Here is a 144,179-nt window from a genome sequence, read left to right on the forward strand (position 1 = left end):
CTTTTATTGATAATTAATTTTGACTGATTTATGGAACGAAAAAGAAAGCCAATTCAGTCTATAACTAAAAGACATTTTAATGCGACGTGTAAAAGATGATGTAGCTAAACAGCGTTTTTTGGTTAACAAAAGCGTTAACAAAAACCTGATTAGTCCATAACAACCTCTAAAAAATAACGATACTCCAGGTTGATGTGTATCAAATATAGGTAATTCCAGTTGAAAATATTTCATCTATACAATTTCAACTAATGCTGGTATCTCAGTATATATTATTATAACAATCCTTTGCTTTGTGTAAATATAATAAAAGTGATCCTGATATGCAGCACCGGATCTAGGGGGGGGGGCAATCTGGGACACGTGCCCCGGATACTAGTTATAAAGGGGTGCAAATTTTTAATTATGTAATAAGTAAAAAAAAAAAAAGTTATTGATATAGAAGGACGCCAATTTCATATTTTGTCCCGGGTTAAAAAAATATGTTAGATCCGGCACTGCTGATATGAATACTATAAAAAAACATACGTATATTATTTTATTAAACAGTTATTATAGTTCTCTTAAATTTTAATTTTTAATCAGTCAACTCTTGATGGTTTTATTTGTATGGGAAGAAGGGGGTAGTAGCATAGTAATCTATAATATCTTATTCTAGTTGTTTCCTCTCCTACCTATGCGATAATGTGATATACCATATTAGATATTTTTTAAACCTCTTATATACTACGCAATATGCACACTAATTTAACTACTTATACATATATATATATGCCATCTCTTGTATTATATCATGTGATATCTATGAATAAATAATAAGAACTTATATAGTTATCACATATAAATATTAATAAAGTTATCGCATATGGCAACTTCTCGTTTTTTGGACATTAAACGTCACATACTGATCTCGGAAATGTATATAGGTAAACATTTAAACAACTTCACTTCTCAATGTTATGATTATGTTATGTCATGGAGATTAAACATTGACTATAGGAAAGTAACTTATTATAATACATATAACTATTATTATGTACGAATGTGTAATAAGAATTAACAAATACATTTTTATCCAAACATTTTTTTCTTTGATAATTGAAGGGTTCAGTGCAACAACCAGATAAGTCACATTTTTTTGAAAATCAAATTATCTATCAGAGATTATAGATAAGAAATTGCTCTATCTATTGGTACAACAAACAATTATGTCCGATTATTATTCATTGAGTTATAATGATAATGGACTTATCTTATTTGGTTAGTTTGGGATGAAAACCAGATAAGTCCGGACTTATCTGGTTTTTTCCCCAAATATGATCACACTGTATTTTTACTATAATAATATTACGTTTATTTATTTTATATCAGACTTGATTGATTTTATTGGCGGTTATATTACTGTTATTCCCGATTTAATTTAACTTTACGTGTACGTCTTACAAAATGTTATCGCAAATGTGAAATATATACTAGTAACTAGACGTTTAAAACGTTAATAAAATATTTAAAATATTTAAAACGTAACTGGTCCTAATTGTAAATGTAAATTGGAGTGTTTTGAAAAATTTACTGATGATGAAAAAGGCAGTTTAATAAATATTTTTAATGCTATTGGGGATAAAGAAAAACAGGATACTTTTTTGGGAGGTCTTATTTCTTTAAAGGATGTGTCTAGGCATAGACCTAGAAATAATCAAAGAGGAAATAGATCTTGTTCTTGTATCTATAAAATTAGAATTGATGGAACTAATGAAACTGCAGTATGTAAACAAGCTTTCTGCTCATTATTTGGAGTAGGAAAATCAATCGTTGAGAGAATTATTTCTAATATTAAATTGAACATTCCAAGCCCAACAGATAAGAGAGGAAAACAAACTTTGAATCGACCCAATAAAATATGTGATCAAATTGTGTTTCAAATAAAATCTCATATAAACAGTTTTCCCAGATGTGTATCTCATTATAGTCGAATGGACAATAGCGAAAAAAGATATTTATCACCTGAATTGAGTGTAAAAAAAATATATCAAATGTATTTAAAGAAATATGAACATGATTTTTTAGAAAGACAAAGTAAAGGTGAAAAATGTAAACCTAAAGTTAAATATGATTTTTACTGGCAATATTTCAATAAGAATTTTAACTTATCATTTGCCTCCCCAAAGTCAGACACATGTCAAACATGTGACAGACTACAAAATTTAATAAATGCTGAAAAAAATGATTTAATTAAAGCAAATCTATTAGATGAAAAAAAGATACACATAGAAAAGGCTGGGATTTTTTATTCTGATCTGAAGAATATGTCTAAAGAGGCCAAAACAAATCCTACTCTTGAGGTTCTTTCATTCGACTACCAACAGAACATGCCTCTGCCTCACATACCATCCGGTGATGTTTTTTATAAAAGACAAGTATGGAGTTACAACTTTTGCATCTACTCAGGAAAAACAGGTCAATCATATTTTTTTATGTACGATGAATCTGTAGGAAAAAAAGGTCAGAATGAAGTGATTAGTTTCTTAAATTATTACTTGGAAAATCTACTACACCAAGGTATTCAAACTTTATATCTATTTGCAGATAATTGTAGTTCCCAAAATAAAAACACTGCTTTAATTTATTATTTATATACTATCATTCAATCTGAAGCATTTGGCTTAAAACAAATTATTCAACGATATCCGGAGCCTGGCCACAGCTTCTTACCCTGTGACCGCTGTTTTGGTTTAATTGAACAACAAAAAAGAAAAATTGAACGAGTATATATTCCAAGCACATACCAAGAAATGGTGAAAAACACCTGTGTCAGACGGTTTAATGTTATTAACGTAACTCAACGATTTATTTACAACTTTTCAGAGTATTTGAAACCTTATTTTAAAAAATGCATCACCAACTCGAGTAAAGCTAAGTTCACTATTATGGCATATCGACAAATAGAATATAAAAAAGAAGGATTATTCTGTACCACAATCCCACACTCTACAAGCACTGACCATTTTATACTTCATAAATCTGTAGTCAATAACTTTAAATATCCGATGGAGAATCTTCCTACATTATACTCTAAACCCCTACAAATTAAAAGGGCAAAACTGTTAGATGTACAAGACTTGGCAGCCAAATATGTACCACCAGAATACCTATGGTTTTACAATCAATTTGAAGAAAATTATGTTGAAAATAATGATGTTCCATGTCTGTCCGATTATGAAGATTAATAACTTATAGTTTATAACTTAATTATGTTGTTTTTTAACTCTGTTTGGACTGAAATAATTTTATTTTATTAGTTGATTTATTTTATTACATAAGTAAAGTAACTTATAATGTGATTATTTTATTATTTTGTTTCAAAACACTGAAATTATTTTATTTTATTGTTTGATTTGTTTTATTATATAGGTACCTAAGTGAAGTTTTGTACTATTAGAATAACTATAATACTGATAACATTGCATTTTATATTAATTAACAGTTTTTTAGGAAAGTTTTACTCATTTTTTTTTTTACAGTGTTCTATTTTCTGTGCATAAGTGGCATTTAGAGGTGCACAAACAGTCAGTAGAAAAATATTGAGAATGTAAACTGTTCAATTTGTTTAAAAAGTTAATTTTTGCTCCCCCCCCTAAGATTAATAAATTAGAGCCGATTATACTATGAACAAAAAAGTATGCAATTTACAGAAAAATTTTTTAAAAAAAAATGTTTTTATGGTTATCTTATTCAACTTTGTTACCCAGTGCCTAAGTTATGGCTGAAGTTCCATTGTGATACATATTTACAACTTTTAAAGTTATAGTGAGCCCTTAATATTTTAAACTTTTCTGTTAATCACTTAAACTGTATGGGTATATTATTTAATTTGACTCCGTTTGGTGTAACAACCAGATAAGTCCATGCCCACTTCAACTTAAGAAAATATTATAAAAAAAACTAATCAAAGCTAAAACTTAAAAATAATATATTGATATAGACCAACACTTTAACTTTACAATTTTTTTGAAATGTTTTTAATATCTCTGTTTTAAATGTAATAAAACTTGTTATAAGCCTCTCCTGTAAAATTTAAAAAATGTGACTTGTCTGGTTGTTGCACTGAACCCTTCAATTGAAAATATTGTGTTATAGTTATAATGGTTATTTTTATTGTACTATTTGTGAAATTTAAGTACTTAGTAGAATATACAAAGTATAAATATATGTTATTGTCTATGTGTTTAATATTTTTTTCAATAATATTTTAACATATTTGAAATATTTCATTTATTATTAATTATTATAGTATCAAAAAATATCTATAGTTGAAGACACAACTTAAATATAAAAAAGCATATTGGGACGTAAATTATCTAAAAGATATCACCTTTTCCAGACCTCTTTTTATTCGAACGCAATTTATCTATTGACTATAGTTTCGTAACTTTCTGTTACGAAATATCTTATTATGCAGTGTTTATAATCCCTAATACTATAAAGAAACAAGACAGCTGTAAGATTAAATTATAATGTACTATTAATACTATTACTTATTAATTATTAATATCATCTAAAATCAAATTTAAGCTATATCTTCCATTATCATAAATAGATACCTAACCTTAATATAGTGGATATTTTGGGACTTATGCGAAATGTATACAAAGGGAGTTCTCCATTCATGTCACTTTGTCGTTTATTCTGTAAACAGTTATTAATATTATTTTATAAAATTTATGTGGAAATATATTTTAAATTAGTAAGTAATTAAAGTAGGACAAATCGATGAAGTAAGATGTGCTGAGATAGCAACATATTAACCATTTAAGAGCAACGCACGGACAGGCTTGAGGAGATACGTCGTTGTCGCAAAAACAGCAAAGACGAAGGTTTTAATAGTAAATATGTGAATGCTATTATCGTGACGTAAATATTAAATTATATTGTATATTTTTTGAGTTTGTTTATTTTATAATAAAAGTGTTTTCGATAAAAATATTTTATTTTAAACTATTCTTAACTGTTTGACGTCCTCATCTTAAAAATTTCTTATAATGCCCAAATAAACATATCATATTTTGTTCATACATTAAGGAAAGTAGGTACGTTAAATAATTAATGTATACCGTTGTACCTCATTATACAGTGACAGACACTGTTGAATTAGTTTTCAGATATGGTCATTGCTTTAGAGTGTACGAAGGCAAAACGTTTCAGGTGTTCGTACGTATTTAATCGTGTGAGTGATTATGACAAAGTGACACTGGTCGTGAGACTTAAACTTACGATCCCGAGATTGAGAAAGAATCAGGCTAGTGGGTACCATATTACCTAACCTATAGTACACGTCGAGTGGATTGCTGTAATGGATATGCTAAAATTGAATTCAATGATAATATATCATCATTGTATACGAAAAACGATTTTGAGTGGAGAATATCTGTCAGCCTACATTATTAAGTATTTTTGTAGGTATTGATTTTATTATTTTTTTAAATATACATTTATTATATTATAAATACCTATTTTAAACTTAGAATATAATATATTCACACCATGTTATATTATTCTTATTAACTTTTGAACCAATTTTATTTTACTACAAAATAGTGTGAATAGATATTATTTATAAATTAATCTATATATTTTGAAAACGTCGTTGGTATAGTAAGATTCATAATACGTAAAAGTTTTAAGTTCCCGCGAATGATGTTTTTGAATCCTAACAAAATATTGATTATCGTAATTTATAATTATTTAAATATTTAATTTATTTTAAATTTGGAACTCAAATACTAATAAAATAAAATTATGCTTGCTTATTTTAAATATTTTTATATATTCATAAGAAAAATTAAGAGGATCTTGTATTAAATTTTTAATTTAGCAAAAATATTTTAATTAATAAAAAATAAAATTTTAAACTTGTCTATAAATAGCTTAAAATTTTTCAAAGTATTTTGAAAATTCTACAATAAAACTTGGCGAAAATTTCAAGTTTTTACTAGTTTCTAGGTTTTTACAATTATTTATTTATTTATTTTTTTTTTTTTTTGATTATAAAAAAAATAAAGAAATCAATTTTATAAAAAACCAGTTTAGCATAAAAAATGCTCGATCTATCTATTTTTTTCCAATTATTACTGGAAAGTTTTTATTGTTGATCCAATAACTAGATTTAAATTTTCTTTAATTCAAAAGTTAAAAGTTAAGCATTTTTATTACCTCAAAATTAATGTCAGATACACAAAAAGAACATACATCGTTGAAAAGTAAATATATTCTTCATTCCATTCAGAATTTAAAATGGGGTTGAGTTGCATGTTTGGTTGTATCACATTATCAACCAGTATACTATTACTATACATAATACATATATGTATACAATTTTAAACAAAAATAAAAATATAAATATAATACTCTTCCTACTAAGCTATATAATATATATTACGTTCAAAATGACTAATAATAATTTCTGAAATAAAGAATTATTTTCAAAACCGTATAATGTGTATACAACACCATCTATTAATATTTTGTTAACTGTTGGGAATACGATGAATAATGCAGATTTTGTTGTATTGAATAATTTATTCGAAAACCTTGTATTATATCCCTACTATAAGAACCATGTTGTTTTATTTATTTCTTTTCTTAGTTATGGAACAGTATGTTGACTTTATTTATTTTTATATTTTATAGTGTATCTTTATTATTTATGCTTACTCGTTTATCTGTTATGCTAATTAGACATTGGACGTTGTTTAGTTGTTTAACAAATAAATAATAACAATAAAATACTCGTACGCATCGTTTGCCATCGCGGTATAGTGCGCCAATAGTACATAATATTTACATCGAAGATAATCTACACGAAGAAAAGAAATCTTTGATCGTTTCAAATGTTTACTTGTTAAACGTGTATATTTTAGAGATATTCCAGACAGATTTGTTGGTCGTCACGAAAATCACCGTATTCTATTACCGTTTACATTTAATATTCGTATGATCATACATTATAATAATTAGTACAAACACGACGATACGTACAATTAGATGTAAAAATTAACGAAAACAATATACGACTTTATAATTATATATATTAATATACGTTAATAAGGTGTCCATGACAATTATATTATTTAAAAAAAAAAATATAATAAACTGTTGATTATCAAATTGGACGTCGGACGACCGTAAAACCATAACAACGCGCGATGAACCTATTACCTACCTGTGTAGAGCTGTCCGCACGGTTATAAGAAACGGCTAGCAGCAGCGGACCGGCGTTTGCTTAAATTTTCGGCGGGTAGGGTATGGCGGCGCGAACGTGCCCAATCCCGACGAATGGGAGCGTGACAGCCGCGGTGTACTGTTGCAGTGGCCATCGTAATTAACGATGATGAGTAAATAAGTGCAATGTTTTTGCGTTTTCTTCTATTCGCGTCGAACCCGACTCGCGCACGGGCGTACTGCAACATAGTTAAAAGATCGTGTAATACATAATACAACGAATACCCGTGTAATATTCCGTATTGTAAATATAAACCCTTTACATAATACAATATTGCACAGCTTTGGACGCGACGGACGAAAGTGCACCCGATCATTGAGGGGCGGTCTCCTTCGCGGTAGTCCGGACCATGATGGAAATCCGCGTATTATACGTCGCCGTAGTGTTTACCTGTTGCTGTAGCTGGCTATCCAGGTAGGTGCCTAACCTATAAATAATATATACACCATGTCATAATATTTATTCTGTATATATTGTGTAAACACAAACACTTCGTAAGTACCCTTAAATGTTATTTGTCACGTTCGCTTATAGCGAAATCAATATTTTCGCTTATACTGACAAGAATTTCATAACACGTGAGCATTGGGATAAGCATACTGGCAGTGAAGCTAAACATATATGCGATCATCTCAAGATATCCTCCAAATTGATGCGGAATGTGTATATAAAACGTTAAGTGTTAAATAATCTCTATGTTTAATAAATTAATATTTCAATCGTCATTTTTTTTTTAAAGTTCGAATAAAAAAAAAAAAAAAACTAAAATAAATATTTTCACTTTGTAGTTTTTTAAAACCAGATTAGATTAAAAAAATTATGATATAGCCCATACACCTGAACCTTTTTTTTTATATAGTACAAACATTTAATTAATACTTACAAGGATTCTTTAAATCATCAGAAGATCTAACATCTAAATTAAACACGATATTCTGTGTTTATTATATTTAATAATTAGAAAAAATATACAAACAATATATAAACTGGAATTGACCAGATAACATATCACATTGATAAAGATTATAATAAAATCAAAAAAAGATTCTGATAAAACAAGTAAAGAAATTATATAATTGGACAAATCGTTATGTAAAGGCTATTGGTTAATCTGCAGAAAATCAAGGTATCATGCTCTTGCAAATAAAACCCTAGTTTTTTGCTAAATAGGAAAATTTGTTACATGAAAAAATATTATTGCACTATAGTAATACTTAAAATTTACAATATCTAATACATTTTATACTTTTAAAGTAATTTTTTTTTTTTGTATTTTCAATTTATTTATTCTATAGTTTTATAAAAATTGTATAGATAATAAAAATAATAAATCATAAATGTATTATTTATTTTAAGTCTGTTGTCGATTCGCCCCCGCTATCACGGCGTTTAAAACGTATTACTATGCCAAAGATCTCAGTTGCACTACATTTTAATTTTTTATATCTATTTTTACTGAATTTTGCAATATTAAAAAAAAAAAAAAAAACAACAATAATTTATTGTTTACAATTAATAGATACATAGTTGAGAATTATTATTTCATAATTACATATATATATAAATAAATAATAAAACAAATTTTATTCATTTTTACGATATTTTTTGTAAGCACACGTTGAATATTACTATTAAATATTATGAGAGACATCAGATAACTCATAAAAATTAATGTTTAAAGAAGTGGGTACCGCTCCGATGTACATCAGGTGTCGAGTGGGTCATTATTATAGGAAGGTATGTTAAATTTAAATTTAATGATATACCATTATATACGAAAAACAAGTCTGAATGGACACAGTCTATAAGCCTTTATTACCAAATGATTTGTTCATTTGATATAGGCATAGCTATTAACATAATTTATTTTACTTTTAATATTTTAATATAATAGTGGAATGACATAATTTTTTTCAAAAATATTGCATATTTTATTAAATTATTAATATTTAATTATCATAGTAATGTATTATAGCTATACAATATTAAATTAATTTATACAACTTAAAATTTAATTACATCTTTTAGTGAAACCGTAAAATATTAAAAATAGATTTATAGAATAAATAGATAATAATATCTTAAAAATAAATCAAAAATACCATAATATATACTAAAATTCATAATAATTCTAATTCTTCCACCATTCCTCCAATCATACGTATATTATATTATGCTTAATTATTAGCTCACCAAATTATGAGCATTTTTTTTGGATTTAAATTTTTGAAAAATCTGAGTTTTTTGTTTTGCTTTATAATTTTTCAAATTATCCCTCCATGTTAAAAAATAAAAAATACCGTTAAATGTTCTTTGGAAAACTTAAAATCTTCGCACTCATCACTTTTCACTGATACTGTTTGGCTAGGTAATTTGCAAAAAAAATAATCTTGTCTCATTCAATTTTTAGCTTCATATCTTTTAATGATTAATTTTAATTTCACCTTCCATTCATCAATATTGTTTACATCTACAATATTTAACATACCGCAAATTTAATACCTAACAATATTATGTTGATTTTTTAAAACTTTCAAACCAGCCATTGAATTTTTTAAATTCAGTGATTGACATTTGTTCAGCAATATGGCATGCTTTAGACTGTATAATCGATCCAGAAATTGGTATCAATTTTGCTCTAGCACAAACAAACCACTCCCAAGTAAAATTATCAATTTCTTTGTTTGTGTTGGATTTTAATTTTCTTTTCATTCGCCCATTTCTTAAAATGAAAATTGTAAATGTATCAAGAATTTTTAATATTAAATTAATATTTATAATTAAGTATATTATCAATTTTCTATTGTATTTTTTTATTTCATAATTTTGCTTAAATAATATATTAAACTCTTGACTTTTTTCATTATTGAAAAGTTCACAAATTTGTTTTACTGTTAATTTATCTTTTTCGCTTGTCTCAATTAGCTTAATTTTTTTACACGCAATTCGCGACATAACATAATTACAACATTTATCGATAAAATAAACTTATTGTAACAACGTAATCTGTATAATTCATATGAATTTCTTACTACAAATAAATTAGCAGTTGCTTACAATTTTGATGAATTTAGTCAAAGTTCCAACTAAAAATACATATAAAAAGAAAAAAAATATTCTTACGCATTTTTAATATTTTAAAAATATATAAGTACAAATGTACAATTTAGAGGGGATATATTTCCAAAAGGTTTGACACATCAAAAAATTTTTAATTAATAATAATGGGAAAAAAACTAAAAAAAATATATGAAAATTTGTCATTAGGTATATAAACAATTCAAACAGAGTTAAAATATTTAAAAATGGAATTGTAAAATGATATTAACATTTAAAGTATCTACTGTTTATTTTTAAAAATACAACAGATTATCAAAAATTGTTTTTATGAGAAATAGTTATTTTATTGGTAAATATCGAATATCGTAGACATTTTACTTAAAATAATCATACAAAATTAATTTGGCTTTCTGATAGATTTTTTTTATGTATAGAGAAATTTATAAAGTACCTTGTATTTAGTTTTCAATTCTTAGGTATCAAAATCAACATTTTTTTAAATTTCCAACAACAAAATAATTTTTACATTTTTTGAGATTACGATGAATTCTTTTAAAATCAAAACTTTAAAGGCTTATAAAATAAACATTGTAATAAAAGATTTTGATATTTTTTAGTTGAAAAATTAAAAATTAATGAAGAAGTTTGTATTATATTTTTAAGCATTTTCACTTTATAAAATATAGTTTTGAAGTTTTAGAAGAAAACTAAAAAATATTGAATATATCTTATGCATATTTATAGCTCAAAAATAGTTGAAATATTTTTAAAACGTTATTATAATAAAAAAAGAATACTATAAATATTTGGTGAAAATTATATTTTATTCTTTTTCGAGTTACACTATAAAAACATATTCGATTTTGTTGACAATTGGATTTGTGTAAAACTCCCTATTTTTTGATAAACATTTTTTTGCTTTTTACCCTCTAAAATATCAACTAAATTCAATTTTCTACCAGAAACCACCCTTGTTTTTGAAAATCGAACTATTTTTACTTCCTCGAAAATAATTAAAAAAAAAAAAAATAAATAAATAAATAATAACAAACATCATTATAAAGTCAATACATTTATCGATTCTCTCAGAATCTAAAATAATTTGTAATTAGTAAATAACGTTTATAAGATAAATGGGTAAGTATTTTAAATTAAATGTATAATATTATAACAACAATTCAATTATACTTACTAACACAATTATAAAATAATAAAATAAAGTTTAAAACATTATAAATCCTAAATATTAAATACCGTTATTCCATAAATAACTCTATCTACATGTCATTACTTTAAATATCGATATTTAGATAACTAATGGTAATGAATATTGGAATTTTAAATTAAAGGCTATTAACGTAAGATCACCTAAAAACAAGATGATAACCGACACATCACAAAATATTTTTTATAAAACAATATCATTTTACTAAAAAATGCTTAAGCTTAGGATTAAATAACAAACTATTTTATTTAATTAAAAAAAATGATTCATACCGAAAAGTATAATAATCTTTTCTGAGTAAGATTCTCAAGTCAAAAATAACCTGTGTGCGTTTAATTTACATCGTTGTAATAATAGTGATTAGTGATTCTTTAAGTTAGTTAAATAATGAGCACACCATGTCAAAATTGACTATAATGTAGAACCATAAGTTTTGGAAAATAAACTTTTAAACACTTCATAATATATAATATGATATATTATGGTTAATTTTGATACATAGTACATTATATGATTACATTATGATATGAACTAATATTTTACATATTCGTAATATTATATAATAATTATATTGTATTTTAGCATTTTATGTATGAAATTGAATTTTAATTAAATCTTTAACAGTTATTTAAATGCCATTTATAGATCATAGGAAGTAAATGCAACATAATTATGCTGACATTAGAGCCCAATTCCAACTTTTGCTTTTTTTTTTTTTATCTAAAGGATATTATTTGTAGGGAACTAAATAGTAAATATTTTGATCACTTAGTATCTTGAGATGGACCTAATTCGTTGATTAAAAAATAAATGTTGTATGCTTTGGAGTGGAATTAGACCTTTTTATAATATAGGTATATACATATAAATATTAAAATATATATTATATGAAATTTAAAGATGGGTTATTATATATATATTATATATTTATATACGATAATTTACAGCGTACAAAGCCACGCAATTGATTTCAAAGCCATGCCCATGACCCTACTGAACGCCACCAATTTCATAATGCGACACCAGAGGTATTTGCTACAAGACGATGAACGCGGATCTGACGTACGGGCATCAAGTAACGAAGGTAACTATCATTGAACACCAATTGCGTTTTTGTACGTAATGTACAAAAAGATTCACCAAGAATTTTCAAAATTTTTAAATATGCTTACCGAAAATTTTTAATAATTTTATTTTAAGGAGTTTTTTGTAAATGTCTCATACGTATGAATATCCTTTAAATGTACATTTAAAAATTCCAAAAATCAAATTCTAAGAACTCTATTTTTGCAGAAGAAAAAATTCACTCTGTGTATACGATAATATTATATATCTAGTACACAGGATCATCGAGCGTGGAGTTGATATTTGATGATCAGAAATTAAGGTTTATTTAGGATAATGTATATTGTGTAATACATCCGTCAATACAATAATATGCACTGACACGTAGGTCCATTAATTATTTCAATATCCTATAATAACTTGATTAAAAACTTCGTTACGATGTGCCTATTGTTGAATACCTATAAAAAATTCAGTAAAATTCAACATATTAGGTAATAAATTGTTATTTTGTATAGCCGTGGTTCTTAACCGGTGTGTAGACGAGTACGTCCAAATGTGTCACGTGAAGTACTAATATTAAATAACATAAATATTTTTAAACAATTAATGTATAAAAATAAGGTTTTTTTATATATTGTATTTATGAGCCGCTTGGGTTAGTAGGCCGGTATCCTTCTAGTTCGGGCCTGAGTGTATCGCCATTTTTATGGATTAAAATTAGGGTGTCGTTATACAAAAAAAAGTTGAGAACTACTGCTACACGCAATTATAGTAAAACGTGAAATTAAAATCATAGGCATCTAATAGTTTTTTGTAGAAAATAAAACTCTACGCTGTGCGAATAAGTTTGAAAATCTTATGGGTAAAAACAAATACGGCACTTCGGAATGGTCGGTAAAAAAAAACTCAAATTTGTTATCTATATTATAAACGCGGTTCACTTTAAAACCATGTTTATTCGTACCGACATATTTTTAACCACAGATGAATTATTTATCCATATACATTTATTACGCATGTTACTTAAATAATATTTCGTACGACAATTCGACGTCGGCATACCAATGACGAAGCAGACGATATAACAGTAGTATAATACATAAATATTATGCGACGTTGTCTGTGTGACTAATATATAATATGTACACATTACACATGTGTAATGTAACTGCTCTTCGTCGACTATAGGTTCCCGAAATATCTATAAAAAAAATAATAAATAAATAAACACCCAATTTATGTAGATCAGACTGTAAAACATCAATAAAACCATATAGCATAATAATGTACAATAGTGTCTCACCTCATTGGCTCTTTATGCATAGGTACTCAATTGACACTGAATAACACATTATAATATTATGCATACTCTAATATACTTACATAACCGTTTGAGTGTCCATTTCTACACATCATTATAAAAATTATTATTATATGATTCTACTTTTAAATTATTTACATAAATTATAGTCTTAAATAAATCAGTCACATTGTTTCTTAAAAAAAACACAAAGAAAAAAATTTGCAATTTTCAACTTTGGTAATATTGAAAAACCTTAAATATTATATTTGACGTAGCTTTTAAGTTTTGATTAAATACAGTTATAATTTTCAAATGTATTTAAAATTACAAAAAAATTCTCGAATGGTGATCCACGTGAAGTGAAATATTATAATCCTACCTAATCAAGCTTTTCCACAATTCAATATTATTATTATTATCTGTTTTAATCATCTTAAGGTATCCGTTTATATATATTATTATAACAGCTTAGTGTGTTTACTTTCAGATATCTGTCATGAAATGACGATAAAAGCATAGAGAGCATTTCGAGCTTGACTTTTAGCTTATGTAAATCTGCCGTAGACGACGAGCGTTTAAATGTTTTGTCTTTGAAATAATTTGCTTGATGGTTGTTTGTACGCACTAATGTCGTCCATAATCATTGTTGTTTAAGGTGACTTCGCTTTAAAATATCTAACGTCTGATGTAGTTTATGACTTAAAATTATCACGGTATTATCAAACCTTATTCACCGAAGCAAACGTAATATCTTAAATTCATCTCCTCGTTTCTGTTTGAAACAACGTCTGTTTGTCAATGCCTTATGCATAAAATATTTCAAAAGTAAATTCCAATCGAGTTAATAGCATATAACGTGCATCATTATGATCATATGCGATTATTATTTAAAGTTACTAGCTAGTAAAATAAATAATAATTTCACATTTTTGCATCATAACCAAAATATTAAAATGTATGTATTGTAATCGTTGTATTGCATTTCGTTAATAATTCGTATAATATTTAATAACACTGTGTATTATGGTGATACACATTTATGGTTGCATATTACTTGCGTCCCACAAAAATGTAAATTTTACAGGTAGTAAATTAAGTAAGTAACTTGCGTCCCGTTTTGCGGACGCAACTCAACCATATTATTCTTCTTACCTGCCATTTAAGTCATGACCAAGTTGCGTCCATAAATATTATGCGTCCAGCATTACAATAATATTGTTCATATTATGAGGTATGTGTAAATTGTATCTACGGGTTTATAAACGTTTTTTAGTTTACTCTTAGTTTTAGTTTTAATTGACAATTAACGGTTTTATAATAAAATATTTTTTAAACTATGCATAATAATTATTTAAAGATGTTTTTTTACATAATCTATAAATTTTTTGTATAGTTTTATTTTTTAATGTGATGTTAATGTATTTTTAATGTAATTTAATCAAATTTAATGGAATCATATGCAATAAATGAATTATAAATATATAATAATACTTTGTAATACTTAATGAGTGCTATACTTATGCTTTATTTATGTCGGGACACAACTAGGCTGCCTAAAAAAGTATACCAGGACGCAAATAGGCTATGACCTTTTTTTGCGAGACGTAAGTTACCTACTGATAATTAATTCGGACGCAAGTAGTATGCACCGACATTCATATAGCATATTAAACTATTTATTAATAAATATTCAGAAATACTTAGAAGATTACTTTGTACATTGGGTAATATTCGAGTATTAAGGTAAGACCTTTTTCAATGTCACACAGCTAGAAAATTTAAAAAAAAAGCGATATACGTATTTAAAAAAAATTGATTTGAAAAAAAAATGAATTTTTATGTATAGATTTAATGATTTTCTGTGGAATTTTATAACTTTGGTAAGTTTTTTGTACAATACTTCTGTTTATTATCCATGTAAAATTGTAGTAAAATTTTACATGGATATAATGAAATACTTATATTTATATATTTATATAGGTGCCTTAACTAATAAAATTAAATATTTTCTGAGAAAATTAATAAACAAGCTTTATTTTTTATCAGAAAATAATTTTATAACGAAAGTTCGCAGTAGATATTTGTTTGAAAAATGTATTTACAAAATTATGGTTTTTTTTTTTTTTTTAAAGACATTTTATATACTCGTATTACATAAGTACATAATAATAATATAAAATTAATAATTAGTTTTAAAAGTAATGTACTAATATATATGATGGGTTTATAAAATATTTGTAGCATATAATGAGATCAAACCATTCTCTGAAAATTAATAAAATTATATCTCTCTTATTGTATTTTAATTATTTAACGGACTATGTTGACTAAGTCATTAAAAGCTCAGGTTGAATATTGTAATGATATTGGCGTAAGTATAGCTTTCATAATGGTATTTAGGTCACCGTAAATATACAGCTCGGTAATATTATTCAAAAGTTTAAAATGTTCTGAATTACTTAATTTGTAGATCATCCGACTACACTCCAGTATCATTTATAATAATATATTATATTTGAGTTTCAAATAATAATTGAAAATTATCATCAATGGTGAAATTATATTTACAATATACTCCAATTTACAAATATTGCACTGATACATAATATAATAAATGCTGAATATTAATATGAATGATAACTGTACGAATAACTGTAAAATCGACAAATGTAAATCGTAACTATCGTTTGACGTTTATAGTTTATTCGTTCATCGGTTGCTATTAAAGTGGTAATTCCAAATTCGCAATAAATCGCACGTCTAAACGTCTAATTATATTATCTATATATGATATATATGACTAAAAATCTATTGACTATTGTTATTTATTATAACGGCTATAGTCTATAGGTTTATCAGGCTTTTACAAGATGTATAATAAAAGTCAAAAGATACATAATAATAAAGATAATAAAGATGATACAATAATATGTTTATGTTCAATGTTGTGTATAGTAGGTATACGTACAATGTGTACGTGAAAAAATAATAATATTGTTCGTAACTTCGTTAGATTCAAAAGTAATAAAATTCATGAAATGGCGAGAAATACCAATTTACCATTTAACTCGTTAAGTTAAGTAAATTAAAGTTACTTTTTTTTACATATTTAACTCGTTAATAGTTAAACCTAACTTGGTTTAAAAAAGTTTTTTTACATTTGAAATTTGAATATTTCCCACCTAAAATACCGTAAATTCATGTACGGTTTTCAATTGTATACCATACACCGTAAATGGAACAAAAAACCCGTATATGTACGAGACTGCGCGCATGCGTACAAAGCATGTTGGGGTAACGAGTAATGTAGCGGCGAGTCTCTTGTAAAAAAAATGCCAATGCTTATCTATTCATTCAAAAAAAAGGGGGAGAAGAAGTAGATAACTGCTTTATTGTACAATTATTAGGTGTTGAGTACCTAAATCTTGTCATTAATTAGATCACTATAATGCTTATGTTAAATTTGAATAATAAATTATTGTAAACGAAAACAATTTTGAATGAAAACAGACCATCATACTATATTACTAACTGTACTTTGCATTTTTGTAATATATTTTTATATTGCTATTAAAATAAATTATTTTATTATTAGTAATATAGTAGGGTGAATTATATTTTTTCTGGAAATATTGCATTTCATAAATTATTAGTATTTAATTATTATAATAGTATTTATTTGTATTATTTATAAATATTATCAACATTTAAGTCAATAATGATTTACCATAGTACTGTACTACGGTGTAAATAGGTTTATCAAAAATATTGAAGTTGAAAAACAAATATTTTTTTAATAATTTTCTATTATATACACATACATAAAATATAGTCTTTATAGTCAATAAATTTATCGCTTTGTTTAAAATGTATATCTATCATAATTTTTAATGCAGTCACCTTTCTTAAAATGAAAATAAATATTTAATTTTTGTATATTATTTCACAATATTGAAAACTTCTAACTTTTTTTTATATATACTATTAAACTTATTTAAAATATATATAGTCACAATTTTGTCTTTTTGGTTATGATCAAATTTGAAAGTTTTTAATTAAGTTTATATAACTTTAATTTTCCCAATTTTCCTTAAAGCTTTACCACTAAAATATAAACTCATGTTTTCTACTTTTTCATTTATATGTATATATCTTTGGCAAAGTTAATTTAATATTTTTTTAATTGTAAGAAATTAATGTAAAATATAAAAATATATTAAAAAGTATATTTAAAAAAATAAATACATTTTATATAAAGTACTTAAGGTACTTTGTTCTTTTTAAAACAATACAGTGTGTATAGAAACCCATTTATGACTACATAATGGTCCGTTAATTTAAGCTAAAAAATAAACAAAAGTAATATAAATATAGTTATAATAATAAATAACGACCTAACTACATTTTTTTAAAATAAGATTTAATTATTTTGTCTACTAAATTTAAAAATTTGTCATTTTATTTTTAATCTTTATGTATTCATTCAAATCTAAATTAATTAAAAATATATAAGAAATGATTGATTAATACTTACAAATATAATTGTATAAATAAATTAGTTAAGCAGTCTTTAACCCGTTAACACATTGTATAAATATTACATTTATTCTTAAATACATTTTTAATCATTTCATATACTATCATGTTTTTACTATAAACACGATTAGTGAGAATTTAAAAAATAATAGGTAGTTCATGGCTTGAAAAGGTTAAAGACCCTTGTATCAGCTAGTTAATTATTTTTATGTTTAATTAATAACTTAAAACATGATGCAATTATGTATAGAAAATCAAAAAAATGTTCATCTTACTACCTGAGTTTATGCTCTTAAAATGTATTAAAAACGAAAAAAAATAAGTAGAGCTTTCCATTGGTTGTAGTTTTTTATGGTTGTAAAATACTTAAATATTTTCTCAAGTTTAAATTATGATTTCATATTATATAAAATATAAACATTTTTATACATTTTTTAGTTTAATAATTCGTATACAATTCTTACTTCTTTCAAACTGCATATACTCACAAATATAATAAATAAAACCATAAAGATCCAGGATCTACTTAAACCTGGAAATTATAATTTTGTTTATATGTTAATCGTTTTCGAACTAAATACATTTAATTATGGTTAAAACGATTTAAATTTCACGAAAAAAAAACTTTAATAGAAAATGTACTTGATACGTAAAAAATCTCTTTTTTTTTAATTATTTATTTACGTGTTTATCATATATAATTGAATAAATATAAGATATTAGGTTTATTATATATTAATTGAATAAAGCATTTTATATTTTCATATAATTGCAATACAATAGATATGTATTTAGGTTTAGTTCAGGAATATTTCTGATCTCTTCTTTTACCCCTTAACAGTCTTGAATTTTAGAAAAAAATTGATGTCAATCATTTTTTTCTGATCATATCACAAGTTACTCCGTTAATTTCTCAAAACACACTTTACTAAAAGGTTGAGGTAGCGCATCCCCCCTTCCCCCCAAAAAAATCTAATCATAAAGTCGTATATTATGTGTTATGTGCAATATGTACATTATTACATTGTCAATTGAACATCGTACTCGTTAGTTAAAAAATATTAATTTTTAAAACTCGCAAACAATTAATATTTAAAGTAAAGCGTGTAATATGATGACTAAAAAACAAAGGAACTCATTTAGTCTATTTATTTCTATTAATGGTAAAATACATAATATTATATTTCATCAATAAAAGTCTTTTGACGTATACGTTGACGACCTACATATGGAATATTTGTATTTAATGATGATAAATAATAATATCATACTACCAAATCGATCCGTTATATTAACGCATGGCAAGAAAAACGAAAAATCATATCTTAATTATTTGACTTATAACGTGTGTGTAATGTTTCGTAAACTGCAGAGATTATTTTTCATTACGATATTATTATGCGATATATTAATAAATACGATGTTAAGCATGGTAATTAGTGCAGGTACCTATGCGAAACGAACCTAATGGTTTTTTTACTGTTCTCCTTTCAGTGAACATGAATATTGATGAGAATGTAGACGGCTTTGTTAACAGCCCTTTAGTTTTAACTACTGAAGTGTGCAATCCGAGAAAATGCAAAGCCGGTAAAATGGAAGGAGTGTGTATTAGCAGCGAATCGTGTTTCAAACACGGTGGTCAGACCGGAAACCCTTGCAACGGATCGAGTAATCTGATATGTTGCACATGTCAGTATCTAAACACAGTAGTATATCTTTAATACATTTAATGCAAATAAATTATAACGCTAATATGTTTGCGGCTAGAACATGTTTGACTATTATTTTAAGCCTCCAAGGGTGGGAGGAGACTACAGCACGTTTACTATATTTTTCCAAATACGTTATGTTCATGTGTTTTTAAATGTTTTTTTTTCTTACTGTTCATATGATAATTTTATGCAGTCATACTTACGTGTGGTGACATCTCTAGCCAAAAAGTGACGTACCTGCAGTCTCCCGACAATTTAAAAATTGATACGGGAAGTTTGGCATGTGACTACGACGTAATGGTTCAAAAGGATACGTGCGCTGTCCGGTAAGTTTGTTATTTTCATTTTTATGTAAAATTTAAATAATATAAAAAAAATTCAATGTTTGAATATTAATTAGTCTTGTGATAAGTACACATGCATACTATATATTATGTTATTATGTTTATATAGTAATTAGTTAGAATACAATATTATACTGTTTAGAAAAAATAAAAATAACGTATATATTATGCAAATTTTTTTTCTTATTCAAACCTTTCTATTTCATATATGACAAAAATATTAAACAAGGCATTTAAAAACAATTCTGAGTCATAAATACCATTCACAATATTATATACAAATTATCACAAATAATAAAAAGGAGCAGGCGAGAAGTAGTTTTTCAAGTGATAACCAAACCTAATCTAACCTAACCAAAATATTTTTATATAAAGTAAAAAAATATGTGATAATCCCATATCTTACTTCAGACCTAGAGATCAGCACCATCGCATACTATTAATTTCAAACAACTAATTATTTTTGCAAAAAATAAGCAAGAAATAATGAAAACAATTTAATAATTAAAAATTAGGAACATAAATGTATTTATTGTATAAATTCAAAGTCATTAATAATTATGTAATTTAATACGAAACTTTTAATTTTTTTTAAATTTTCATTGCCAATTTTTTTTCTACCTTCAGTAGAGAAATACTGAATTATAGGATAATTAGTACGAGTTATTTAAAAAAAATATGTTTAACGTTCTTTAATAATTTTCAAAAATTTAAAAATAATAATTTTGATATTATAAGAATGTTTCTTCTGGAGGATTTTTAGTATAAATCTTACTGTGATAGTTGTTAACAAATAATAAATTATACCTATAAATTAAAATTTTACATATAATAAGGATGTAGACATATTATAAAAAAAAAATAACTATAATTTAAATTATTTTTATTTTTGAGTAAACATTTACAATCCAAAACTCCTCTATTGGTTGTGCAACTAATATATTTTATGGTAGTATATAAAACTTCAAATTTGTATACATTTAAAAGATATTTATTTATGTAGAAATTAATTAAAATATTTCATAAATATTAGTGTTGCAACTAATTAGATATTACAAATTTAATATTTTTTCTAATACAAAAAATTAACATAATATTATTTTTATAATTAATTATTAAAACACCCAAACAATAATTGTATAAATGTTCCATATTTATTTTAAAAATTCAGAAGGTCTACGAAAATTGAAATTACATTTTTAAAACTAAACATTATATACTTAGATATATCATTTGTATAATATAGAAATGCTATAAGTCATCATGTTAGAAATCTACAAGATAAAATTATATTAAATTATTTAATTTATTTTAAAAGTGTTAAAACTTTCGTCAGCTTCTTGAACACGAGAAAACATAAAAAGTTATAAAATGTATTATTTGGAATTATATTTTTCATGAAAAATATTTTATTAGAAACACTTTATAGCTTATTTTTTATTATCTTGAACCATATTATTTTTTCAAAATATCTAACGTAAAACTTTAAATAATATATAAATTTTGATAATTTTGCTATACGATACTCGTGTATAAAATTAATTCTTAAATCAAGACTTAAATTTTAAAATACAATTTTGATGTACATTTTCCTATTAAAATATTTATTAAAAATATGAAAGCTGAGTCTACGAATTAGGTACGAGTCAGGTATGCATTTCGTGTTAAGTAAAATGTAACATTTAATCATTGAATTTAACAGAATACATATTTATCTAGATATATTAAAAATTTAATATTTGTAAAAAAAAAATTATCAAAATTTGGAAAATTATGAAATACAACGCGTTTTATCGATGTACTTACATGGTGAAAGAACGTTTCAAACAAGTGTCGTTGATGATCGTCAGTGAGTGATTGTTATTATTGAATACATTATGTATGATTACGGTCACTCTATAGTGGTAATAAAAACAATAACAATAATTGTTACATCCTTATAATTTTAATTGTTTATTTATAATTCATTAATAACAATTTTCACTGCATACTTTTTTTTCATAATATGCTTAGCTATGTAAAATCATATGTAATACGTTGTAATTAAAACCGATGAATTTAAATATGATTTGTACGAATATAGTATGTTATAACGTAATACTAAAAACAAAAAAACGATGTAGGTACTTGCCGAACAATATCACATGTTTATATTTGTTGCACGAATACTAAATAGTTTTATTCGATTAAATGGTAAAAATTATTATTATACGACTATACAAGTATAGTCCAAATGTTTTCTTAAATTTCTTGTAAGTTAGGCGATTATGATAATTTATCAGTATATCACATAATAATTAATAACTAATAGACTTTTAAGGGGTATGAATGGTATGCTAATATTTTCCATATTATTTACAAATTAAATTAAATTAAAATGTTTGTTTTTTGAAGTGTGGATTATGAAAAAGTGAATCTTGCTAGCAAGATAGGAGGAGTATGTGACATCGATCAAGTTTACATTTTAAATTCCAACGATGGACCGACGACAGGTCAGTGTGGAACATTGACGGGTTACAGCAGTAAGTCTTGACACATCAATGCATCTTACTGAACACTCTTATTAAGATTTAAGTGAATGTTATTTTATTGTACCAAGACAGTATCTTAATATCAAAGTTCAGTAAAATGTATGAAATTAATTAATTTATTTTTAGCCGTCGTCGCTGTGAAACCGCACCAAGAAAAACCTTTGAAAATAGCAATGGTTGTTCAAAAAGAACCTACCGATTATTGGCTGATCAAAGTTTCACAAATAGATTGTGGCGAAATAAAACCACTCAAAGGTAGGAATAACAACACAATTTACTATATACCTAAGTTGTAAAATCCATATTTTTGTTGTTATATATTTGTCCCAAGAGACTACTACAATAACCACGCTGACACGCTTATTCGGTAATTTTTTTCCCCTTTACAAACAAAGACTAATAAATCAGTAAACTCAAAATATATATATGAAAAGCGAGGGGGAAAAGTTCGTATAGTCGTATAACATAGAAGGCTGATTAGTTGGATGACAGCGTCTACGCTATAATATCGTCATATACTACAAGCAAAGAACAATAACTGTCTGAAAATAGATTTTTTCACGGTTCACGTTATTTTAAATTTACATTATACATGTATATACGTATACTTACTACATAGAACAGTATATACGCAGTCTCAGAATTCGCTATATTTTAAAATATATATTTAATATTTCAAACTATAAAAACAGCCAAGAAAGTTTCCATTTGAAAAGTTCCAACATGCGGTAAAAAAAACAGCAAAAAAACCGTGATAAATTATTATTTTATCACTTAATAATGATCGCTAAAACAATATATCATTTGAATAAAATAATAAAGTGTGTAAACATAATATTATCGTAATTTTTAAAGCAGTTTAACACCGCACTGTATATTATAACAATTAATAATATATTAACTAGATAAACTAGAGTATGTCCGACAAATTGTACATTTTGTTGATTCGACTGTACGATTTGAATTCATTTAAATAATTCAACCTCTCAGTAGGAAGCCTAAATAATGAATGATAAGAAATTATAATTATGTCATTCTTAATGCAAGGCTTCCTCGTTTAATGAAAATGAATAGTAATCAAACGCTACATTTTATAAAATTTTATAAGTATACTTACTGTAATATTAATGTTTGTTGTCCTTATTGTTATACAGATTTTTTAATTTTATACTACATCCGAATTATTCCATTTTGCTTATATAGTTATCACTTAAACTGCTTTATATCGTAATAAATACATAGAATTTATCCAAAGAAGAGTACCTACCCTCTACCTGTATAGACGTAATAATTTGTATGTAAGAGTTTGAACTTGAATGTGTTCTCAGATATCTTTAATCGTCGAGATATTGTTACGATGATTTATGATTCAAAACGATATTGTTATATTATTTTCACTATAAATCAAACGGTCCACGCAAGTATACAGATTTAATTTTCGAGGTTGTAAAGAGAATAATGGTGCACTACAGTATGCACTGTACATATAATGGTTCCACAATGATTTCCTTCCAAAAAAAAAAAAAAAAAAATGTTTTTTGCATAAACATAATTAATTTCGACGTACTTTAATCGGGTGATTAAGATGAATGCACAGGAAAACGTTTTTGTGGTTTACTTAAATCGTTTTATAATAATTTCACGTTCAAAAAGTATTATTAATTATTCAAAAAACATTGAGTTTATATATCAAAATATCGCGCAAACTTTCGTATAATTTATAAATCAAGGGGAACGGCAGCGGCTTAATTTTTTATAGAAAAAAAAAATACTTAATCGCACCATTACTTTCTGATTTATTTGCAAGACGGAATAAACTTTATTTTCTTGAACCATGAAAAATGAATCAAGCGGTAAAATAACTTTTTATTTTTATTTTGTTTTTATTATTTTTATTATTGTCATTCGTATTTATATCACATATTTTATTCAGTTGTTAGATTCTAGAAAATTTAGTTAATTCATATAAAAAAAAATGCATCATAATCCTTGACTTTTCCTAAGTAATATTCAAGCGCTGAATCGTATGCGTAACATAGTAATAGTAATATTACCGTGTATGGAAATATTGATCAACAGTCGGCCACCTGGACGACTTTTTGCATAAAACGATAATTTTATTCCTTCAAACCACCAAAAATATGTATAATGTGTGTAAAGTGTATATGATACAATAATATATTGTATGTTAAATCACAGGTTAGCTATGAATTTATGATAAACCTTTGTAGACGACCGCTGCTTCTATGGCTGCTGTTGCTAAAAATATAATCAGTAGAGGATTTATTTTATTTCTACCATAAAGAATTTATTATTTTAAATTAAACATAAAATTGTTTAAATTTATCCTCGTTTCTAGAACTTAAGATGATTTTATATTTCTTTTGTACCACTTATAATAAATAAATTGGTGCCGGATCTCAATAATGTGGTTGAGCTTCCAAGGAATTTTTGCGTTTGAAGTCACATTGACGGAAAGTACTATATATAATAATCATATATAGGTACATTTATATATCTATACATTACGTAAAATATACTATTCTATAGTTATTTATGGTCTCGTTATCGACGACGACCACGACGTTCAATCAATACAGTGACATACAATTTGTTATTATACGCATGTGCACAAGTGATGATATTGTATAGTTTTTTTTTTTTTTTTTTTTTTTTTTTTTTTAAATGTAACAGAATTTCCTGTTTAAAGTAAAACAATTTATAGAATTAAAACTTTGTGAAAAATTTTTAGAGTAGCATACATATTATGTAAAGCAGGTTCATTGTTTAATCAAATGTAGGTACGCTCGTCTTTGTAAATGTTATATAAAATGCAAGTGTTTTTTTTTATTTTTTGATGAATAATTTAATATCACTATTCAAATAGTATTTGAAAAATACATAATATTATTTAAGAACATATAATTTTCATGAAATGTTAAAGTGAAATTTAAATATTACATAATTTAGAATAAAAACTGTTGGAAAATATATTTTATATTGTGTTATATTTGTTTATAATATTCTTAATGTATAATAAAAAAATAATGTTGGAATTTATCCTCGTGTAAACAACAAAGTATTAAACTATGTTCAACTATATTGTTATAATAGTATATTAAATTATAACGGAATACCGTCTGGAACCTATTCGTTTTGGATAAAGCCATATGGAATCGCGCTGCAACCATTGCGGTACCTGTATAGTATGTAGATTATAACAATATGTATACTGATACAAGTTACAGCCCAGTGCTATGTATAAAATCGTTACGCTCTAGCAATTAAACGACATAGTACACAATAATGGCATGAGGCTGCAGTGGTAATTAATCGAAAATTTTAGAGGTTTTTATGTATGCAGAGTTTGGTAGATTCTTGTTTAAATAATTTAAGTAATCGAATAAAAACAGTATTAGAGTAACTATCATTTAGAACACGTTTTCGTTTAAATAAGTTTCGATATAAAGTCACATTCGAATAATAATATTTGTACACATTTCCATACTTGACAAACAATCAAGTACACCGTTAAAAAAGTAGTACTTACTTGATATTACGTACTATCGTGGCGCAGTATCCATGAACTTGTGCATTCGGATTTGTCTGGCTCGGAACGTGTCTATTTTTTACAATAAAAAATAATATTTATTTTTCAAAATAACAGTATAACAATAAAATTGCACCTTGGCAATAGATCTCATAAGTGTGTACATGCAATGAATGTACAATTAAGCATTTTATCTGATCTTTATTGAAGACTGCTGGTACGAGTTGAAATGTTTTATTTTTTTTCTCTCTTTTTTTTTTTTTTTTTTTTTGTAGTCTGTCACAAACTTTTATTATCAGTATAATAAATTGTATAGTTGGATAAGCCATCACAAAAGAGGTCGAAAGATACCTTCTATTAATCGGCTCTACCGCGAAGGATACGAATCTATATCCCGTCCGAGGATTCACTCCGATATTTCATTTTTGTTTAAATTGGGGTGAATCGCCTTTAATTTATTAGCTCAACGTTCCCTTCCCATAGTTTAATGATGCTGGGCGTCGGCTGTCCATGGTCTTCCATATTGATTTCAGTACATGACTCCGTATATAATATAATATATTCACATGATTCTTCTTATCGGAGCGACAAGTTTAAATAATAACGGACTATATATTATTATTTTATCGTGTAATATATAATATAAATTATATACATATATATATGTATGTATTTCTTTTTAGATTTATAGGTTGTTCCTAGTTTATGGACTTCGTTAATTTTATACCACTGTAAAAAGCTTTTGGACAGCTGCCTTAGAAGACAAGGTCAAAGAAATTTTTCATATCTTTTCGAATTGTGACACTGGATTTCTGTTTAAAGATCGCAAAGTGGATATCATCTATAGTTGGGTATTTTTCTCATTTAAGAGGGTACCATTCATCAAATTTTAACGAGTAATAGGGCTAAGAAAATTTTCAATTATAAAACAAATGTTAAGGTTTTTGAATTGAACATTTTTTATGCATGATAATAATAATAATACATATTGATAGTTTTACCGGTCGTTCGAATAATACATTTTGAATGAAAAATAAGGTACCGAGTATGGATTAAATCTAAGTTTATCGACCTTATTCTCCGGGGCAATCATACATTTTAATTTATAATATTATCACGGTTCTTTAAAGACTACGGAATCATTATTTGATTTCAGAAACACCGGATTGCGGTCTGAGGTCCGTCCAGCAAATGAACGACGACAACTTCGACGATCAATCACCGCACCTTATGCCGTCGTTAGGGACCGGACGTTGCGGCGGCAGTGGTGGAAGTGGCGTCAGTGGCAGCAGCAGTGACGGCAACCCTATGAGCCAACGGCTTCTACGTCGCTCCGTGGTCCGCCGCGACGTGCAAGACGTCCTACAACCATGGCGAATGAGCCGGCCTGAACGTCACTTAGGGTCAGCTAGAGAACGGTTGAACACTGTGCGGCGCGAAGAGTTCAGAGACGGCGACAACCGGAGGATTATCGGCAGCGACGAGGTGGACATCGGCGAGCTCACCTGGCAAGTGGCCATCGCCTTGGATGGGGTGTTCTTCTGCGGTGGAGCGCTGATCTCCGATCGATTCGTCATCACCGCTGCACATTGTGTCATGACGTAATAATCATAATGATAACTTTTCAGCGATAAAATTACGCACAATATTGTAGCGGTCAACACTTGCACTGCTTATTGCTTACTGAAAAAAAAAAAAATGGTGCTGGAAATAAGACGTTATCTCTACGAAGAGCGGGATAACGATTCGATCGCATAAATTGTTTTTAGTGAATGGTAATAATGGTCTTTCGTATTTAATGCTATAAATGAAAACGTAATTAATGTTTACTTGTATAAAACGCAATCGCGCGATAAAACATCTGTAACATAATTATAACGTATTTTCTTAAATATACAAATGTACAATTTCGAAACGGAAAGCAGTTGAATTCGCTACACTGGATCCACGTATATTTCAAATAGTATATTTAAAATGAAAACAACATCTTACTTACAAAATAATTAAAATTTCACTAAAATAAAGATAAAACTTAATCACACTAAATATAGTATATTGTTAAAATAACCTCACCTTTTAAGCTGTAGTGTGCGGAGTACGGACACACTTTGAAAACAAATGAGTAATTAAAAACATTGTTAATTGCATAACTAATTAAAACTAATTGATTAATAAAACCATTATGATTAAATTAATAATATTTCACATTTGTTTTTAATGAAAACCGACGTTAAAGAAATTCAATGACAATAATAAAAACGATGATAAAATCACTAACAAAAAAGAAGATTATTTTAGGAATTCTGTTGACAATAAAATAATATGGACAATGATTCCTAAAAGAAAAAAAGTTGATATTAAAGAGGTTGAAAGACCGGGTGTCAGACAATCGTCTCGTTTCGTTCACCACGATTCAAGACAGTTGTGTATTCAATTTGAAAGTAATGATAAATCATCGTTCTTGAAAAACAATTTTAAGTATATATGATTAGATCAGTTAAATACATATATATAGAACCTATTATACGTTATATTATTTTTTATGTTTTATATTTTATAACGCTTATTTTTTATAGTGCATTTTTGCGATTTCGTGTGAGTATAAAAAAAATTATCGCTAAATATTTTAAGAATTTATCGTATACATTACGAGGAGCTAACTTAATTGGGAATTTAAATTTTTATACCTTAAGGCTTAAACCAAAAATAAACTAAATCTTTGAAAATTAAAAAAACCAAAAAAATATTAAATAAAACCTCATTATTATAAGTAATTGGTTTTAATTTCAAGATACTAAGTCGAACATCATTTTTTGACTACAACTGAATCAATAATAGATGTGTTTATTATGTAGGTACGCAGTATTTACCCAATGAAAAATAAATTTTAAGAATTCGAATAAACAAAAAATAAAAAAAAGATTTATAAAAAATATATTTAATGAAAAAAACAGTGTTTCGTGTATGCTAATACATAACTATACTAAAATCAAGCATCATTCATGATTGATTTAAACTTTAAAGTGAAAATATTAATGTACCTGTTGGTTTATATTATACGTAACAGTTGAAACAGAGATGAGATTTTGTTGATTGAAGGTTCTTGATTATCGATCTTCGTGAACTGCTATACCATGTACCATAAATAATAATTATATGGACTGCATTTCGTAGAAAGGACGCTGAAAAAGACTTATGTCGAACGCCCAGCGTTATAAAATTTCTCGTAAGTCTTTTTTGACGTCTATACTAAGAAATAGTCAACATAAACCTAACGAAAAGAAAGTATCCTACACGTACTAGATGTATATATGGCAAATGCACTTTGTTTTCACCACGTGCCATTTCGTAACGTTTGGTTTTTGACACGTAGCACAAGGTTTTACGATGACTCGTATTTGCACACATTTGCGAATTCATCGCGCGTACCTTCAAATGACATTTTATTTATTATTATTATTATTATCATCATCATTATTGGTTATTTTTTTTGTCAATCAAGCTTTTATTCTCATTCATGTCATCATTTTTAGCCACTACTGCCACTGGATATTTGATAAAGGTACATATTACATATTACATATAATACATTAGAGTAGCATAACATTGTTATAGTTTTGCAGTTTCTCTCGGAAACTATTGCATCGAATGATGTAAAACTATGCATTTTTATTAGAATCATTTGCATACTAGCGACAAGGGATGTATAGTATGTACATAAGCTTATTATCTCAATTAATTTCTGTAGAGAGGTTTAAATGTTTAGTAAAGCGTAATATTTTTTAATTAAATTCAAATATTTGCCGGTCAAAAAGAAAACTTTACTAAGTGAAGAGTGCGTGTTTAGTCTAATATGATATTATACTGATTCACAAAAAGTTTTACTGTTGTTTTTTAAAAATATGAAACTTCAAAATGTTATTTATTTTTCTTTAGTAAAACTCAAAATATCGAAATTTTACATTAAAAAAATAATACTTATTTATACAACTTTTGACAGTCAAGTATTACTTTTGGATTGTGAGTGAATCAAGAAATTTATTGGTTTTATTAAGATTGTTTGTGTTTCTGTGAAAACCTTTTTGAATTTATATTTTTGACCTTTTTTTATTTGATAAAAAGCTGAAAGAGTACGAACCTACTCCAAAACTTTATGATAAGTTTCTTAGTTGAATCTTTTGTATTGTAATTTAAAGATAATAATATTACACTTGAGATTTGTGTAAGACATTTGAAATAATTTTAATGAGTTAAAAAATGAAGATGTAATCTTAAAATTCACGGAAATTTTAGTTAAAAATTAATGTTGTTAAGAATAAATAATCCATGAAATTCGATTTGATGGCATATTTTATATTGCAAAAATATTTTTCTATTCTAACATACTCAGTATTAACAGTATTAAATTGTAGATCTTCAACTTAAGGTATACTAGCTATTTTATTATAATGACAATAATTGACTTCTAAAAAACGTATTGAAATATACACAAATATTTCATTAAAAAAATTCTAGTGGATTCTCTTCTTTAGTGTATATAAGCAATGTATTGATACTAGTTGTACGAGGTCCTAAATTTTTTCTCAAATAATACATAGAGCACATTAACTCTTTTTAGTATTCTCTTAGTTTTATGTTTTTTTCATATATCTATTTCAATTTATTTATTTTTATAAAAATGTCTTGAATATATGAAATATATTAACAAAAAATAAATTTTTAAACACAAAAAGTTTTTAACACAATAAAAAAACTAACATGATCTTTCTTAATTTATTTCCTGCACTTATACTATTAATCTGATTTTTTACATTCTTTTCAATTTGTCCGTTGTCGTATTACTTAGATTTTTGTATTTTCTATACAGTTTTTTTTTCAATTGTTTATCCTGTTTTAAACGTATAATGTATACTATCGCAGAGTAATATTTATATTACATGTTTTTGTTCTTAGATCATATCATTTCAATCCTCAAAGTTGATTTCTTTGTGTATCATATATGATATATGTCAGTTTTTCAATTATTGTCCTTTATATTTTACTTATACTAACTAATTGAGTGTTAAATATATTTCTCAACATTTTTCGAAATTATTTATTTATTTTTATCTAGAGGATTTTCCACGCCAAATAGCAGAAACTCTTATAAAAAATTTAGCTGAGTATGTGATACTCAATCCGAATTAATACTACTAAGTGCTTACTTAAGATGTTTTTAATGTAAGTGAAATTGATAGGATAGTGGACTTCTTAATCGTTTATTTAACAAACAATTTATATTTATCCTACAATCACATATTATTTTAGATTTTGAGCGTTAAATATAGGTATATATTTTTATAAGAAATTTTTATGAACACTTGTTGAAGTAGTAAAAAAATTCGATTTTGTTAATGCAATGTCTCTAGACTGTAGATTACTTGAACAAAGACCATTTTTTTAAATTATACATTTTGTTTGGATGTATTCTGACAATTTTTTAGTGGACTTAATTACAAAATCTGATCAAAGTTGTTTTTTAACCCAACGACAGATTGTTTTTAATATATTTGAAATTGTTAATGTATATTTGCTATGTATAGTGATTAGTGGCCCATAATCTTTTTTATGTTCGTATTTATATAGTGTAGGCAATTTGTTTTCAAATTAAATTTAAAGATTTCCTTTTTCAAATATAAACCCAACAAATAAAAAAGTTAATTTTTATCAGTAAAAAACACATATTTTAATTTAATTAACTGCGTATATAAAATAATAAAATCTCTAATGTGTTTTAATGGAATTATTACCTCTACTAAATATACTTACATACGTAAATTGGGTTAGTAAACATTTTTTATTGTAATACAAGATTAATAGATAAGTATACATCGTCTGATTACCATTCAGATTATTAAAAGTTGAATTAAATATTTTTATAATACACGTCGTGCTTAATCAAAATGTATGGTTATAGTATTCGCTATGTATAAACTAAACTTTATATACAATAAAGCCAATAAATAAAAAAAAAAAGTTAATAATTAACTTATATGCAAACCTTCATACCTTCATGATACGCTATGATACATATATATATATATTTTTTTTTTTATATTTGTCTAAGTCAAACAATTTTTATTGAAACCCGTAGCTTTATGTTGGTATGAAAATAATTAATTGTTTGTATACTTGTAATATGTATAGGTGCTTAGCATACTATACATACTTTGTGTTTAAGTCGAGCACTGAAGTATAATAAAATATACACTCACTCCCATTCCAATATAATACAAAGTGATATTTTAACTGTCGTTTGATGCGAACGCCTATACTGTGAATACATGGCTCTAGTCATGTTTATACTGTAATATGCATAACTAATAAATGGGAAAACTGGTAAAACTACCGAGAATTTTACATCCTCGGACATTATTTACACCCGACGTCTTAACATTAATTTCGAAGTACCTGAGTTGGCCATTGTTAATAATGTTAAATCTGGTGAGCTTATTTTATTGGTAAAAGTCTATGTAAGCATTAAACACAATTTATTTTAGCCAAAAAGTACGTCCATCACCTATAAGGTGTGTGAGCTTGAGTAGTATAATTTAAAACGTTTATTATCGTAAATCAAATGAAAAGCTCTTGCTTTAAAACTATTTTATTATTAAAAGCCCTTCGCGTGGTCCTGTCATTTCATAATAATATATTCACTTGGTATACAATATTATTTTCATTACAATCTTTTCTTTTTAAATTCAATATACAACAACCGGCTTTTACACAGAATCATTTGTATTATTACTCACATATTTGGATATTTCACGATAAACCTTATAATCTTTTCTGTATCGTTCTAATTTTAATATATGTACTGCCGAAGCAAGTACAGTTTACCTAACTATAAAATTAATGTTTGTGATAAGTACATATAATTATGTTATTAATTATAAGTAAATCATTAATGTATTTATTATATTATATTTATATTTTTATATCATGGTTAATATAAAATGTATTCTACATGATATATTGAAAATAATTTATTCGATATATATATATTTATATTGTGTGAAACACAAATTCATATTATTATACAAACTAGAATTTCGGGAGAAAATTACGAGTAGATATTAAATATAACTGGTAAAAATAGTATTTATATATTTACGTATAATTTAAAATAGGTCAGCATAATATTACAGAAATGTAAAAAGAAATCAAATTTACATACTAATATTAAATAACAAAAGTGTTTTAATTCGTTTGAATAGAAGTAGGTACCTAATAATACTTTGGTTTTATGTAGTTGGGTGATACGGGTAAATTAATTTTGAAATTTTTGCTCAAAATTAATCTTTATGATGAGCTTAACAATAATAATTATTTGTACACTATTTAATATGCTCAAATTATGTAGATTATTATAAGCAATAAGCGTGACTCAAGTGAAATGTAAAATTTTATTTGGCACATAATTCATAAATAAATTAAATATAATATAAATTAAAACAAGAGTGTTGTTAAATCTTTATTATACATTTATTTGATTTGTCGCCAAAATAATATTTAGTTAAGTCCCATGGATATCGTCCAGATCATAACAACAGACCATCAGACCATGAAAATACATATTATAATTACTTAGTTCAATGCATGTATACATAGCAAAATTTCACAATATTGTCTTATTTATACACCTCAAGCTTTCAGGATTTGATAATTTCATAACATTATTATTACTATGACTATTATTCTTGTAGTTGTTGTTGTTATTCTTTATTTTTGTCAAGTATAAAACAAATTTTATCTCATTGCCTTCCATTTTGTTTCATTTAATTTATACAATACTCCATGAGGATTTACTTTTTTGAAATACTCAGTCGTCGTTGGTAAATCTTAATGAACACCATATAATTCAACTCTGAAATCAAAAATTTTTTATCTACGTTAAACAACAATTTTACTTTAAATGTATAATCATACTAAGTGTATAGTTTTTTTTTTTAATTTAAATATAAGCTTTAGTTTTAAATATTTTCATTAATTTATATGAAATAACAAAATAACCAGTTTCAACAGCATTAATATTATATAGTATGGGCTTTTTTATGTATACCTACATAAATAAATCGTAGAATTTCGATTTTTGTGTCATAACTTAATACAATAATATATATTTAATATTTATGTACTAAATGATAAACCTGAATACTTGATCAATGTACGATATTCGATTAGGTTAATATTAAATAGCTATAAGATACGTTAACACATTAAATGTATAATTAATACACTTTTAGAAATATATAAAATAAAATCAATCTCTGTAAAAATATTTAAACACCCATTATATTATTTAGTAGATATACATAAAATATATTTTTTACACACATATTTTTACAGTAAAATGCAGTATTTCCACTGTTTCTAAAGAGACGGTAAAACAAAAAAAAACTAAGACACAATTATTCAGTCGTAATAAAACTTAATGACCGATGAAAGTAAACAAGTAAACAATTATTATTAACTTTTTAATTTTTCCCGACTGACCACCTAACAATGACCGATCATCGTTGAGTGCTTGCACTACTGCAGTCCGGCTACACCACTTTGGCTATGTACACAAAATATCAATACATAAATAATTCATAAATTTCTATTCGTCCGTAAAACTTTACTCTATAATGCTATAATATAGAACTAATTATACCATGAAGCATTAATACGGTTTGGCGATTATCAATAATTGTGCACCGCCTTTTTTTTCACGCATCAACATTATTAATTGTAATGGTCTTCTATTACGGCGTTCCTCAATAGTCGATATGTATTTAAGGCTATTGCTTATATCAAAATAACTTAAAATTATATGATGATTGTTTTATTTCATTTATCAATATGACAATATTATAAGCATACGTTTAATTAATACTAATTTTAAAAATGCATTAAATTGATCATATGTGTCATATTGTTACCATGTTTTAACTGTATTCAATTAATTAAAAAAATTAATCGGTATTAGCCCCCTCATGATTGAGTGAATTTTAGCTTTAAGTATAAAAAAAAAATTAAGATTTTTTTACACAACAAATTATTATCATGTATACCTAACCCGGCCTATAATTAAATTGTTCTGATGCTGATGATGTGGCCACTATCGACTTTGGACCAGTATTTAAATTTCCTTGGGTCACGACCGTCATTAAGGTACTGACATGTCTGGGACGTTGCATAATTTATGCGATTTGCCGATTAAATGGATTGATTTTGACACTGCACGTGGGCGTTTATTACATATACTGAAACTTCCTCGTTTATATTATAAAGTACAGTAATACAATGCCACCACGTTACAATATTTATTTTTGCTCTTAAATTTTCACCAAAATCACCGGAGGGAAACGTCTGACCTACAAATGGAGAGAAAACCTTTACCGATTTATGCACACACTCGCCGTTTAGTGGTAGATTCAGGACGAATAAGATTTTCAGACGGTACGTTCGGTCATACACACAAATTTTGATGGTTTAAAAAAAAAAAAAAATAGATTACTCTTGCAGAGTTTGGGCATTAATTATTGACATTAATTTACATAATTGTATTCACTAATATACACATGGATCACTGATATAAAAAACTAACAGTATCTACAGGAACATAGCAGTTTATATTTAAATAATTTTAGTAAATTAATTTCATTATCCCAGTCAATTTGTGTGTTTTTTATCAAAAAAAAATCCATTTTATCACTAAGTTTATGATTAGAAAATCCGAATGTTGTTAAAATAAAATCAAGGCATATAAAATTGAGGTATTTTCAATGAATTACAATGAAAAATTTAAAACAAATAGTATTATACTTTATATATATATTGTCTAAAAACACTAGCATTATAAAAAAGCATTATAACTGTAAAACCTTCATTTTTCTTCAAAAAATAAAATAAAAAAATATGGCAGCCCCAGTGGGACTATAATAACTTACAAGTACCTACTCTTACAAATGTTCAAAAATACAAACACGTATACTGGCATCATATTAATATAACCGTCAAGCAATATAACATATTATAATGATGATATCATCTCGACCTTAAGCGATGGTACATAATATGTTATAATATTTCCACGATTCACAAGTTACATTGTTGCAGGTAAATATTCATCATCAATAGGACTCAGAAGTTTTTATATGTCTTTAAAGGAAACCAAGATAGACACTTATTCTATGCAACGATCAATTTTAAAATGAAAATTTAAAATCCGTAGGTTTACATATTTTGACAATTTTAAGAGAAAAGTGAAATTTATCTTTTTTTTTGTGGGTATCCCGACAAAATATCGCCGGTAAAATATCGTAAAACCAATATATCGTAAAGAAATAATTCCGCCGTAAATTATTATTGCATCTGTTAAATACAAAAACACCAAAAATTAAAAAGAATAAGACAGTCGGTTGAGGTAAACGAGTAAAGAAAATAGTAGATTACCATAATTGAGAGTTTGAAGATCATCTTTAAGGTATTTCATTTGATATATACTTCCATTATTTTTTTTTTTTTTTTTAATACGTATATCAATTTTATTAAATTATACATATTTTTACCAATCCTGTCATAATATATTTACATAACAATATTATATTCTTTGAAATTTGAATTATATAAAATTATTTATAGCTATTATAAAATATCAATCAATAATCAATACTACTTACTTCTAACTAAATTATTGCTATATTTTATACTGGCGATATGTGTGCTGACGATATTTATTTCATGCGATATATTGGTTTCACGATATTTCAGTTGTGATATTTTGATCACGCGATATTTTGTCGGTGATTCTTTTTCATGTATATTTTCTGAACAAAAAAAAAAAAATGTTTTCTATTATTACCTTGTGCGAAGTATTTTATACTCGATTATTTATCGCGGGTATTTTTTTTTCTTAAGAAATGTAGAAAATGTCGAAAAGCAAGTTTTTTCTCAATAATAACTTGACTTGACGTTATTATTATTATTATTATTATTATTATTATTATTAAAGCGTATTATAATTGTTGACCAACCAATTTATTGTATTTTATTAATATTATGATCATTATTTTTAATAATAAAAATATATTATTTTGTAATATACTACTACATTTAACTAATCAATAATAAGTTACTATACTTTTAGTGGATTTATGGTGCCGTGGTAAAACGTTGATGAATAAAATATTACATAATATTATTCCAATTATTCCAACAATATATTATTTATTTATTTATTTTTTTTTATTAACTTTTGGCCGAAATTAGCAATAGCTCATCAAAAGAAAATAGTATAATTTCATAATATTATTTTTATTTGTTATGCAGACGTGACACGCCGATGGACAACTTGACGGTGCACCTAGGCGACTACGATCTGACTACGGAAAATGAAACGGAACACCAGGCTCGGAAAGTGTCTCGCGTGCTGTTCCACTCTCATTTCCATCCGTTCCTGTTGGCCAACGATATAGCGCTACTACAACTCGACCGTCCGGCCGACATGAGCGACACCGTCCGGCCCGTGTGCTTGCCGTTCACTGACGGTAAGTAGTATCAGCATTATAATATAAAAAAAGTGAACATAATACAAACACTTTAAGTATAAAAGCAAAAAAAAAATATATTCGCTGCAGGGTCGTGGTTGTTTAACATCGAATGATCGTCTTATCGTAAAGCACTTGTTGACTGATTTATTTTTATGAATAATTTTAAGCATAATAGCTTTAAAATCTTAGCTGTAATCGGCAAAATAACAACATTTAAAAAAAAAAAAAATGTATTCTAACTTGTTTATTAACATTTAATATTTTTATCGCTATCATTTTTTTTTTTTTCAAGAAGTTTTACTTTTATATTTTATTTCATATTCTTTTGTAAAATATTTTCTGAGAATTTTAATGGTTAAAAATCAAATTTCAAACGATCTATAATTACATTACTTATGAGTACAAATAACTGTATTTAAAACATTAACGTATTCTGGAAAATCATTATAAAATTGGAAATACTTGCTGCCTTGAAAATAAAAATGAAAATTTTAAAAGTGATTACAGTAACTAATTTTTTAAATTAATTATTTTTTTTGAAAAAGTAATTTTGTAATTAAATTACATATATTATGTAAAAATAAATATTTCAAAAACGTTTAAAATATTGAGTGCTATCTGTTTAGATCATATAATCAGTTTAGATAGCATGTGAATTACTTACTTTTCAACAGACACGTCAACGTTTAGGTACAATGTATAAAGTACATCGAACGATTATTAACTAACATTTTGTAACGACATAGTCTATAAATCTAGATTCTAAAATATGAAATCATCATATTATAAGCAATAATTTCTAAAAAGAATGAATAACATTGTCCTATGTAACGAATCAAAAAAAATATAAAAATATAAACATAATATGGTCCTTAAATATTTTTGTTTAATTTAGTTTTTGTGATAAAACGCATTAACATTCAAAATTTATAATACAGAGTATGTACCTACATTATAAAAAGATAGCTGATTCGAATCAGAAGTCATTCTAAAAAAATATTTAATTTTAGGTAGGTATTATTGAACTCGTTGTATTATGACCATCGTAATATTATGCCCCGTAAGACGCATAAATAAATACAATAACACCAAGAACTAAAATGTTTGTAAATGCATTTTATATAATTTATTAAAATTTTTATAAATATATACCAAAAACATTAGACTTCATAATAATAATAATGATAATAAGTAAATTTTGATGTTACAGATAAAACACGATCCATCAGACAATGTTTTCAATAATTAACTGCTAATTCATAATACTTAGGTATAGGTAAAGTGGCAAGCACTTATTAAACATATATTTATATGTAATACTCTTGATTACATCTTCTATGATAAATTATAATATATTGATTACAATTATAATTTATATTGACCTACATAAAGTTTAAATAAGACTTTCAAAATCAAATAGTGCTGCGCGACTATTCAGGAATTCGAGTTGGATTAGAGACTACAAACTTTTTCTTAAAGTCAATTTAATAAAAATTTTAATTGCTTAAGTTAAAATGGAAAAGTAATTTTTAACGTATACTTAATTTAATAAATTTTTGTTTCGTTGAAAAATTTATAAATTTTATATCATAATATTATCTGATAATTTTATATCCTTCTCACCTATAGTCTGTAAAATAGATAGATACCATTAATTATAGAAATAAGCATAAATAAAAATCTGTGTGGAAGATAGAAATGTCAATTAATTCATATTTAATATAATTTATTATACAGATGAGGTTAAGTTTGGAAATACTTTAGTAGAGTTAAGCCTCACTAAATCTCCTCCACATTTTACGGCTATGTACCTTTAAAATATCTATAGTTACAACCCTGCAGCCTATAATTCGTAAAAATAATAAATAATTATATGTATACTATACATCACACAAAGATAGATCCATCAGCTGTATATTTTATATTTTTTGATATACTAGTGTCATCAGATGTTACGCAAATGCCTATAAAACTAAAATAATTTATATATTAGATTTTACGATTTATGTATATTATGTGTGCTTTTATTTAGTTTTTTTATGTGAAAAACATTTTTAATGGTGTTGTTAATGCGCTTTCGCGCGTAGTTAATCCACCGGAAAATACGCGTATAATAATAATAATAATATATTACATCGTGCGCCATATATAAGTTGCACATGGAATTAAAATCGAGATTGTAAACATTTTATTATTGAGTTTCGATACGACTCCAAAATGGATAAATTTTGATACGCACGTACATTATTTTTGTATAAATGTCAGGCGTTCTCCATTTCGTTGTTCATATAACTTCCTGTATCAAAATACCTATGGTCATGCAAAACTAATAATAGTTATACCTGAAATCCTGGTCGAAAAGCCATATTGTACGTTTTAACTCGTTCTTATAGGTTTATAGCTGTGTGTATAAAGTGTGTGTATTTATAATGCATAATGCTTTCTACTTATTTGCTAATAATATAATTTAATACATGCCTGGAACGCTATGCAAAATCCTCAAAAACCTTAAATAATTTTTAGACTAGATCGGATAATTTAATATGCTCTGAGGAAGATGTAAATAATATAATAGTATGTTATAAACATTTTTGAAATACTATATAGTATACACTACACTATGTTAGCGTATATTTTCTGAGGCCGCGTGACGAATATATACAGAATGATGTTTCACCCAACATACTTTCCCGCATTTTTATTTAGTATTAAATTTCTTTAATTTCTAACTTTTGGAATTTACCTTAAAACTATCTATAAAAACATATAAATAATATTTAAATATTTTAAAAGATATTCATATCATTCAAAGAGTGTAGTTTGATAAATAGTTTTAGTGTTTGAAAATTTAGTCATTGAATACTAGCTGGTATCTAACCTACTAAAAAAATTCCAAAAATCTGACTTTGAATAAATTCATCATTAAAGGAAAAATAGAGATGACCATTCTCAGTTAATTATCCTGTAAAAATCACAAAATTTTGTATTGATTAATCACATGCCAATGATCAAGACAATGTATATCCTCGTAAAGATAATTATATGTATATAGATTATAGGTAGTGTCGATATTACTAGTTCTAATCAGCATTGATTTTATACTGAATATATGAAGTCTATTACTCGTACAATCACGTTTAAATAGAGCCAAGTCGTGGTTTTAATTTTTTTTATCGTTTATAACCATAATATTATATATTTTGATCAAAATCGAAAACCAAAAATTTGTCGCATATAATATTATATAATATATTTTACATGTATCTAATGTATTTTCAATTTTTATTTATATTCTGTACACTAAAATGTATATTTTCCCTAGATGCTTGAATATTACATACATATCTCAATATTATTGTTATATTGTATGTAACGTAATAAAATGTCAGTGTTAAAATATTTTTGTTTTTACTCAAAATTTAGTTTATATCCTAAGGTTCTGTACAACTATTGTAACTGGTAATGAATCATAACTAAACCAAAACTATAAATGATGTTTGGAATTCGGGAGTTTTAACTAAATCGTTTTTGCAAATACGAGTAACACTCACACAAAGAAAATAATAATTAATTAGGTTCATTAATTTTAAAAATTGGACAAGATACATTACCAAATACATTAGACACTTTCATTAACGTTTATATAGTTAATCACGTGAATATTTTAAATATTGGTGACTTTGAACATGGGTCTTAAGTGTCATAAGTGTGCCAGATATGCCGTAACATTCCTCGTGGCTCGTGACTTTTTGTACGACTTTAGCTCATTCCGGGACTTTTTTTAATGTTTAAGTTACACTTAGAACAAATGCTAACCCATGACAATGAGATATAAACTAAAATAGGTAACCAGGAAAATAAACCAACCAATAACTACTTACCGTGATATTACTTATTACTGCAGTTCCAAAGAATATATATTTAACCACAGTTGTACAATATTGATGATAAGAATTTTAGATACTAGATATATTATACTTAATAATAAATAGATAGTTATTTTATTAATAATTATCTATTTGTTGAAAAATATAAAAAATTTTAACCATTAACCAATAAGTTTTTATGAAATGATATTTCGTATGAAATTAATCCTTTTTTGTTGAAGAAGGGAGGAGGGAGGATTAGGTTAGGTTTGTTAAGGCTTATTTAAGAGGAAACGACCCAATTCTCTTCACGACACACCCCATACCAAATTCTTGCGTACGCCTATGGTTTTGGTCATTATTGATAATGGCTAATAATTATAGAAATTTGTGGTAATACTTATAATATATATATATATATATATATATATGTTTATTGTGGCTACTAGTTAGGAAAAAGACGGGTTGTAAAATTATATCGTTTGTAAATCATTAATTATGACTCTCAAATCGATCTCGATGATGGAAATCCGTAGATTAGGTTTTCAGTACGTTTACTATGTCACGTCGTCAAGATGCACAGAATAACCTCACACGCATATTATACTAAATAAAATATATATTGAATATTGATATACGTCGACGTATTCGTCGTCAACGTGTGACAAAAATATAACAACTGGCGTGTCTGATCAATACCACGTCTGCTTCTACACAAATAACACATATTATAAGCTCACTATATTTAAGGCATATACAGTCAAGGTAGTACTCATCCAAAATGTTTGTATTATATTACCAGTGATTGGAATAGGAGACGAACTTTTAACACGGACACTGATTATATACAACTTAAGGGATAAGAACCAATCTTCAGTAATCTTTTATAAACAGTTATAATATAATTTTTTTTTTTAAACTTGCATGTCCCTGCATATTAAATATAAGTAAACAATAACTATTATGTATTTAAAAAAAAATTGTAGTTAAATAAAATGCGTATTTTAGAAAATATGTATTTATTTGCTCTAGGTACATACGTTTTATTTTTTAAATTGTGATTTTCAATATATATCATTTATATATTAGACTGGTAGATATCAATTATTCTTGTTTTTAATCGTAAAATATTAATATTGCAGGTACGTTTAATTCATTAATTTCATATTTTTACTATAATCTCAGTATTTCAAAGTTCCATTAAATATTATGCTCTATTACTATCTGGCTAACAGGGAAAAAATCTTATGTTATACTTCTCTTAGAAAAATCGAATTTTTCGTTTATTTCGTACTGATCATAAAAAATAAAATATTTTATTATTTTATTATAAAAATAAAATAACTATACAAAGAAATGCAAAGATGGATTTTTCAATTCAAAACAATCACTATTTGTGTCCATTTTATATTTTAGGAAAAATAAAATAAACATATTTATTTTTATATCATTTAAATATTTAAATGTCATAAATATTGAAAAAATTGAAAAACTATTGTAATAAAAAAAACTTTATTATAACACACGCCTTTTAGATTCTGAGTGATAACTGTATTAAGATTTTACAATGATGTGTATTTTTTTTGTTTTTGTCAATATTGTTTGGAACACTAAAAATAATTTGATTTTCAACTCCAAGGGTGGTTTCTGATAACAAATTTGATCTAGTTAGTACTTTAGATAGTCAGAGTAAAAGTTATTTTCGAGTTACACAAAAGATAAATTTAAGTATAAAAATAAATTTCGTCTTTTTTAATGTTAATAAAAATATTTTCATTTGGTAAAATAGCTTAAAAATGTAATATAAGGTTCCTAAGGGTTAAAACGAATTAAAAAATATTAAAGATACTTAAACATTTTTTTTTTATATATAAATATATACAAGCATAAGAAAAAAAATTTGACAATATTTGTCAAAATCATGAAAATATCAAATTATTTTGGAGTTAAAAATTTATTAACTATTTCATTTTCATATCTAAGGCTTGAAAATAATAATAATAGACTGTTTCTCATAAGTATTTCTTAATTAACCTGAAAAATTCAAGAAAATTCACATTTTTTTTTTTATAGTACCTAATATAATTTTGAATTTGGACAAAATTACATATTTCAATAAAATAATTAAAGATTTTAGTTATATTATTGTAACCCAAAAATATTATTCCTAGAATTTTGAATTTTTTGTTAATCCCTACTATTATATTTATTACTATACGCAATGAACTTTTCAAAATATGTAGATTAATTTATAGATAATTCCTATTTATATTATAAATTATTATTTTACGGTAAACTGATATTACATCATAAATTAATAACATTAATTTAATATTGTATAAATTTACTTAATAATAATCAAATAATTATAATATTTATAAATCTAGTATTTTCGGCCAAAATTAAATCAACTCATGGTTGTAATAATAGTAAAATAAAACATTTTATTAGCAATATCAAAAAAAGGTAGTCGAGTGGGTACCGCTCTATTCTACAATAAGTGTCGAGTGGATTACTATTATGGATGTGTTAAAATTCAATTTTATGATATTATATTATCATTGTAACGAAAAACGATTTAAGCGGAGACGTCCTGTCAGCTTTTATCACTAAGTTTATTTCATACGTATTTTTATATAGCTATTAAAGTATTTTTTTTCGAAAATATTTTATTTATTTTATTATAAGTATTTAATAATCATAATTATATGTATTTATATGTATAGAATTTTAAATTGATTTATATAACTTAAAATATAATATATTTTTTCTGTGAATACCATACAATAATAAAAATAGATAATAATATCTTAAAATAAATCAAAAATGTCATTTCGGATAGTAAAATTCATAATACTATGATATACATTATAAATAATTTTAATAATTTTCACAAATACTGTTATAAATTATAATAAAACAATTTACATCGTTATTTATCGTTATTTCGCCTAAATTTAAACTAAAATATTTATAAAAAATAATAACCGTTAAATAGTTATTAGATTTTATGATTTCAGTATGAACTATTTACAAAGAATCTTGTTTTAAATTTTCAAAACTTAAATAGCAAAAGAAAAGTTTTCATAAATTTCTATCAACAAACTAACTAGCGATTTTCGTCTAACTTCAAACGCATAAAAAAAATGTTGCCTATATATTTTTTAAGCAGATAAAAAAATAACTTTTATGGATCTCGTATTAAATTTTCAAAAATTTTAACATAAAGAATAATTTTTTATTGACATTTATAGAAAACAAAATTAAAATTTCTTATGCCTCTTAATAATTCAAAAGGAATTAAAAATGGTTGAAAATGTTATCGTATGATGAAAATAATGATTCAAACATTTAGTGAAGATTTTAATTCATTGAAAAAGTTCATTGTAATTTTATATTATTTTTTCAAACTTAGGTTGGAAAACGTAAATAAAACCTGACATTTCAGTTTTAAATCCGAAGTTTGAAAACCAAACTTCCTATGAATTTCTAACAAAAAAATAATTTATTAATATTCACGACTTAAATGAATTTTTTTGAAATTCTAACTATAAACGCATAGTAAAAAATACTATGGATTTTCGCTATTTTTCAATTGAGAAATTATCAACTTTAAGAGAGCTTTATTTCAATTTTTCAAGCATTTCTACCCAGCAAGTAATTTTTAATCAACACTTGCCTAGAAATAGCTTAAATATTGTAGCGATTTATTGTAAATATAAAATGATAACATAAACATCTGGTGAACATTTCGACTATCTAAAGTTATTTGTTTTTGAATTACATAAAAAAACAAAATAGATGTTTTCAATAATTAAAAATTCGTTTTTGTTTGTTTTTTCTGATAATAAAAACAAGTACTGGAAATTTTTAAGTTTGATCTCTTTAAAATACAAACTAAAACCTATTTTGAATCCAAAATCACCCAGTTTCATTAAAATTGAAGCATCTTATCGACAACTTATCGTGTACAAATCATTAGTAAAATCTATACATTTATTTCTTTACTCAAAATCTAAAAACATATTATTAAATATAAAACTTAGTGATTTAGATTGACTAAAAAACGATTCGTTCAATTTTTTTTTTTTTTTATGTACAATAATAAAATATTGAATTTTTGTTAAATAAAATTTTTTTGATCAAACATTATACTTTTGGAGTCTTGCAGAAATTAACTTTCTTTTAATTCAATAAAAGCCAACCGATTAGACGCAAAAAAAGTAATTGTAATGATGGAGGGGTTAAATCCTCCTCACCGACCTTCACCCCTTGCACACTTTTCTGGAGTCAATAATGAATGTTCCGTGTTGAATGAGTCGCCCTATACAGTATTATAAAGTACTATGTCATAAAAACGTAGATAACATACAACAGTATAATGCTCTACGTTTTTATTTTTTATCATCGTTTTAATAAATGCGAACTGCAGTTCGATATGTACACAATAAAATAATATTGTACAATACACAAATACGGCTAAACATCAGCTGCAGAAGTATCTTCTGCATAATATTTTATAAAACTTTTTCTATATTTCATGTTATATGCATTCAAATACACCAGGCGACTCGTATGTGGGCCAAAAAGGTACGGTCGTAGGATGGGGGATCACTGAGTTCCCAGCGGGCGACCCTAGCCCCACATTGCAGAAACTCTCTGTGGAAGTCCTGTCAAACTTCCAGTGTTCCCGCGTCATTGACGATCATGTAGATCTGGGCATGCTGTGCGCCGCTGCGCCATCGTTGCAGGGAACGTGTTTCGTAAGTTAACGATATTTACGACGTAATAATAATAATAATAATAATAATAATATAACGTCATGACACGCGATAATGATGACATATCACATCGTTTAATAATGTTCTAACATTATTATGTCATGTGCACTGCAGCGTATACGACCACTAGATTGCTGCTGGCACATATAATAATAGTATTATGATAACTTAATTTTAATATTCAGAGTAGTGTACATTTGGATATTTTTATTAATCAGTTTAAAAAAGTAGCTTTAGATAAATTATATATTTTAATCCGAACATAATGTGATTCTGTTTGTAAAATTTTACAACACATGTTTAATGTTTATTACATACTCGATAATTCATTCAGTATACTCACCACCATTTGTTTCTCTAACGATGAATTTATTCAAATTCTAGTTCTGGAAGTTTCAAATACACTTCAAGACATTCATAAATTCTTGAGATTCTTTGAACTACTTAAGAAGTGTCCTGTGATAATATAAACTTCTATTTTTTTTTAAATGATAACCACTATTTTTACTGTAAATTATTTGGTAAATCATTTTTTGATATACAAGCAGCGTATCAACTATTAAGATATTTAAACTAAGAATAATAGCTCTTAAAAATAATTTTACAAAAATATAAATTAGATTTTATATTAATCTAGTATTTGTTATATGCTTGACAATTTTTTTAATGTATAAATGTTGATACAATAATATTAATGATTATAATTTTCAAATCATTTTAGCCCCGTATATTCCAAACCCATTATTATGGAGATATTATCATCAGTGTACAATATGAAATAACTTAAAAACTATTCGTTTTAATTTTGATTAAAATAAGTTAATTTTCAGAAAAATTATCCACTAAATAATTTTTAATAGAAAAAGGGTTTTCATTCATATTAAATAGAAGTTTGTTCGTATTCATAGGAATCTCCTTCATTAGTATAAAATTATCTCAAGAATTTAAGAATATTATCTTTAAGTATATTAAAAAATTCCAAAATTCAGATTTTGTTTAACTGCATTATTGAAGAAAAAAGAGTGAACAATGAACATACTTGATGAATCACCAAATATGTAATATATACGTATGTATATATTACCCATGCATATTTTAAATTTTCAACGTTTTTCAAAAATAAAATGCATACCTTTATTACCAAAATTTAACTTTAAAAAATATATACATGAGTAAAACTCAACAGTTTATTAATCGAATATAAATATATTATAAGAATTTAAATATTTTTACTTTAATTTTCTGATAGGAATTTTGTGTAATCGACGTATACGCTCGTGTTGACAGAAATATCTACCCCAATAAGCTCGTATACCTGTAGGTGAAAGTTTAGATTATCTGATTAGATTTTAATTTTAATTTGCAATCAATCTTTTTTCAACATAATATTTTAACGATCAGGATAATCACATGGGTGTATAAACGTTTTTAATTTATATTATATTAAAATTCCTGGTCCGAGTAATAGTCATCATATACCTCGATACTGCTTTCACAATATGATACACTAAATAATTTTAAATAGAATCATCACTGCTGAATGCTTACGATATATTATATTTTTGTTCGATAAAACAATATTAAATACCCGCAAACGATTTGTACGCCTATTGTTTTATGCATATTATTATTATGACATTTGTTTATAATATTTTCGTTTCCGATCTGGCCAAGCACAATTTCCCATTAAAATCTCTAATTTTTATAATTTATTGCGTGATGTTTATTGTGTTTGATGTACACACATGTCCACATCTATTAACATAACGATGTTTTTATTCAAATTGTATTTACGAATTACAGCATAATATGTAAGCGTATAGGTCGTTTATATATGAATACCCCTGTATTATATATGCAATAAACAGAGTGATTTTTGCCGTTTTCACAGCAATTTCACAGCTTTTTGACGGCTTAAAAGCATTATTATTATTATTATTATTATTTATTTTTTAATAAATCGTAAGAATAAAATAAAAATCAGAATTAAACGATATGCGATCGAGAATTTAAATTATTTAAAAAACACAGTGAGATGACCTCTACATGTAACACTATATATAATTACGAATTATATTCTTCACAATTAAAACTTTTATACAACTGATTAAACTGTAACGATATACTGACATTTTTATTGCATATAATTTAGATAAATTCCAATGTGTAACATCACCATTATAACATCGCCTAACCAACGCTATTGTTTACTCAGTGATTTTTTACCAAACCATAATGTATCGTTCAATTTATAATAATTATTTACAAATAATTTTAATTTATAAGTATACAGTATAATGTATAATAATAATACTATTATAAAGTATTTTTATCTATTTTTAAAGTTTATTTAAATAAAACATAATATACAATATAATTTTATACCAGTTTATTACCTTAAAAAAAAAATCAAACTATTTTATACATATCATATTACTCCAATTAAATGTCTACAATACTAAATTAACGGAAATCTTAAGAACTTAAAAAAATTATATTGATACTTAAATAATATGTTATATTGCTCGTTTATATTTTTTTAACCAAAAAGAATTTATGTTAGCAACTTTTCAATTTTCATAAAAACTGTTTTATATTACACCCTTAAATTAAAAGTAGTAGCTTTTTATAGTAAAATACAATACAATAATGAAAAAAGCAAAAAAAACTTAAAAAAGAAACCACTTTGAAACACTTTAATATTAACTTATAAAGTACATAAAAAGTATATATATATTAAATAGTTTATTACATCAATTTTGATTTACCTTCATAATTTCAATGATTTTTATTTTTTGTACAAATATCGACTTTACTCTAAAAATGTATAACTTTGTAGGATACAGTTTATCATAAGTTAAAATAATAAAAAAATATTTTTGTTTTCATGGTACATGAATATGGTTATAACTTATAACATTTTAAATATATATAAATATGTATACAAGGTATTAAATTATCAAACTATAATAATTTAATAATAACTCAGTTTAATTCCAACTTTTAATCTATATTATTTATTATACTTCGTTAGTAGATATCTAATTAATTAAATTTAATAATAATGCATCATTTTCATTTGATACGTTTCATTTAACAAACATTTATACGTGTTAGATTCGATTCATAACTAAAATAAATTATACGAGTTTTTCACACAAGGTATGTAGGGTTTAATAAAATAAAATACATTATAAAACGATTAGCATATTCTAGAAGAGTAAAAAACAAAATGTTTACATTTTAAATATGGGTACGAGAAATGTTTTTATTTCACACCCCATGCGTTTATTACATGCTTATTGATTAAGCTTGAATTTTCATTTCAAATTTTATTTGTAATACTATTGTTGTTAATCCAAATATAAACCATTCAAACCACGATTTTTAAACAAAACAATATTTTTTTCCACCTCTTTGTTTTAATTTTTTAATTAACATAATATTCTTCAATATTTCAATATTTTTTTTTTAACTCTTTTTATAAATACACATGTTTATAATATATAACATAAACATATTTTATTTGTACATTTTTAATGTATTATTTATGTTTAAAAATTACCATTTTAGTACCTAACTAATGTAAAATGTAATTCATTTCTTTTTTTCAAGATTTTTTGTAAAGTAGGTACATTAATGTAATTTGTATTAATTTATGTATAATTCTTACTTATAAAGTAACGTTTGAAATTAAATTACTTTTATAATTTATTCAATTTAAGCAAATTTGTTATTTCATTTTTTTTTTTTTTTTTTTAATATTCGTTTTAGAATTCTGCAGATAACTTATATTTAATATTAAGACCCTCCCCCCCCCACAAAAAAATTGAAAATACGCCACTGAGTATGAATTAATTTAACTATTATTTATTTTACTTTATGTTGTACTTTTTACTTATACGTAAATACTAATTTTATAAATTACATGTTACATAAACTTATACTAGTTATATTTACTCAAAACAATTGTAATATTTTACAAAAAAAAAATAAATATTGTTCAATATCTATCATGATATTTTATTATATCAATTTTTTTTTCAAATGTATTCTCTCTCTGAACGAAAAATCTACAACAAAATATTGTAGATATCTCTTTGAATATCTTGAAAAACTTGAGTAACATATTTTTATTCTTAACATGTTTTTTTTTTTTTTTTGACTATGCATAATAAGTCTTCTGGAGTTCTAAATTCAGTACCTATATCATAAGTATCTTATAACCATACATAAAATATTATAATGTTGACTTACGTAGACTCTTGTTTCTGATCTAGTACGAGTTCATATTAGGCGGTTCTAGTCTTTCTAACCGGAGTTGAGCGTCGTTTCAGAACTACATCAATGCGCTTTATTTCAGATCACATGATCTAAACTTTTTTTGTACACATACCTATATAATAATTCACCCATAATTATAAACAAATAATTTAAATGGAAATGAACGACAGATTTTATGTAGATTTTTTTAAATTTCTTCACAGAACCTGAAATTAAATAAAAAGATGGCGCCAAATTTTAATTAAAAAAGAATCGATTTTTTGTTACGTTTTCGCGACGCATCAAAGACAAGATATCCGTGTCACTTTATGATACCTGAAAGTCATAAGTTATAACCTAGTTACGGGTCATTAAATTTAGTTATTACATATACGCTGCAGTTATCATAATAATTTTGTCGCGCGTGTGTTTACTGTAGGGTGACAGCGGTGGCCCGCTGACAGTGGAACGGGATACCGGAAGAAACGTTTTGATCGGCTTGGTGAGTTATGGCGTAACGGGCTGCGCAATCAAACCCGCTTTTCCCGATCTGTACACCAGAATATCTGAGTACACCAAATGGATTGACGTCAGCACCTCGTAGTAACATCAACAATAATAATGATAATATTAATAATGATGGTTAAAACAATTGTAATAGTATGACCATTGAGCACACAATTTTATATACATTAAAATATTATTTTAATGATAAAACGCCTGTTTGATAGACGATAACATAACAATATTATCATGATGGACGTCGACACAGACTAAAAAAACACTATAGTCGTCATCTTACCAATATATTATTATTTTGTTTATAATATCATTATAATGATTTACAAAAACCTAACATACTAAACACAATACGTGGACTATATACTAGTCGTAATTAGCCGTTCTTTGCCGTATATGCGTTGTATGATTTATTATTTCTGCCCAGACTTGCACATGTGTCATCGCAATCTCGACGACAGAAATAATATGTTTATTAGCATAATTATTGTAATGATTTTTTATTCCGATTTCAAAAACAGACTTCGAAAGTATCGCATTATGCTTACATTTAAATTATTAAAACAACAGACAAGTTTTTAATGACCAATGAGGAATACCTCATCATAAGTTTCAGTGTACCTACAATCTGCGGTGTTAATCAAATAGTAACGATAGAATGCTATTAATTCATCAGCAACCACAAAAAATATAACATTCCATCTGACACGAACAAACCATTAGGCTCCAATATAGTTAACAATGATAAAATCTCAAATATGATCGCTTTCCCTAAGAAAAACTAACCTTTATAATAACCTTTAACCATACTATAAATAAGTAACAATATAGTACCTATTGTATATTTTTAACTTTTAACACATTTTTTCAATCAAAATTTAACCTACCTTATACGTTTAATAATATTCAAAATCTAAAATTTAAATAGCATTTATTATATTATAATTAAAAAACTTTTTCACAGTTGTTTATCTTAAAAATAATAACCTTTTTCGTATATACTATTTTAAGTTAATTTGTACAAAAAAATATAAATAATTCATATCATAATATTCTATGCATACATAAGTATAAAACTGTATTGATAATATTTATTTTAAAGATTGTATTTTTAACAATATTTTACGCATTTATATTATATTCGAAAATTCTACCTACACCTAGATACAGTTTCATGATGAAATTTTGCTGTGCACGTGTACTGTGTGAACATATTAACTGTAAAGTTTGACAGCTTGCAATATTTTTCGGAGTTGTTAATCTATAAACATCATTATTTTGAAGCTTAACAAAACAACATTGTATCGAACATATTATTCCCTGTACATGTATTATTATGGGTATTGTAAGCTTTAAGAGTGAAATCAATACATTTTCATGTTAATTCTTTATTTACTGTTCAATTAATTGTTGAGTTGGTACTCATTTGATTAATTTAATCATTTTAGATTTAAATTGTAAATTTTAAAATGTACTTATAATCTTCTTTAATCGAATCGTTTTTATTTTGTTTGATATTTATATTCAAAAATTCATAAATAAAACAATTGAGGCTACTATTATATAAGTTAATTCTTTGTACTTACGATAAAAATAATACAATAATATTAGTTTTAAATGTTTTAATCATATAATATGTATATCGTAATAACTGATTGTATAATACCTATTAGTCTTAAAATCATTCCTATTATAATGATTAAACATTGTGTATCATTAATCATATGTTCACAAAATTAATATTAACTAATAGTGAAAATGTAGAGACTGTGTTTGGTTTCAAAGTATTTTAAAATTATATTTAGGTTAGAGTCTGTATATATAAAAACGACGTTCAACAATTACAATAATTTTTCTCGGGGTTTACTTCATTACTTATGTTTAAATAGTTAGATTTTTCATAAAAATCTAAAATTATAGTTATTGAATAGTTGCTACAAATGTCTTAAAAATAAAATCATTTATTCAACATTTTTTGATTCAAAATTAAGTGAATTTATTATTTACGGAAAATTATAATCACTAAACCTTTAATAGTGTATGGTATTTTATACTTGGAATTAACTAATTATTGTTTTATATTTTGATTTGAACTAATTTAAATATTTTTTTGTATTTTAAGTATAATTTTGAGAGAAAAAACTGTCGTATATAAAATATTCGTCTTGACCTTTTATACACGAACAATAAACAAACGAGAAGATTAAATAATATATTGCATAATTCAAACACGTTGGAATTATGAATTTAAATAAAGAGGCATCTTGTACATAGTGGTGGGGTTTGTGATGTTATATGTAAATTGTTTTGTTTACAACAGATGAAAATACATTATTAGAGAAAATGTGTTCGACCCCATATGTTATATTAGCAAGTGCGTATTTTCTCTCTAAATACGCATCTCGTTTTATTGTCCATCCACGCACAATGTTCCAATTCTCTATCCGAATCTAACTGCTTCTATTCTCTTTATTTGTTTGTTATAGAAAATTAATTTATTCCAGTGTACAGCATTTTACACTATATGCTTTTAGATAAAACGTATAAGATAATATAACAATATACAAGAACCTATATGTGTTTTTGTTTTTTAAATAGATTCGAGACTTCACACCTATTTCTTCTTTGTTCATTAATCGATTTATCCTGTTCTACACTATTCCATTCGCGAACCTAACCACTTTTAATCTCGGAAATACTTTTGAATTCCGAAATACCTTGTTTCCAATTTTGGTGTTCTTGAATCCCGATAAGTACATTATTGCCGAATATTTTTTTGAAACGATGGAAGCACTTAATTTCTTAAATAACTTTTTACTTAAAGGCGAAGTTAATAGCAAAAGTAAATAAAAAAATACAATTATAATAGTTTTCGTTAAAACAAAAAAAAAATTTACATTATAAGTGCCATGTATAAAAAGTAATTTTTCGTGAATTTTCCTATAGATTTTAAACTTAACGAACACTTTATATTAAAAAAATCTAGCTATAGTATGTAATTTACTGTTGATTTTCTTAGCAACGTCCAATATGAGATTTCAGCAATTTTAACTTAACAAGTACAACATTCATACACAAAAATTATAGTGTCTCCGTATCCGAGGAAGTTCACTGAAATATTTCGTTAAAATATAATGTTCGCCATCTAATATGTTCCAAATAACTTTACAGCTGTGATTTATAACCTATTATACGTTGCTGTGAATGGGAGACAGAGAACTTTGATTTTCATCTTCGTTGTAGTTCATATTATTACACTACCGGTCAAATCATCGTTATTATAGCTTATTTACTTCTTCGAGTTTTTTTTTTTTTTTTCTTAAATCATTATGTATTACATTATTTACAAGCACATGTTGATAATACGAGTATACGTATTTTTGTTATGCAATCTATACATCTATATAGACAATTTTATTTTATTATAAGTTTAATTAGATTTATTTTAACAAGTGATAATTTGCTAGGATATAAATGTATAATGTAAATTCACTCAAGCGAGAGAATTGATGTTTAATAATATATTTTCATATTAATTTGTTTAAAATAATTTTACAATAACTATAATACATTTTAAATTGTAATTTTTATGTCTTAATTTCTGCAATTAAGTAAGTAATAAGCATTTTTAAATGTAAAGCCGTGGATTTAATTAGGTAAAATTAGATAATAATTAAGATATATTTTTTTTTTTAGTAAATAATCAAAAAATTCTTTTAAAAGCTTTTATAAGTATAACATTAGAACTATAAATTGTTCACTATCCTTAAACTTTTCACTGTCTTAGCTGTTGAAAATTTTATAATTGTTTAACGCGACGATTTAATTTAAATATTTTAAGAAAATACATTTTATTTTTGCGATGCCTTTTATAGTAAATTTAAAAAATTACCATTTAATTAAACTCTCTTATGCAATTTTTTTTTTTCATTTATATTATTTAAATTAACATTTAAATAAATAGAAATTTAAACTTTTGTATATTTATATGACTACATTGAGTAAAAACTAAAAAGTATTTATAATTATTTTATATGAGTAATTTTTATTTTTTCTAATTGATTAAATTAACCTTTAAAAAATATTAAAAGATCTATTTAAAATTACCAATTTACAATTTTAGAAACTAAATACTGATTTTTAGTTTCTCATAAAAAATAAATAAATAATATTAGGTTAAACATCAGAATAATAGTTAACAGTCATTTGTGTGATAATATTGATTTATTACTAATTAGTTATCAGATTTATTACGTTGTAGTAAATACCACTTTTAATAAATAGGTAAGTATCTACTCATAATATATAACGTCGATTAAAGATACATATACCTACTTAAATAACATACACGAAAGTTACTAAAAAAAAATATATCAACTACATTTACTTAAGTTTGTTATAGGTATTTACTATTCATAGTATGGGTAGTGGGTACACCATAAAATATAGTATATTATATACTACTGTATTATACTATACCTATGTAGGTATTATATTATTTAATGTATTTATGTAAAACACTATAATATCAAGTCAGAGGCATACAACAGTAAACTTTTTTGGTAACCTTCCATATTTTTTTTAATAAATACTGAGAAGAATGATTTATATTAGGAACCTATATGCAATTTAAAAGGTTGAAATAAAACTTTTCCTAAAATGATGAGTCATTAACCAAAACAGTAACCAACTACCTACCTGCGATTTCAGAGTAGGTAGCTGTTATTATTTGGTTTTAAAGTCATTACCGTATATCAGAAGCATATTTTGTTTAATTAAGAACTTTTATAGTAGTTCCTAAAATAAGTTCTATACATATCTACTTAAAACTAATTATTTTTCAATGTTCAAAATTGTAAATCTATATTACTTAATGTATTAATGTTAAACTTTCATAATGGTATTAAAGTGTTTATAATAATTATATCTCGAGTGGTTTTGTAAGTTATATATTATATATATAACTGAATTGTTAACAAAAATCGATATAAACTACAAGAGCTCACAAAACAATATACATACATGCATTATAATAATGTTATAATGCTTAAGTCAAATATAACTCGATACAGATACGTATAATACATACCTACTAATAAAATAAACTACAATAATAATAATAATATCTTAACATAATTGATTACGAAAAATGTGTGTTTTATGTTAGATCATTGAACACATATTATAATTTGTATAAGAATTAAAAATATGTATATCTTGCAGTACCTACTTTATAGTAACCTTTTTGGCGAATAAATATGCATGTTACTTAATTATTTTGGACACAAATTAATTATTAAGTTTACTAAAATGTGATAAATACGCACAAACTTTAACAAAAATAAAATTATGGAGTTTGGTAAGTTCAAAAATGAAACATAACAAATAAATGCAAGTAACAACAAGAATGAGAAAAATTCCCAAAACCCCATATTCCTAACCGATAAAAAAATATATGCATAGTTTATGCTTAGGTTTTAACACGGAGATAAAATTAAATACTTTACTTTCTGTACCGTATAAGTGATGTATAACGTAATGAATAATGACATGATAAATATTACATATATTACAGCGTGAGAAGGTAAAGTGAATACGAAAAAGAAGCGTTACAACTGAAAAAAATTAAATTTGACGTACTTGAAATGGTTTGGTATACATAAAATATTAAGTAATTTTTGACAGAAAATCAGTTTTTATAATAATATACATGTGTATATTATTATAAATGGTGAGAAGTCAGGAGGTACGTGAATGTAAAAGATTGAAAGACGCTGAACAACAACATAATCTATTAATCTATTTAATTTATTCTGTCTAGTCGTCTAGAAGTATCTTTATATCTTATACGATACTAAATAGTGTAGAAAACCTATTTTGTTCAGTTTAATACTCGTTATTGTTAATATTCAAATTAAAGACGTTTTCATAAAACACACAAAAAATACATTAATTTTCACCTTGCAGACATCGTCAATCCTAACTCTGAACTAACTAATAAAGAAATTTATTATAGTATCGAAATGTTATCGTTTTCTTGTAGGAATTAACGTACGGGTATATTTGTTTTCGTGCAGAATCTCGCGTACCTGTAGTTGATTTTTATCTGCATGCGAACTCAGAATATACATTCACCCGAATATATCCACTCGTGCGTGCGTGTATATAGGGGTCAATTACGAGAAAATTTAAGTTCTCTCACAAAACATTAACGTAAAGTGGATAAAAATCATCCATACTTAGGCAAGTTTCTAATTATCCCCTATACACATACAAACGCGTGTGCGTTCACGTACGAGTAAATATTTTTGATAGTCCAATGTTCCTTTCAGAGATAATATATTTTATCTGCACTCAATACAGTAGTTATTGTTGTATACGAAATAAATCGAACAGCTATAAAAATTCGATATTTTTTACTCATTTATCATTTACAATATTTCAATAGTCTAAACGCCGCACTGTGCATATTATGTGATTCAAATATATATATATATATACATACTTTTTTTTGTAATTCTAAAAATCAATAGTTGTAGTTCACACGATTCATTGAAAACACTATACAGAGATGGGTCATGACGTGCCTTCGTACAAAAGCGGTGTACCCAGTTGTTGGACCGTTTCGCGTAGGTTAAAACACATTATGCTCACCCTGATCAAAGTATTCTTAGTCGGCGGGAAATGCGTTTTCAAGCTTACGGGTCACCGCAGGTTAAGTTACAATGTATAAGTATATATAATACCACAGCGACCTTTTTTTTTTTTTTACCCATACTCGGGATGTAATACAATATTATTATGTTTTTCGATAAGCAGCAGTGTTGTCAAAAGATTATAATACAACTCAAGTAAGTACCAATATACGGTCGCATATCGGTAATCAGTGTGAGTGTGTGTGTACTCGTATAATAATCGAACGGTATTTATACAAAATGCCAAATAGTATTATGTTATTGAGTGAAAATAGTTTTCCTTTTTTCATCTTTCTTTTTCTCTACACGATGATCAACAAAAAGGGGAAAAGTGTTCGACAAAATCACATTAGGTTTTCACAAAACAAATACGTTTACAACTCCCAGGTCACCACCGAAATGTTGTAAAACAATAATGATTGTGCATTACGTCTAACTCCCCGTAGTACTGAAATATTGATATTATACACTTTTGTTTACTGTAGTGACCAGATATTATTTTCGTCACGTAAAAAAATAATGTAGAAAATAATATTGAAGTTTTGTAAATGCGTATTATTTACCATAAGATTCGATCGGAATAAGAATTCTAACTCATTTTCCTTTAATAACTAAATATGATTTAACACTCAATACTTTAAATTAAGTCCTCACTCTTACTGCAATCTGAAGTTTGTATTCTTTGTAATTTAACCAATAACTATTATTAGCACCATGAGGTTTAATTAAAATCAAGAACACAAAATTACTAAAACAAGTTCTTATGAGTATATTATATACAGGTATAGATTGATATGTACATATAGGTTTTTATAGCACTTAGTACTAAAACATTTTATAATTTTAGTTATCTCTTGTTAAAAGTAATCGATCACCCAAATAGATTTTAATTAGGTAAAAATATTGTTTTTATCATAGTTTACATTTCATACTAAAACCCATTATTATCTTTTGAGTTAGTTCGTTTCAATAAATAGCCTATTTACATAGATAAGTACTTACGTAATACAAAGATGGAAATTATTCATAATCCATATAATGATGAACAAAGGATACAATTTACCTATTTTATACATGAAAATTATCAATTTCTACATAGAAGAAGTTATTAATTGTTTTTTAATTAATACTTCAGCTGGAGTATCAAACAATGGATATCAATATAGGATGTTGACGGAAAATAATGTAAAAAAATAAATACCATAACAACAAAATGCATTTTTATTTCTGTACCAATTCCATTAATCTTGGACATAAAATGTTCCTTTAATAAAAACTTAAAAGATAAAACAATTATAAAGTTACACCTTAAATTATACTGAGTAAAGATCTTAATGTCATTTTTATGTAGGAGTGTTTTAGCTTTGAATTTTTTAGCAGCTACTTATAGCCTACACATATATTATATAGGATAAACAATGTATACAATACAATTATATAGTTCATTAAATTTAAATATCACATTTTCTTTGTTTTAAACGTGTGAAAATGAGTTATGGAATGATAAAATGATTAATGAATGGTAAGTATAAATAAACAATAATGTATAAGAAAAAAAATTACAAGGTCGTGAAAATGGTAAAGTATATTACTATCATGTATATCCATGTGTATTGCCATGCGTATACATTCACATAATATACAATATTTATTATTATTTATTTCATGTGTGATATGTTTGTTTAACAGTAAAATAATTTTAATCTGTTATTGGTATGTTTTCTTTGATTACCAAGATACTGTATAATGACGAAGTCAAAACATAATATTTTTTTATTATTATATTTGTTTTAAATTTCAATTTACTGGTTTGTTTTTATTATATTTTAAATTTTAACGCATTAAAACACTTCTACGAAAATACATTTCAATAGACATTGTACAGTAAAACTATAATCATACATTTATTTTATATATTATACTACTATTTCGAAAATATCCTGTATTTGAACTTATTACGTGGCTTTTATTATAGCTCTATATAAACATAAATAAAGACTAATCATAACTTTCTATTTTACTACAATCCCAATTATAATATTAAAATTAAAACTCATAAGTTTGAGTTTACCAACAAACGTTATTCTTTGTTAATATCACTAACCTTAATACATGGACGTATATAATAACGAAGCCACATAAATACTTAGGTATACGTTAAATTTTAATTATTTTCAAAATTTAATTCTTAAAAGGGGTAAGTATATCAAACAATTTTACTTTATTTTGAAATTTGATACTCAGATCGGGCAATCATATTTTTAGTACCACTAAAATCGAGTTCGTAATCAATATTATTATTTATTTCATTTTGGATGATAGCAAATCCGTTTCCCAGTGATAATAAACTAACTATAGTCCATTTGATGAGAAAAACAAAAAATGAATGATGATCGAATAGTTCCATTAAATAACTTTATTTCAGGACGGATTTAGACTAAAGGTTTTTGTTAAGTTCTATAAAATATACACGCGTAAACGAACTGATTATAATGTAATGCAGTATGACTATTCATACATCCAAAAATAGCATATAAGATTAAAACCACAGATCATTAGTCACCAAAATCGAAAAGGATCATCTACTAGAGTAGAAACAAAATTAGTAAGTTGTTTTTTTCAAGTTATTATCTCATTATTTATGTATCTAATATAACATACTGTATGTATATGTATACATGCTGAAATAAAATTGAAAATTTATTAAATAGTTCTACCACCCTATAGGTATGAAATATATTTATATGCACAAATAATATTTAAAAAGCACCAATGCATTTCACACAAATTTTAAAACAAAACTATTACGTCACATTATTCCGTGAAAAAAAAAAGAAAAGAAATTATATAGCCGTTTTTGGACCACGGATGTGACGAATAGAATAAGGTTTTGGTTTACAGTAATTAACTAAAACGCCTTGTTGGGATCTGTTGAGCAAATTACTTTCAAACAATAAAAATATTTATTTTTTCTTCCAATAAATTGAATATGGTTTGTGTTTGGAGATAAATTACTCAAAATATTATGTTACGAAACAAAAACAATAAACAAAATACGTAAATTCACCAAAGGTTTTTACTTGCATTTAAACCTTATAATATATACTATATACAATACCTACATGGAATAAGAGTGTTTACTGATTAGTTTACGAGGAATAGCCCCTCTCATCGAAGTGATTATATATATTTTAATATGACCCATGTAATGAATGACTTGAGCCGTCCCGTGAATATTATATACCCTGTTCAAAAAAAAAAAAAAAACGTTTATCACTTACGCAAGTCCTCTTCTTTCTGCGCATAAGTTTTCGAAGGAACGAAGAGGTAGGCATGGCTAAAATAATAATCCGTGGAGAACGTATGAATTTGGAATGAATGTAAAACTATGTATTTGTCGTGCTCATTAGTTCGTAAATTATTGTTGTATTATTGTCTCAGTCTTAACGCATATTGCAAACTCGAAAAGGTAAAAAAATGAACTACTGTCTACTGGTTAAGAGGCTCTAAAATAAAAATTAATTTATGAATATAATAATATTACTGATGTATGATGACATGTAATACCAGATATTATATAGAAACAGTTAGTTGAATGGAGCGGGATCGAGAAATATTTCAAAAATAAATAAATTTGTGCAATATTTACAATGTCGATAAAATACTAGAAGCTGTTTGAATAAACGAAAATGGAAACCATAAAATATAACTTATTACTTTTCAACCTCCAAACCGTTTTCTCACTCAAGCATAACATTTCCTAGTGAAAACGTTTATTTATATCAGCGAATAACAAAACAGACATGATAACTTTTATATCCACTCTTGGTCCACTTATTAAATCTATTAGAGTATTCAATATTAAACAAAAACTATACGACTCCTACGAAAAACCACATAACACATTCTAATAATAATAATAATAATAATAATAACAATCAATAATAAATGTGTACCTATTTAATCAATTAATTTATCTAGTTTAGTATGCTTCTATTAAAATATTATATGGTCATTGCGGCTAATAAAACAAACAGACCTTAACAATTTAATCTTTTGGAAAAGCCAAAAAACGTTCGACGGTCGTTGTGTACAATGTTATAGGCTTAAAGGATGATGGGGAATAATTTTTTTGTAAGGCACACATGAACAATGGATATATAATAAAATATTATACCTACATGCGAATCATTATAATATGACTGTGATAATTAATTTTCGCCGCCAATCTCTATGTCCGTGCGATTCTCGGACTATCAGCGATTAAAATTTAAAATTTGAAAAGAAAAAAATAATAACGACAGAAAAAAAAAGAACTCGCCCACAAAAAACAAAACAAAAAAAAAAAAAAACCGTCGTCGAATAACGTCCACCCGTTTTATTTAATATATATAATATATATATTATTATAATTTACTTACACACGGGCACGCACACGGTGAGGGGTGATATCAAAGTTAAAACGGGTGGGAAAAGGGTAGAATGGGGTTGAAGATGAGTCGAGGAAAAAGCAAGAGAGAAGAAATAATAATAATAATAATAATAATAACATGAATAATAATATGAATAATATGAAAATTACGTAGAAGGCGAGTTAGTGTAATACTTAGACTATAATAATATGGTATAGAACAAAACGGACGCGGGCAGAGCGGTATGCAGGCGCGTCATGCGGTTCAGAACGCGCGGGCCCGCTTGGTCTCCTCGTCGACGATCCTCTGCTGCATAAGGTAATTGGCCATCGCTATGCCGCTGGCCGACCCGCATATGGTCACTTTGCGGTTGGTGGTGCCCGGCGCGTACACGCCCTTCTTGGATATGTGAATGGTGACGCCGCTCATCTGCTGGATTTCGACCAGCGACCGGCCGCCGGGGCCGATGATGGCCCCGACGATTGACTCGGGCACGTCCATCTCCCGCTTGACGGACTGCTGGTCGTCGGCGGTCATCTCGTACAGGGCGGCCGCCGCGGCCGCTGCAGCCGCGGCCGCCGCGTTCGTCGTCGGCCCGATCGTCTTGGGCGTGGACGCGGCCGCGGCAGCCGCGGCCGCCGCCACGCCCAGCCCGTACGAGTTGGCGTTGGACAGCGTCGGGCTGGCCGCGTTCTGCGACAGGATCGCGTTGATGGATATCGCGCCGCCGGCCAGGCCCAGGTCGAACAGGTCGTTGGTCACCGTGCTCAGGAGCCCGGTCCCGTTGTGGTGCGGCACCGACGGGGCCGGTTGCAGGATGCTGGTCTGGTTGATCAGTCCGATTATGCTGTTCAGACTGAGTACGTTGTGCCTGCAGGTGCGATATGGAAATAAAAAAAAAATTTTTAAAAAGGCGCTTAAGTACAGTGTAGTCAGTGGCGGCGGGTTGGATATACAAAAAACGGAAAGAGGAAACGCTTGAAACGTGTAAATATCGAGTGAAGTCTCAAAATAACTATACAAAAATGATATAGTAATCCGTATTTTATTTTTTTTTTTTTTTTGCACAAGTTACGTGGTATTTTAGGAGTTATTAAAATAATATTCTCGCTATGTTTACCACCCCCCACAATGCACATAACAATAACTCCACACGACTTAAAATATGATTATATATATTATAATATATATTATATAGTAGAAATTGCTTAATGAAACATCAAAAGACCGCACGTAGTTTGTACGCATTAACTGATAGACACAAAACGTAGGAAATTCAGCGGGGATTTAAGATTTTGTACGTACGATAATATGACGTGTTACCGATGTGGTATTAAACGATCTATTACTGAAAAATAAATGTCTTGTCTGCTGGCGAGATAAAGTTTGTCCGCAGGTCGTCATTTAGAGACCCAAGGTCTAGTGATAACGATTAGGTCTGTTGTAATACTAGTGAATCCGTCGTAAATCGTTTAGATAGAGATCATCTAATCACTTCGATTCCGGATATTAATCTACCGCTGTGTGCTGACAAATTTACGCATATTCGGTAAACGTTATACTCGTGCATTTCGAGTAGAAATACTCGTTTATAATAATTTATAATCAGGCATATAACTTTATACACAGGATTTAACCATTTAACATGTTTAAATTAAATTATTATTTTTTGTTTAAGAATTGTTTTAATGATTATGTTTATGCATAATACTCGTACTATATAAGATTGATAATATTGAATCAAAATTATTTAATTTTAACCATCAAGACAATAAGTTGTATTTTATGTTGTTTCATTAACATTCAATGTGATCGCATTATTTTTTAAGCTGTATAATTTTATTAAATTTTATTTTTACAACCTTTGATCCTATTCGTACACAATTGTGTCGTTTTTAAGAGGTTTGTTTTTAATAGGAGAACGATTAATATTTAAGCAAACGTATTTACAAAAAGGTATATTGTATGCGTAATCGGGTTTTTCTACCCGTCATTTCTCCGGAATTTAGGAATTTTTTAGAAAACTTAACGCTCCAATATATTTTACACACATTTGAGTAAGTGCATTCCACACATTAGAGAATTCAGATTACTCTGGATTCGTTGCTTAAATTCAGCACATATTATTTGTCACTTAGGTGTTTGAATTATTATTTTTCATTTATAAACAAATGCATAATTTAATTTGTTTTCATGACACTTTATAGTTGAAAAGACACCCTCTGCGCATTAATAATCACTAGATACCTAGGTATATATATATATATATATATATAATGAATAATGATATATTATATATATCATTATATGTACTGTTTTCTACCTCATGCAGTTAACTGCGTCGTATAACGAAGTTCACGTGTCACATACGTCGTAACTTCCGAGAAGTTACCTTCCCGAGACGGCAAATGAAATCTGGTTGCATTATAAATGGTAGATAGTCAAGATATTTTCAAAACACTATTAAGTGCCATGTGTAATTTTTTTATGCTTTTTTTTATAAATTGTTGTTACATAATAATATTTTTATCCATCAATGATTTGTGTAGTATATAATTTTATTTAATGTTAACAAAACCCAATTATTTCGGTTTTTTTATAAATTAAAATATTTTTTTTAACTAAACTTATCTATATAATACATTTTTAACTGTTAAAATATTATACAAAGATTGTTAAAAAAAAAAAAAAGACGTAAACAAAAAATAATAAAGTGACTTGGCATTTGACAATAAAACAATGGTCGTTCTACTTTACAAAATTACAAGTATACAACTAAAACACATTGTATTCTATAACTGCTCTGACTTTTGAAATGAAAATGAGTTATTTATTATGAATAATGCGAATGGTACAAAATGTAATTCTATTCATTTTAACAATCAAAAAAAAAAAAAACCCCTTGTGAATGAATATACTTCGTTTTCCTTAGAACGTATAATACGAATAGATATATATTGAATACAGCAGGACTAATAATAGTTATCTGACATGATAAAATAAATAAATATTAGTTTAACATCATATATTTTTTCAAGCAAACCCAGAAAATATGATAATTGATAATTATACTTGATATTATACAATTAAATCCCTTTTTACCCTTTCTGTCAATATTTATTTATTTATAAATAAACCTATTAAACATTAATATATATTAGTCTAACTTCTATACCTAAATTCTATCGTAATATATAAAAAAAATCGTTAATTGTTAGAATGTAATTTTATTTTTTCACGTATTTTATGTCCAATACATTTAATTATTTTTAAATTAACTTTTTAACTTTTCAAGCTAGTCAAGATTAGTTTAAACAAAATATTATACTTAAAATTTTTATTTCCTACAATCAATATTCTTATTGCATAAGCTTATACCTACATTAATTTATTTGTATCGTAGAGATAGGTATTGTGAACAATATTTATTGAAAGGTGTTATATAAATATTTTTTTAATCAAAATAAAAAAAATAAAATCGATCATAGCAGGAAGTGTTTTAAATAATAATTATTATTTGTAAGTATTCATGTTACATTTATGTTCTGCGGTCGACTCCACAAAAGATTCTTTGAAAAGTTCTCATGTGACAAGCTTGAACTCAAAGCCTCGTTATTCAAACTAACAATAAGTACTGAATACTGCAAATACCTATTAATTACACTATTTTTATGTGATTGATGTGCTTAAATAACGATGTTATACAATAAAAAAAAATCAGATTTTATCATTGACAGCAAAGTATCATTTAATATAAAATAAAATAAATATTTCAGTAAAAAGAATATTTAAAATAAATATATACCTAGTACCTTAATAATTATATCATTAAGTGGCAAGTAAATAAAATTAAATAACAGTTTAATAAAAATATCTGATTAGACCACAGTAGTTTAACCTGTCCTTAAACCGAGTTCATAGTTCAGTAATTTAAAAAAAATAATCATTTTAATCGTTATGAATTACTTTATGAATATTAAAGTCCAATAATCAGGAGTGATACTATATTGTAATAGAAACAATATAATTTACTCTTGATAGTATTGATAAATAAGCTTGCTAGCTAAAACAAATTACATATTTATGTAAAATGTAAACAAAATTACTATTTAATTAGCTTCCTAAATTTTCTTGAATTTACTTCAATATTATGTATATAAAAAAAAAATGTTTTTCTAAATAAACGTACTTAACGATAAAATAATAATAACATTTTTGTAAAAAAAAAACTAACTTTTTATTACTGTGATTTTTTTCTAAGAAAATTAATATAGCAGAATAAAAGATGACGTTCTATGAAAAACATTCGTAGCGTTTTAAAAATTCGGAATGCGTTTCGTTTAAATACAGAAGTTTGTGCACATGAAAGTAATAAAAACGCATAGGTAGGTAATTAAATTTTATTAATAATGTTTTTCTTACTTGGCTAACGTCAAAAAAGCAATAGCTATTTCATTGACTGCGGATTCAGGATATCCACTGGACCTCAATAACGGCTTTACGTTATCTAAGAATTTGTTCGTGAATATCCCATTACTAATATCCTGCGTGGATAACGATGTGGCATTTAAGTTGTAACTGGCCTGGTTGTTGGCTGAAACATAAAACGGACGCACAGTTAGCCTACTTGACACTGCTATTAAATGGTATAGTACAACTGCTACGCAGGGGCGTATAATGCATGGAAGATCTGATTTCCCCGTGAAGTTTTTTTTTTTAATTATTATTATTAGTCTTGTTCTAATAAATGTGTATAAAAACATCTCTATCACTATTCTGAATAAGTAATTTTGACGAATTGGCCAAAAAAAATTTTTTTTAATTTTATTGTATAGTCCCTGCACTTAAACACTTTTTAATTAATTTTAGGTGATTGGTTAGGTTTTCTCCCGCAGATCTGCTCCTCCTTCCCCAAACTAAAATCACGTATATGCTATTGCAATGTTACATTATACATAACATTATATATACAATAACGCAATAATTATATTATATATCTAATAAATAATAACAATATTATAATAATACATACAGCAATTAGTGGTAGGCAAGGCATACGGTGATCCTGTGGGATTGAAATTCGCCACTGGGCCGTTGACATCGGCGTAACTTAAATTCGGACAAGACGCACTCAACGGATCTTCGATTATTTTGTTTAATATGCACAAGCAAACTTTTTTGTTCCCTTCTGTGTTACCTGTAACCAAATAATAATCAGTTTTGTAAATAAAAATCCAAAAAATACACCAAGTACAAATAATATTATTATTTTTTTTTATAGTGTTTAAGGTATTTTAATTAATAAATAAATTCGCAGTATATTAATGCAATTTTATTTGTGTTAATACTTTTTAAAACTTTTAGTATCGTGTATTTAAATTATACTTTAAAATCATATTTAGTATACTAATAATGAATGTTAAACACTTAGTTCACTTTATTTATAAATATTTTTCCATTATTAATTCCGTGAATTATAGTTTCAATTGAATATAAAAAATTTTCCTCCTCCAGTCCTCGATATCATAATAAAAAAAATATATTTAATAAATTATAATATGATAGTTGTTTTTAATGTCAAAACATGTAACTTCGTAGAATTATTAATTAGATAATACTTTGAAATAAATTTATATTTTTTATATATTGTTGTCACGCAGATTACGGTTGAATATTTTATACAAATAATATGAACAATGTATTTAAAAAACAATATAAAACAATAATGTGATATCTCAAAATATAAATATAAATTTATACTTAAATTATTTAGTATTATTTTTTATTTTTTGTTTTTTGTTTTTTCATTTGCATTTGAAAATTATTTGAATACAAATTAGCTAAACCAGTATTAGATAAGTATTTTAAATACTTTTAAATAAAAATATATTTGAGCAAAATGTTTTGAATAGGTACATTTCTTAAGTGTTCTTCACAATACTGACAATATAATGTATTTTAATATGGGGCATATATCAGTGATGTGAATAAAACGAGAAAAATATTAATTGTGTAAAACATTAAATTATATTATACCTGACACGGTAATGCATCGCTCTTGGAGTGTAGTGTCTTTTGCTTTTTGCGATATTTGCACAAAACACCCACTGTCTTCTTTCAACTGTTTGATGTACGCTCCAGCTTTACCAATAATCATACCCGCTGTCGAATTAGGTATCAGGATTTTTACCTATAAGGTATATAGATAATTTAAAACATTTTTAAGAATCTATTTTGAGTATACACATTATTTTGATAAGCAACATAATATGTTCGATCGATATATCTATTCGTTAATTATTTATTATTATTGTCGCTGAATTCAATATGATAAAGGTACCTGTTTCTCTCGATCTGCAATTGCATCACCAGAATTTTGAACCCTATTCGACGCATCTGGTTTTTCCCGGATTCGTTCCATAATAAATGTAAGTGCTGCCATTATATGTTCGGAACTTGATCCAGATATTATGCAAACTCTTTCGGTCGTGCCTAGAATTATTAAATCAATTGTTACTTAAATTAAATTGTCTTTTTACATGATCTTAAGACGAAAACAAAAAAAAAAGTTTGAACATATTTTACAAATTGCATTATTAACATAATAAGAGGATTACAAACAGACAGTTTTTTCTTTGACTAAAGCTTATAGAGCTATATGACCTTATTTTCGTTCCAGTCTCATCTGTATGACGGCGACGATAGAAAAAATGTTTCGAAAACATATTTGAATTCTTAACCATGCCTTATCCGAAACAGCTTTAACCACTTTAAACAATTTACTTTATAATAAAACATAATATTATTTGTACCACTATATTATACACTTGATTTCAAAAGTTTGCGAAACGTAACAACCAATTGAATTAAGTTGTACAAATATTTTATGAATAAAAAAAAACCAGAAAGTAATTTTCTCGAATCATTTTTGGATAGATTTCAAACGAGAATGAATGAATTCCTATGACATCGTTTGTTCGGTCGATACTGTTGCGGAATTAAATTGGATGTATTCAGCAGTAAAAAAAACGCGTGATTGCGACCTAGTATCGATATTAGTTGCGTGTCCTGTTATACCTACTGGTACGATGAAATATAACATATACTAATGAGGACCATTTAGTCGTACACGCTCACGCGTTTATAAAATTGCCTGTATCGAACTCCTTAAAAATAGTATGTATGCATACCCATTATTTATTATTTGAATAATTCGTTTAAAATTCATATTTATAGAAATATTACACGTCAAATTAGGTTAATCGTGGTACATAAAAAAAAATTCACGAATGGGACAGTGCTTATGGTATACTGACTCGATAACCTCGGCGCAAGTGTACGTATTGTGTAACTTTACTTTTAAATTTGAAAGCAATGATAAATCATAACATTCATAAAACCATTCCATTGTTGTATCATCAATGTTACCGTTTTATCGCTATTTTTAGATTCTAAACTGAGTGATGATATATTGGTTTTACAATGATGTGTTTTATTTTTATTATTATATTTGTGAATATGTATCTATCAGTACCTTTCAGAGCAATAAAAATACTTCAATCATCAACTTTGAAGGTGGTTTCAGGTTCCGCATTTGATCTAATATATTATGAGAAAGATCAAAAATAATCATAGGAAAAAATAAATAAAAAAATTTACGCAAAATCAATTTTAATCTTTTTTCGTTATTTAAGAAATACTTATTAAGCATTTTTAATTTGTTAAGTTTTTATATTAATTTATGTACGATATAATTATTGTAAGCCAGTCGAAGAGTTTCAAAATGTTATAAAATCTTCTTCATAAGTTTTTCTTACAGCTATTAAAGAAAAATACATAATATACATTGTAAAAGTTTTTTTTCATACACGTTAGGAAGTTAAATCATTAAAAAATCACAACTTTTTGTACTTAAAAACTAATAAAATTTTTTATTTTAATAGCTCAAGCTTAAAAAATGAATACAAGTCTCCTTATACGTTATATAACAGAAATCTAAAAATAGACACTAAAAAATATATACACATTTTTTGCTGAACATTTGAAGTTCAATATTTTAATATTTAAACGAAAAATAGTGAATTTTTAATTATTTTGCTGTTATTTAAAAAATATTAATTCAAAACTCGAAACTTTATGATATTAAGTAAATTATTATTTATCGTTAATAAAGTATATAAAACATTTATAATAATTTTAAACAATAATTATATTTTTAAGTGTATGTATCATGTTATATAATTTTATAACATAATATGCAATATTTATGGGTAAAAATTAATTGAATTGTATAACTAATAAAAAAAAAAAAAAAAGAAAATAGAAAATATCTTTAGAAATAGAAGTTAATTTATTGTTTCTACTTAGAATAGTTTCTTGTATACAATGATTTATCAACAACTCTAGTATAATCTGGATTTATGTTGCATAAATAAAAGCGATAATTGATGTAATATAGCTGGATACTCATTATCGCTTTTACACCTATAAAAATATAAATAAACTATAAAACCTTCAAAAGTTTCACATCATTTTCTTTTTAATGTTATTATATGGCTTTTAAAATTGAGAGAGAATTAAAATTAATTTATTTTAAAATATTCTTAATTGCTAAATACGTACATTTAAAAATTATTATTTTAGGAATTTATCAAAAGAAAATATCCATAATGATACTGAATATTAATTAGCTAGAATTAAACGAATTTATAAAATACATTTTTTTAAACTACAATTATTATACAATAAAAGTCGCTTAATGATTCTGTTAACGGGGATCCAATTACTGGTAATATAATATTCTTACTTTCATAAAATACTTTAATCAATTTAAGCAATACATACAAATAATCTAAAAGTTAAATTTAGAATATTTGACTTAGGTATTAAAAACTGTTCACAGATAAACTTTGAACTTTAAAGTTGTGTTTAAGATAGAAAATAACAATTAAATAAACATAACGATAACATAGATATTAAAAAAAAAATTAAAAATACTTGTAGTTTCATCTAGAATTATTTGTTATCAAATAAAATGGTTATTATTAATGCTGTTTTTTTTTTTTAAATTTATTTTTTTTATTAATTTAATATACTTAAAGTGGATTTAATTCAATTCACCTTAGTAACACTGATATTTAAACAAAGAAAAGTGAATCAAGTCAAATATCTAATACTCGGCCACAGAATTATTTAAATTTTTTTATTTTAGTCACACCTTCTAAATTTGATAAAATATTTTATTTTACATTACGCTTTATTCATCTCAAATTTAAGAGTTATTTATTAAACTATGTTTAATATAATTTTAACAAATTTAAGTGTAATTTATAAGAAAATATAAAACTTAAAATTATTAAGTTAATTACGACAAATAAAATACAGTACTAGTAAAGCTCATAGTTAATAATTCTAAAACAATGGTATAGTGTTTAGCTTAAAAAAATTATTTTTATCACACTTTGGCATACTAAAAATAGTTGAAATCGCTTGAAATTTTTTTAATCATGAAATAATATGGAATTTACTCTATACGCATTATAAAACAACAATACCATCAAACACAACACACTATAAAAAAATATGTTTATTTCACAAAAAAAATGCTGAATTAAATGACTTGTACTGTATAATATGTAACTTCTATTATGTAAAGTCTACTTGAATGGTTTATAATATTTTATCCATCGGATAATGGATTTTATAATATTGTTTCCACATGATAACACTGTTTAACTAAAATATATGAATATCAGATATTGCAAGAAGAATGGATTAATATTATATTATTGTTCTTATTAAAATCCTACTTTACAATATAATATAAAAAGATATTATATTGGTATATTAGTAATCATGTCAAGTGTCAATAACTTTATCAACTACTTCGATCTATTTTATATCAAAAAATAATTTATATATTCTCACAAAAAACAATAAACTTATAAGTACTGATATTTATAAAAGATAATATGTACTTAAATAAAAAACTAAAATATTTGCTTATATAATGCAAACTCAACAAAACACAATTAAAAAACTTTTATTAGAATATAAAATTTATTTTAGGTTTAAAAAGTTTTAAACTTTAAAATTTTGAAAAATTAAAGTTAAAACTGTTGATTTTAAAAAATAAAGATTCGAAACTTAACTTAAGTTCAAAAGAATAAAATATAAATATTAAGCTGTGCAACGTAATTTATAAAAAGTAAAAATAACGTATTCATATAATTTATGAATCTAATTTAATTAAGATTTAATGTATGGTATGGGGTTATATTGCTAAACCAATAAATTGTTATAATAAGAGATAAATCATAAACTGGTCTTTGAACATGGAAATGAGATTATTGGTTTTGCAGTATATCATATATGTTTATTTATAGCAAATAGATATGAAGCATAATATACTTACTATTTAAAACTAAATGCATTTATCCAACTTTAAATTTCCGTTTTTGATTTGCACATATATCATATACATATTATTAGTCGAAGTAACTCAAACAAAAAGGGAAATGCTGAAAACGTATAAATGTATGTAATATATACAACGTATCTGTGTGGAATATTATCAAGAACGTGCTAAAAAAATACGCCGTGGCTTGGCGAAAAAAGAGGCTGTCATTATACACTGAAGCGGGAAACTTATTTCTTCTTTTTTTACGGAAAAAAAGCTTAGTTTATAAGCTTCCTATTATTACTTCTATTAATAGCCGTGAACAACTACGTATATTGGTGCTAAATCCTAGAACTGGAATGATCAAGCTTACGCACCACGCAGTATATAAGACACTTGTAGATTGGTGTCTAGAGGAAAATCACAAGCGTTTTGTTTTGATACTACAACATCAAACAGAATTCATCTAAAAGACCTTGTGTTTTGCTAAATCTACAATTAGAACGTGAAATCGTATAGGTATTTACCATGTCACAGTCATATATACGAAATTATATAAAAATTGTTTTCAATTTAAAATTTAGGATAACATCAGACTTAGCTATTTTTAAAAGATTTCAATATACCAGTAAAGCAATTAACACCAACAATTTTAACTCTGGTATACGAAATATTATTAGTATAGATTCTATAAATGGCATATATAATGATATTATTAAATCAAAAGATGATTGCTGAAAATTATTAGAATTAACAATAATTTTTCTAGGTGGAAAATTTTCTAATTATATTAATTTTAAGCACTAAATTCCATTCATTACACTTGATGGATGACCAAACCTATTTATAGATTAAAAAAATATTTGTTTCGTGAGCTATTTTGATTAACGCCTTAAGAAGAAACTGCCTTAAGAAGCATCTGTGTTCTTATTATACAGTTATACATAAAATTTTGGTTTAACAATAGAATTTACTTTTATAAAAAACCTTTTGCATTATACATCTATCACAGATTTCAGTTAAAAATTTCTGTGATCACGCATGGAATTTATTAATAGAATTATGTACGTTTGCGTTTTTTCATAAAACTGTGCTACTAGAAACTAAAAAAAAAAAAATGTTCATACCATTCATGCTCTAAAAAACGATAAATGTTCGTCAGAACTAATTTCAAATACACAAGAATCATATCTCCAAAAAAATAAAAGAATTACGTATTAGAAAGGAAATCAATGATTTTATGGATGTTACAACCAAAAAAAAATTTAAAGATATTCCATTTACATAAATTTTCTTAATGAAGACCTTTTAAATTGAAAAAGCAATGTTGACTATCATAAAGCTTCTTTGTTAATTTTAAAAAATATTCAGGTTATAAACAATATTTCATAAAGACGAGTAAAACTTGTCGAAGACTAAAACAACAAAATGGCAAAAGATGAATATGAAAAACAATATCTATTTCAAGGTTTTAATGATTATCGTAAAATATAAACACTAACACTATTATAAATTAAATTGTACCATTAATGTAATAAAATTTTTAATTTATAATTTTATTGTTTATTTTAATTATAATTAATTATTTATATTTTAGGTTACCTGAGATATCTAAATTATTAAGTTTATTATTTGTTTTTAATTTCCAATTAAAATAATTTAAAAAGTTAAATACTTACAAAAGAGTGTAAAATAAAACAAATAATGTCAAATTTATTTTTATTAAATTTATGTAGGATCGAATTTTTTATAACATTTTTTTTTCCTCTGGACCTATACTTAAATACATTTCAAAAATTAATGATTTTGAATATGATCTATTTACATAATTCTAAAGCTTTTACGACACGGGTTAAACTTAATTAATTTGTCTGAAACTTTTTTATATTGTTTTTTTAGTAATCAAACCTTTCTGGGGGAAGGCAGATAACTTGAAAAACACGAAAAATAAAGACTACCCTAGTATATGTATATGTATTATGTGTATATATGATATATGGTAATAATTATGTATATATGTGAATTTGTTTTTGAGTGTAAAAAAAAATATTTTCGTTATAATACGTTTAAATATTATATTAATGAGCAATTATTATTAAGTTAGAGGAAGTAAAATAAAAATAAACGTATAAATACTTTTTAGATCTCATGAAAAAAATTTTCTTGAATTAACACAAAAACTGTAAACCAATTTAAATTATGTTTGTAAGTAATTAAACAAAAAAAAAAAAAAAAAAAATACATACATACATTTTAATAATACAAATCAATTTTTATAAGTACTTTTAATATATTATTTTATCCTAAAAATATAATAACAAATGCTAATAACTTTTTACTGAGAAAAACACAACAAATTAATAAGTTATTAATAACAGTTTAAGTAACAAAATAGTTAAAACTTTATAATGAATACAATTAGATTTTAATTAAAAAATAAAATTATTATAATAAAATATATTATTTTTCAAGTCAAAAAAAAAAAAAAAAAAATGTTTGTCTGTTTTGATTAAACATCTACCTAAAACGCAAATACTTTTAATTATACTTTTTAAAGGGCAATGGATTTTTCAAATAAAATAAATGGCGGGAGACCATTCCTTTCAACTTCTTACACTCCATATTTATAATATATATTATTATAACCTTCAGCAATATTAACTAAATAAATACAATTTTCGGAATTTTATAATTATATTATTCAGCAATTTTTATAAAATGCCCTCAAATTTAAATCTTTTCTAAATATTCTATATTTTGTTCAATAAAAATTTTAACGGCAACTCGTTGAGCATACTTTATTTTTTTCGACTGTTCTTACTGTACAATAGCATAGTAGCACACCTTTAATTAATTAAATTGTATAAAAACAAAACAATTTGAATATTAAATTAATACGAATCAATAGTCATAATAAAAATTAATATCTATTCTAGATATGTTTTACTTCTGCTTCCGTGGTCATTATATGTGTCACGATATTATGTTAAGAAGGTCAGAAAAAATACCGCTTGAAAAATACATATACCTAATCAGCTTATTTATACGGTACATTAACAACCAAACACGATGTCATTGAACAAGACAATCTTAAATTACTTAAAATATACCTCGTCTGATATTTAAATAACACCTATATAGCTCTTAACACTGTATTATGACATATATAAAATAATTAAATTCCAAAAGGCAATTTTAAAACAAATAAAAATAAAGAATTATGACATGCAAAAACACAGGTGTTAGGACATTGAGTAATTCTGTCATAAAGAAAAAAAAATTTACTTAATACATATTATATGATTATTAAGTGTATAAATACATAGCCTTTTGTTCAAGTAGAAATCTATACCTTGAAAACATTTTTAAACTTAAAATTATGTATGAATACATATTATACATATATAAAACGACATTTGCGACTTTATCAATTTCTTTCAAATATTCTTTTTATCTAAGATTTTTTTTTAAACTTAAAAGATATAAATATTTTGATAAAAATATATTGCGGTATTTTCCATGATTGCAATACTCAACATGGTGTTTGTTTAATAAATGTTATTCCTTCAAAGTTTCAAACATTTTTAAACCATTTTCTTGCAACAAAACAAATTATTTTATTTTATTTTAGATAAATGTAGAGAAATTTTTTGTTATTATAGTATTCCATCCATCGTTTATATAAAAGTTAAAATAAAAAAATTACGTTTTTTATGAAAAACTTTAAAGAAAATTAGAGAAATGTATAAAATATTACATAACTTCAACCTTTATTAATGAATTGTTGTAACATTAGAAAAACTTAAATCATTTAATTTAAATAAATTAAAATTAAAATTTTAATAATAATTACTTGCGTTTGTATAGAAATATTTTTATTGTTATTTTATTTAATAAAAATAATAATAATATAAAAACTATTAAATGAACTAACTACATTATTTATATAAATTTCTTGATATTTCAATATTTAAATTTGAATTCATAAAATGCATACATAAAGCATCTAGTGATTGCTACCTAACATTCTAACAGAAAATAATCATTATAAAATGAGATCATATAATAAATAAATGTTAAAATCAAACTTGTAAGATTCGTTCAATTTGTTAATATCCCTGAGGCTTAAATACATACATCCTAACTTTACAACAAGAAGTGGAATTTACTATCTTGGATACACCTATATGGTTCTATCCAATTCAAAGATAGCTAGGGATATATTGAATTATAGTGTTCAGTCCACGTAGAAACATGAACTTATTCAATTGACTGAACAACATTATACATTTCGTTTTATTGCGTAGAGAGATTTGAATTTTTAAAATAAGAAGTAGTGAAGTATCTAAATAAAACTGATTTATATGTATTGATATGTATAATTTAGATGTATAAATATATACAGCTTGAATCTCTACCAAGGCTATTCACCCCCATTTTTTACTCGAATAATTTTTTTTTTTTAAATTTTGATAATTGGAATTTTAAATAATTTATACTTAAGCTATCCTTCAAATCAAAATTTACTAAAAAAAATGATTTTACTAATAATACACAAGAAATATGGGTATCATCTCATTTGAAAAAAGAATATATCGCCACAAAATAATCTATAAATGGTAACTAAAAATCTAAATATTTGAAAAATAATCTTTAAGTATACTTAAAAATCTGCATAAATATATTAATAAAGAAGTAAGCATTCTTGGAGAATCATTTTGTAGACATTTATTAAATGAAAACTTTAAATATAAAAATTAATTAAAAATGCACGTGTAAAAATACTTTGAACCTAATCCTAGTCATGAAGCATTCCTAAAGACTTGAAATACACTAACTTAAATCAATCAATGTATTATATTTTTATTTTTACCAATATATAAAGTGCTACAATATCTTTTCAATAGAATGATCAATACATTGATGGTATTCGATTTAAAAATGATAATGCACACATTGTATTTGCAAAGTATGTAATGAAATGCAACTTTTTAAGAAAAATATAACTAAAATAACTAAATAACAATGTTTGCCTTTAACCTATAGATAAAATTAATTACATAAAATATACTTTTGTTTTGTTTTTTAAATTTTTTAAATCATTTATCACAAGTTAACAAAACTTCAAAATTAATTTAATGAAATATCTGTAAAGCATATTTTTCAAAAAACATATAACTGATTTTCTTCGATTTTCATGTCACTATTTAGTATTAAAACTTCGGGTAGAACACAAATGTGTATGTTTGTGAATGGATTTCAAATGTAGTCAAATTTATTATTTTCATCTTATACTTAATAAATATCTGGTAAAATCTGTACACTTCTATAACAATCAATATAAAATAACAAAATATACCTATTGATAATAACTAATAGTAAAATAATAAATAAATAAATAAAATCATCAATAAATTATTAATAAAGCTTAATATTTTGTACACAATAGTGTAAAAAATCAGGTAAAATCGTACGCAATCGTGTACCTTAAAAATGTATCACCTATAACGAACGTACGCAATCGTGTTTTATCCAAAACTTTGTTCATTAGCCAGTGTGACAACTAATTTGTCACTAACAAAACCATTGTATTAAATATGATAAATTTTGTAAACGGAAGTAACAATAGTGTTTCAGTCCGTGAAAGGTATCAAATGCGAACATCGAATAATAATATGTATTATTGCTGAATTAAAAGTAATGTTATTTTAAAATTACATAAATTATAAATAATCTATGCCTATAATTAAACACAAATGTTGATGCAAAAAATATTTAATTAAATAACTAAATCAACTTACCAGGATAAAAATCATTTGTTTTTGACATTTTTATTTTAGTGTTGGTCTCTGTTTGAAGCTGTGCAATTGTCTCTCCGCCTTTACCTATGATGGCACCAGCAGTTATACAAGGAATTAAAATTTTCATATGATACATTCCATCTGAATTTCCTAAAAAAAAAAAATTACTAATTTAATAATTTTTTTAAATACTTTTTTTTAATTTCTGATAGAAAAGTTTTAAATTATAAAACTTGTAAAAGAAAATAAGTTACGCTTTAAAAGAATATATTTAATATAAATGTCTTTAATTTACAAATTACCTATTAAATTATAGTAAATGTAATTAATATCTAGTCAAAATTTAAATTTTAAATTTTTCAAATTATAAAATATTTGCGCTTATTATTTGTATTTAAATATATTATATACTATTTTTGTAAAAAAAACTCGGCCCATCAAATCTAAAAAATAAAATAAATAATAAGTTATATTTGTAATCCATTTATAAATTAACATCTGTTAATTTCTTCTGTTAGCTACCGAGAGGGTGACATTAAGTAATAATAATAATAAAAAAAATTCAAATTATATAATTTTTATACGAATAGTACTAATAAACAAATCATTCCTAGTTAAAAACACTATACCAATACGTTTTTACTAAATATTACTCAAAATATCGGCACCAAATATGTTATAATTTATTTGCCCAAATTCACATCAGCCCAACTGGCGATTTCTACATCGTCTCTCTAAGAAATTCACCCCTGCAAACGTTCGAGTATTCTAATACATAATATATTTTTTAAGAGATTGCATTTGTTATTCTATGAGAACTATTAATATTATACTACAATAAGAAGTATTTAACTGCTCATTGTATTGATTTTGTATAAAAAACCGACTTGCAAAAACAGGATAACAGTACATAGTATATGGTATATAATATTACATTGTTCATGACCAGCTATTACTATTATCTATCCCTCAATATGTCACGAACAATATCCAGATAAGCACAAAAGTGTCATGTTCAAGTGATTTTTTGAATATTTCGTATGCAATGTGCTTAAAAATCGATATCCTGGAAACTCAAATCTCTTACATATTAAACATAATTTAACTAAATGAAAATATAGGACTTTAAAGTAAAATAAAAATGTATTTTTAATGTTAAATTTAAAGCGTAAATATTTAATAATATGTAAGTAAATATAAAAATTTTAATTATTATTATAATTTAAAATTATTTTTAAAAATAATTACTTCGTGTCTTTATTTATATTTCAAAATGTTTAATTTTAAATTATAAATTAAACCGAAATGGGTAGTTCTGGTCCGTTGGCACAAAATTAATACTGATTATAATTGTACTTGGGATGGTTGACTATATACCGAGCGTTGGATATTCTGCCAAAATCACTAGCTCATTTGCCAAGTCTTTTAAAACTCAAATAATACCCCTGTCAATGTATAAATTAATGTTTTGTATAATATTAAGTACTTTAGTTCTGTGATTAACGAGTAATTTTTAAAGATTCTGTTTAATTTTGTTTACTAATTTATTTTTTTACATATTAACTATGTTTGTTGGATTAGATTGTATGCAAATGCATGAGTATTTATTGATTTTAAACGTTACAGTAAGCAAATTGTTTAGAAGTTAGGGCGAACTACGACTGTAACATATTTTGTTATTCAAAGGGCGATGACTCTTCGTAACATGTTGTTTTGATTAATCGATTGGGTGTGGATAATTTATTACATTGTATGTGTATTGTTTTCCACTATTTACAAAAAAAAAAAATTATAATAATAAATAATTGTGTTATTATTATAAGCACAAGCGTAGAAGTTTTTTCTTTAGGTATAAAGTACGTTATTAGAAATTATTATTATTGATACATTTGATAAAATATCAATAACGTAATCGGTAATATATGAACTATAATAGTTAAGTAATTGCATAGAAATAATAAAATATAGGTAAACATTGTTTAAATTTTTCATGTTTAACCTAAAAATAATCATAAAATATTTTTTTATACTTAGCTGCGTATTTATACAATTTTATTATTTAAGTTATTTTTCAGTATTCCATCCATTATAGTCTTAGATATAATATGTATTATTGTGTATAATATGATAATCGTAGCATAATTTTTTATCTATGGTAATGTGATTTCAATGTAATGTCAAATCAACATGATACGCTTAGAAACTGTATTAACGTTTTGTTGTTGATTAGTTTCCTATACTTCTATATGAATCTATAAGGTTTCTTTTATAGTATTTAAATAAACTGAATAACAATAGTTTTTATATAATTATATTCTATTTTCTATTAATTAATCACAAATTTCTGAATTTAATTAAATCTTTATAATTGATTTAGGTGTTAATTTTAAAAATTAGTTTATAAACCCTGCCTGTTTAATAATAGGTACATATAATAATATTAATTAACATTTACAGTATAGATTACGTATCTTCTATACTATATTAATTGTATTAAATAGGTAATAAAAATATAATTACATTGATTCATTGTTAGAAAAAAAACGAATTTGTCATTATTGCAAGTCGTATAAATATTTCAACGATTTCAACTAAAATTGTATTGAAAAAATATTTTATGTACAATATACAAATGATTATTTTGAATTTAGACAACGCCGTCACGCTGTCTAATCTATATGTTTTAACACCAATGATACTGCAGAAAAGAAGTTTATAAAAATAAATTACATTTAGGCATATATATTATAAATATCTAAAACCGTTTAATCAATTTATCAGTAAAATGCTAAGTTTGTCATTTCCTAGTACTATAGCTAGTGTTCCAATAGTGCAACTTCAAAAATAATGATTACTATCTTTTATTACGCAGACAATGATTTAGTGTTTAAAATACTAAAATTCGAATATTCGAAGTATGATGAGAGCGTATCAAATCTCGAAATAAATTAATGGTAACTATTATTAATTAAGTTACCTATGTAATAAAATCGTGCAATTCATTCATACAACAAGTAACATTTTAAGTGTTTTATTTTATAAATACACATTGTGTGATGTATATCATAAAAGTTGCATCGTAATGATTTTGAACTTATATTAAATATATGTTTTTTGATATACATAGTATATAAACATTATAAATAAAGTAAGTTGTAATATAGTTTTAAAGTTATGTTAAATTACCTACATTATACATATACATATGCATTATTTTATAAACTTTGAGCAAACATTTGTTATTATATTTTGTATAATAATACCCAGAAATGTATAACTTAATATGAATAATATTTATATAACAATGAATGAAAAATTAATCTCAATTTAAATTAAATACAACCCGTAAAATTAATAATTTTCGATAAATAATTTGATTTTTGTGTAAAATGCCTATGTGAAAAATTATTATTTTACGATAAATATAAAAATTTAATTTAAAAAAAAAAACCTCAAATTAAACCAATAAACTATCTATAATAAAATCTATATATAATTATAAATTATAATTAACGTATCAAGAATGTTCTTTACACCATATATAAATAACGTAAGGTCTTCACTTAAAAAACCTTACATTTTCTTTTTTTAACGTCAGTTTATATTTTATTCAATATTTATTTGTTCAAGGAAAACCTCAAATGTAATGCTTTTAAGGTCGAGGTTTAAGCCCCAGTTAAAATATAATTAATGCCACATTATTTAATATTTTTCAAATAGATCTTAACATATTCATACGTAATAGATCACTTTTAATACAATACTAACATTATTTATTTAAACAATTATGTAGTTAAAATAAGATTAATTGAAAAAAAAAATAATGAATGTATTTTATCTTTTAAGTCAACAACCAAAACTCAAAACTTTTAACGAGCTTAACGTATATTCATTAAAAGCATGTGAATAATTTACCTATAAACGATATAATATCACTACATCACTCATTTAAAACTATTTACATAAAATTTAATGAACAAGTTGATTCCTGTAATTGTTTTTCCTTCTAAACTCGTCGTAAAATTAATAACTAAAATTATACTACGATATTCTGTTTTGTTTCCGATACATTTTTCGGGTAATTGAATCGCTTATTTGTGTGGGGAAAACGCAAATAATAAACAATTACGTATATATATATATATGCGATGGCGACGTTGTACACCCTCTCCTTCGAGAAACGAACGAGTAGATTAATAATATAAATAATATATTATATTGATTTCAAACATTTATTTACACATTTCTACAAGAAAATGTGCAAATGAGTACAGAGATATACTCGTCGCCAATATTATAATACATCGTATTGTCATGAAACCGCGAAATAAGATTAGCCGTATAAAGGATGTCGATGTAGAAAAGTCGTCATCGATCATCGCACACGTTAACGATTTTTAAAATGGCAATTAGTAGGTAGATAAGTCGTAAACAACTCAGGTATGTACGTACAACAATAATACAAAAATATAACATTGACAATAATAATGACAAAAATGGACGGACGGCAGACATTTCACCAGCCACGCGTACTTGAAATCGGTCGTACAAAACGTGTCGGCGGCGGACAGTTGCAATTTACTCATGGCCAATCCAGAATCGAACTAAAAAGTTCGCTCGTCTGTCTCACTACACCGGTTGTACGTGTCGAACATATTGATCCGTATGTATACGACAGACAGAGGAGAGAGAAGAAGAGTGGTAGACGACAATCCAGTTTCCGTTGTATAATATAATATATTAATAATATGTTATACAAAACCGCCAGGTGTAGACAAAGACCCCAGAGGATACGCGATAACGACGACGGCGCCGCGTGCATAAAAGTCAAAAACTTTCAATGTGAACATTTTTTTGACACTAAATCTACTAATGTAGGAAACCGCGATGAACTCGCCGTACGAACTTTAAGAGTCTATAAATTATTATATTATTATTTACATAAATTAATCTATCATTAGGTGACAACAACATGCGCAGATGCTTAGTATGTGCGTAAATTGTAAAATTAAATATATATTATATAGGTACCAAACGATGGTATTATGTACACCGAGTCATTTTACCGCACGTAATTATTATACTATCAACTATTTTACTATTTGACGTAATCAATGTATCTCTCTTTCTCTCTCACTCTCTCACCTCTCACTCTTTATCTCAGTTTCTCCTTCTTCTACCTTCACCGACAACGTTTATCTGAAAATCGCAAAAGTACATAGGCAAACAAATAATAATAATAATAATAATAATATATAGCTAATAGCCTATACACCATCATATTTTTCTTCACAAATAAACGATCGTTATACATCACACACACACACACACATACATACATACACACATACATAACATTGTCAAGGTCCCGCGAATCAAATTCATCCGAATACACACATGCATATTATGCATCTATATTATATTAAACGTAAGACATAACTACCTAACCCCGACGACCTCTACTAGGTTACTGTTACTGGTTCAGCCGCGCGCGAGTCTTATGCCAACCGGTTCGACCTTCAAAATTGTACATATATACTGGACACCTCTGCGGTGCTACAGTCGACTGGTTGTATTACATTTACGTCGCATAATGTACGACAGTTGTCCCCCCTATTAAAAATCTCGATAAAAAAAAACACACTCAATGTTTTTCAAGAACTATCGAAGAACGAGTTTTTGTTCAAATATATATAATTATATAAGTATTATCTATCTGTTTTTTTCTAAATGTTTTCCATCCGATGAATAGTAAACAAAATCGTAGAACCATTATAAAAACTTCGAACGAAATACTCGGATGGATGCTTCAACGAACATCGCTCATCTTAAATATGTTATTCAATTATAATTACTAATTATTAATTAGTTTGTTCCAAAAAGTATAACGATAACCTTACTGTTCGGCCGCTAAATAACGACTATATTTTCAATCCAAAATAGTTAAATGTAGCTTAATTTTATAATTATACCTACTACCTTCATTATATTTCACAATTTCAAAACATTTTATATTAATTTTGCAAGCCAATTAAATCAAACAATCTATAATATATATTTTATAATTTAGATCAATCATATAGTACGTATACTAGGCAACCTACATGTTTGATAATTACACAATTCTAAGTGTGAAGTGATATATGATCATTACAAAATAATTATTATAACTTTAAGTGTTGGGAATCGTAATAACTAATAAGTAATAATATCAATAAATTAAAATATTATATAAATATACTCTTTATATTACTTATCGCTTTTCAACAATAAAGTGTGAAATTAATAATAATCATTAGAGCTAGAAATTATTCTTAAATCAATATAATTGTGGGTACCTATGTCCGTACTTTTTTTTTTCATCAGTGTGTATTAAATTTAACCGATGATATAATTTATCAAAATATTCTGGATGCAAGCAATACATGTATATTACATACATTACAGTTAAAAGTAAAACTGTTTTGATTTAATTTAAAACCTTGAATAAATTAAGTAAACTATTATTTTTTAATAATTAATATGTGAAATTTTTAATTTTTTTGTATAATTATATAATGTATCATTTTTTAAATATTATAATTGTCTCGAGATAGGTCAAGTCTAAATCTATATTTTGAAGAGAATTATATTAACATAACTTTAATAAAATACATTATCCTATATTTATCGTAAAACCATAATTACGATTGGTTACATGAATTATTATACTATTATTAAGTAATATATTGTAAATATTTTTATATACCTAAGTAAAAAGTTTAATTTTACTAAAACTCTTGTTATATAAATCATAAAAATTTACACTTTCATTCACAAAAAAAAAATTAAATATATTCTCAATAGTTTTTTGTTATTAAAAATTAGCTAATTATTATGATAAATTTTATAATTAATATTGAAAGATTATTAATTAAATAAACAAAATTAATAAATTATGATATGAAAAATGAAAATAGTAAATAATTGATCTTAGATATTATGTATTATATAGTTCCGAAAAATATTTAATGTAAAAGCATCCCTATACTTCAAACTTTAATAACCACATTATGACATTCAAATAATTTAAAAAAAAATTAAAACTTTATTAATATAAAAGTTAGTAGAGTACTTTTAAAGTTAAGTAATTATTCTAGTATATAATGCTTACAGATAAGTTCTTGAAACCATTTTTTAAAGGTATACCAAATATTTGTATTTAGATTAGCCAATAAGACTATATTGAATACTTAAAAAAATGTATATTCAATAATGATGTACTCTATATTTTAATCTAATTATTTGAATGATTAAACTAAAATATTTTAAAATATCGGTTTTAGCAGATTTAAAATATTCTTGCATCTCAATTAAGTTATATATAAGATATAACTTTAAATTATCATTGTTCATCTTATGCAGGATCATATCTACAAAGTTTGAAAACTTTTTATAAAGTTCCTATCTATAAGACGTTCTAAATTTCGAAATACCTTGTATATAGCTATTAGCTATATTATTTAATGTTTAAATTCATATTATGTATATTATTTATCAACACTGTATAACAAATTGAATTTTAACATATCGACTGTGAAGTATGTACTATTTTAAATTTAAAAAAATACTAATGTATCAAACCTTTAACGATATTGTGACATAAATACATAATGTATACATTTCTAATCATTATTAAATGGAAATTCTAAAATTTTTAACAACATAATACTTTCAATTATTTTAAATCAAAACGAAAGTTCATTATGGAATAAATTCATAGTTTTAAATTATAATGAATACAGTACATAATCCATACAATAGGTTAGGTTACTTTAAAAAAAAATTAATAGCTCATGTTTTTAGTTTACATATAACTGACGGATGTTATTATGTGGAAATATCTAGTTATTATTCATAGTTAGAACCAAAACAATACTTAACAAAAATTTACATTTTTATGCTAATGAAAAGTAAAAATTAAATCAAAGGAAATTGTGTAACTAACATTAATATATTGTAGTTTAAAATAAATAATAAATAATTAAATAATTATCTACTCATATATCTAAACCTATATGGTATTTTCTATTATAGGGGGACAAAAATCGTGATTTATAAAATCATATAGATGTAATTTGTTTTATTAAGAGGAAATCAGTGTACTACTTTTTTTTACCCAAATCCATGCGCAACAAAGAAAATTTACGTTGAATAAAACAAACCTTGTGTTATTAACTTTAGTATTAAAATGAATTTACCTATATTAATGCTAGTTATGACTGTTATGAGTATTTGTAATGTGTAAAATTTTAAATACTCATAAAGTCATAGTTAACATAATAATTTTAGTGTTATAGAATACTTAATATTGTTATTAATTATTAATTAATATATCCAATCTAATACTAAAGCTAGAAAAATAACAACATAAAATTGGTTCTACTGAATGAAAATTCGCAATTTTCACATGGATTAAAAAAATAAAACAATTGTGTTCTGATATCCCATTAATGTAATAAGATTTTTAAAAAATAACAAACTCCTAACAGCTATTTTATCAATCAAAAAATTTAGAATTTTTAAATTATAAAACATATTATGCTTTGCTGAAATATTATGTAGTAAATGGTTATTTTTCAGATTTAAATAAAAATATTCATGAAATGTGTAAAACAAAATATTTATCCAGTTTAGCCTAGTAACACTAAACTAATAAGTAATAACTAAAGAAGACAAACATGGAATTTCTTGGCGCATCTAATAATATGGGTATCAATAATAATTAATTTATTATCGACATAATAAAATAATTACAGTCTTAATTAAAAATAAATCATTACGATAAATAAATTACTTAAAAGGTTTAAAATATTTGATAAAGTTAATAAATTAAAACAATTTTATTGTAAGTTATTCCAAAAGTTAAAAGTATGATTTATCGCATAACATTGTTGTTATCCAATTAGTTAAACTATCGATTTAACTTAGCAATATTTTTCTTAACACCCCATAGGAACTCCCTTTAACTAGAAGTAAAGTTGTTTTGAGGTAATTTAAGAGAAATAATTTTAAGCTATTGTCTTTCAATTAAAAAGATATTATAAATTGTAAAATGATTCTATTTGATAGTGTTATAGTTTACAATATTGAAAAATAAACAGTTACCTACTTGTATATCCAAAGAATAATAATAAATAACTAAATATGCGCAAATTAAACAAAGTAATAAATTTTGGGGGTACAAAAGATTAATATTTATAATATAATTAATCTTTTTTCTTTTTTTACAAAAAACATTCATGTTACAGGTAGGTATTCTTCTATTGTGCGTATGTATTCTAACAATTTTTAAAGTGAAAAAAAATAGTTCTTTAGAAAATGTGGATTTCAATTACCTACTGGACATTTAATTATCCGAACTTGTTCACAATGTCTACTGTCCAAAGAACATGAATTATTTTACGATAAATTATAAATATTTAATATTACCTAGTAATACAGCGGTATTTTTTTTAAATACATTTAATTGCAAGTACCAACTGGGTACTAGACAGTTAGTATCTACCTTTACGTGTTTATTTAAAATATTTTTCAGTAGATGCATTGATCATACCAACTTACAAATTTCATTCAATTTAATTTAAAAACTTTAAAAGAACAGTTATGTGATAGATGAAGTTCCGATAAATGTGCTTTTATTGGTTTCCTTTTAAATTGTTTTAAGGACTCTGACTGAAAAACATTAAATTCACGAGTTTCCTTAAAATTTAAAGCGCTTTGTATAATAACTAATAAGAGAAGAAGAATGGTTGGACATTGTTTTACTTTCATGTCATCACACAACAACAACTTTCTATATCTTCTTTAATAAAAAAAAGTTTCACGCTTAAAATTTCTAAAAGTTCACACTTTTTAAATAATAAATTACATTTGGATTTAACTGGATAATCTTAGTACATAAATATCATATAATAGAAATTGCTATAATATGATATAGCCTATATCAGATAATTTTTACTAAGAGAAAGCATTTTATTGTTTAAATTGATACTCTAATATGTACGTATACTGTATATTATGAAAATATTTAGGAAAACAATTCATTATACGCAAATTACAATTTAATAAAATTATCGCATAATAAAGTAAAATAATTTCAATTAACCCAAGAGATTTTTCTACTTATACCCAAATATCGTTAATATAATTAATTAAAACATATTAAATATAATATAGTGTCTATGAATAATATATTATAATAGGTACTTAAATACCAAGTACTTGTAAAAAATATTTTTAACTAAAATAGAAAAATACAAAAATGATAGATGATAAATAAAATAACCGTTGGTTGTATTAAACAGTATCATAAAAATTTTAAAAATGGTTAACAAGTTAATGTATTAAATGTATATAAATAAATTATTTTTAATTAAATATTTATTGTGAAACGATAAAACCACTAAAAATGTTTAGAACTTAGTATATTATTATTTTAATAAGACATAAATACACAAAGTACATTGTTTATATGTATTAAACTATCATATATCATATAAGATATAAAGTTCAATATAAATTATACGATTAAAATTTTATTTTAAATGATCATCAATTCAATTTCAGTATAATTTATCGTTTTTAGTACGTAATATTCAATAACACAGTTATTAAAAACGCAGATTAAAACTACACCATTATTCATTAATATGTTAAATTTCAATAAGCATTTCAAAATTTTATTGTGTTATAAGCGCTTACAACGATAATAAAACACAGTTGTAACTTATAAGTAATTAAGTAGATATTTTATACTTTAAACTTTAAACTTTAAGCTATAATTATTATTATCCTGACACCGATACAATATTACCCACATTTATGCATTTTTTAATAACTCAAATAGTTTTAATAATTATTACTTTATTTAGTTATACTATAATTAGTGGAACAAAACCTTGAATAAATCAGTAAGCACCTATTAAGTTAAATTTAAAACCGTTTTCATTTTAGGAGTTCGTCTCATAATACTTAATCATTTCTTCCCATCGCTTTGAAAAATCACTAATTTAAATCTAATTGTCGATTAGTTAAAAATTTATTTTAATTCACACACATATCATTGTCATAGGTTTTATGTTATTTAATATTTAACAAACAAAACTATAATTAAATTATTTGAGAATTAAGTTACTACCTATTTTATTTATGTTATTTGCAAATGATAACATTTTCAACTATACATTAAAAATGCTAGTTTACATTAATAATGAGTTTATTCTCCTAGGAAGAGTTAAATAATATATCAATATTATTAACACATTGGTATTATAGTTTTTTACTTAAAGACCATTAATTTACTAATAAAAATTTATAGAAAATAATAAAAAATAACATTAAAATAGTGTATAAATTGGTAGAGGTATGACATAACTTAAAAGTTATAATTTATTCATAATCAATTTGATTAAATCACCAAATACTTCATTAATTTTAGTAATAAAATAAGTTACTCAAATTAAATAAATGGGTTATTAAGTTATTTTTAAATCAAACAAACATTTAAAACCAATGTTATATTTAAATACTTTCAACTATAATATTTTCATTATACGTATATATACTCACATGCTCACCTAGAAAGTTAATAAGCAAAACTATTTCAAGTTAAAATTATACTTTGAGAACTGCAAATTTTAAATACAAAACTCGCATATACATATTATAATATTATCATTGGTATTCTACAAGACGAATAACATTTTATACATTTTATAAGTATTTCTGTTTAAATTCAAAGCTTACTAAGAATTAATTTCAAAATAGTGTTCTTTCTTTATTTCTCTTTTTAAACTTACAGTATTTAAACAACTCAAATAATAAACATTTTTTCTCAACTTATTTATTTTTATAAATTAATAATTATCAGATAAATTTTCTAAAACCAAATCGAATAATAAATCATATTTCAAGTTTGAAACAAAAATTTTATGGATTTTATAAAGATAAAATATACTTTATGAATTAATATTTTTATACATACCGAATAGTCATTTTGCTTAAAATGCTTTATCTATATCTCAAAAAAAAAATGATTGTTAGTCGATTTATTTTTAATGAACAGGTAAACTTTAAATAACAATTTGAGAAAAAATAGTTATCAATAGACCGCATCGGTAATTATTATTTAATATAATAATATATTATAAGTATACAAAAAATATATTATTACGTGTAGTTAAACAATTTTAAGTCAATATTTAAAAATAATATGATTAATGTATATTGTGTACCTACATTCATTTTACATGTTATTACATTTTTTAAGAAAAAAATACAATTTAGAGGATAATCAAAGTTACGTAACGCTAGCACTTAATTTTTACACGAAATTTTCACAAGATTTTTTTTAACCATTTTAAAGTAAAATATAACGATGTTAATATATTTTGTAACTCAATAAGAAATTCATAATTTCTATTTTTAAGCTGAGTGATAAATTAAAATTTCGTGCGAAAATTTAATACTTGAGGTGCTGATATGATGTAGCTATTAATTAGCCCTATATAATCATCTTCTAGAGTCTAGAATCCAGAATCTAGACCACCCATATCCAAATTAAAAACAAATGTAATAATAATAATTAGGTATAACAAGTGATAGAACGATATTTTTGAAAATTATTATTCAATTTTATCTGAAATTTTATCTAACTTTACTATCTATTAAAATATAACATGATTTTACATATAACATAAAACGGCGAAAGCAGCAATACTGTAATAATAACTCTATGCAGAATGCAGATAGAACATTATAATGATAATAATAATAATAATGATCGTACACACGCATATTATATAAATATATAATGAATAATGATATTATGTATTTATATACAATACTGTGTCAGTGGTTTACGCTAAGGTCCGGGTGGCAAAAACGTTTCCGAGTGCCCGCTGTACCGCACATGCGATTGCGGTAACCACGGTAACTAAACTGGTGTGTATATATATGTGACGACACCCGAAACGCCACCACAACCACAGCTAAGGTATGTATTCTAAACATGTAGAGTATACTATAGCCGTTTTTTCTCACAACCCCGAATAACGCGCATGCAAATTGGATATTGGCTCGGGTTATCTTTTGGATTACGTTTAGTATCATCGTGCATGGGCGTCCGCTACTTCGTATGCATATTGTGCCGTATATAGTTTTATAAATAAACGTGTGTGTTATATAAAATTATATTGTATTTGTGCCTAACACCACGTCGTACCGCACGAGGAAAAACGTATATAATGACCGTTTTTTCCATTGGACAAAATCGATTGTATATGGTGTAATAATAGGTTACCTATACCATATAAGTCCATGTACATAGTGGCCTAATATGCGTTGAGCTACAGGTATATGGTATACGATATATATATTTTTTTACTAAGAAAATCAATACATTATATTACAAAATTAGATTATTTATTATTAAGTTACAATTTTGATTGACCTACCTCCTTCAAGCCTTGCAGCTCGTGTTAGAGATATGGAGTTATTATAATACTATTAAATATTGCATAGTAAAATAAATATAAACAATACATGAACACGATGTAGTATAAAATAGTTATATTATATTGCTCGGTATACAATTGGCCGTGATGAATGTTTGGGTATGCGGTGAAGGCAAGTGTGAGAAAGTAAGAAACATAGACAGTGGCAGATAGGGGAGGGAAAAACAGAAAAAAGGGACGTTATAAAAAGTGTGAAATTCACTCTCGCGGCTCTGTCCAATTACATTTCTACTGTATACGGTAAACATGTTCTACCACGAGTTCAACATACAACCGAAAAAGCATTTTAGAAAATTAAAATGTCTAAGTATATTATATAAAATAAAAAGACTATATTAATGGTAAGTTTTAAGTATAGCGAGTTATTGAGTAGATCACTATAACGGACGTGTCAAATTTAGATTCAACGATAATTAATTGTTGTGTACGAAAAAAATGCTGAACATGGACTGGAATAACACTGATTCAGCCTATATATCTAAGCCTCTAAGGGTATTTAATAATTTATTTATATTATTTATAAGTCATAGCAATATGTAAAGTTGAACAAATTTTTGCATAAAAATATCGAGTATAATATTATTTTATCATTATTGTTATACTATAAAACTAATAATTTATAAAGTAACACGCAGCATACAGTTGAAGTGTATAAATAGGTAGGTACGTGATATAAATATCTTAGAAGTAATTTAAATATGTTGAACATATCATTAAATATATATATATCGGTAGAAAATATCATTTAAGTAATAGTAGGATGTTAACTTTCAAAAAAATTAATTATAAAAACTAAGAAAAATCAGAGTACGTATTTAGAGAGATTTTAGTATTGGTTATTAATTTTTGAATTATTATTATAAAATAAATCGATTTTGTTAAAAACTAGATTTGCATAAATCTTCTCGTTTTTTCATAATCTTTCCGACTTTTTTAAAAATCACAAACATTTTACCTTTCAACCAATAAAAAACAATTATATTCAATTATTAATAAATAACCACCTTCAAAGTTGTAGATTTTTCTACTTCTTGATGATGTCAGATACATAAAAAAAAAATAAATAAAAAAATATTTTTATTTATTGATTTATTGTAAAAATCAGGATGATCAGTTAAGAGTTTTAAATTTTACTTTAAGAACATTCAAAACTTTAAAAGTTGTACTTAATATTAAAAAGTAAAAATAGTCAATTAATTTAAATAAATTTTTTTTAACTCAATGACATTATTAGTACGATATAGATGTATCTAATACTATACAATAACATTATTATGAAAAAAATATACGTTAACTAAATCTATATTGTTTTGAGATATGAATCGATAAGCATATAACAACATTTCACTACTACTCATCCATAATTTTTATAAAAATAAGATAAATTATGTACTTAATTATTTTTAGTAAACTTAAAGTACCTACCATAACTTAATAATATTTATACAGTTTCCAAAAAACTTAAACATGCAGTACGGATTTAATTCGTGATATCTTCATTGCTTAAAAAACTAAAAATATTATAATATTTAATGTAGATACTATATTTAAATGGTCAAAGCTTTACAAGGTTATAAACAACAATCGCACAAGTAGGAGGTTTTTACTTAAAAAAAAAAATAGAACTAGAACATAACCGTAGGTGTGCTCATGAAAAAAATGCAACGTAATTGGTAAATTTATTAAAATTCAAAACACTGTTGCAAGACTAGTTTTAATATTGCAGAGTTTAAAAGTACCTAGTAAATATTTCATTAAAATGTTGTACTTATTGAAATACACTAATTATTTGTACAGTGTTAAAGAAATTGTATATTTATTATTACGATCATATGAATTCAAATATAACTTTTAAGTACAATAAATGTGTTTAATTTATAATCTACGGAGATTTGTTATATGAACGTTTTTAACCTTTATTTATTTTTAACTCAAAATCAGGTAGCAAAAAAATGTATAATGAACAACGCACTGCTATAAAATAAATAATTCAAAATATATAATATGCATACTTTTACTTCAATTATAGTTTTTAAATACTAAATATAACATTTCGTAACCATAATAAAGTTAGTTTTGAAATATACGTAAATATCTTTATATAATAAAAAAAATAAAATTTACAAGTTGATATAATAAACAATACACGATTTATAAATTATGATGCATTTATTTTCCTTAGTTATATTATGACGTATTTTAAACTATTATTGGTGACTAGACATATAATAGTATAGTAAATATGTAGTTAAAAATAAATTGATTGATAATCAACTTCGCCTATACAATATTAAAAACAACTTAAATTAATGTGTTATTTAAATTTTATAACATTAAAATACCAAATACATAAAGCAATTAAGAAGTTAGCAAAAATTAGTTATTTCAACTAAAATGTACCATATTTTAATAATCATACCGACGGACCTAATAATGCGATTAAATATTTAAAAACTGGTTTGAAGTTTTTACGTCTACTTGAAATTTTTAATTAATTAAGCTACTTTTTCAATTTTTTTTTTCAAATTATAAATTTTGTTTAAATATTTAAAATGTATCATTTTTTTTTTTTTAATATAGATTATTTAAAATTGAAAATAAAAATTTTAAAATGTAATGGTCGATTTTAAGTACAACAGACAATAGACATATTGACAAATTTAAATTAGATTTTGGCAAATATTTTGCTCAATTCGTTAGTCTAAAAATAATAATAAAAACTATTTTATTAATTTCATTGAACATGATACCCAAATAAACAATTGGTAGTTCATAAATATAGATACATTTATTTATGATGAATATACCTTATGGCTTGTATTATATAATAATACAAAAACAGTTGATATTTAAAATGTTGAACCATTTAATAATTGTATGAAAGTATAAAAACTATAACGGAAATTATAAAATGCTAATTATATCTTATAGATATAACATACTATCCGACTGATTTAATATTATAATATTATGTACAAGTGTCATTGGACATTAAATTTCTAATTGTACTGTCTTTGTCAAAGAGCAAGCAAATCACAATAAAAATAAAAATAAAAAACACCAAGGAAAATTAACCATTACATTTTACACAGAATTAAGTACTACATAAACCTAATAATATTGCATAAGCATTATTATATTTTTCGCACTCGTATTTGTTAATCATTATAAAAATGTATTTATAAAGTCGTGTGACCAGAGACTCATTTGAAATTAAAAATATTAATCATTATTTTTGGTATACTTTAAAATTATAATACTTCAAATGTTTTATTTACCTTATACTTGAAATTACTTTAATAATAGCCAAATTATTATGATTATTAAAAATAATTGTTATTTATTTCATTTAGATATGTAAAACAATGGATTACATAAATATTATAAATATGCAGGTTTAAAATAATATGCAGTTTTTTACTTTAAATCATATAAGAAATTAACAAATTCATCAACAATATTATTTAACGTTATTTTTAATTAGATTTATTTGCCAATAAAATGTTTAGTTATTATATAAACTGTTAATAATATTCATATTCATAAATTATAACTTAACAACATGGCTGATATCAAATTTATTAATTTAAAATTTTAACAAAAGAAATTATACCGGTGTTATAAGACATAGAACTAAGTAAATCGATAAATCAATGAAGTATAATTGATGTATAAATACATATAACAGATTGAAGTTTGGTAAATAAGTTTGCTATATTTTAATTTTAAGTATTTGTACAGAAATTAAATCAAGCTAAAATAAATCATATATTTGCACCATTATTCAGAAGATTACTATTTTTAATATTTTTAAAAAAATTATAAATAAATACATACATATTTTGACTATTGAAATACGAAAATACTAGGTATATAAACAATTTTATTTTAAATATTAATTTAATTGAACAATTCTAAAAAAACACAATTGTATTTATTCTCTCCGCATTTTTAATTAAAACATTGTATTATTCGTTAAAACGTCTTATTTAAATCAATATTTCAAATAAAATTGTTTTTATTTATACTTCATTAGTCAAAATACTTATTTTTTTTTAACTATTTTAATATTATTAAAATAAAATAATTTTCTGAATAATGCTACAATTTTGATCAATGCGCTATATAAACTATACATTGTATTTATTAATTCAATATTATTTCTGTTACACATTAAATTAATATGATATTAAATTTAAACCAACAATAGCAATTAAATAATAACATACGCTAGTCATTGCTATTGTATATCGGCATTTTTAAAAACCAAAAGTCACGTGCCCTTAAAAGTTAATTGATTTTATGCCTTGACATTTTAAATATTTACGTCTAGACGTTTATTTGTGATTAAGAAACAAATTCTTTACATTCGTCTTCTCTACTTCATTACAGTTTTTAATTTTTCAATAATACATTAACTAACACACATACATATTTTTCTGTTAGAAATTCTATACTTACAATTAATTTAGAGATCTATGACATTTAAAAACTTTTTCTGCAGGTTACATCTTACAACAAAATGTTTTCAAAAGTTTCTATTTAAAAAGTTATTTTATCGAACTTATTTCTGATTTTTTCTGTAACGCCGGATTTATTTATTTACTTTATTGAAACTAATAAATCCAAAACGGAATCAATATTGTTAATTTAATTTTCTATTCAAAGGTTAAACAGTTGATGTTCATTATATGGAATCCAATAGAACGCGTACAAAAAACCATTATACCGAGCTTTGGAATAAGTTTTGAACTGTTCAAAAAAAAAAAAGAAGTAATAAACGAAGAGATAGTTATAATTTATATTTTACTCAAGTATCAATAAGATCAGAAAGTTGAGTCTACATAACAATATAACCTTAAGCTTTTAGATTATATTATCTCAAAAAAGCATCAATATTATACGGAAAAAAAATACAAATGATATCGTACGTCTTATTCATCATTTGGATCAATACACTTTAACAAAAATACTATTCACTATAGAATTAGTTATATATATATACAATATGTTATATAAATAGCGTAAAAAATCTAAGCTATATAGTTATCGCTTTGACCTGGCACCCTTGTGTCATCGATTTCGATGTTTTTAAAAACGGTGACTAGATTAACCAGAATTAATTGCCTATAATACGACTATGCACTTCTCGATAATTATTGCCGTTTTATATGGACAACAAAAAAATAAACTTTATGTAATAAGTGACGTAAAAAACTGACAAAAAAAAACTTCGTAATAACGAAGTTATATAACAAGACGTGTGAAAAAAATATTTCCAAAAACAATACTGAGTAAAAAGGAAAAAATATTCATGCGTTTTATGAATGTACAATAATTAGTCACAAACAGATAAATATATTATACATGCCGTATAACCTATACGTTTCGATCAATTATTTATTTATTTAATTGCTAATTAGATGTTCAAAAGTAAAGGCGCGTGTACGATTTGAACAAACTTGAGATTCGATAAGCACTGCACCACTGCACGTGTGCGCGTTTGTTATTTTATGTCTTAAATGTTTGCCTGTGTCATTAAAAGCCTCGACCTTGTGCGAACACACACGTGCATACACACACACACACACACACACACACACACACATTAAATATTACACATGTATTAAACCGATTCAATCACACTGGCACAGTTTTTACAGTGGCGTTCTGACACAGGCCGACGAATGGTGAAAGCATTTATTACGGCATTTCGTGTTTACCAAAGATATTCACACCGTTTACATTTCGACGAGCAATAATAATAACGATTATTATGCGATATAACATAATCATAATAATACTAACACGGTACAGGGCCGTAGCCACTGCACCCCGCAAACGTGTGCGATAGTCGACCGAAGTGTGTTTATTTTAAACGCCAATCCGTTTATATAACGGGCGATAGCGATATAATATTATATACTGCCACGGCCGTACACACTGGCTCATCAACATACACCTATGCCCTGCGTATTGGTACCTAGTACGCGTCATGATATTATATTATTCCATTATTACAAAACCTCGACGCGGTCGACTGCACAACTACACCCCGAGTGACGAATGACGTTGATAAACACGACGTTGTTAATTGAAAAGCAGCTGCAACCGTTCTGCGGTGTTTCGAAGACGCGATGGCGTAATAACAATTTAATACTTTAATAACACGGAATACCGATATATTATTACGATACGTCATTATCATATCGCAACATAATGGGTGTACAATTCTCGAAGCGTATGATATTTTAATAATAAACGCGCTCGAAAATTACATTAATGATATACCAACAAGTATGTATTACAACAAACATCATACAGCATTTTAATCGACACAAATCGTATAGAGATATAGACAACAAAAAATACAAAAAATAGTTCCAACGTTTAAAGTTTGATTACAATTTTACCCGTTAAGACGTATAGGTACATTCAAGAGACGTGATGGTATAGAACTAAAATAGTACAACGGACTTGATAAGTCTCGGAGTGCCATCGCGAATTTAGTAGGTGCACAAGACGAATAAAACAGATCCACGGAGTAAGTGTTATTACGTGAAGCCAACAACCTATCAATAGAAGTAAAACAGCCGCAAGAGATTCAATGGCTCTGGTGGGTAAAATATTGGACAATCGTCCGACGTAGAGTCGACGGGAGAAATCGCCAAATCGAGTGGATCGCATAGGAGATGGCAGCAGGTACTAAATAACCGTGCCGCGCTAACAGATCGAAATTGAAGTTAACGCCGGCCAAGAGACCACGTCTCTAGGACTCGAGAAGTGCGCTGCGCTTGGACCGCTCTCGAAGGCCGATAGCCGTGGTCGTCGATTTATCGATCAGTTATTAGTGTTATTACTTATTAACGATTACTGATTACCGTCGCAGGTGACGATTTATAATTTAAACGGCGTGTAAACGTCATTATTTATTCATTTTGTACACACGCTCGAGGAGCCGTCGTTTACTGAAAACGGCTTGAAACGGATTCCGGATAACCGAACCGTGTTCAAGTGCCGCATTATACCGCAATGATATCGCGTTATTTTCTGTGCACACGCCGACGACTGGCCACCGGCGCCTTGGACATGACACGTCCGCGGCGCGTCCGACGAACAATGGCCAATACACTCGTAATAATAACAATATGCATATCTGCCTACTTGACGTGTATGTTACCAAACTTTATAATAATAATAATATTACGATAAACATACGACTCTTAATTTCCTGTGACCCGGACGGCGGTGTACCCCTACATGTATAATATCGTTGTGATATACATAATATTATTGTTATTATTATTGAAATGTGTGTGTGTGTGTGTGTGTGTATAATTCGTAACGTGTTATTTACCTGTACAGCCGATATAATTTTTTGTAACGAATACGGCCTACTTATTTACACGCCGCACACACTTATCGTACAATCGTACCTGCACACACGATGTTACGGCGATAAAATATTATTTAGTTTGTTATAATCGTCGAACGGTTTACAACCGAATTCTGTGTGTTCGCCGTCCAATCTACGGCGCGGCTGGCACACGGCTCGCGCAATAATAACAATAATTATTATTATATTTGCTGTTGTTGTTGTTGTTGTTGTAGTTGTAGTTATTGTTATTGTTGTTATTGTTGTTATTGATATATCTCTGCTGTAAAGCTGATTTGTTTGCGTATAATGTTTACACGTTTTAATCGTTTTGACATTTTTAGTTTTTATGCTAACGACGAATTATTGTAGCCGAGCAAACACAATCGATATTATTATATTTTGTACCGGTAAATTATGTGTTGGTGTGTGCCTTGACCAAGTTTCCGACACCGATATGCTCGCTACAACTCATAAGCAGATAACGATATTGTCTGTTTCGGAAAAAACAATATTTTCACCTGTGTTTGTCGCAAACAACCCGATAAACACCAATGTTGTACTATTATAAAATGTACTCGTTACGATGGATCGAAAAATCAATTTCTTAATCGTTTTACGCGATATATATATAATAATAATTATTATGCTAGGACCATTTTTACAAGATTCGATTTAAAAAAAATAACTCTCAAATTACAATAAAGTACAATATCATTCATAGAAAAATACGGCATTACCGCAATGATGAAAATGTTATAAATAATTACTTTATAAGTTAAAGTTTAATAGTTACTGTCTACCAATCATTTATTTAAATATTTACTGTTTAATTAACGATTTATATTATAATTAATATATACTGTAGTTCAACAAAATGTGATTTATAACACAAACGATTATTAAAAATTTAATTACTTAAGATTTAATTTTAATTAAACCTTATTAGAAAATGAGTTTTATTTGTTTAGATACAAAAAAATTGATCCTAACATTGACAACGACAATTATATACAAATTATTAATTGTGACCAGAATAATATCACAGATATTTAGTTCTTGTATTAAACTATTGACGAGGATTTTCGGTCAACGTGTTCACAAGTCATTCCACCGTTTTCAGGACCATATTTATGCAAAAACTATGAAAAATTTGCACTGGGACCACCCACTCAAAAGAAGATCCCGACGACAACATGCAAACAATAAGTTTTAAATGTATTTTTTACTCGGAAATTTCAAGTTTCAATAACACTATTGACAAGTTTTCAAAACAGAAAGTGAGAAAATGTTTGTGAACACTTCTATAAAGTTTAGCTTAAGAGATTTAGTTCTATAACAGTATTGTTACAATCATAAATATAATTTTATTTGAGTATAGCCTCGATTATTTTTAATACATCGATGACATAATTAAACTATTGTACCTATGTAATTTTTTATAATTATATATATAGAGTGATTCCGAATAAATTATCATACCAGGTTCTAATATACACAAGTTACTGCCCTGTGCAAAGCAAAAAAAGGCGTTCTCGTAAATTTTCACTTACATATAATTTAAATGAATAATTGTAAATTGTAATACTTATATTTTGAGAGGTAGAAACGAAATCAATATAAGCTGCACCGTCAACATTGATTTTATTGTACTATGCAAATAATATCGCAAGTCCAACATACCAACTAAATAAAAACTATATTCATCCAATACCACAATATATAGTATTTATAATTATATATCATACTATGCACCTTTACCCGACTATCGCCATTTTTCAAGTAAAAGATTCTAGTTCGCACACTTCCAACATAGTACCTACATAGTGTATGCATAATATACAACATGACAACATACTATACTTCATAAGTATTGATATTATTTACTTAAAATGTTCTTAAAAAATTCAAAACACCAATGGAAACTCTTAATAACGATCAGAATAATGAAGTACAAAACAAATAGAAGATGAATAACTACAATAACAATCACTTGGTATAAATTATCATGAAACCTTTTTCACTTTATTTTATTCGCTTAAACTCACTTAGCTTACAATAAATTTGAAAGTTGTTAAAAAACAGTGTTTTTACTTTTAGAAGTAAAACTTAGTTTAGTTTTATGGTTGTTAAGTCTAAACTTCTGTTCGAGACAAAATTCACGTCCATATACTGATATACTTTGAAAATGTACAAAACACCGTTTATTTAAAACATTACTATGGAAGATTAAAACTGTGTCATATCGATATAAAAGTTTTTAATGGTTAATATTAACTACGAATCATATAGTAACAGTTACAAAATTCTTACGTTTATAAATTTTAAGTCACAGTTTAATCTTAATAAATTGTACATATTTTGTCATTGAGAAAGTATTATTTTTAAAACAATCAATTTTGTTGTAACTTAAGCTTTAAATGTGTATAAAAAAAAATTTTAATAAAAAGAGTAATTAAAATTTGTTTTAAATATATCGAAAATAATAGACTGATAAACGCAATTAATAATTATATAAACAACTGTTCATTAAAAAAAGTTATCGTATCCAACCAGCCAATATTATTAACCACCAATGACTAATGGATGGCTTCAATAAAAATGTAAAAATAACTAATTACTTTATTAATAAATTAGAATGATATTAGTAATTCATAATATTCTTTATTAAAATAAAAAATCACAAACAATTATATGCAATATTTATAACCAAAATCCATATTATCGCACACTGACAACAAGTTTTAAGAACATGACGTATATATATTAAGAAAATTCATATTATTATGAAAACTAACATAAAATATTTATTTATTTTTTTTTTTTTTTGTTTTTACGTTAAATTTTAATATTACAAGAGTTTTTTATAAAATAAATTAAATAAATCAAACATTTTATACAGTTCATAACAAAATCAAATTAAATGTCAACAGTTCACAAGTGCATAATCATCATCTATAAAATTCACCATTTAACTGCGTTTAATAAATTTATTTTTAAAACATAAAATACCAAAACTTGACATTGAAAATACATAACAGTAACGCGGGTAAACCAAATTAAAAACGTTCATAAAAATATACTGAAAATAAGAAAAATTATTTGAAGAAAATTTAAAAGACCTCCTGAAAAAACTTCCATTTCAGTAGAAAATTATACACCATAATAACTATGATGCCACGCTTCATTTACAGCCATGTAAACTTTTTAGATTAGTATGCATGCTCTTGGACAAACAATATGCAAATTACTCTATGAAAAAAGTTTTGAATATTTTTACTCATAATTCAACTGCCGTTGTATCTCATCACGCTCACTCCCTTTCCCTCACTCTCGCACTCCTTCTCATACTATTGTTATTTTCCAAGCTGTTCGAACGGTTGTCATATATTATGTTAATATTTATAGGCTTAAAAATAAACGAAGAACGACATGCTCGTAACCAAGCATAAATTTCGACATACCTACCTATACTGTCTTTTTTTTCATTCTGCTTATGAAAGTACAGCACTTTATTTCAAGCCTTCTAACACATCTGTAGTAGTGTATCAAAAAAAAAAAATATACTTTTAATTGAAAATAATACAATTCACACAAAAAGTGACATTTGTCTAGCCGTTTTGAATAGTTTATTAAACCCACGTGAATGATATAATATTATATATAATATAATAGATTGTAAAGAAGCAAACGGAGCAAAAAATTCATATTTAATTACCTATTCAGTTAACTTGTCACAAAGCGCAATTGTGTTGGAACATTAGGCATTACGTGGGCAAATTACTAATGATAAGATTTTAAAGGTAAAATAAGTATTGCAACCTAAAAGGTAAAAAAGTGATATTATTTTATAACAACATTTTTAAATATTTAAATCAAGTAATAAAATTGTATTTTATCTTTTTTTAACAAATTTTATTAGATTTATATAACACAAGTAACAACTAAATATATAAGTATTGCGGAAGTATGAGTTTAAAAAATATTGTTGTTTTTCGTATAAAAAACCTATAGAATAAAATGTAAATTTTATTATAATAATAAGATTACATAAAAAAATTTTCAATTATTTTTATTAATAAAATAACATAACCACAAGCTACAGACGTGGATCTAGAGGGGGGGTGCTAGGGTGCTATAGCACTCCTCCTTAGAATGTAGTTTCCTGAAAAACAAATACTCTATATAACATGTATTTTTCAATAGACGAGAGATATTTCTAAACAAAATTGGTACTAAAAAAAAAAAGTAATATTTCCCTAAACAATACTAATAGTTAATAACCAGATGTGACTGTAAGGAAAATTAATTCTTAAATTAATGGTGACACTATTTATAGTTATATAAATTGTATTACCGTAGATTCATTATCTTAAATCTAAGTTAAATCTGCAGATTTATTTATTAATTATTTATGTTATCATGAATTTTAAAATAACAATATTTTATGTTATACAAATTTACTTTGGAACAAAATCAAATGTTAGGATTAGAAGATCTAATTCCTGTATACATTAATTTTTATGATACTAATTATATAATACTACTTTATTATAATCTACCAAATTTTATTGTGAATCTTCACAATTGTACAATTGAAGGTTCAGCTTTAAAAATGAAAGCAGAAATAAATTTATGGAAACATAATTAAAATAATTGGGCTGAAATTCAAAATACTCTACAAATTGTAATTAAGGTTTTAGAACACGGCAAAGAATTTTTCACCAACATAAAAAAAATTCTTCAAATTTTCGCCACATTACTAGTTTTTACAGCCATAGCAAAAAATGTTCTCGATCTTAAAACGGTTGAAAAATTACTTACGGTCCATTATGTCTGAAGTGTGTTTAAATGGTTTAGCAATGTTAAATATACACACAGAAATATATATAAATAAAGTTATTAACACCTTTACTTGAAAAAAGAGTGAATGGATTTGGAAGATTGATCAAAATAATTTAAAAAATTGATATTTACTTTTTGTTGATCAATTAAATAGAATTTTAATTTTTTGTTGAAACAATATTTATTTATTTTTTTTTTTTTTATAGAGTAATCATTTCTTTAAATAAAAGAATTTGTTTTTAAATATGCCACCTTTTAAATATTGAGCATACTCATTTTGAGAACTAAAAAAAGATCTTACCATCAGGATAAAATATATAGAATAAGATATCTTAACCTTTGCACCTCCATAAAAAATTCTAGACCTGCCACTGACCACAAGTATTTCAAGATGACTTCAACTGTCCTTATATTTGAAAAAAAAATATTTTTCATTTTTACTTAAATAGAGTTAATATAATTTTCACTTATCTAAATTTCACTTGCACTGACTATTCTTTTAATAATTACTAAATAACAATAGATTAACTTAGATGTGAAATATTTTAATAGTAATTTTAACTTAATACGATATAAAATACTGAAAAAACACTCACGATGTAGAGAGTATAAATATATATGTGTGTATGTGTATATAACTTATACTTGTATACTTACTATATGGATAAAAACACCCATAAAAGACACTCATCTTGTAAACTTATACAATGACCAACTAAAATAACGCAATTCTTTTACCATAATTTCATATATGCTTCTTTTTTTGTTTACTTTAATGTCTTTTACAGTCTACTAAAACAATAAATAAATATTTATTTCTCGTGTCGTAAAAAAAATCTTTGGGATAGCCGACAGGTTGGGTTAATTTAAATTCATCTATAGGTATATTAAATTATAGTTCAAATATTTAACATCTTAATTGAGTATTTATATTTATATTGAATAATTCTGGATATCATTAAAAAATACATATTAAATTATATTTACTTACAATTTATATTTTAAATTATTAGTAAATTCGCACTCTACTAAAATATATATTTCAAAAGTTACTTTAATATTACGTAATAATATACTTATTTCTAAGAAGTTTTCCCGGATCAAATATTAATACACAATGAAGACAGTAAATTAACACTTATATTTACTTATACGTTACAAATTAAAAAGTAAGTACACTTTGCAATTCGTTTAGTAAATTTCCAATTTATATACAAATTTTGATATTTATTTTATATTAAAAACTACGTAGAATTTAAGGTATAAATACTATTTTATATTAAACTATCTTATTGAATTTAACATTAAGATAGATATATACAATGGAAAAATATAATATACTGTACATAATAAAAATATGTTATCTAAAGTTGTTTTTTAAATAATATTTTTAGCATAATTTTTTATACATCTAATAAGAAAAGATCATAGATTTCCAACATATTTTATGTCAACGATTTAATGAGGTAAATAATATACATAAAGAAACAAATTGAAGAAATTTGCAACACTAGATCACCTTGTGATAAATTCAATTATAAAATAAATGATTCTACATAAGATGTTTAAGTTATTATTTACATTTGTCTAAAAAATTGTTCTTTTTCAGTTAAATTATTGTACATAATTTTGTAACTTTTAATAGGTAGGTATTTATAAGTAGGTAAAATTAATTAGTTAATAAAACATAATACGTTCACAGGAGTATTAAATCTAGTATTAAAAATATAAAACTTACTAGGAATTTTAATGAAAATATCATACATCTATGAAACGATTATAATATAATCTATAGGTAAGTGTAAAATATAATCAATTATTATTTATTGATACAAATAAAAATATAAAGCAATTCAAATATATAGCATTATTAGTAATACATTTCAAAATAAACATAACACGTTATTTGGAAAACACGATGACTATTAACTGATATTATTCAACAATATTACAGAACATTATATAAAATGCACTCATACTACCTATTACAGTAATAAATCTAAAAAAAAATAGACGGTTTTTTTTTTCTTTTTATAATACAATATTAGATATTTTTTATACGTAATTATTATCTAAACTAAATTTTCAATTTGTATAGAAAATATTTATTTGCAAACTATACTACAATATTTAATTTGTAATTGCATTTCATATTAATTTTTTAATAACACCAATATTTAAAATTTAAAAAGAATCATAGAGTAAATTATCAACTAATTTAATTATAATTAAATAATAATTACTATATAATATACTTGTCTAGAATGTTATTTGACGTTTTTTCATTTAATTTATAGAGAAAAAAATATAGTATAAACTAAGTATTTTTTAATAATATATATGATAAAAAAAAACCTTCATAAATTACTAAATTTATAATACAGTTACAAACGGGAATCCTTTATAAGTATACTTAATTTACAGAATATAATTGAAACTCTAAACACATATTATTTTAAGAACTCCGGGTCAGATTATAAAACTATTGTATGCACAAATTCAAAATGTAGCACTTATAAACACTTAGATATATTATACATTTATAATTTTGAAATATAATCTACTTAATCCGTAATTTTTAAAAAAGTTTTTATTTATTAAGCATTTTTAATTTTATAGATTTTCTTAAAATACATATTTATGGTGTGAATGTATTAATGTTGAGGTTCTTATAGTAGTTAATGGCCATAAACAAATTTTACGCGTTTCATATGTAGTTCACATATTCTTAATACAGTAAATGCAGAGTAATGTTTAAAATATTTTTTTTTTTATGTCTTGAATAAAAATAAAAATAAATTAAATCGAAATATTTGCACTACAAACTAAGTATAGCTTTCATTATTTATGTTGCTATACAATAAGTAAATAAAATAATTATTTATGTTGTTCAATGCGATATGCTATTATTTATTATTATGAACCTATGTATAATTAAATTGATATAAAAGATCAAAATAATATATTCAATAATACTTATAAGTTATAAGTATAAGTTTTCCTACAAAAGTTATTAGAAATTCTCAATATTTTATATCAATTTATTTTATTTTTTTTTTAAGATAATATTATATATGTGTAATCGAAAAATAAATGTAAGTATAATGAAGAAAAAGACATATTTCCAGAATGAAAAATCCTACCTCTAGAGAAACTTGGAATATTCTAGATATAAAAATATAACAAAATTCATAATAATTTTAGACAATAGTTATTGTTTTTTATACCACGTGACTTAGTTTTCATAGAACACATAGTTTTGTTTTAAATCACTGAATTGTTAATCTTACAGTCCTGATCACTTAAACGTTTTTTAAATATCACGGTAAATATAATTATTTAAAAGTCATAGGCTAATAAAAAAATAAAAAAACTTTAATAAATAAACTATTATTAATTATTAGCATTTGGTATTAATGGTTGTTCTAAACCTACGTATACGACCAGAATACAGACAATTTCTTCTAAAAAATTAATCTTTCGAAATATTTTGAATTCTGATAATTTATAAAATAAATTGAATAAAACATTATATTAATTTTAATTATTATTAATATTATATAATAACTAATAAGTAATAACTATGATTATAGAATACCTTCACTAAAATCGGTAGCGTTATCAATCTTTGTCTTTTATAACGTTATTACTTATTTTATATTAGGTATTATAATTTATCAGGATTTGTAATAGATTTATGTAGATAACTTTACTTTCTTATAAATCATGGTCTCTACCATTATCAGCTAATAGATGTGTATAATAATTATTAATTTAATTTAATTTCCCTCTAGATGTTTAGAAATAATATATAAAATATAACATTATAACCTGTAGAATTGAATAATGTAAATTTAATTACTACGATTTGAAATATTATTAAATATAGTACCTATCATTTGGATATCAGTAAATATATTTCCTTCACAGCAACATAGTGACCTTTAACCATTGCAAATGTATATTCTTAAATTAAGGTACGTAGTTACATTATAAAGTAAATACAAACAAGAGTACCAGTAAATGTGTATTTAATCTAGTATAACTATTTTTAAATTATTACTATCAAAAATGAAATTATTAATAAATAATAAAAATAATAATTAATAAGTATTTTTAAGTTAATATAAATAATTATTATGTAATTAGTCTTCAAATAAAAACTGCTATTCAAATAATTTATAAAAACAGAATTACAGAAGTTAAATGTAATAAAATGAATACTTCAATAAAAGAAAAAACATCTGCTATTCTTTAATAATTGTAAAGAATCACTTAAAACACTTACTAGCTTGTGTTAAACATTATCACACACATTTCCAAATTCAAAATATGTATTTATCCTCTCCATTATATTAATACATTTTATTTGCAAGAGAAAATACAATTGTTTATGTTAAAAATATTTTTGTTTAGGACTCCAATTAATGATAACAAAACAATCAGAAAAAATAAATCATAAATTTAACTAAGACATGTAACCACATTAATTATATAAGTATGGTTTGTTTCAGTAAATAGTATTATGCACGAAATGGTTTTTATTACTAATAAATGTTATGACGATTTAACAATTCTTAAGATTTTACGATTACTGCGAAGCAGATAAATGCACTGTTTTAAAATGACAAAAAATAAATAGATTAAAGAAATAATAAAACGTTACGGTCAAATAGATCAAAAGGAAAAATAATAAATAAGCAAAACAACTAACATTGAAAAAAAAATACTTGGAATAAGTTGTTGTGGTTAAAAATAAAATTATGCATATAGGTAAATAAAAATTATAACCTAAGTACATTATTTAGTAAGTTGATAACGCTATTATTATTGTTAGAAAAATTAGTTACTTAAATCTGGGTATTTTTATTTAATTCTAATGAACCTAAGACATTTCATATAAAAAAAAAAAATTGTAAGCAGGTTTATTCAATAAAGAATAATTTTCTTATAAAATTTAAAGATTTTTGAAAAAAAAAATTATTTTTTAAAATTTTTACTTATTTAAATAACAAGTTTTTTAAATTATTAACCAAAAGTGAAACTTTTAGAGAATTTCAATTAACAAAAACCGAATTTTGAATTAACCATTAACTAAAGTATTAAATAGTTATAAGTGTTTATAATGTTTATTTAAAGTTTATATTTAAGTGGAATGCGGTGTGAACTACCCCACAAAATTTTAATCTATTACTCTACTCATCAATTTTAAATATCTAGTAATAACAAATTAAATAAAGTCGTCCGAAATCCTATTTTTATTCATAAAAATTTTCAAATAAAATAAACTATCGTTCAAAAATGTAAGAACATCATTCAGTATCGCTTACTTTTTTACGTAGGTTTTTTAATTTTTCTACAAATGGTATATTATATTGCTACCTATACCTATTACCTATACAATTTCAGTATATTTCATATTGTATATTTAAAAATTGTGAAAATAAGAAATTCATAGTAATTAATTAATTAAATAAATTTTATCATTGATTATTAGTATAGAATACAGATGAACTGTATAGCTAATAATTATTTAATGGCAATGGTATATGATATGATTTATTTTCGTTTGAGACGAATATTACCAATTTAAATCTATTTTTACTATATATAACCTAGTTATATATACATTAATTATACCAATGAATATTTAAAACAAATTTATGTCACGTTGTTTAAAAAGCAAAAAATTAACAGAAGGTATTAGTGAAGCCTATTAAAAAAAAAAAAAAAAAAAACATCGATATAAACATAATTATTCATAATGTATTTAATTTTGAAATAGATATATTAACTGTACCAAGTATTATAGCAACAAATATTGAAAAAAATCATCATAACCAACCAATAATAGGAAACGTATATTAAATAATTATCCAAACAGCTTTTTATGATTTATTTTGTATAAATATATACTTATAATTATTTATCGTGAACTATATCCCATATAACAAGGCATATTCATTATTATTCTAATAAAATATTATATTGTATTTATATTTAAGTATAAATAATCCCCTGTAGACCTATCGATGAAATATATTACATATTATATGGCTTATGAATTTTATGAAGGGATTTTAACTAGAGTAGGTACCTAATCGGTGTATTTTAACAGATAAACTGTAGTTTAAAATAATAATGGCCCATAAACGTCTCAAAAATAATTAACTATAATTTATTAATAATAATAAGTAAAAAGTAATAAAAATTAAAAATGTATTCAAAGTAAAATAAATATCATATAAACATTTTAAAATAAATATAATCTTATTTTACAGGCATAATTCAGTATTAATTGAATTTAACCGATTACAATATAAAGAAAAAATATTTTACAGCATTTTAATTATAATACATCATGTTAATATACGTTATATTAAATACATACGAAAAACCTATACGAAAAAAATATTATACAATATTCTTTAATATTAAATAAGAGGTAAATAATAATAAAAACAAATAAAATGTTTCTAGATTCTACTAGTTATTTGGGTATTTTGTATACATAATTTAAATTATTTTGTTTGCATTATAAAATAAAATCAATAATAATAAATAATGGAATTCCCCAAAAAATCAACCAGTTTATTTTCATGAATAATTAATACATATGTATAGTAATTTGAAAATTGAAATGCAAGTTCCGATATTTTTTATATGTGGATTTTTTTTTTAAATCATTAACCTTTTCACTAAAAATAATCGGTATAATTAAATATTTAAATTAAAGTGAACAAAAATTGCCATGCCTGAAACACAGGTATTATGACATTACGCCAAAAATTATATTTACAACGCCTTAAGGATTTCGAATAATATAAGTTTAAACATTCATGCAAAATTTTTTTCGTTAATAATCCATGTTTATTTATATTTTGAAGGATTTATTATTAATTTATCATTTCATATTGAACACCAACTATATAGATATTAGTCTCTTTTGACTTTGTAAGTATCGCTTTATTGGAGTAAATAAACTTACAAAATATTAACAATAATGTCTGATCATTAAATTTAAATGACGATAACGAAACATAAATTAACTTGTAATAGCTCATAATCAATTAATATTTGATAAACATTTATAACGATATTCTTATATTATATTAATATTATGTTTTTAAGGTTTTTTCATAGAAATAATTTTCGAAGACACGACGCGTAAAATATATTTAATATACGAGTACCTAAGGAAGTTTTTTTTTCAATGCTACTAAAATTATATTACTTATACCTATATTAAGAATAAAAAAAAAAATAATTACTATTTCTATGATATAAAATATACGTAATATCCGAAGCTAATATCTATAATTTTTTGAGCGATTTAATGGTTTTATAACTGGTATATAATTAATTCAAACGAGTTAAATGTTAAATTCGACTTGTCTTACCTGCGACGATGGACGAGCTATGCGTTCTTTTAACGTTTGCGCCATCCAACGTGTCCTGTAACGGACGTTTCCTGTTTTCGACCGCGTGCTGTTGCTGTAGCTGAAGATGGTGATTATGTAGATGATGATGAAGATGATGATCGTTGACCGGTGACGCCGGGCACGCGTCCATCATTTTCACGTCCCCGGCGGCGGCGGTTGTTGTGAAGCAACGACCGCCGATCGACGGCGTTAACGCCAACGATAACGGCGACGACAACGATAACGGCGACGACGACGACGACGACGACGACGACGATGACGACGAAGACGACGACGATAACGACGACGGCGATGATGACGATAACGACGACGGCGGTGACGGCGGCGACGACAACGACGACGGTAACAGCGGCGAACACATACCGGCGCCGGCCGCGGCCACCGAATCGAACTGCATCGCGTACAACATTCGCTGGCAGAAGTAATGGTCAGGCGCCGACGCCGTGGCCGCGTACAGCTCCGCGCCATCGGCGCCGCCGAACATACCGCCGCCGGCACTCGTCTGCGATGTACCGGTCAAAAATTGCATCGCGCCCGAATTTTTTCTCGTGTCGCGACGGTAAGAGTAAATTTATAAAAAAATTCAAAATTCAAAATTCCTATTAATAATAATATTAAAAGATGATTGTTATTAACGTTATAATAAACTCAGAATCACGCGAGTCGTTATCGCTGAGCAACTGATGACGACTGCTGCTGCTGCTGCTGCCGCTGTTACTGCGACGACGGTGTCGTTCTGTTGAGCGCGGTCAGGGTTAACACGTGTGCGTTACACTAGTGTCCGCATGCCCAGGCGAGTAACTCGCGACCGTCTGACGGACGACCGTTTATAATATCATAATAGCAAATAAGCACGACAATGATATTGCTTATAGTTATTTTAATCGTTATTATTACTAGTATTATTATTATTATTATACTATGCGTTCTTCTTTCCTGTGCCGATTTCCGTTGTTGTTGTTGTTGTTGTTGTAAGGCCGGTTGCACGCTGATATTTACTGACGACGACTGCAACGATGTTGTGGACGATCACGCGGGTGCATGCGAGTTTAACGATTAGCGCGCGCGACCGGTGTGCAGCGGGTCCGCGCTCGATGGCTGCCGATCGGTCGGCCGCCCGCCCGCCCGTGTCCTTGCCGCCAAAAGACCTTGTCCGCGCCGACCCACTCCCGCCCTCACCCCTTCCATCCGCGCAATTACGCTACGCGAGAGCCACCGCCGCGACCGCTCGTCCGTCGGCCGGTCGCGGGTAGGTCGTCCGACCGGTCGTCATCGTCGTCGTCATCATCGTATCGGACGATCGGCGAACACCAACCGATATGACGCCCGAGTGAGTAGGGCGCCGATCGTCGACGCCGTCACGATCAAGGGCACCCGCGCCGCTAAGGGCCGTGCCACCGCCGGACGGTCCCCCATTAAGCGATAATATTTAGGTTCTTTTACAATAATTCAATCCAAACATTTATCGCTTTTATCGTGAAAGCAGTAATAATTATATTATTATCATCATCGACATTATAATATTATAATAGATACTCACATATTATCTTAATGATAAGCTCCAGTGCTGCAGACGCCACTCTGTGATATTATTTACTTCGTCTAATGTTGTGCTGTTATGGACGAGACATGCGTGTGGAACGAAAACTCGCTCGCGGTGCTGTGGTAGCCATTACCTTCCGCTCTGCACTTTTAAAGCTGTGTTACCGCGGACTACCCTCAATCGATCATTTATAATATAAATTATAATATTCCGCGCAGAACACAAAATTATGCCCTGGCAAAATATTTTTATAATCTGCGGTGTTGCATATTTTAAATTTATACTTCAAGTTTTTGAAACTTAGCAAATGGTAGATAGTTAATAATTGTTCGATTTAAATTATAGACTTACCACTAGTATACTTAGGAATTTTACTTTATTCGTCAATAAAAATGAAAACAAGTAAATAGTAAGTACATGCTCTGAGCTCTTAAAAACGCTGACCACTCGCGAGCTTATAATGACCTTAAATAAATAAAATAATAAAACCTATGACCTTAAAATATAATGTACAAAATTATGTGTTTCGTGTTTGAAGACCGGATTTTTTTTTTTTTTTGCTACGTGCACTTGAAAAACGTGCAAAATTAAATTGTTGATGCATAAGCCTTAGAATTAGAGAGCAACAATATTTCTATCATGGATATTTAAATTTATGTTTTCATCACTATTATAATAATTAGTTGTTTATAATTTAACTTGCACCGTTTTATAACTATTTATCATAATGTATATTTCCAAATTTTTTCCCGTGAAGAAAAATTGTATAAGATTTTTCTTTACATAAACCTAATTATTGTGGGTATATCATAGACTATATAAAAACAGATAGATTACTCGGCCGAAAACAATGGGAAAATAAAATAAGATTCACATCTCTGTCTTTATCTTTTTTATATTATATATATATAATATGTATTATTAAGATAAGCTTCATCGTCTGGGCCATTGGCTGACAATATTGTACTCACATAATTCACATTAACATTGTTATCTATTTTACTACATTGTAATTAGTAAGGTCCAACGACATCGATTAAATGACACAAACAACAAATAATACCTGCAATAATACAAAAACATATATTTTTATGAAATCATATTTAAAATATAAATTTTAATTCGAAAACCTTGAAATTTGCAATTATGACAAATTAAAACTTTTTTTAATTAATCTATTTCACTTTATTCGGATTTATAACTAATTTCTATAAAATTTGGTGCATACGATAAAAATTTCAAAATATTGCAACTGTATAAGAATCCTTTCTTTAATTATGATAAAAAAATTATTGATATTATTATGTTATTTAAGATAAACAGTAAGCACTATAATGATGTGTACGAAAAGATGAAAATTTAGTGGGGTTTGTAAAAATTTTGTCTCTTTAAAATAATTACCCAAATTATATAATATATTATATTACATATGAAAATTATGTAGGTATTTTACTTTTTAGTTGTTCTAAGATAATTAATAATATCGGTATTGTATAGTTTAAACTAAAATGTATAATAATATAATACAAATAAAACTGTTAAATCTCCTCAGAAATAATATTTTTGATTTATAAAAAAATAATTAACATCGTTTTATTCATTATTAAAATACATAATTTAAAGTTTATAAAAAAAAAAAAACTATATACATATATTTTAATTTTTTTAAATTAAAAAATAAAAATACTTAAGAGGAATATTATAGGTATTACATTTTCAAACATAATACATTCAACATTAAAATTAAAATTTAATACATTTTTCACCATATAACAATATAAACTTTAAAAAAAAAATGTGCTTTGTAATTTTAATAATTTAAATCAGATATATGAGCAACTTAGATAAGATCTTGAATTAAATTAGAAAAAAATAAATAAACTAATAAAATCGAAAATATCTTATGTCTAACTTCAAAAAAAAATAAAAAATATTTTGAAAATTATATCATGTATAGAAAATAATAACATAAAATTTGGTGAAATGTCAGATATCTTCTGTTTTTATTTTTTAAATACAACAAAATAACAAAAATTGTTTGAGGAGAAATAATTATTCTAGGAGTATAAGTCATTTTAATGTAGTAAAAATTTTAAATTCAAATAATGATAAAAATTAATTTACTTTCCTGTAGGAATTTTTTTTAACATATATTTCAAAACGTATAAAGTATCATGTATTCCATTTTAAATTTTTAAGTATAAACAATCAATTTTTCAAGAACTTCTAACTACAAAATAACTAGTAATTTTCAAGATTTTTTTTTTTATTGTAAAATAAATGATCACTGATTGGGAACTTTGTATTACATTTTTAAGCATTTTACTCATTCATAAATTTTATAAAATCAAAAATTAAATCATCTATAAATAATAGGAAAATTCTCATTTTTCCACTAACTAGCAATGAGATCTATTTTTCTTATAGAAACCACCCCCGATTTTAAAATCGAAACATTTTTTTACCTCAGAAGGTGATGATTACAGATAGAAAAAAAAACACACATCATCATAAAATTAATACATTCATTACTCCGCATAGAATCTAAAATTATGTGTAATTTAGAATCAATCATTATAGTGAAAATAATGAGAATTATAACTCATAATATTATATCGAGTTGCAAAACAAAATTGATTAACTAAAAAATTAAGATTCGCTAAAATTTAATAGACCAATCGTGGGCCACTAAATCAAATTTAAAAGATTAATACATTGATTTGTTGTATATTAAATGTTGATTGATGCAATCCGACAATATACAATATTACTTTTTACTTTATTTTCAATCATCATAAAATCAAAAGCCTTCGTTATGATATAGTTCAATTTTATTTTTATCTTGTATAACATGATATTTTAAAGATAAAAATTATATGTATACTACAGTATGCATAGATATACGATTTATTCCTGAAAATGTAATAAAGTAACAATGCATTATGCATACATTTACAATATAGGTACATATTTATTTTTATCATAATGTATAAAATACTACAAACAGGGAAAAAAATTATCGATTCGATAAGATTCCCATCGATTCCCATCGGTCTCCTATCTATTTCTCCAAGTATACTGCTGCAGAATGATTACCCGAGAACATTTTCAAGCGCCTAGATTTTAGTCTTATTTTCGGCCTCAATGGTCTCATTTCACAAGAAAGGCTTTTATTGCCTTTGCCATTAATCTCTGCCGTCGGTTGAGCTGTCCATACGATATATGGGTAGTTATGCATCAAACGCGTATTCGAATGATACATTTCGACTCCACTCGATGTACCCATAAATGAATGTTACGACTGTTACGAGTCATATTAATATATTATATAAACTTTGGAAAACTTTCGGGTTCGTATATTTGAGCTAATATTATTTATTTTTAAAACACTGCGCACTCAACCACATCGCGACTTCTCCTAAAAGATTTTGATGTATTTCCTGTCATATAAATGTACAGCCGCACTCATAATATAACGTATCTCTGTAATATTACCACGTTGGTAAACCGAAATATCATATTACAATATTGCAATAGCACCAGCCATCAGGTAGAAGCATTAGCATCTATAAAATAAATATCACGTATTTATTATTATATCACGTAGTATAGAACACTCGCCAACTATCTCCTGTTATTGTTTTATGTATACATGAGTATGTATTACATATATATTGCATACATTGTATAGAGTTATTTCGATGCGCCTTTCTGTCTTTGTAACTATAATAAATAACTTAACAGTATAATACAATTTTTACAGCTAAAACCAACAGCATATTAATGTATTGTATATGTCTAAATAGTATACTTAATACTAAATGCAATTAGAAGATATAGGTATACGTGTAATTTTATATTATATTGTATTATATACATATACATAAATTAACATACAGGCATGCCAATGTCACACAATAAAAAGTACAATGTTATAGGTATTTTATTATGAAATATATAATATAATATGCATAATGCATTTACTATTTATATTGCGTATAGAAAAAACATATGATTTAATTTAAAAATACTAAAGAAATACATATTATACAAATATTTAAAAAAAAACACCCGTTTTTTATATATCACTAGTTTTTATGCGCACCTCTATTTAATTTTTAAATGTTAGAATTTAATAAGTTAACGTTCTGAAATAATACAGATTTTCCATTATAATTCCAGAATTATAGGTTTTATGTCGCCTTATATCAAAGTTACTTTTTTGTCACTTTAAATATATTTTACAATTCTATTATTAATTTTATAATAAACGAAAATGTTATATGATTTGGAGTAGATCATTAGTTGATTTTGTTAATGAAAATTATGCGAATAATCTATTTATTGTGGATTTTGTTTAATTTAAAATTCATGAAAAATTTACACATATTCATAAATTAATACTTACAAACATAAATTTCAGATGTTATAGTGATGGTATTTATTATGAATATCATTAATTAATTATATCGTATATATACAAATATTTAATAAATTAAATATGTATATTATTTATAAATGCAACTTGGTGCTCAATGTTCACCTATATGATTATATAGTGTTCAATTTAATTATACATATTAATAATTTGTGGAATTGTATTTGAGTAAATGACATTAAAAATACAGATCAGTCAGATAACATATACAATATTAAAATAGTATTCATCGATGTGGAATGTATTTAAAATTCAACTTTAATTTAGTAAATATAATACAAAAAAATACTTAGAAGTTATATTTTTAACACAAAAACAGTTTATTTAACAACACTATTCACCTGAATACACCTTTAATTGAACTTATTTTACAAACGCTCCCGTCCACCACATTTAAAAAAATCCAAATTTTACGCTCCATATTTTATTCGTTCCAATTTTACCGTCCATTTTACGTATTTTTATTCAAAATATATTTTCTCAATAATCATATAATATTAAAATATTGTATCATAAACAACGTCAACTTTCAAATATTCTTTGCAAAATTGATTTTATACTTCCATCCAAAGTGCATTTTGAACGCACTTAATAATGTATAATGTATAATTTAGTTATTAATTTATTTTATATTTCATTGGTAAAGCAATATTTCTTCGCTTTTACGTCATAAATAATTGCTAATGAAATTAAAAACTATAAAATTAGATACATTTTTCAAACTATTCCTTAATGTGAAAAAAATACATTCATTGCATGAATTATAATTGATTTAATATTTTATTCAATTGAAATAATATACCATAATCATTTTTCAATAGCAAAATAATAAACATATAAAATAAATACCCCTACCTTTAAATATAATCATATTTAATACTTACAGAGTCACTGAAGTATAAATTAATTAATTATAAAGTTTATAGATTCCACAACCATAAACACATGCAAAACTAATTAAATGTATACATAGATATAAGTTTAGCTGAAGTATATTTAAATTTCTACTTTTGTAGATACCAAAAATCATGCACTGAACCAAAAATCGTTGGTAAAATTAATTATATATATTAATCGAATTTTAACAATGATACATTTGTCAAAACAATAATAATTGTTTCATATTTACAAAAGTATTATTGAATGTGGTTACGATATATTTAAAATTAAGATATTCAATTGTTCAACTTAACAAATAAACATATTATCAACGAACAGACTAAGCTTATTAAATCAATAAACAAATAATTATTTTGATAAAAATGCTAATGCATTAACCATTCATACATGATAGTTTCAATGACGATGTGATTAATGCAACCATAGGTATAGTCGATTATTATTAGTGGGTATATATTGTACTTAGAAATAAATTTCGTTATTAGCTTTTATTCATAACAACGCAAATTGTAATCTGAACTTAATTATTATTGATCGATTGATCTACTATAGTTCAAAACCTAATTAATTACGTAAATATTTTGGGATTAACTTAAGTACTAAACAACTTGTAAGAATATAAGAATATAAACCAACATTTACCTTAATATTATCAATATTTTATTGAATAAATCGCAAAGGATGTTTTGTTACCAATTAAATTTCAACCTAAAAAAATTATTTTGTATGATATGATAATTTAAAAATAGTTATTGCATTAAGAATATTTAATTAATAATTTAGGTGATAAATTAATAAAACATTATGTACAAGGAGCACATTAGAAAAAAAAATTTTCTTTGCTTAATAATAATATTCTTATTCCATATTTCATGTTTATTGATGATTTTAAGATTGCATGCTTCAATTCAATCCATTGTAACAATTTACTACAGTTTTCCATTAATAGTTCAATCGAAACCATTAATTTAGCTGCATTAAATAACAAAACATAAAAACAGTCAATATGAAGAAATTTGATAATAATTTATAACTTCAAAAATTGATTGATGGGTTAAATGACATCGAAGTTGATGGTATTAGTAACTGAAGGTAATAAACAAGTACATTTCGTTTCAATAATTTTTGTAAGAGACAATATTACATTAAATAGCATAAGTGAATTAAGTATATCGTATTCAGCTGATTATTTTTGTAGATTTTGCAAAGCTCATAAATCCCTAACTTATAAATTATGTGAAAAAAAATGATTCACTACTCCATAATAATGTGAAATAATCTGAAGATATCAATAAAAATTATTTTAAAGAGACTATTAATAATATTAAAGTTATTTTAAATAATATAATTTCTTTTCCAATAAAAAAAATCTTTAGCATAGACATAATGTATGATATTTTTGAAGGCATATACCATTACAATATACAATGAAACCTCTGAATAGTGGACACTCTCGGTCCCGAAATTTTATCCGTTATTCGGAGATGTCTGTTATTTAGAGGGGATACATTTTTAAAATTCATAAAGCGTAAAATAAAATTAAATAATGTACATATTATGTATTTATGTATGTATATGTTGTATAATGCTATTATTTATTTCAAATTATTACATTTTTATATTTTTGCAAATTATTATTAATTACATATTATTATTTAATTATATTTTACAGTCTATAATTACATATGTATTTTTTTAATTAAGTACAGTATTTTTTAAATTGTTTTTATAAAAAATAATCGATGAACTTTTTCTGATCATAATTACACCGTCTCTGTGCAATCTCAATAGTAATATTAGTTACAGCAGAAGTGAAAATATTACTGCTTTTTACCTCTATCGATAAAATGACTTACATTCTTTACAGCAGACAAAGCGTCCTGTAAACTTGTTATTTGATAGAGAAACCATCACCATGACTGTTTCACTGATAACCAAATTCGTCGTAATTTTATCGTCCCATAACAAGTTGGTTGTCATAATTATATTATTACGAGAGTGAAATACGAATGTGAATACATATTATTTTTAAATAAAGATAAAAGTAATGTCTGTTATTCGGAAAGTCCGCTATTTCTAAGTTTTCCCGTTGAAAAGTAGAAAAAATGTCCCCGTTCCCATAAAAAGTCCGCTATTGAGAGGTTTCCGTTAATGGAGGTTTCACTGTTTATCATAAAATACATTATCATACAGAGTTGATAAAAATATTGTTTTAGAAAAGTTAAATTTTTAGGAAAAAAAATTTTAATTTTAGATACTTAAATCGAAATAAGAAATATTTCCCTGTAATTAAAACTATTTATTTCACTTAAAAAAAAATTGTAATTAAAAATTTCAGTTTGTGAGATGATGATATTTATACAATATTTTTCAATAATTGTTGATGATTTAATTTCTGAACATGATGCAGTATGGTCACTTTTCTTAATTTTTTTGGAAATAAACTCGTTTATAGTTTTTATAATGTATTTATTTATTTATTTATTTTTCATTTCTTATAAACATCATTCTAAGGCTTTTAAAAATTTAGTGCATATTAATAAATATATACTGTAATATAATTACACTTATATAATAACATTGAACATCAAATAAAGTAAAATATATAATATTAGATACATAATAAGTCCTTGATTACTATCGTTGATATATAAATAATGAAAATAAAAATAACTAAATATAAAAAAAAAACAAACACCTAAATGAAAGAGTCATCATAACTTAATTGATTGTTAACAAAATATATAGCTCTTTTCAGAATTTAATAAAGCTAGGTATAGTAAGGGTCTCGTAAACATATTATTCCTATAATGTGAAATCTATTCTGGAAAACAAGCAAGCTGAATCAATCACGCCAAAAACTAAACCATTTAAAAATGAGTATAATTAATATATCTCCTTTTACTCAGAGTAGATAGATTAAGTGTCATGGGGTTAAAGATTAATGCTCATAGATCGGGAAATCGTCTTCAAAAAACGATGCTAAACACGATTAGTTTGAGTTTAATTTTTGGAGACTATACTGCAAACCTATATTCTAAAATTCATCTATCTAGTGTGTAATATCAATTGACATTTTTCAGACATGACTAATCCCACACGTTGTCAAATAAATCAAAAATATTGCAACCTTTTGCCTACTATCCAATCAATAGGTGGTGCAAAAAATAGTGTCGAAATAAAAATAAAACTTCAATTCTCGATTTGGTTTATTCGCTGTAATATCACATCATTAATGAAAAAATCATAATGAAGAATCAAGTGACGGTTCAACGATTTTTATAATAAAACACCATCATTTTCAGATTGAACGCAATGAAATAATTTTACATCATTGACGTTTAGTAACTAGTTACAGTCAATAAATTAACACAGAGTTTATTAAGATATTAAACAAATCCAGCGATAAGTGCCCACTTTGTGGAACAGAAGTGACTAAATATTTTGAAAATTGTTGATTAAATAAAAATATAAATTAGCGTTTACCCGTTATATAGAATTTGAACCAGGATAGGAGAAGTTTTCCTACGACTAATTGGTTAAGAATATCTATTAATACGATATGATTTATTAAGCAAAATTCATAGAAATATTAGTGAATATAAATTAACTTATAATTTTGACGTTATCTCTGATAAATGAGGAAAATTCTACTACACTTGTTGAACGACCGCCAAAAAAACTCATGTCGATTCAGTGATAAACTTAGTTACGTAGTTCATGTATGAAATTATGAAGCATTTACTATGAATTTAAGAATCACTTTCATCAAAGTAAATTTCAGTTAATTATCTGTAATTCATTTTTAGATTTTTTTATTATTTTTCATTTTATTTTCTAAAACAAAACAATGTAATGCTGTTACCGAAATCAAACTAAGGCCCTAAAGGCCCGGGTGGGTATAATTTTTCACTTAAAACTTCAGTCAGTAAACTAAGATATATTATGTTTGAATTTTTGTAGAAAATTCCGAGATTAATTTAGATTGAATTTTCATTACAATTATGAATTATTGGAAGACATTTTAATAGCACATGAAAGTTGTGAAATTTCAGATATATTTTCATGTTGATTTTTTTAAATGAAGAAACAGTAAAACTTAAATTTTGTTATTTACTATCTAACCCAGCTGCAGATAATGATGCCACCCTTTTTTCAATTTTTTGTTTTTTATTCTTATTCTTATCTTCCATCTCTATTGTAAAACCAGTAACAAATATTTAAAAAAGAATATTGCTTTAATAAAATTTGACACAATACAATATATATATATATATACATTAATATTATACTTTATGCTTTATAACTAACTATGAAAAAATATTAGTTCAATCAAATTCTTTTTAGCATCATTAAACCTGTCAGTATATAAATCTAATATTCTAATTACAACAAACACCCTTCACAACTAAAAAAATACTTATCAATATTAATGAAAAGTGTAGATAAAACTAAGGATAAACAGGTATGATTTAGAGCCTCATAGAAATATAATATAGAATAATGTTAACTAATTAAAATTTAAGACTTCTAGAAGTAGAGCTATTTTTTCATCAGCCTATTGGTCTAAATGTGTAAAAAATCTAATACTTTAAAATCCCTTAAAAAAATGCATGTATAGCTATAAATACCTAGTACTTACTTATATTATAATTTAAAAATTTTCACCTACATTTAAAAAAATTATGATTACGTGTGGTTACGATTAAGAACATTAAAAACAATAAAATAAGATACAAAATATAATAAATTTAGTATTTACCTGTATGCTTTTGAGTACGAACAAAAAAAATAAAACAAATCAACGTGTGATGAACAAATGATCGAAATTCAAAACAATAATAAACTATATAGAAGTAAATAGTAAATAGAAAGAATTTAGAAAATACTCATAATTTGTCAATATTAATTATCTATATTGGTCCATGGTTGAACTATCGATAGACATTAAACAATAAAACATAAATAAGAATAAGATTTCCCGATGCCATAATGTATGTTACACGATAACAAAAATTAATCTATTAATAATTTTCATAGCCATTGCGGCTGAAATCGGACAATCACAGTTGTTTTATTTTTTTTTAATTGTATTGTTTCCTTGTTTTCAGCAATCGATAACGATTACGGCGTATGAAATTGAAAAAATAAAAAACATTAAAAATAATAAATATACCTTGATACCCAAACATAAAATTTTTAGAAGACCTGGATGAATATGGCCACATATCTACCCTACCAGTCCGCCCCTGGCCATAACAATTTAATATTTGGAAAAATTTATATATTTAAGTGAATAATCAAAAATTATTAATGAGTATTCAGTATATAACCTAACCTAACCCTAGCTATATATTATTTCTTAAATACCTATTATTTTACACGATTATCATTATATGGCTTATCTAAGCAGACATATTTTTTAAAAAATGTGAAAACTAATAAATAATACTAAATTATTGTTAAAAATGTAAAAACAGAAAATGAATATCATCATTTGAAAAATTCCGCTTGTACTCGTATAAAACGTGTATCTACTACACAATAGTAAATAAATTATTCTCTCGTCTACATTTCTCGTACGGCGTGCACATAATATAATTTAATTATCAACATAAAGAATAAAAGCTGTGCTATTCTGATTGGCCGTCTTTGTTATAATGATTAGATTACCAAGTTCACAATATCAATAGTTTTACTACACACACACACACACATATATATATATATAACCTATCATATTATGATAATAGCAATATTAAAATTAGGTAGGTAAGTTCACTGTACAATTACTACAATTTCGTCAGACTTACAGAACTGCAGCTCTCTACTCCCGTCATCGTTACAAATTAGGATTTATAATAATTAGATAATAATTAGGTACGATGAATTATTCATCCCCTGCAATTTAAATATTTTGCACTTAGTTTTCATTTAATTTATTTTCAGCACAATATAATAATATATAGATGCTACGGGTTGTTCAGCCCTTCTAAATAAACAAAAAATAAATGACCCGGACGAATAAAATTACAGTTTCCAGATTTGAATACATTGTTAGTTCACACTCCACTCCTGCGACTGTTTATATATATTTGTATGTATTTTTAAGAACGCTCACGAGCTGAGCCGAGTATTTTCTTGCAGCGCAGCTATTACCCAATGGTACAGCGTATACGCAACAATTTATATAATGCACACTATACGACTATAGCAGTAAGTATAAATGTATGGCCATAACAGTGACATCGGATGTGTACTAAACGCACATTTATACAAAACCGTTGAAATCTAAGTTCTGTAGTTGAGCAACGGTTGATCTTCACAATATCCGCATTCTGTATACGGTTCTGTAAATATTTAAAATTTTAAGCGACGTCTTTATTCCTGTATTTCGAGTAGTAGAGGAAATACATATAATTCTGCAGAACTAACAATATTATTATTTGCTCCGTTTTTTCTATAGCTATATTATGTAATATGCATCTATAAAAAAGGTAAGCAAGTAGATACCACTTTGTTGTACATTAGGTGTCGAGTGGGTCACCTAATATGATTTATGAGTATGTTAAATTTGAATTCAATGATATATTATCGTATATAATAAACGATTCTGAGCGGAGACTATCTGTCAGCCTATATCGCTAAGTACATTTCGTGATACGCGTTTTGATATAGATAGCTATTAAAGTAATTTATTTTACATTTAGTATTATACAGTAGGTCGATAAATTTTTGTTCTAAAAATATTTCATTTATTATATAAATATATATTTATACTAATATACCATATTATATCATCTTATATAACACAAAATTTAATAATATTTTTTTGTAAATACCGTAAAACTGTAAATATAGATTCATTATATGAATACATAATATAATATATTAAATAAAATCAATAAATGTCATCGCCTATAATAAAATTCAGGATAATACATTTAATATACATAAAAATTATAAGTTCTCATAAATAATGTTTTTAAATTTTAACAAAATAATTAATATCATTATTTATTGTTTAAAAAAGAAATGTTATCCAGATTGGAACTCAAAAGTATCTTTACAAAATAATTGTCTGTATATATTTTTCAGATTTCATGGTTTCAGCATGAACTACTTATGATAAATCTTTTATTAAATTTTCAAAATTTAGGTATAAAAAGAAAAGATTTTATTAATTTCTAATAATACAGTAGTTTCCAATTCTTTGCAATTTTTACGAATTTTGTCAAAATTCTAACTAAAGAAACATAATATAAAAAAAAATGTGCCTATACATATTTAATACATTCATACAATTACAAGAAAAACTTATTCAAATCTCGTATTAAATTTTCAAGAACTTTGACCCAATGAATAATTTTTATCTACAATTAAAGAAAAAAAGTAATTGAAAATTAGATTTGTGTAAAAATATACTTTAGGTATACTACTACATATAATATTCTATAAAATACCACATAATATAAATATATTTTCTAAGACCTAAACAACGTATCGCGATCTAAGGTAATGAATTTCCTTAACACTCGCGAACTGCGTGTTGTAAAATGCAAAAATGAATTAAACTCTATAAGTTGATAATTATTTTTTTAACTTTTTATCGTAATACTTATTGGTTAGATTTCTAATTGAGTTAAAGTATAAGTTGTAATAACTTGGCTTTTTCCAGTTAATTTGGAAAATAATAGGATGAGTAAAAAAAATTAAAATTAAATTTAAGTACACAAATCTATTATATTATATGTATAACTATAGTTAAACAATTATTTATTTATTATTTGTTTACTAGGAACGAAAATTTCATGTTGTAGTATGTATTTTTAACAAGATGTTTTATATTCTCTAAAAAAAATTATAAATTTCAAAACAACTATGTATAATCTAGGAGATCATTTAAAAAAATATAGTAAAATTATTTTTAATAGTATCAAGTTAATATTTTTCTTTTCTTTTTTAACTTAAGTTAAATAAATTCTTTATTAACTATTAACTGACAAGTTATAACTTAACATCATTAATTGCCCTACTTTTTGCAGCAATTTAATTGGTTATATATTACATTTTAAGTATTTAGTATATACGTAAAACGTAAGAAAGACAAAATTATACTACAAACGTTAAGACTTACATTCCTAAAAGAATTAAACATATATATTTTTTTTAAAAGCTTTTCAGCCAATAGAAATTTCTCAACTAAATTTATTATCCAACCTCACCACTCTACATGATTTAATTCCTGAGCTTAAAAGGATGTCATCGCACTATTTTTTTTTCTCTCTCTGGCCGACGCAATAGACAAAACACATTTACGCAAAATCATTTTTTCAGAAACAATTCTGTTTTTGAGTAATCATAGAGTAAAAACACATATTACAAAAATTATAGAGGATAATATTTTTGAGGGTTTAACATATCAGTTTCATATTATTTGACTATTAGTATTCAACTTTCAAAATAAAAATAAATTAATTATAAATTTAAATTATGTTTAAAATTATTTGAGAAAATATTTAGACAAGTCGATTGTTCATACCCTTAAAAATATTATTTTTATCATTTTTGCTATGGGTGATTTTATTTTGAAATTACTCAAAAACATCAAAAAAATTATTCTACGTAAATGCGTTTTGTCTATATTACACATGCAAGACTACAGAGAGAAAATAAACAGTGCGCCAACATTCTCTTGATAAAAAATTAAACCAATATTATTATACTAATCTATACGTCGGAGAAAAAATTAGGTATTTTTTTAGGAAGCACTGAATGTTTAAAGTCGATCTTCACTTGTCGGTTCTTAGTTTTTACGATTAAGGTTTGCATCGTTCGTTTCTCATCGATAGTATACTTTTAGCTCAAAAGTGCCTACAATATTATTATACTAATTCCATAACTATAATATCATTTAATTCCACGTTAGTGAGACACTGAATTTCGCTATTATCGTATCGGAAATAATTACATCCATGCCATACTATTATTGCAAGTGGAATGTAATTGACGCAAATATAATTAAGTACTACAGAAAAATAAAATAAATATATGCATTATGTTAAATGTCTCAACTGTTTCTGACGTATAAATATAAAATACCTACGTTATAAAAGGTCGTTTGATTTTCATCGTCATTTCCACGGCAACGGTACAATTACATTAAATTAGATCAATTATTCTTATATTTACTTCATTCCCTATAATAAAAACAGATAGCATTAAAAATGTTTGTAATATTCAGTATAAATTAATCAATACACATTTTTAAGTACGCATGTCGATTAATATTAGTAAAATATTCATGTTATAGACTAAATAAAGTTACATTTTATTAATAAAATCTAAATAATTGCTTAAAAAATATTGATACGTGTTATTATATGTATTATTTATTTAACAATATTTCTAAATGCTAGTTCATAAAATTGTATTTAAAATAATTTAATTCATTAAAGTTCCTATTAGTTAGTGATTTTAACAATCAAATCTCTAACTTGTTTAAAAATAGAAAAATTATAGATTCTGAGTCGTATATATACGAATATATATATATATAATATTATTATGAATGTACGGTGAATAGTATAATATATCATTTATCCACTATACAGATTTAGCAAAAAATCATCTAAGCACCATTGGTACAAGCTCTACAACAACTTAATGTGAATTTACCACTTTTCTATTTATTTATAATTTTATTAATTTATAAATGTTTTTATTCGAGTTTTAGAAATTTTGTTTTAAATAAATATTACAATTTACAGAAAGTTAAATGCAATAAACAGTAAATACGTAAATAAATTAAGTATTTGTTTTTTTTTTTGTATTGCCAATCGAATTTAGATTAAATTCAGTAAAAGACACATGTTTTTTAAAAACATTTGTTTTAGATTCTGAGCGAACGCGTTGCGTATTGATTTTACAATGATGTATGTTTTTTAGGCGCACGCGTGTGTGTATGTGTTCATGATTTATAGTTGAAAAAATACTTCGATATTCAACTTTGAGGGTGGTAAAAATTGATAATTTTCAAGTACTTTAGAAAAACAATTTAAAAAAAAAAGACTGGAAATTAATACAAGATTGTTAGATAAGATACAAATAAAGAGTGGTAGGAAGTAATTAAAGTGGATTTGATTATATGAATACGCGTGTGGCATTAGTATAGATATGGTATTACTACCAATACTTAGTATAATCTATACCGGATAATTAAAGATAAAGAACAAACATATGAGTAACTGATAACACAACTTACGTTTAAATGTTTGTATTTTAAATAAATTATTTTCAAATTTAAAATAATATATTGTAATTACCAGCTATATTCAATTAATTATTTTTTTTAAATATAAGTCTTGAATTACTTCAGTTGTTAAATATAATATTTATATTATTTACATAAAAAATAAGACATCGGAAGTTTTAAAGGCACTATTTATATGTCTTTTGTGCTATGTTTATCAAATATACAAAATTAATTAGCAAATAATTACATTAAAATATATACTCATCTGCACTTATAAGAGGTTATTTCAATACACCAACAGTAACTTTGAATTATATTTAAATGTGTTGTATCATCAAATAAATGAAACTTACAAATGAATATTTCGAAAATCAGAGTTGCTCTTATATAGAAGGTTTCAAGTTTTAAAGCGTGCATCATAAAAATTCAGGTAACTATAATAATATATATGTTAAATTTTAATTAAATGATAAATCATTAAAAATGTACGAAAAATAAGTCTGAGCAAAAACTATGGGTCAGCATCAATTTATAATGCTATTTTATAGTTAATTTCTATAACTATTGGAAGTTTTTTTTCTACTAATAATAAACGATACAAGACATAGATTGATTTTTAAAAAGAAAGTAAGTATATTTTATGATAATTAATAATCATTTTATCATATATTATTTTTAATTTATAATAGTAAATACTGAAATATGATGTAAATTATAGGTATAAAGTTATGGCATAAATAAAACTCAAAATTAATCTAAATATTTTCAAAATTTATTTCTGTGTGAAAAAAAATATAATATATCATGTATGATGAATACGTAATGATGAAAAGTTTCTTTTAACTATTCAATTTTGATGAAAATTAAACTTTTAGATGTCTATAAAAAAGATTGTTTCTGTATATTATTAATTCTTTCAGAATTCTTTAATACCAACATAATATGATGAACATTTAATTAAATTATCAACTTTTTTTATTTCCAAAAAAAAAAAACATGTTATCATATATGAAAATTAAAACAAAATTAAAAAGTCAAACATTTTAAATTTTACAAAAAGAGCTAAAATATTAAAAAAAAATAAATAATTTCTTGAAAATATCTACGGTTTTTTATTTTTACATTAAAACAAAAAAAAATAAAAATCAATTTTTTTGAAAATTTGTTTTGCATAAATACTTTTCATTTTTATTTTTCTCAACAATTTTGAAAAGTTCTAGGAATTTTTTACTCTCAACACATTAAAAAAAACTAAATTCAATTTTTTTACTAAAAACCACTTTCAAAGTTGAGGAATGAAGCATTTTTTATTTTTACTTTTTCGAAATGGTGATGACAAACATACAAAAAAAGAACATATCATTAAAAAAACAATACATTTATCGAACCGTTTAGTACCTAAAAATCTACATCATTTAATTTTTCGTTTTTCAATCAATAAGGTACAACAATGTTTTTAATACACTCATTATAATTAAAATTATACATGTGTCCTATATAATAAATTTTTTAAAACCCATATTATGATTTATGAACACTTGAAAAAATTGATTTTCATAAGTAATGTTTTCTTAAATGTAAGTCCTTAAATATGTATGGAACTATTCAAAAGCTAATCAAGTTAACTTAATAGTTTAAGATATATTTTGTCTTTTTTAATATTTATGACCGCCATGCGGTGTTATAACTGTATAATAGTATTCGTAATGTATTGAAATATTTTACAATTGTTAACATTATTCGTCTATTGTATCGATAATGTACACAATTTCCTTCGTGGTCTGAATACATAGGCCTCTTTTTTCCAACTTCATGTCAACAAATGAAGTATTTAGATTTTAATATAATTAGGAATTAACAGATAGCACCACAAATTTTTGATCAACTATCATTCAATAGTATATAATTTAGATTATAACTAAGGTATATTCAGCAGACATTCTTTTTAAAATTTGCTTACGGCTGATTAAGAATATAAACTACGTACTAAAGTCGTAATAATATACTCGTACATTCAGTCTTGCATTAACATCAAAAGCATAATAAAATAATAATGAATAATCTGCGTGCCCTGATAGTTATATGATTATATTGAACCAAGTAATTCGGCTGCAATGTTTATCATAATATATATTTATATATATTATACTTCAATCCGTAGCAGATAACACATTGAACCGGTTCAAAAAGTTTTATCATTTATCATTATATTATAGTTTATTTTATTATAGTTTTAACTTTTAACCTTATACTTATAGTATGGTCGAATAATATTTTACAACTTACATTATAACAAAATAAAAAGAATTATTTTTATGTAATCAAAATCAAACAGTTAACGTTACTACAATAAATGTACCAAACATTTCATTGTCAATCCAGTAATTTTTTTTTTTTTTTATATTTTTAATAAGTATCTAGCTTTTATAAAGATAAAATTATTAAAAATTATAGTTTTACAATTTTAAATATCAATTAAATAACTGTGAGAAATTTTCGAAGCATTTCAACTTCTCCAAAACGTATAAAACTTACAAGAAAAAATACAATATCATTGTAAAATCTACCTATAGTTTTGTCGCTACCACCAATCGCTCGAAAACTGAAATACATTACCTTCAATATTATTGATCACTGCAAACAATCATTATCTAACTCATCTAGACCACATTCAATCACAATATCCATTCATATTTTGATATTCAAAACTTCAAGTCATATCGTATTAAGCTCATTTCACAATACACAACCTTTTGTACGAGTGTATACACTATGCGTATATTATATATTATGTACCATGCATGCATCAATCATCCTACGTCGATTTGCGAATATTTTAGTAAAAATATTTTTATCCTTTTACCAACATTTATTTGAATGTACGTTAAACCTCATATTCTAAATCCCTTTCTATATCCATAATACATATTAACCCACAGTTAATTCCACCAGTATCAGTAACAATTTATTTGTTAATGTGTTAATCCACGCTATGTATACTTTTATAATAAAATTATTCAATTCAATTACCAATAAAAAATATTAATATGTGTTTAAAAAAAAAAAAATGACACAACATTATTTTTTATCAATAATTATCACAATCTAAGTTAAACTAAAGCTATTGTATGGTAAATATACCACAAACAATTTTCGTTTATTTTACATGGAAATATAGCCGTTTTTCACTCAAAATTAAATTTTTAACCACTTTTCAAAAAATAAGAAGCATCCGAAAGTATGTTGTTTACAAAATCTTTAACTCGTCAATCATATTATATAATACACAAACAAAAAGATTTATTTTATTTTTATGACAACAAATTGTCGCGAATAACCCTTCCCCAACGAGAAAAATGACAAGATAAGTGGTTACATTTTTAGTTGGGTGAATAATTTGTATCGATTAACTTTTTTGTTTGCAGTAAAATGTCATTATAAAATAACATAAAATAAAATCATATAATCAATATATCACTTAAAAAGTTGTAGAGAAGGACGTATATTCACAATTTGGTTCAGAATTCTGACCGATCGGTCATCACAACGCAACGACCCATCAATCACAATATATGATATACATAATCAAACAAACATGGATCTTCTAGAAAAGCTTTTTGGAAAAACTTTAGAAATATTGCTTAACATTATACCATTGCCGTTCGATAAATATAATCAAATCATAGTAATTAATTATAACACGTTTTAAATAAAAACCCTTCCCCCTGCATCACTAAAAAAACTTCTATGTACAGTCCCTTTCAAACCTCTATAATAGTTTTCAATTATTCTGAGTTTATTATCAATAATATTATACATAATATATTACTCTTATTAAAGTAATGAATCGCATTTTATTAAATAGATACCAAAAAAAAAAAAAAAAAAAAAACATTTAAATATAAGTAATTATAATAATATATTATAATAAAAAAATAGATATGGCTGGTTTATATGGATGAATTATGAATAATGAATATTTTTAGACTTTAGATATCACGATTAAAATGTTTTGAAATTATCAAAACACTGATTCTGACTTTTGGCTTGATTCCAACTTTCAAAGCGTGCATTTTGGAAAAATATTATGATAAAAAATTATTTCGTACTGTTTTACTGCGTCGTACATTATAATATTAGAATTCAAACTATACCCACTTCTTACTCAAAAAAAAAAAAAAAAAATATTTTATTATTAAAAAAAAATCTTTAAAAAATGTTCAGACAAATAAATTAATTTTGCATGTACTAAAAAAGCTTTAAAGTTATAAAGATACAAATTTAGTTTATTCAACCTTTAAAAATAAAAATCTTACGAAAAATTTAAAAAAATCTATATTAATTAAAAGTAAATTTATAATTATTTATTATCAGTACCATTTTTTGGCAAATATTAAAATATTTTCAATTATTTAAGCTAAAAGAATCAAAAATAATAAATTCGTAAACATATTTAGTTGCTATGTAGTTTAGCCGTGGACTACGATTATTGTGGTCAGATTATTTTCATAACTAATTCATTATTTTTATTTATAAAATAGTGAAAATGTATTATTATAATATTATGTATTTTAATCTTGAATCAGTATCTACAATAACATACATTAAACGATTAAACCTACTAATTCATCAGACATGTTCCCAATTTTATTTATTTAACAGATTTAAGACAAGTTTAAATATTGAGATATTTATTTTTTTCATTGAAATATCTAGTTTTTTGAAAAAAATTAATAATTTACTTCACTGCATGGCTACTATCCATATTATCGACCTCTAGATTTCGCAATAGTCTTATAATATGATAGTTTTAAATGGCATTCATATTTTTCCGAATTGTATATTGAAATTCTTTATTCATAACACAAATAATAATGTTAAATTTATTTATGTACAATATTCTGAATTAATAAAATGTATGATTTTTAATAAATACCAATATTATGATTCAAATAACTTATCTAGGTATACTAAGCAACAAATCTAAAATATGATTATTATAAGCATAATTTATTAAATAAAATATATATAATTCAAATACACCATATATGTTAATATGACATGCAATGAACTGAACAAACTAACTGGCAACTACTGACACTTTTAAAGTTTATGATTTAAATATTAAATATGAATAATTAAAATAGGTAAGGCTCGACAGAAACGATAGATATAGATATTATATGAATAGTATAAAGCCAGCAAGATCGATAAAAATTCCGTAGAACCAATATATACGCCCTTAATCTGTCAAATGTGTTATATTCTAATGCCTATCATCTAATCATATTTTATAACAAATATTTCGATTTATTATAAATTATTGAAATTATAAAGATCTAACCTGACTTCCGTGAAGATTGCACGTGGACATTATATACTCCAAGAACATAATATTAGTGGTTACAGTCAAAATGATGACTTTCGTCTCGAATCAATATAAAATAAAACAATAATAGCGATAAACATGGCTTATTTTATTATAAGTAGGTATGTCAGGGAACCAACTCGTAATCCTCTGGGGTTGATGACATATGCCAACGTCCCACATTACTATACGAAATATTATTATTGATTTATTATTATTACTATTATTCACTGTATCCTTAGGTTTGCTACTTGCAAGTTGCAGTACAGAAATTTTATTTAATAATTTTATTTTGAATCGTTTAGCGAAATATTTTTAACATACTAACATTACAATATACCAATACTTTTAAAGCTCACAATAATCATCATAAAAACGAACGATTATCCCCGTCTGGGACAGTTGTACATGATGATAAATGTATGCGATAATTGAGAGCCACAAGCAAATCTTCATATTTCCCATAAGTTTTCACCGTTGCCTTTAAGGTACCTGTATAATTTGACGATTGTGTTGTTATTGTTTTACTATAACTATACTAATTTAAATGTTCAATAACATGAACGTTGTTACCAACATATATGTTTAATTAACTGTTCTATTCGTAATGCTTGCTCTAACAATTTTTTTAATCAATGTTTTTATGAAATAAATATTCAGGCAGACAATTTATTGGGTAAAAATATTGATTACCTGGATTTGGGGGCCAATTCAATTGACCATACGCGATTATAAATGGTTCTTATCGTGATGACCTTTTTAAGAGCATCATTGCGAATGGTTACAGACTTACAGTATAGAATGACCCCGAAAATGCACGATTGCATACAAATCTTGCCAAATTTATAAATAATACTTCGATGGTATTCGATGGCTTAGAAATTCTAACATCATTAATGTAATTATAAATTATTTTACAATTATAGTTTGTTAAGTACTGCAGTTAGTAATCATAATAAACATGTACAACGCGTTAAAGTTTTAACTAGGTACTTAAATAAATATTGTTTAGTGTTGTTTTTAATTATATTAATGATTTTAACTCAAATAATTAAATTTCATCTAAACGTGATTAAGAGTTAATTATTGTTAACACAAATCAATATCGGTTTAGACGTCAGCAGAAAGATGAATTACTATAATGGCTGTTATATTATACAAATTATGATCACTTATCATTATTATTAATACTGTGTAGCCACTGCTCATTTTGTTACGTCCGGACGATGAGCTGATCATAAAATTGATAACTGATGGTCTCTGTAGACTGTACCGTATCTACAACTTGACAATGATTCACTAAATTGTGAAAAATGTTTAAAAAAAAATACAATAAACATAAAATGCAAAATCTATAGCTCATTTTTACTATTAAAACAATCAGTCTGTAAAATACTTATAACTAATAAGTGTTAATAAATCAATTTAACAAACATAATTTCCAATACACCATAAGTATACATCAGTTGGCAATTATTACGATACTAGATTTTATAGTTTCAACTATTATTTAAAGCCCAAGCAATAAATAATTTTTAAATCTCTAATCAACACTCCTCGAATTACATAAAATTTATCAAAAAAAGTAAATAACGATATTCATTATTTAATCTAATCGGTTTATTTAATTTCATTGATAACGAGCACATTGCACAAACACAATTATTAAATGCGTCACTTAGGATTTATAAACATTATTGTAACATATTATGTGTGTTCATTAAAATGGTATGAGTTGAGTACAATATTATCGTTTCAAAGGTTTAATGATAAAAAAAAAAAAAAGTAACATAAATTAACAATATGTTATATTAAATAACTTTTAAAATATTTAAAACAACTAAATATTGCCTATTTTAAAATTAAACTTTTATACCTAGTTTAAGACTTATACTGTTTGGAATTTATCCTTTTTCTGCATTATACTATAGATCACGTATTACGTATTTGACAGACCTACGACTTACACGTTATATATCATGAGATAAAAAGAAATATTGATCATAAATTTCTAATTTGGACTCTGAACAGTAATTTTTCTATACGCGTGGCTCGGTAGCGGACTGATAACAAACAAAAAGTTTTAAAAGATACCTACCAAACATAGTATAATTCTAGATTTACACGTCTAATTGATAACTAATAAACCAATAAAATAATATTATTATCATATCTGATATATTCTATACCAATAGTATAGCAACAAACAAATAAAATGTAAACAAAAATGTGTTATTGTTGTTACTATTTTATTATTTTTTCTTCAGCTTTAATGAATTTATACGGTAAAATGCAGAAGTTTGCACGTTGCATAGCTCGTGGAAGAAGTAAAATGTTTTGAAGGATAAATGATCATTTTTCCCACGTCATCATGCAAATTGAAACGAGCGTAAGTATAAAATAAATATAAAAGTGCATCACTCACGAATATCGTATAGGTACATTATATTACGGTATATTATAGACAAACATTAATCACCATACAAGTTAACTGGTTACAAAATATAGTACCTACCTATATCCAACAAACATAACAAAAAATCCAAAAAAAAAAATCATTATTAGACCGACAGCGTTCTACGAATACACTTCGTTATTAAATAAAATATTTTTTATAAATTAAATAGTTACTATGATGTACACAATTTCAAAGTGATCCGTTTATTAGCGCCCCTCCCCCACATCTTACCTGCAGTAAAGTTCGTGTATGTGAAACAAAACTGAAGAATGCGCATACACAGTCCGTACAAGCTTGAAGACTTGTCCTAGTAATTCAATTTTATTGCATTCCTCAAGTATTCGAAACATAATATCATCGATTTCGTATGAATCGACAACCATAAAGAGAAGTGAAGAGAGTTCACACACGTTCATTTTTAACGATAAACAATGCAATCGCTCTTGCTCGAAAAACCAAATGTAATGGTTTTACAACTGGATAATAACGATTTACGAGATTTGCGATGTTACGCAGGCCGCGTATGAGAATTCTTCATCTCCGTTTTGCTTATACGAATTCGATATTTCAGCAGACAAGACGGAGAGTTAAACGGATCGTGTACGGAATACTTAAGACTTGAGATTTTTACAGTATAGAGGTGACAGTAGGCAGTAGTGTAGCTACCGCAGGAGCAACACGGACACAATTGGGGACAAATAGTACGATTTTTCATACAAGAAAAAAATTATGCCTATGAACAACCAGCATATCTCTAATCGTGCAAATATCTACGATTTTCATTTATTTTGTTATCAATTTTCCACGGCAATAACGCCTCATTACTTTTTTAGGTACCAAGTGCGTGCCCACACACTTACAAAAAAGGCTCAGGTGGGGCTTAAGCCCAATCAGCCCTACCCGTGCGTACGCCTACGGTCGACGTTATCATATCATATCATATCATATTATATTATATTTTATTATATTATTATCTCGCGCGATTATGGCACTGCAGATATTACTGGTGGTGACCGCGGCGGTGGTGATGGCGATATCGTTACCGGCACTGTTGCAGGTGAACGGGATCGGGCTGCCCGTGGCCCGGTTGACGTACATCGTGAGCGGAGCGCACCTCGAGTGGACGAGGCCCGACGATCGGTTGCGGGCCACCGAGTCGGGCGAGTACGTGGCCCGCAACGTGGCCCCGGCCCGCATGGCGATGAGACACGACGGCGTCCTCTACCTGGCCATGCCCAGGCTCAAGCGGGGCGTGCCGTTCACGCTGGGCGCCGTCGAGTACGACCCGTGCCTGAGCACCATAGAGCCGCCCGTGTCGCCGTACCCGTGCGCGGCCGCCCATTGGAATGCCGCCCGGCCCGGTTCCGGTTCCGGTGGCCCCGGTGACTGGACCGTGGTCAACGTGGTCGACGTGCACCTGGACGACGGCGGCGTGCTGTGGGCGCTGGACGTCGGCAAGGTGAACTTGCTCGAGGACGGCGCGACCACCGTCGTCCGGCCGCCGATGGTGTTCGCATTCGACACGGACACCGACGAAGTGAGTACGCTATTTCGACCGCACGCGCCTGCAACACCGCGGGCGGAAGTATCGTAACATGTACCTGCAGTGTCTGCGCCCGCCCCTGATCACACGTGGGACAGTCGCCCAGCCTTTCTAGATAATGTCAGATGGGCGAGTGGTGGGTGGTCGCCAGTAAATTATTTAATCATTTATAACACGGTGGATACGAATATGCCCTAAATTCATTATTTTAGTCGACGGTAGGGTGGAGGTGTGTGTTTGTTTTTGCCCCCAGACTGTTGCAAAATAAATTCGAGCGCTACTTACCTCTACTGCCCTTTTGCCGAGTCACATAATTATTTTATGATTATAATTGCTACAACCGATTACACCTAACTGAAACAACTTGATTGGATCACCTGCGGGTATGAAAATAATATTATGGAACCAAACATTATTTGAACTTTGAAATGATTAATAAAACGTGTAAAAGATTATTGCGTTGATTTCGATTTATCAATATTACAGCCGTGCGATAACAAAATGTAAAACAACTTATTTTAAATTGTGATATTATAATATTAGCAGAAGACTGCAATTCTCGGTAGTGCCACGGTTTAAAAAAAAAGACATTTCAGCATATTATTATTATTTAATATCCTATGATCGAAATTTAATCGATGTGTAATTTTACTCGGTTCCGATGTCCTTGTAGGTATGTACGTACGTACTTTTAACTAAACTTTTGTTATGTGTACTCGAATTAAACTTTGAGAAATTAAATTTGACTTCAATTTTTTATCATTATATTTTTATTATAGTAACATAAAGTTATAGTGACAGTAAAACCTGTTTTTTACGGACCCTTGTTAAGACGGAATCCTGTTCTGTGATGAAATTTATTATGGTCCCGACAGATTTCTATAATTTAACATGGGATTAAACCCTTGATAAAACTAAACCTGTCTAACGTAAAACGAGGAGCTTTTTTTGGTCCCATAAATCATAAATAGGTACCTTTAACAAACGGAAAAAACATATCATAAAACGAACAAAAATATTTTTGGTACCCACATTATTTATTTTGTTATTAAATAATGATTAAGGTCAACAATATTAATACGTGTCAATAGATTACTACATTTTATCTTGAATCTATATTATCAGTGCTCATTATTGTCACACCGTATAATTGAAGTTTTCCTGTCTTTCGTCTCGTCTTATTTGTTCTCACAATGTCTTCAAAGATTTGTTTTAGCTTAAAAGAAAAAAATGAAAGTTATAGAAGAAAGTTGTTAATTATTGTTAAAGAAAAAACTGAATAAAAACTTTACACAAATTTTGGAGTTTTTAATTGTATTTTAATCTGCTTACTTTATTTTATTATATTATTATTTTATTAATACCTACTCAATATTATGTTCTTAAAATTTTGGAATTGAAATTTATCATTATTTTGAAATATCTAATTAATATATATTATGTAATTACGTATTTACTAAAAATTAAAATTTATTGTAGCCTATGATATTTATTAATTTTCAACACTTAAATTTTTATTAATGGCCAGAAAATATTATAACCTTAAATCCTAATCATGCAGAATATTGTAACTCTATAGTACGGAATTTTCCTTTTTTATTCAGTTACATGGAAACCTGCTTAAAATGGAAATTTTTATTGGTCCCGTGCAATTCCGCACAGGACAGGTCTTACAATATATGATTTCTAGAATATATCAATGATATTCGAATAACTATTTTATAGATAATTAATCTGCATAATTTATTTTATTTTATTATATAATTATACATTTTAAATTTTAAATGAAAAAATCAAATTTGTATGTTTATTTTATATTACACAATACACTTACACGGCATTGAGTTTAGATAAAACTTAATACACGTATGCATTTATTAAATTTTACAGACTTACTCGTATAGTAATAGATACTACATAATATTATTATTAAATTATTCTTAAAAATCAATTTCGATATAAGTAAAAATAATGTTTTTTCGATAGTTTTGTTAGTATTAATTATGAAGTCAATAAAAATAAATTAAATGTCTTCGCCAAAATGAGCTCAATAAATGCTTTAAACTTTACATTTTTTTAAATACTTTTGACTAAATAAAAACAATTTCTGAAAATGTTTCTATTATGCTTTCACAAATAAATAACTAAATTTAAAAACTACAAATGTGTGAAAAAAAAGTTAAATAAATTTTAAGGAAAATTCCTCACTCCGGGAATTTCTAATAACACGTTAAACTATGTTACAAATAAAAACATAAGAATTTCTGTAAACACGTCTTAATAATCGATAAAATATTTCTGAAAAAACACTATACAAACAATAAAAATGTATATTACATTTTTATTTAATCGTATCAAATAAAATAGAATACCCTTATGCTATAATATAATAATTAATTTTGTTAATTGATAACAATTTATACTTACAACTGATATTATATTTTAAATAGGTCTATTGAACTATTACAACAGCTTACTTCATCGTAAAATTAATGTTTTTAACGATTTTCTTATCATAAAATGAGAAAATATAAAAAAAATTCAAACGTTTTAACATAAGGTAATGAACACATTAACCAAGCTTGTTCAGTCGTTTGCATATTTAATTAATTTTTAAAAAATATAAACGTTTATTCGCTCCTTTTAAACGAATTTTACCGTTCAAATTGATTTTCTATTTTAATTACCTAGAACACCAGACAAAAACTTTTTACTCTCTTAACGATTGCAGCATTGAACTTCTATAAAATAAAACAATTAATTAATTAACAATCACGGTTTAATATCAACCCAAATATCACAAGCATAGTTTGAGTAAAATTTTGTTATAACTAATTTTTAATAATACATATACCTAAACCAAGTATTATACTATAATATAAGTGAAATACGGGAAATTTTTAATGAGTAAATTTAAATAGGACGTTATAAAAAAAAATTATTATAATATACATGTTTTTTTCAATACAAGTACGGATGTAACAATTTTATTGACAGAATGATGTATCTGAGTAATGAGCACTATCATCTATTTTATTAGTTACATTTGTTTTGTTTTTAGTTTATATTTATACCACTTACCTTGATGTTATTACTGCAATTTATTACTATAATAATCTAACTGTATATATTTTTTTTTATTACTTTATTTATGCTATCAATACTTAACTTGGGTTATTTATTTCTGTCAAATATCAAAAAATATACATTTACTTACAGGACTTGCACTCGAATAAACCAAAACACGTTATACTCCTAAAAAAACCTTTAGTAAAATCCAATACCCATAACCCTAATATATTTTACAAATTTCACTCGTAGTCCGTAGATGATGTGTAATAATTTCGGAGTTCGAGCTTGTAATAATATTAGTCGTTTGATTATAACTATTGACATAAATCAGTTAAAAAATTACAATAAATTGATATTAATCGTTAAATATTTCTCGTTGCCTATCAAAATATTATAATATTTATGCCATTAAAGTTCGTAATTTGTTTCATTCATTCATTTTTTTATTTTTTATTTATTTATTTTTTTTTTTTTTTTTTTGTATCGTCCAACAGTAATATTCTTTATGCGGAATGAAATAATATTCTGAGAAATATTTTATGACCAAGAAAAATTTATATCGATTAACATAATTTGTTGAAATGTTTTATTCCGAAGTCTGAACACCTGAATCCAAACACCAAATAAGGGCGCAAACTCCTCGTGCGCACTCGTCGGACATAAATTATCTATACAAATTTTCCGTCTACAAACTGCAGAGTTAAAAAAAAATATTTATCAAAATAACTGTTCGTACACAAAAATGTAGTCTAATAACCGTTCACAGTGTAGCAAAACTCCAAACATTATCAGTAATTTAAAATTAAATTATAAGATACGGCTTATTGACGACCAGTTTCCTAAACAACAATGCCGTAAATATAGATTATAATGAAGTGCTAAGTAAAAACGCCGTATTTAAAAAAAAGATACGGTAATCTTTCCTAGCAAACTGTGATTACGGCGTTTTTGCTTAGCATCGATTATATTTATTTACAATTGCGGCAATATTTGTTTCTTATAAACACACATTTCTCGATGGATAACCATAGTTACGGCATTTTTACTTGAAAAAAACGTGTAAATCTGTAATGTTAAACGTAATACAGAATAATCTAATTTTATTTTTTTTTTCTATTTACGGCATTCTTTCTTAGGACGGCAGAGTACATATCACATATTACATATATATATATTTATAAATAATAAATTATATTATTATATTCGAATTAAATGGTCGTATATCGAGTAAAATAAACTGCCATCGTAACTGCTCGAATACCTTTTTTATCTGAATAAATCATTATCGTACTTGAAAATAATTCGTACAATAACAATGCGCCCCGCGCACTCCACTCCGGTTGTTGCAGATAGTGCGGGCGATCGACTTGTCGCGGGCGACCACAGCGGCCAGCTGCCTGCAATCGATCGCGGTCGATCACAGCCCGACCGCGGGCCAGTTCGTGTACGTGTCCGACGCCGGCCTGGGCAACGTGATCGTTACAACGTGGCCTGCGACAGTTCGTCAATGTGCACGTGCCGGTGGGCCCGTGCGGTCAGCGGGACGTCATGTACATGGCACCGGTCCTGGCCGACGTGCTGGACATGGCCGCGGGCCGCGGCTCTGCCCGCTACCGGCGGCTCTACGTCACGTACCTGTCATCGTGCGACATGATATACGTCCCGGTGCACGTGGTGGACGAGTCGACGACCGATCTGCCGACGGTCAACGTGGGCCAGAAACCGTGCAAGATGATCGTGCTGGGAACCGACCGCGGGTCCGTCATCTACTTCCGGACGGACGGCGATACCGGCGAAATTCTCAGCTGGGACGTCAACAAGCTGTTCCGGCACGAAAACTTTAGGTAAATCAGACCGGAAAAAATAAACCTTTTTTTACTGTAAGTCTTAATGAGCGGATGAGCAATATTTACTCGTTGTCTTTACACTCGGACGGTTATTTCGTAGTGATTTATTGCCCTGGTTATTCGAGAAGTGCGATCATTATGAGTTTGGCGACAGTATATATATTGTAGAGCCATCGCATCACGCCCACCCATCCATCTACCCACCTCCTAATTCGTCAATTACTAGTCGGGCCGATACACGTGTTATCCGTAGGTTAATATTATAACAATATAACGTGTGGGTGAATCAAATATAGGCCGCGTCGATTTTGTGAGGAACAACAAAAGCGTTATCGTTTCTTACCGCCGCGACTCCCGCCCACGCACGCACGCACACACGCAATAATAGACGCGAAATTACGTATATGAGTTTACTCGGTATGTTATTTAAAAAATACATTATATATCTCTGGTTATTTTTTTTTTTTATTATTATTATTATTATTAACGAGAATTAGAGTGAGGGAAAGAGCGTGAAGAAAAACCTTTTTTTTTATTTAGAAGACCCGATATTAGATGAAAGCCGACGTTTAATATATTGGATATCGGATGTTTTTTTCCCCACTTAAAAACCCATG

General features: G+C 25.7%; 4 protein-coding genes across 4 annotated transcripts in view; 3 read left to right on the forward strand and 1 right to left on the reverse strand.

The window, feature by feature from the left end:
* Positions 1-1,523: 1,523 nt before the first annotated feature.
* Positions 1,524-3,227, forward strand: LOC112599220 (the record flags this gene model as incomplete). The annotated part of the gene is made up of 1 exon (XM_025346038.1): positions 1,524-3,227. A coding segment is annotated over one exon (1,704 nt), but the record flags the coding sequence as incomplete, so codon positions are not given.
* A 4,222-nt stretch (positions 3,228-7,449) lies between these two features.
* On the forward strand, positions 7,450-51,763 carry LOC112598950. The gene is made up of 10 exons (XM_025345619.1): positions 7,450-7,693; positions 12,512-12,648; positions 19,966-20,160; positions 20,377-20,509; positions 22,922-23,049; positions 23,185-23,313; positions 27,765-28,209; positions 37,964-38,181; positions 46,617-46,813; positions 51,534-51,763. The coding sequence occupies exons 1-10, from the start codon at positions 7,629-7,631 to the stop codon at positions 51,696-51,698; spliced, it is 1,812 nt and encodes a 603-aa protein (XP_025201404.1). The 5' UTR covers positions 7,450-7,628; the 3' UTR covers positions 51,699-51,763.
* Positions 51,764-62,651: 10,888 nt separating this feature from the next.
* LOC112598811 (RNA-binding protein Nova-1) lies at positions 62,652-113,225 on the reverse strand. The gene is made up of 7 exons (XM_025345435.1): positions 112,097-113,225; positions 78,921-79,070; positions 69,061-69,212; positions 68,757-68,910; positions 67,753-67,917; positions 67,143-67,314; positions 62,652-63,591 (listed from the first exon to the last, which is right to left on the reverse strand). The coding sequence occupies exons 1-7, from the start codon at positions 112,665-112,667 to the stop codon at positions 62,985-62,987; spliced, it is 1,971 nt and encodes a 656-aa protein (XP_025201220.1). The 5' UTR covers positions 112,668-113,225; the 3' UTR covers positions 62,652-62,984.
* Positions 113,226-138,085: 24,860 nt separating this feature from the next.
* LOC112599221 overlaps positions 138,086-144,179 on the forward strand; it is an 11,812-nt gene continuing 5,718 nt past the window's right edge. Inside the window, 4 exon segments of the mRNA XM_025346039.1 lie at positions 138,086-138,637; positions 143,065-143,191; positions 143,194-143,217; positions 143,220-143,559. Coding sequence (XP_025201824.1) covers positions 138,086-138,637; positions 143,065-143,191; positions 143,194-143,217; positions 143,220-143,559 — 1,043 coding nt within the window.

The sequence above is a fragment of the Melanaphis sacchari genome, unplaced genomic scaffold, assembly GCF_002803265.2.
Source record: "Melanaphis sacchari strain LSU unplaced genomic scaffold, SCAv2.0 Contig4_pilon_pilon, whole genome shotgun sequence".
Taxonomy (NCBI): domain Eukaryota; kingdom Metazoa; phylum Arthropoda; class Insecta; order Hemiptera; family Aphididae; genus Melanaphis; species Melanaphis sacchari.

Excerpts from the sequence above, each read along its gene's own strand:
- LOC112598950 (XM_025345619.1), top strand. The coding sequence starts at position 7,629 with ATGATGGAAATCCGCGTATTATACGTCGCCGTAGTGTTTACCTGTTGC. Across the intron at positions 7,694-12,511 it reads TGCTGTAGCTGGCTATCCAG|CGTACAAAGCCACGCAATTG; the intron begins GTAGGTGCCTAA and ends GATAATTTACAG. Across the intron at positions 23,050-23,184 it reads AACATTGACGGGTTACAGCA|CCGTCGTCGCTGTGAAACCG; the intron begins GTAAGTCTTGAC and ends ATTTATTTTTAG.
- LOC112598811 (XM_025345435.1), bottom strand. The coding sequence starts at position 112,667 with ATGCAATTTTTGACCGGTACATCGCAGACGAGTGCCGGCGGCGGTATG. Across the intron at positions 67,918-68,756 it reads GCGATGCATTACCGTGTCAG|GTAACACAGAAGGGAACAAA; the intron begins GTATAATATAAT and ends ATTTGGTTACAG. Across the intron at positions 63,592-67,142 it reads GCTTTTTTGACGTTAGCCAA|GCACAACGTACTCAGTCTGA; the intron begins GTAAGAAAAACA and ends TCGCACCTGCAG.